At 33.5% G+C, this 102944-nt stretch overlaps 7 protein-coding genes and 1 long non-coding RNA gene across 12 annotated transcripts; 5 read left to right on the forward strand and 3 right to left on the reverse strand.

Annotated features, from left to right (window-relative positions):
* The first annotated feature begins 4465 nt into the window (after positions 1-4465).
* LOC117908801 (probable LRR receptor-like serine/threonine-protein kinase At1g53440) lies at positions 4466-14430 on the forward strand. The gene is made up of 24 exons (XM_034822569.1): positions 4466-4608; positions 6267-6432; positions 7659-7730; positions 8295-8363; positions 8471-8542; positions 8627-8698; positions 9350-9421; positions 9499-9570; positions 9681-9752; positions 9873-9944; positions 10056-10127; positions 10306-10389; positions 10527-10595; positions 10763-10819; positions 10903-10941; positions 11025-11074; positions 11164-11534; positions 11604-11799; positions 11883-12017; positions 12144-12262; positions 12405-12615; positions 12705-12942; positions 13544-13694; positions 13793-14430. The coding sequence occupies exons 1-24, from the start codon at positions 4515-4517 to the stop codon at positions 14210-14212; spliced, it is 3045 nt and encodes a 1014-aa protein (XP_034678460.1). The 5' UTR covers positions 4466-4514; the 3' UTR covers positions 14213-14430.
* Positions 14431-18000: 3570 nt separating this feature from the next.
* Positions 18001-20619, forward strand: LOC117908815. Of its 2 annotated transcripts, none has more exons than XR_004650260.1 (3): positions 18001-19072; positions 19661-20132; positions 20238-20619. It is a non-coding gene; the product is annotated as an uncharacterized LOC117908815 (long non-coding RNA). The 2 variants fall into 2 exon arrangements; XR_004650259.1 differs by having other exon boundaries at positions 19702-20132.
* Positions 20620-23661: 3042 nt separating this feature from the next.
* LOC117908804 (probable LRR receptor-like serine/threonine-protein kinase At1g53440) lies at positions 23662-33423 on the forward strand. Its single transcript, XM_034822572.1, has 24 exons — positions 23662-23864; positions 25061-25226; positions 25985-26056; positions 26150-26218; positions 26323-26394; positions 26478-26549; positions 27454-27525; positions 27595-27666; positions 27769-27840; positions 27962-28033; positions 28143-28214; positions 28374-28442; positions 28561-28626; positions 28763-28825; positions 28908-28946; positions 29033-29082; positions 29178-29545; positions 29668-29863; positions 29943-30077; positions 30593-30711; positions 30917-31127; positions 31217-31454; positions 32150-32300; positions 32763-33423. Exons 1-24 carry the CDS (start codon positions 23765-23767, stop codon positions 33183-33185), a joined length of 3039 nt encoding a protein of 1012 aa, XP_034678463.1. The 5' UTR covers positions 23662-23764; the 3' UTR covers positions 33186-33423.
* A 1114-nt stretch (positions 33424-34537) lies between these two features.
* LOC117908809 (seipin-2-like) lies at positions 34538-36754 on the forward strand. Its single transcript, XM_034822581.1, has 2 exons — positions 34538-35982; positions 36072-36754. The coding sequence occupies exons 1-2, from the start codon at positions 34960-34962 to the stop codon at positions 36591-36593; spliced, it is 1545 nt and encodes a 514-aa protein (XP_034678472.1). The 5' UTR covers positions 34538-34959; the 3' UTR covers positions 36594-36754.
* A 1926-nt stretch (positions 36755-38680) lies between these two features.
* LOC117908996 lies at positions 38681-52404 on the reverse strand. The gene is made up of 7 exons (XM_034822883.1): positions 51521-52404; positions 48162-48401; positions 46136-46225; positions 43649-43798; positions 43369-43493; positions 39561-39690; positions 38681-39023 (listed from the first exon to the last, which is right to left on the reverse strand). The coding sequence occupies exons 1-7, from the start codon at positions 52070-52072 to the stop codon at positions 38898-38900; spliced, it is 1413 nt and encodes a 470-aa protein (XP_034678774.1). The 5' UTR covers positions 52073-52404; the 3' UTR covers positions 38681-38897.
* Positions 52405-53789: 1385 nt separating this feature from the next.
* Positions 53790-63020, forward strand: LOC117909184. The gene is made up of 5 exons (XM_034823098.1): positions 53790-54008; positions 56413-57327; positions 57711-57911; positions 60448-60643; positions 62284-63020. The coding sequence occupies exons 1-5, from the start codon at positions 53937-53939 to the stop codon at positions 62466-62468; spliced, it is 1569 nt and encodes a 522-aa protein (XP_034678989.1). The 5' UTR covers positions 53790-53936; the 3' UTR covers positions 62469-63020.
* Positions 63021-66717: 3697 nt separating this feature from the next.
* LOC117909088 (BES1/BZR1 homolog protein 4-like) lies at positions 66718-71371 on the reverse strand. The gene is made up of 3 exons (XM_034822990.1): positions 70752-71371; positions 67217-67977; positions 66718-67126 (listed from the first exon to the last, which is right to left on the reverse strand). The coding sequence occupies exons 1-3, from the start codon at positions 70965-70967 to the stop codon at positions 67123-67125; spliced, it is 981 nt and encodes a 326-aa protein (XP_034678881.1). The 5' UTR covers positions 70968-71371; the 3' UTR covers positions 66718-67122.
* A 2964-nt stretch (positions 71372-74335) lies between these two features.
* On the reverse strand, positions 74336-87140 carry LOC117908415 (disease resistance protein UNI-like). 4 transcript variants are annotated; one of them, XR_004650188.1, is made up of 5 exons: positions 86891-87140; positions 86685-86755; positions 82414-82484; positions 74922-74968; positions 74571-74599 (listed from the first exon to the last, which is right to left on the reverse strand). XR_004650188.1 is itself a non-coding variant. In XM_034821995.1 (3 exons), exons 1-3 carry the CDS (start codon positions 77439-77441, stop codon positions 74560-74562), a joined length of 2226 nt encoding a protein of 741 aa, XP_034677886.1. In that variant the 5' UTR covers positions 77442-78071; the 3' UTR covers positions 74336-74559. The 4 variants fall into 4 exon arrangements, 1 of the variants encoding a protein (XP_034677886.1); XR_004650186.1 differs by lacking the exons at positions 86685-86755; positions 86891-87140 and adding an exon at positions 82620-82855; XM_034821995.1 differs by lacking the exons at positions 82414-82484; positions 86685-86755; positions 86891-87140 and adding an exon at positions 75303-78071 and having other exon boundaries at positions 74336-74599.
* Positions 87141-102944: the final 15804 nt, after the last annotated feature.

Below are 102944 nucleotides of genomic sequence, written 5' to 3' on the forward strand. Positions count from 1 at the left end.
GAGAGTCCTATTACCACATTCACATGGCTCCTTCCATTGGGATATAAAACTGGAATTTTCTTTGATATCTAAGAACAATCTCTCCCAAAGACCTCAATGATAGATAAAATGAGAGGTCCTTACTCCAGATCCCAGACAATACCAGGCACATTGCTTTCATAGAATTCTAATCCTTAATTTCTCCCACGGCTGCATCCATGAGACTAACCTAAACTTTCCTAGAAATACCTCGACCCGGGTGGACAATCCAAATGCAATACCCAACATTCCAAAAAAAACTAAACAAAAGAGATGGTGAAGAAAACAAAGCATGTATAGAAAGAAACATGAACAAAAAGAGAAAGAAAGAAAAGAAAATTGTTAAGTCTCATTCCATTCCATAAATGCCAATGGGATGGGTATGGGTGGAATCGAAAGGAAGCAAGAACATAGTCTCGCAAAAAAAAAAAAAACAAAAAGCAAAGATGGATTTATGTTTAAAACATTCCTGAATGGATAAATGCACTGATAATCTTCAAGCATCAAGAGGAACCCACAAATAGTAAGAAACAAGGGTGAAAAGTTCAAAACGGGAAGTATATAAAAAAAGAATAGGTAGCATATAAAAAAAGAATAGGTTGAAATCATACCTGAACTAAGAGAGTGAGGGTAAATGGATTTTCTAATTCTCTTCAGCTTGCTCTCCTCTTTCTCTCGTTCTCTCCAATTTGCTTAACTTCCTCGTTCTCTCAAACAAAACAGTCTGTTATTGTTCCTAGCAAAACTTCTTCCCCAAGCTCACCTCTTCTCCTTCTGGCAGTGATTCATGCCCAATTGGTGTCTCAGCTGATTCATGTCTAGCTGGTGCTCCTTGATTGAGGGAGTAATCAACAAAATTTATAACCTATATCACCATGCATTAGGATAGCTTTAGCTAATATAGCATAGTGGCTCTAGGATCGTTCACTGGGAAGGGTTTTTAACTCACAACTGATACCAATTCAAAGTTAAATTGGTGCTTTTTCATTTCAAGGTTAGCTTAAGAAATAAAACACAAACTTTGGTTGAACGAGGTTTTGTTTCAAGTTAACTAAAAAGAAAATAATGGAAATTACTTATGAAGAAAAACATTCCTTGGAGGTTTAGGTTCACATGGGAGGTTCCTCATGCAAAAACAGAGCTCCGGTCATTTGGTTCATTTCCTCGCATTAGAGAATTAACATATAGTCAATTCTCTAACCGGTGCTGTACAGATGCATCCTTTAAATGGATTTCAGCTCTAATTCCCTCTCACTGATGCAACTTGCAATGGCTCGTGCCTCTCACCTAGCGTTTGCCATTCAAGGTGATCATTAACTTTGGACTTCCCTTCTCAAGCTCGTAAGAGATAACTAACGGATGTCTCCTTGGAGTCCAAAAGCTTACCAAGTGTTGGCAATTCTAGAAAATCCTACCTTCAAGTCACTTCCCAAAAGCTCGCAAGAGGTAAACTAGTGCATCTCCATGGACGGAGATCACTTGTCTTACCAAGTGTTGGCTCAAGTGAATTGAAGGTGTTTTAAGTTAACTAAAAACATAGAAATCATTAAAGGATCACACTTTCTCTTCATTAATGACTGAAACCACAAAGCTACTAATTCTTGCACTTGGAACCTTTCCCGGCAACCTTAGCTCCAAGGAACTAAAAGTCTAGCCACTCATTCTCTGAGGAAACTTCCTCAGAGCTTGTTTGGCTAGTAAGAAAAATTAGATGAATATATACAATCAAAACAAGGAGATAAGGCAGAGAAAAAACTCTCAATTTTACTTCTTCCCAAAAACTATACAAAGTGTTTGTGTACAAGCCTTGTTTTTCCGTCCATCCCCTCTCTGAGGAAACTTACAACCATTAAATATGGGTTTATTTACCCTTTGTTCTTGCTTAAAGACTAAGGAATCCTAGGATAGGTGGGTTACAAGGAGAGTTTGGGGATTTAGACATCAAATATCTAAAGCAAAAAATCTCAAAATGTCGGTTGCAAATATCGAGAAGCTTCAGGAGAACACCCGTGCACTGTGCAAAATGCCTGCGAAAATTTCGCAGCAAAAAGACAAGATTTTCACAGCAAAAGACTAATTTCACAACCGTGCAAAAATCTTCATTCAGCTTGGAGTGATCTTCTTGCAATGGCTGTAACTCCTTCATTTCAACTTTGAATCATGCACCATTTGAAGCATTGGATTGTTGACTTCCTGAGCTTTGAAACGACATATAGCATGCATAAATTGAACTCCAGGAAGTGCTCCAAAAGTGGCTGAAATGACTGTCATCAAGAATGCTTCATTGCTGGTTCTTATTTGCTTCCCCTCCTTGCATTCCGGATTTGTTATGGCAAAGGACTTCAAAGCTTCGGTTCTTCATGTTTCTGAGCTTTCCATTGCTTTGCCATGGATTCCAAAGAACTCTCCTCAATCTTGGATTGCTTTGGTGATCAAATTACTAACAAAAACACCAAAACTTACACACTTTGATTAGAAATGATTGCAAAGGTCTTTAATATGTTAATTGGGTTAAAAGGTAATAACTACTACTCAAAAGTGTTTAAAAGAGTTAATTACAAGTTATGAAATAGCACTTTTTGAGTAGTAATCAGGCAGCTTCATACGCCAGCTAAAACCCTACCCTTTCTCAAATTATCTCTCACCAAACGGCAGCAAAAGCACCACCCTCTGCAGCTTACCCCTCTAGATCAACGAATACCCTCACAAAAATCTCACCTCCCCCCTAGAAATCCTCCTCAGTAGGTAGCCGGATACGCTCCTTTGCTTGCCCCTCAAGCCTCCACCCGCTCCACTATGCATCATCCAGAAGACTTGTCACTCTTCCCAACCACTACCATGGCGAGCTACTGGTGCTCACCACACGTCCGTGCATGGAGCTTCATGGGAGGTGTCCCCCCATGTAGCTGGCTTCCTCAACCATAAGTCGTCACGTGGCTCCTTGAGAGCCCTTCACCTGTAAAGAAAGCAACCTGTAGAGATGCAAAAGAAAAAGCCCCAAATGGGGGTCTACAAATATATTACTATTTATTTTCTATTAATATAATATTATAGGATAATATATTATTATATTTTATATATGTTTATTTATAAATATTATTTATTTATAAATATCAAATTTTTAACTAAATTATTTATATATCATGGAAATAACAAATTTTTATGGATAATTAATTAAAAAATGGAGATCAAAATATATTTTTTTATTTTACATATCTAGAATCATCAAAATAATTTCGATTTATATTCTTTAAATAAAATAGTGATAAACTTAAAAGTTTAAATGATTTAAGAAAAATATATGACTTATAATATAGATATAGAAATTAAGTTAATTATTTAATTATAAAATATAAATTATTTAAAGAAATATAAAAAATAATCTTAAATTGTTATAATATATTATCTATTAATATAATTGTGATGCATTTTTCACATGCGAATGAGATTCACGTTTTATTTGAAAATTTGATTTTTTTATTATTTTAAATTGTTTTCCCCTTTTCTTCTGTAGAAATTTAGGTGGTGTTTATTTTTTTACTTAATTGTAAATAGAACTTTAATGCTTAATATTGTTAAATATTAGGTTGTTTTTTTGTAATATTTTATTTGTGTTAAGTATTAAAAAATAAAGAAAAACCAATATGTAGTTTTTTCTATTTAAAAAAAAAGTTATATATTTTGGTTTTTTCTATTTAGTAAAAAGTTTATAATAAGTTATGAAAAAATAAAAAACAAATCACCTAAATTTTGAAAATAAATTGCTTTCAGCAAAAAATCAAAAAAACAAATATCACGTTACAATGATAAATAAAATACTAAAAGTAAAATAAGTATAAATAACAAATTCATGAATTTTACCAAATATAATGAAAAAAAATTATTTACTCTTAAAAATATCTTTTCAAACATTAAATGATATTTTTGGATTCGTTGGAGTTATCGTAATAATTTTAAGTTAGAATTTTATTTTTTTTGAATTAAATTCTAAATCACAATGAAAAATAAATAAATAAAAAAAATCCTAAGTTTCAATTTTTATCCGACATAATATACTAAATAAATTTATTTTAAAATATTAAATTATTGATATTTTATGAATTTAATGTTTGGACTTATGGTGAATAAGAAAAATATGAAAGTTATGATTATAAAAAAATAAATATTAACGGAGATTAAATCACGAAATCAACATCACCACCACTTTCATAAAGTAACTAAAGCTACTTTAAAATCTCATTTTTGTTACGTGTCTGATTTGCCATGCCATAAATATCATGGGAATTCATCCTTAAATTCATTTGAATTTATAAAATAATAATTTAATGAAAAAGGAAAAAGAAAGGAAAAGTAATGCGCAGCCATGAACGTACCTTCGTGTGGTTGAACATTCAAAGCTTCTCCTCTTTAAAAACCTCCCTTAAACCCCTCTCTCCCACGCATTCAATTCAGTGTAAAGCGAACCAGTCATTCAAGAGTTGCTACAGAGGGAATCCATGGATTCTTCGTCTCTTCTCCTCTTCTTGTTTCTGGGTTTCTTTTGTTCTTCTGAGTTCACATCCCATGCTGCACGTATTCCAGACTATGAAGGTATCACCACTGTAATCTCACTTTTTCTTTCCGTTTCTGGGGAAGATGAAACTTGGCTTTTGTGTAAAATTTGTTGTTGTTAAAGAAATCTGAAGAAAAAGAGAAGTAAATTTGGTCTTTTCGAGCTATCTGTGCTTTGTTTAATACTTCACTGCTATAATTTTTTGGAATCTTGTGGATTTCTCATGGTTTGGGATCTGAGAATTTTGATATCTCTGTTTATCTCACAGTTGTTTAAATTTTATCATGCTCTGGGAATTCTTATGGAAACAGAAAAGCAGGCATATCAGATTTTGTTTTATTTTATTTTTTTCAAATTTTCCTCTGCTTTCTCTGCTACCAAACGTTGGCGTATATCATTCTGCTGGAACCATAGCGAATTTTTTCATATAAAACAATAGGCTATCTTAAAATATATAAATTTTTAATTAATTTAATTATATTTGATTTTCTTTCGTATTTATACACTAGAAACAAATATGAGAAAATCATTTTTGTTAACATTTTTTTTCTTATTTAAAAAAAAAAATCAATTTATGTATTTATTTTTTCTAATTATCCCACTATACCTTCTTGTGCTACTAATATGAAGGTAGATATGGAAAGAAAAGATTGTGAATAGCTTTTGGATAGAGTCCAGAGTTATCAATCCATCATTATCAGACCATATTGAAGTCATCTCTGAGTCAGTCTCAGGTGACAGGTCCACTTGCTGGACTTTGGGCGCGCCTGGATTAATCTTTAGGCCCACCAATTTGTCTTCCATGGTTGTGTGTAGAAAATTGGATGAGTTACGGATTCTTGTTGATTGGTGGTGTGATATCAACTGGTCTTCAAAGTCAAAGCCAGAAAAAGAACATTGATTGGTCAATGAAATGCATATTTTGGACTAAAAATACATATACCTTTGTCTTTTGAAAATACTTACGAAAAATAGGCCGTATTTTGTCAGCTGTTTTTTAAAATATTTTTTTTGTTCTTCAGGAAAAAATGAATAAGAAAATGTCTTTTACAACCAGAAAATAAAAAATGGGAAATAAATTTATGTTTTTAAAAACTAAAAATAAGGTATTTGTAGAAAATATCTTTTAGTATTTTCACTTGTTTTTTAATAATAGTTTTAAAAACTAATTATATAAATATAGAAAATAATTAAAAATAAAGTGCCACAGATAAAAATTATTTTTAAAATATAAAAAATATGTTAAAAATGTTTAAGTTCCTAAAGAGATTTTTGTACTACAAAACATCATAAAAAAAATTTGAGAAACTATTTTTCAAAATTATTTTCAAAAACACTTCCCAACCAAAGCTTAGTTTTTGAAAACTATTCTACAATGATTTGTTAAAACAAAATTTTGCTTTGGAACTTAAAACATTTTTAACATGTTTTCTATGTTTTTAAAAATAATTATGAAAAATAGTTTTTCTCTCATGTTTTATAAAACAAAAATTTGTTTGGAAATTTAAAATATTTTAAACCTATTTTTTAATTTTTAAAATAACTTTTATATATAGTGCTTCGTTTTAATCACACTCCATAGAGTTGTTATTGATTGTAGAGGATTACACTTCATAGAGTTGTTATCATTAGTCATTCTTTTTCTGTACATTTATAAATCCTTATAACTGATCATTTTGTATCTACTCTATAACAGTGCAAACTCTTAGAACAATATCCACAAAGTTGAACTACAAATATTGGAACATAGGCCAAGGCTCATGCAGTGGAGGTTTCAATCGAGCCATCGATGATAATAGCTACAGCAATGTCACATGCAACTGCACCTTCAACGAAGGAACTGTTTGTCATGTCACAAACATGTATGATTTTCTTTTCTTGTTCTTCCCTGACATCATACATATATCAAAAATTCAAGCCATTAGATTAATGGAAAAGTAATTGCATGAGTATATGAAATGGAATATTAGTTGCTTAATGTTAATAGGAAAGAATTAATGACATCACATCTTTGGATTACAGAGGCATTATTTTTCCTTTCTATCTCTTTGCAATTGATTTGTGTGCTTTGTTAAATTCCCATTGCATTCATGTACTAAAACCCTTTTTTTTTCATGCAAAATGAATTGCCCAAAGTCTAGTGAATAAAAGTCTTGTCTTTGTTTTATATTGATTCAGTTTCGATCTCTTGAACCTGATTTGCAAATGCCTTGTTTCCATATCAATTATCATATGTTAGTGAGCAATTAATTCTGTCATTAAGTCCACTTTCTAGTGGCTGAATGAAATGGCCCAATGCAACTAGAGCTTTCTTGTGGATTTTCACTTGTTCATAATGCCAGAGTGCTAAAGGGTAAATGTTGGTTCCCACACTATTCGATCAAAGCTTCAAATGATTGTTTACATTGATTACTAGGTTTCCTGCCATAACTTTGACCTTTTCCACTTGTGAAGATAAAATTGAACTTCTATTTTTTATTATACAAATTATAATATATGGTTAAAAGAACACTTTGCATCGATCTATAAAAGAATTGATATGGTTTGATTTCTCAATTGAATCAATAGTATCTCTAGAGTCCGCTTCTTCCCAATACTATGCGTGCAAAGAGAAAAAGTAAAGACTACCATTAAAACAGTCTAAGCAAGACTTAGAGTGCATTTGAAAGTGTTTTTATTTAAAATATTTTTAATTTAAGTGTTTTTCAGAGAATCACATATCAAATACTTCTCCAAAAAGTACTACTAGTAATTTTTCAACTTTTTAAAAGTACTTGCCGAATTTTGCCAAACGCTTAACTTTTCTTTACAAACGCCTTTTATGCTAGAAGTGCTTTCTCAAATAGTGGAATCAATAGCATAAGTCAAAAAAGGATTATGACCAACTACATTGATGAACCAATCCTATAAATCCACTTATGATAAAACAAGTCCTTATTGGATTTCTAGTAGAGTCAAAAAACATTAAGCAGAAGCACAATATGCTTGGGTATGAGAACTTTAGCCTGACTACCGAGTCTAATTATTTTGTTATATGTCAGTTGTACTTTTCCTTTTCTTATTTTTTGCTTCCTTTTGTGAATTACAGCCAGCTGAAGGGTCTTGATTTGGATGGAACTTTACCTGATGAGTTTGGAAGTCTTTCTTATCTGCAAGAACTGTGAGTGACATGTTTCTCAACATTGGGAAGTCAATGGACCAAATTTGCCTTGATGTTTCATAGGGTTTTTCAACTTATCAAACAAATTTCTTAACTCACCAATACTTTAATCCCTACTACATGGGGTTGCAGTTTCACTAAACTACAAAGGTTAGTTCACTTCTGATGTGTTTGAATATCCCATGAAATTAAGTTAGACCATTGTGTTTCAAATAACATTCAAAACAAGTCCGTTGCGTTTACTGTAGTATTTAAGTGATTTTATTGCTTTTTTTTTAAATAATAATAAGTGCAGGAAAAGATTAAAACAAATGATCTCATTTCAGTTTTGTTGGGGTGATTACCAACTTTTGTGTTTTCTAGTAATAATAATAGACTGGATAAACTGTCATGGGACAGCCCAATATTGCCTTAAAATTATTTGATCATCATCATCGGATTCGGTTTTTGATATTGTACTGTCATCTCCAGTATCTGACTTGAACCCAAATGAGGGATTCTTCTTTTCTCCGGTGACCTTGTAAAATTAAGATATACTAAGGGATTCTTTTTTTACTAAAACAGTGATCTCTCCCGAAACTATATCAATGGATCGATCCCTACAAGTCTTGGTCAGCTTTCTCTTACCATTCTGTAAGTTCTGATTAATTGCATTAGCACTTGTGAGGTGAGGATCTTGTTTTCCAGTAATTTACTAGGTGGTTCATAGCGGTGAAAGTCTAACTTTTGGTACACTACAGCACTCTTCCTGGAAACAGAATCTCTGGGTCGATTCCTGAAGAAATCAGTAATATCAGTACACTTGAGGAGCTGTAAGTCATGAAATGGAGTTGAATGTCTATTAGAGAAATTAATGATGCCCAACCTTGATTATTAATCCAATTTTACTTTTCCAGGGTCTTGGAAGCTAATCAGCTTGGAGAACATCTCCCTCCAAGTCTTGGAAAGTTGAGTCATTTAAGGAGACTGTAAGAATGCTGTTCTCATCCCATTCCTTTTATGCATATTAATTATTAATTTCTTTTATTTCAAATAATCACTAAGTCCTTGTATTCTGGTTGTACTCTGCTTAGCTGCCAAAATGCCCAAAATCAATTTGAGGAAGCTAATTTTTTGAGTCAAAGACTTTATAATGCATTTTGTGTGATGAAATGACTCATGGATATGGTGATTGTATACTGGTTGAGTTCATTTTCAGTTGCACGATTGCTTATTTTTGAGTTCATTTACTTCGAGTTAATGAAAATAATGGGAAGATGGATTTTCATATATCTGAAAGTGAATCATGAGAAATATTTATAACCAAGAAGACAGATATAGGCGAACATGGCTATGAACTAGGCAGTTTTTATGGACTGACAGATGGAAATTCATATAGGCTATTTCTATTTTTCTAACATTAAGAAACCAAGTTTAGTATTCATTAATTCATCCTATGATGAAATGGAGATGTAGAGTATGATTTGTAATGCTTCATAGAGAATAGAAGTAAAGATGATGAGGACTAATCTGCTGGGTATTGACACCTTGTGCTTTTAATGCCAAAGTTCATCATTTGTGTTGTCTAATTACTATTTCCAGGGAATTCATCTGTTTTATTTCTTTTGGTTCTCCTACAGTGTTCTTTCTGCAAACAATTTCATTGGAACAATACCAGAAAATTTTCACAATCTGAAGAACCTAACTGATTTGTAAGTGGTCTAATTATATGGACATTCATCCTTTTATGCAAATTTAGAAATTTCTGAACTCCATGTACCATTTGCAGTAGGATAGATGGGAATAATTTATCTGGGAAGATACCAGATTGGATTGGGAATTGGACCAAACTTGAGAAACTGTGAGTATTATACTTCATTTCATTTATCTGCCAATTTGTCCACTGAGAAAAATTCCATACAAGCTCAGTTAAATTCTCTAGTTTTCTATAAAGATATTAAACTGTTGCAGGTATCTGCAAGGCACATCAATGGACGGGCCCATTCCTTCTACCATATCCCAGTTGAAAAACTTAATCGAGTTGTGAGCATGTGTTCCACTATCTGATAGTTGCTTTATTCAGTTCATGATGTTATTCACGGTTAAAATTGAATTCATAGAAATATAAGTATTTAATTTGTTTTGTTGTATCTTAATCATCAGGTTAATATCTGATTTGAGTGGACCGACTACATCTTTCCCCAATTTGAAGGATATGAATAAATTAAAAAAATTGTGAGTTGAAGATAGATATATTTCATGAATCATGACAAGCTGCAGTCCTAAGTTATCCACATTATGTTCCATTAACTTATCAAGATGTTTTACCTCATTTATGTTATGCAGGGTGATGAGAAATTGCTCCATCACAGGTGAAATCCCAGAAGACATTGGAAATATTGAAAGTTTAGATCTTTTGTAAGTTTTTTTGAATGGACATTCTTAGAGATGTTCTTAATTTTCTTCATTGGTATATATGTATGTAAGAAGAAGAAAAATATAATCAGGATATAATTCTCCTATGGCATACAATCAGTAAATTACATGGTTGTATGGAAACTTCTTTTCTGATTCATGTTGAACTTTTTTCTTGCAGAGACCTGAGCTTCAACAGACTGAGTGGTACAATTCCAAAGAGCTTTAAGCAAGAAAAGAAGGAGAAAACAAAACTCGATTGCATGTAGGTTAAATACTTGTAATAAAGTACAAGTCTAAATATCCAGAAATCTACATTTTATTGGCTCCTTAACCAGTCATTTTTTTCCATTAATAGCTTGTTTAATTATAACTGAGATATGGTGCTATCTATGTACACAGGTTTCTCACCAACAACTCACTGACTGGAGAAGTGCCCAGCTGGATAATATCAGACGCTGAAAACAAAATGTTAGTATTTCTCAGTCTCCTGTTGTTCTGATTTGGCTACGATATCATTCATGTAATGTACACAAGTGGTCTCTTTTTATCAGTGGTTCTTTGAAACCAAATTAATATTTCAATCTTTCATTCAATCAAGAAATATAACACTAACTCCATTTCAATCTCGGTTGCAGTGATTTATCTTACAACAATTTTTCAGGGCCGCACCTTGATTCTTGCGAAAACCAAGTGTAAGCTTTCTTCCTTCCATTATTTGTACATTTTGTTCTGTTTTTCCCTCATCTTCTTGAAACATTTTTTCACAACTCCACAGGAACTTGGTTTCCAGCTATGCATCTTCAGCAAGAAACATGTAAGTTCTTCCAACCTTGTTTTACATGTGCATTCAGCATTAGAATTATAAACAAGAGACTGAATCAAAGTTCAACTTTGTAGGACCCCTTGGTGCTTACAGAAGGATCTCCCTTGCTCTGGAAAAGCCAAATGTAAGCTTTTGTAACCTATTATACTCTGTTAGTATGAAGTGGCAAATAAGTTGAATCTCTGGCATGATTCCAATTACATTTAATTGCAGACTATTCCTTGTATATCAATTGTGGAGGAGAGGAAACAACTTTTAAAGGGAAGACATATGAAAAAGACAACAATGATGAGGGTGCGTCACAGTTCTTTACTGATGGTATAGACAAATGGGCTTATAGCAGTACAGGGGTTTTCATAGGTAACCAGGGTGGTAGTCACCTAGCCAAAAACACATCTGCTTTGAACTCAGAGGATGCAGGGATCTACCAAACTGCTCGTCTTGCTCCCATCTCACTCAAGTATTATGGGCTTTGCTTGCGAAAGGGCCATTATAAAGTGCAACTCCACTTTGCTGAAATCATGTTTTTTAGTAACCAGACATTTGGTAGCCTTGGGAGGCGCTTGTTCGACGTTTCAATTCAAGTGAGTGAAAATATCAATTTCATTATCTCTATTCCAAATATGTAAAGAACTGACTGTACTTTTCTACAGGGGAATGTAGTTTTGAAGGATTTTAATATCATGGAAGAAGCTAAAGGTGCTGGTAAGGGCATTTATAGGGATTTTGATGCCTCTGTTGATGGTAGCACTCTGGAGATCCACTTATACTGGACAGGCAAAGGGACTAATTCCATTCCGGATGAAGGTGTATATGGGCCTCTTATATCTGCTATTGCAGTGACACCAAGTGAGCTTATCTCATATTCCAGGTTTTATTACTTTTCTCGCCACTAGCTTGTCATGGTGTTATATATCTTACTGTTCTTGTAGAATTCAATCCCAACCCGGGGCTGTCTGTCGGAGGTATCATCGGCATTGTGATAGCTTCATGTGTGGTCCTCGTATTGATTTTGGTACTCCTACGAATGAAAGGCTACTTAGGAGGAAAAGACCTTGAAGATAGAGGTGAGATTAATCATGCAGGAAATTTGTGACTGTAATGCCTTATCTCTTTGAAATTGTGACAATACTTTGGAAATATTCAATACTCTCTGTGCTTGTTTTTCACCAATTTTATTTCACTTGTTACAGAACTACGTGATCTAGGGATGCAAACTGGTTATTTTAGTTTACGACAGATCAAAGCTGCTACCAATAACTTTGACTCTACAAATAAGATTGGTGAAGGTGGATTTGGGCCAGTTTACAAGGTAGTTACAGATTTGGATTTTCCTTTAACAACTGTATGCTAAAGCAGTGATTAAGAGGGAAATGCAATACTTTTCTGCAGCTATCTCACATCCTTACATTATCTGAATTCATGATCCAAAATTTTGTCCTGCTTGATCTTAGGGTGTACAGTCAGATGGTTCAGTAATTGCTGTTAAGCAGCTCTCTTCTAAATCGAAGCAAGGGAACCGAGAATTTGTAAATGAAATAGGCATGATATCTGCCTTACAACACCCAAATCTTGTGAAGCTTTATGGCTGCTGTATTGAAGGGAACCAGTTGTTGCTCATATACGAATATTTGGAAAACAATTGTCTTGCACGTGCACTTTTTGGTAAATTCTTCACTAGAATTTTGTTTTCCATTTTATTATATTTCAACAATGAATATTATGACTTAAGCCTCTACCTTGACCACTTGTAGGTTCTGATGAACAGCGGCTAAATTTGGACTGGCCAACTAGGAAGAAGATATGCTTGGGGATCGCAAGGGGATTGGCATATCTTCATGAGGAGTCAAGATTGAAAATTGTTCATAGAGATATAAAGGCAACAAATGTGCTGCTTGATAAGAATCTAAATGCTAAGATATCCGACTTTGGCTTGGCTAAGCTGGATGAAGACGAGAACACCCATATCAGCACACGGATAGCTGGAACGATGTGAGTGTTTTTGCTCATTTCCTCCTTTTATTAGCTTCCCTATATCAAATTTGTATATGATATAAGATTATGACTTTGGCACTGAAAATGTGGAGATTAATTTCTTCTATGCATTTGTATCCATGTCAGATAAATAAAAAATTGATACAATGAGATGGAAGTGACCTTGATTGATAGAAAACTTAATCGACCACTAAAGTATGGAATTTCCAACTAGCAGTTTTTTTTTTTGCATTTTAGGTTTAAGAAGCTCATTCACTTCATTGTTTATTCTATAAAGTCGATTATTGAAACAGTTCTAGAAAGGTCATATTATTGAGAATTTGTTGCTACAAAATCTGAAGTATCAGTGGCTTCGAGGCATAAGTTGTCATATGAACCTCAAAAGGAAATGGGGTGATCCTCTTTTTGTGGTTTTAGAGAAGCAGAATTTAGTAAGACTGTCGAGTTTCTGAAGTGGGTTTCATGCATATCCAGAAAATTTTTCCTCTCAAACATGGTTGATTAGTTCTTCTTGTCCTCTTTCTAACAATAATTTTGTGCATATATTGATTATATGTATAGCACAAAACTCACCACTGAGTTGCTGATTTTTCTTCAGAGGATACATGGCTCCTGAATATGCAATGAGGGGTTACTTGACCGACAAAGCAGATGTTTACAGCTTTGGAGTTGTTGCTTTAGAGATTGTCAGCGGGAAAAGCAACACCAATTACAGGCCAAAGGAAGAGTTTGTTTATCTTCTTGATTGGGTAAACAATTGCTTCTTGCTCATCCTTTCTGCTTTATCTTTTCTGACCATATGTGCTTATAATGAAAAACGTGTTTCGGGTTTTACATTGGACTGCAGGCTTATGTCCTGCACGAGCAGGGAAACCTTCTGGAGCTGGTGGATCCAAGTCTTGGTTCAAACTACTCAGAGGAGGAGGTGATGGGGATGCTGAACTTGGCCCTCTTATGCACCAACCAGTCTCCCACTCTCAGGCCATCCATGTCCTCTGTAGTGAGTATGCTTGACGGCAAAATTGCAGTCCGAGCACCGACAATCAAACATTGTTCGATGAACCCAGATATGAGATTCAAAGCCTTTGAGAAGCTCTCACTGGACAGCCAGTCTCAAGTCTCAGCATTCTCTGTAGACAGTCAGGTCCAAGGCAGCATATCAGTTGATGGGCCATGGATTGATTCCTCAATTTCCCTCCATAGCAGAGAAGAAACAAGGGGATTTCCTTCATCAAGCGAGCTTCTGACAGGACACCAAGATCTTTAGAGTAGACATTTGGACTGATCAATGAAAATATGAGGTATACTAATAATACTTCCAAGTTGTTCTTGCTTGAAGTTTTCTGAAAACTATTTCGATTTGATTCTTGAAGAAGTAGAAACAGAAATAAGTATATTTTGTTGTATGGTATATTTTATGATTAGAATTGTATTTTAGAATTTCTTTTTTTATTAGAAGTAAGATACAATACCAAATGTGTTGCACGAAGCAAATTCTATTTAGTTAACAATTTAAAAATATTAAAATTATTCCTAGTTTTTTCTTTAAGGGATTTTTAAAACACAGTTTGAAAGTCAATATTTGAACTAATTGAGAGTAAATATTTTTACACAAAATATTTAAACTTGCATGGTTGACTTTTAATTTTTTGTAAATATTTTTACACTAATTGAGAGTAAATATTTTTACACAAAATCTTCTTGGAAATTATCTTAAAATTCAATTATATGCTTAACTTTTGTAAAGTATTAATTTAATGGAGAAAAATAAAAAATAAATAAATAAGCACAAGCATGTACTTACAATTAATTGCTGTGGCCCAACTTCTCTTTATCCTGAACCCCACTTCCTAACTCATTCCACTCCCACTTCCCACCTCATTGAACTCACTCTGAAGTGAACCAGCCAATCAAGAATTGTTGCAGAGTGAATTCATGGAATCTTCGTCTCCTCTTCTCTTGTTGTTTCTGGGCATCTTTTGCTTTTCTGAGTTCATGTCCTGTGCTCAATTGCCCACGGAAGATGAAGGTACCAGAAGCTCTGTAATTCACTTTTCTTTTCATTTCTGCTGAAATGTAACTTGGGTTTTGTGTAGAATCTGGTTTTGTTAGGGAAATTTGAGCAAAAGAAGAGTAAATTTGATGTTGGAATTTGGGTTTTCCAAACTCTTTGCTTTGATTTGTTTTCTTTCACTGCTTTAAGTTTATGGATTGTTATTCTTTTAATCTTGTCCACGTTCTGGAAATTCTTGAAGCAACAGAAAAGGAGGGGTGTCAGATTTTGTTTTCATTTTCTCTTCATTTCTTCTGTTTTCTCTACAACCAAACAGTGGGTTGCATTAGTCACTTCTGTGCTTAGTTATACTGACTTTAATCCATGAATATCATTTACTTTCTCATTTGGGTCTCTGAATATTCATGCATCAAAATTGATCTTCAGACACCCTTAGTTTGGTTTGAGTCCCATTTTCTTGGAGTTTTCTGACAGCTATTATTTCCTGTTATATAATTACAATATTTGTATAAAATTATGTGAATAAGTGCTCCGATTGAGTCTTGATGAATTAAAATATTTATATTTCTTTTATTTTTCCAACTTACTCCTATGGCGGTAACTCATCATTCCACAGAGAAAAATCTGAATATTTATTTTATTTTGTTCAACTTTATTACCATTTTATCATCATTTGTCATGTATCCAAAAATGTTGATATGCAGAAGGGAATAATAGGTTTTACTCTATTGGGCTTTAGTCCACTTGAATTATCAGACCATACCAATTCCAAAGCCCATTTTCTAGGCTTCAGGCCCAGCTGAATTAACTGGGACCCCACCAATTAGCCTTGGTATTATGTGGAATGACCGAATGAGCATCTTAACTCTATTGGGCTTTGGGCCCACTTGAATTGTCACATTGTTGAAGTTAACTTTGACTCAGTCCAATGCCGACTTGTTGAGCTTTTAGCCTACCTGAATTGAGTAGGAGCCCACCAATTTTTATTGATTTGAGATTTGAAGAAATGATGGTGACAACTAACAAGTGAGAGGATGGTGTTTTTGTGGTAGAAATATCAGAAAACTCCTTAGGGTTCTTGGACAATCAAAGACATCCTAAGGCACTTGGGAAGTTTTTGGGCAGTAAGAGAAATATAGTGTCATATATCAAAATTCCTTAATTAAATATGAGAATTCAGTTTTGCCCTCTTGCATCTTCCTTTAATGGTTTTGTTAAGTAACAACAACTTGATTTATATCATTGCTGTCAATTCATAAATTAACACAGTATCAGAAGTTTGACTCTTGAAAGTGGGTCAAGGTGTTAGTATTAGCTTACTTAATATACTTCATACATTGAAATATGATATTATTGATTGGCTCAAATTTTTAAGTGTTTCATTTCTTCTTAGCAATTTTGAATGAGGGCAAGGGGTGAAATGTTTGTAGAATTGCAGTAATTAAGGGTCCTTTTCTCATATAGGCAAGGGATAAGGTCCCACAAACACAACCTCAGTGAATGTTATTTTCTAGACCATTTTTTTTATTATTTTTTGTATGGGATTAGGTATATATATATATATATATGATTCATTGCATAAAGGTCCTTTCCTGTGGGTCAGTTAGGATGGGTGGTTAGGGTTAATAGTTAGGCCAGATCGGTGGGTCATGGTATGTGGTTGACTGGTTCCTTGGATGACATTGCATTGTGAAACCAAGTGATGTTGAAATGTCAAAGGTAAGAAAAAGAATGTAAATGGTTAGTTCTTGACCTTATGATTATAAAATAATCTATAATGTAGATTATTAAATTTTCAATATACAAATTTTAGATTAAATAGCCCCTCTAAGACAAGGCAATGCAATGCATGTGAAATGATTCATGTTTTGGAATAAAAATATATACATTTTGTAGGCTAACCAGGGTTCAAAGCAAGTCTTTACTCACTAGCTTTCATTCCCTAACTTCTACTGCTGAGTCTTGCAGCAAAGTTCATGCCTTAAAAATAGGTTAACTTACATAGTATGATCACTTCAAAGGAGAGGTCATATACATGCCAATCTAATATAGACTAAATTATTGGTTTCTTTTTGTAGAGGTCTAGTTTTTCACTTCATTATATGTTACATATTTTTGTTGAAAACAATCTAGTTAAATTAAATGGATAAAATTCATGCAGCTCTTCGTAGTAACCTACCATTTATGATGATCTTCAAGTTCAATACAAAATGTCTAACATGGCGTTTTTTAAGATTCTTTCCAGATGCATGAGTATTCATTTTTATTTCAGGGTGTGGCTATTTGCATTTGTGTGCTCTATGGAATTCCCATTGCATTCATGAACTATAACCCTGTTTTCATGCAAACTGATATTACACAGATTCAAATGGATGAAAACCTTGTATTCGATCCACTGCAGCCCACTGTGCAAAACATCTTGTTTCTGCATCTATTATCATATCTTGATGAGCAATTAGTTTTGTCTTTCTGAGTTTACTTTCTGGTGGCCCACTGAATGGCATAGATTTTCACTTGCTAGCTAGTGTTGATGCCAGAGTGCTGAAAGTTAAATGTTGATCCCCATCTGTTAGATCAAAGCTTCAGATGACATTTCACATTAGTTACTCGATTTCCTACCATAATTTTGACCTTTTCCACTTTTGAAGATGAAATCGAGTCTGTTTCTGAATGTTTCATGCTTGGGGACGAGCACATTAAGATGACTACCAAACCGAGTGTCTAGTTTCTTTTTTCCATTTCTTACTTCTTTTGCTTCCTCTTGTGAATTACAGCCAGCTGACGAGTCTTGATTTGAATGATGTTTTACCACTGAAGTTGGAAATCTTCCTTATCTGCATGCTGTAAGTGACTTATATTTCTTTACACTGAGAAGTTAAATTGACCATATGATGTGTTTGACTCCCTTTTTTTTCTGGGTTTGTTCAATTTGTCTAACAAATTTCTTAACTCCCAAAGCCTTAGTCCCTGCTACATGTGATCAGCAGTTTCACTAAGCTACAGAGGTCAGTCCACTTATGATGTGTTTGAAATAGTATTCCTTTTCTTGCAGACTTTGATTCTAATCCAGGGCTGTCTGTCAGAGGTATTATTGGTATTGTAATGGCTTCATGTTTGGTCCTCATTAATTCTTCTACTCCTATGAATGAAAGGTTACCTAGGAGGAAAAGGCCATGAAGGCAAAAGTGAGAGTCATTGCCCAAGAAATTTGTAACTATATCCAGTCTCCTTCGGTTAAAAATTACAGAAGAAAGTGAGCTAGCCTTGCTTACTTGTGTCAATACTGCATAAACATTCTCTAATCTCTCTCTTGTTAGAGAACTTCGCGGTCTAGGGATGCAAACTCGCTATTTCAGTTTACGATAGATCAAAGCCACTACCAATAACTTTGATTCCACAAATAAGATAGGTGAAGGTGGATATAGGCCGGTTTACAAGGCAGTTACTGATTTGAACTTTCCTTCAACAACATTTTAGCAACATTGGACCATGTAGCTAATTTAGTCTGCATGCAAGAGAGTAATAAAAAGGGAAATGCAATACTTCCCTGAAGTTATCTCACAGATATCTATGTGATTCATAATTTTTTTTTCTTCTTGATTTTGGGGTGTAATGTCAGATGGTTCAGTAATTGCATTTAGGCAGCTCTCCTCTAAGTCGAAGCAAGGAAGCCAAGAATTTGTAAACGAAATAGGCATGATATCTGCCTCACAACACCCAAATCTTGTGAACCTTTATGGCTGTTGTATCAAAGGAAACCAGTCGTTGCTCATAAACGAATATTTGGAAAACGATAGTCTTGCCCATGTGCTTTTTGGTAAATGCTTCACCAACATTTTGTATTCCATTTTATACTATTTCAAGAATGAATTGTGGGTCATGATGAACAACGGCTGAATTTGGACTGGCCGACAAGGGAAAAGATATGCTTGGGGATAGCAAGGGGATTGGCATATCTTCATGGGGAATCAAGATTGAAAATTGTTTGTAGAGACATAAAGGCAAGAAATGTGCTGCTCGATAAGTATCTAAATGCTAAGATATCTGACTTTGGTTTGGCTAAGCTGGATGAAGAAGAGAACGCCCACATCAGCACAAAATAGCTGGAACAAGGTCAGTTTTTCACTCATTTCCTCCTCTTATTTGCTTCTCTATATCAAATTTCTATATAATATAAGATTATAACCTCACACCAGTGATGAAAATAGGTCAATACAATCTGATTCAAGTGACCCTGATTGATATAAGAGTTAATCAATTACTAAAGTCCTGGATTTGGAACTAGCAGTTATTTTTTTTCTTTTAGGTTTGAAAAACCTCATTCTCTTCTTTAATTATTTGGTAAAATCGATTACTGAAACAGCCCTAGAAAGGTCCAGCTATTACTGTGATCCTGGCACAAGAAAATTGAGATTTTGTTGTTACAAAATCTGAAATTATCAGTGGCTTTCCAGGAACATTGTCATTTGAACATCATACAGACTATCAAGTCTTCTATCCTGATAGTGCACCCCTCATCCAATAGAATCAGCTCATCCCTTTTCCTTGATTTTATCGTCCATCAAATGCTGAAGTTAACAGATTGTTAAGATTCTGAAGCAGGTTTTAGGATATACAAAAAATTTGAACTTCCCGTCATTGTTGATTAGTTCTTCTTGTTTCCCTTCCTAACGATAATCTTGTGTATGCATTGCTTGTTAGTATATACAAGACTCAACATTCAGGTGCTGATTTTTCTTCAGAGGATGCATGGCTCCTGAATATGCGATGAAGGGTTGCTCAACTGAGGAAAAGCAACACCAGTTGCTGGAGTTTGATTATCTTTGCAATTGGGAAATCTTTTGGCTTCCTGCACATCCTTTCTGGACAGTCTTTTCCTTTCATTTTCAAGTTTCATTATCATTTTCAAGGTATGAGATTCAAAGCCTTTGAGAAGCTTTCACTGGACAGCCAGCTTCAATATTCTCTCAGGCCAGTCAGGTCCAAGGCAGCATATCAGTTGATGGGCCATGGATGGATTCCTCATTTTCCTTAAATATCAGAGAAGACTCAAGGAAGCAAGTTGCTTACCAGGACTGGAACATGGGAGGATGAGTCTACCCCAATCTAACCCAACCCAAATCCAACTCAAAAAAATGCAAAAGCTTTGGTTGACTGACAATGAAAACATGAGGTATACTAATATGCTTTGAAGTTGTTCTTCTTGTAAGCTTCCTGCAAGAATGTCAATAATATGAAAAATGATGCTTGAATACTATTTTGATTTGAATGTGTGCAGATTCCTGTGTGAATGCAGTGGCTCGAGTCAACACTGAGACGAGGATTCAAGTTATATACTAGAAGAAGTAGAAGCAGAAGTAACCATTTTGTTATTCCCTTACTGTAGAAATATAATCAAAGTTTGGAATAATTTTTTTTTTCTCTGATTCCCTTATTTTTCAAACCTTGGAAAGGAGATGTCGTTAAACATGCAACTGTCACTCATCATGAAAATGACAGTTTAGAAGTGACCTTGGGACAGGCATGTAAATCTCGAGATAGTTAGGGTTACGTTAAAGATTTATAATATCTTTAACGTTAAACATGTAAATTCAAACATGTTTGCCCAAGTGGGTATTATTATAATATCTATATTATTGAATGAAACCATTTATGACAAAGTCTTGGAGAAGGATGGAGGTTTGATTAAGCTGTTTGCATTTGTCTTCATCTGTTTAGGGCTTTTCATGGGTTTTTATTTTGATAAGGTTTAGGTTTAGCCGCCTATTATTCTATTGGAAACCCTATCACTATCCTTGGGTCCTAACTTTATTTTTATCTTAAAAAATAAAATTAAAAAAATTAAAAGTAAGGGAAATGAATATCATTATCCTTACGGTCCTAACTTTAATTTTTGTCCATGGATAATCATGTGGAAAAATAAAAATAAAAGAAAGAAATATATGATGAAAGTCCCAATCTAAGATAATTAAGATTATGTTGGTTTTCATCATACTTTTTAGTATGACATGGTTGCCAAATTTCATTTGAACACTTAAAATTAAGGTTCAATTTTTACATTTAATAATACTTTTTGGGTACATTGTCCTCATTGAATTTTTGCACTTTTGAAATTATGATCCATTTTTTATAATAATAGTTTTTTTTTGTTCTACATTGAATATCTCGGGAATAAAGCTAGGATGCGAGGAATATGTAAGGTTATTAATAACAAAAAAAATGAATATGAAAGATATACAGTCCTAACTTTAATTTTTGTCAAGGGTCAATATGTGGAAAAAAAAAAAGAAAGAAATATAGGATGAAAGTCCCAATCCAAGAAAGTTAAGATTAGGGTCGGTTTTTATCAGATCTTTTAGTATGACATGATTGCCAAATTTCATTTGAACACTTACAATTAGGGTTCAATTTTTACATTTAATAGCACTTTTTAGGTACATTGTCCTTATTGAATTTTTGTACATTTGAAATTATGACCCATTTTTTGTAATAATTTTTTTTTGTTCTACATTGAATATTTCGGAAATAAAGGTAGGATGCGAGGAATATGATTAACGATAACAAGAATAGGATTATTAATAACAAAAAAGTTGAGTACCAAACTTTGATTAGGATCTAATTTTTTCGTAAGACTATGATTATAATTTTAAAATAATGTTATTTTTAATATTTTTTTATTTGTTTGTGCTATTTGATTCAGTAGCACAAAACAATATAAAATATGATTCATACTTAATATGTAGGTTGATGTGAAAATGTCATACTAATAAGAACAAGAAGAGGGGTTTGGTTTCATGCTGTCAATATCACTTTTTTTAATTGGTAATATAGTAAGGGGTTATAGGATTAAATAAAAATTGTGTTTGATATTTTTGAATTTTTTATAGATAAAGAGTTAGCCTTTTGACACCAAAAATTAGATTTTATGGGTAGAGGTGGTCATCGGATACCTTAAAATATTAAGGTTACGTTTGGTTTTTGAAAAGTTTAAAACAAATAAATAAGGATGAAATAAAAGAAAAATTTATAAAATAAAATAAAAATGTTTCATTTGCCAGAAAGTAATAAAAAATAACAAGATGATGAAAAAGTAAGAAATTTTTCTCGTCATTTTTCATTACGACATGTTATATTAAAATTAATACAAAATATATAGCAATGTAACAATTTTTCAATGAACTCAACTAAACATGGAGAGGCAAATTGAAAAACAATCCAACCAAACCCATTTAAAAATAAAATTGAAAGAAAATCTTAATATAAGAATAATAGAAGTCCACCAATCATTTAATGCATTCAAAAAGTAAACACCCACATGGTCAATGTGCAGGCCAAGGAGGCAACTTGTCTCTTTATTGTGCCCTTGAATCAATGAATTCAAAGTGGAATTATTTGACCAAGTGTTGAAGTCACTATAAAAATTGAATCACTTTATTTTCTAGCTGGCTTTCACGTTGATTTCTCAATAATTTACATTCTTTCTTTTACTTAGTAAAATAGTAAAGTATTTAAAGATTTGATTTAGCCAACTTTTAAGCTAAGAAAAAACAAAGGAAATAATGTGAACGGTATTTGAAAGCAACCCTTCAAACTTTAGAGGTTGAGTGAAAAAGTTTCCTTTCTTGGAAAATTGCACATTTTCAATGTTGAATGTCATGTTAATTTTAATTTGAATTTTTAAAGTGAGCCCTACTTAAAAATTGCACCTTTTTGGGGTTTTTTTCCCCTTAAAATATCTTAAAATTGCTATTGTTATTTATATTTTTAGGAAATTTAAAATGCAATATCAATAGCATTTATAAGCTATTTTTTTTCCTTTTAACCTTGAAAACAATAATATCATTAATATTTTCAAGATTTTTTTAAAGAATATGTTTGGTTTCAAATTTATATTAAGATTATGTTCGGTTCCAAAAAATTTGAAGGAAAATATGAAAAAATAAAAATTAATAAATTATTTTTATATATTATTTTACACTCATTTCATTTATTTTAACGAATAAATAATTTGAAAATATAGACATTTCTAATTAATCTTAATTATATTTATTTTTTTAATATTTTTCATAATATAATCATGAGAAAATCGTTTTCTTTAATAAATTTTTTTCTCTTACAGCCAAACATAATTTAAGAAAACTCAAAACATTATTTTTAAAAACATTTTTACACCAAATATAAGATCAAATTATAAACAAATAATGAGCAGAAACAAATAAATGAAGTATTTTTCTAAAGTAGTAATGGGATGATTACAAAGATATAACAATTTTTTAATTAAATCATAATTAAATTGCCTTTTAAGTTATAAGTGGCAGTAGTTTTATTTTATTTTTAAATTTCATAAAAAAAAATTATTTTATTATTTTTGTTATTATTATTATTATTATTATTATGAGTAGTAGTAGTAGTAGTACTAGTATTAGTAATAGTAGTAGTAGTATTAGTGGTGGTGGTATTATTATTGTTTTATTTTTATTTTATTTTTGCCTTTTTGTAGGAATATAGATGGAAGGAAGCTTCCCAAACTTCGGGTTGATTTATGATATATATGATTACATAATAAAGGGACCGGCGCAGCCATGTACGTGGGTTTTGTTCGCCGCTGTGATTTGAAGGTGGCCACTGATTTTGACTTTGCCAACCCTTCTCTTTTCAAAACCCAACTCCTCTCCCTCCTCCATTTTCTTCCTATCTAAAAAGTTAAAAAGACCTCTCTCTTTCTCTCTCTCTCTACCGTGTTCAAGCTGAAGCTCATCATCAACCCATCAAGTGTTTTTGCAGCCAGCCGAGCTGAATTCATCCATGGAGCCTCCCTCTCTTCTTTTCCTTTTCTTTCTCCTTCTGGGTTTCTCATTCTCTGCACACTTCACTTGCCAGGCTCAACTTCTGCCAGAAGATGAAGGTACACCACTGTGACACTCACTTCTTTCCATTTCTGGCAAGCCCAAACTTGGGTTTCTGTACAACTTATTGTATGATTTTTTTTTTAATGAGAAATTTGAGGAAAAGACAATTGATTGGAAAGAAAATAAATGGGTTTTTATGTTTTGGGAAACTAAACCAACAGAGAAAGCAGGGGATTCAGATTCAGAGTTTTGTTTTGTTTTTCTTTCCTTGTGCTCTGTTTTCTCTGCCACCAAACAGAGGGTTGCTTTACTGGCTATTCTTTCAGTTTTTGCAGAATTTAGTTCATAAATTTGTAAATATTCATAATTTCTCATATGGGTATCTGCAATGATCATTAAATAAGATGGTTTTTGTTATTGGGTTTCCAAACAGACTCTTAGGGAGTCAAAACCCCATTTTTTCACACCAGAAAAAAAAGGATGATCATCTGAAATTTTTCCTTAGAAAATCTTGGACCTCCAATTTCATTGATATGCAAAAGAAGATGATGTTTGGCTTTGATCGGTCCCAGACTCCCAGTTTGTCCTCTTCATGTGGATGAGGGCCCAACTAAATTGCCTTCCTCTATTATTGCAAAAGTATAGAAGTAAAAAACATACAAAAATCATTATAGAAATAAATTTTAGAAACTCTACCGTGGATTTCTTATAATATATCTACCATGGACACCACCCTTCAATCATGGTGTCAATAGTGATTAAAATATTAGCAGTTTTGGCTTCTTAACATCCCGTTTGGGTAAGGGTAAAATGGTCATATGAGTTTTTAAGACTCGTGATGGCGAGTTTTTGATACACGTGGATGAATTTTAAAGCCGTGAGCTCCAGTTGGTGGGGTGAGTACACCAATATTTCTAGGTCTCATAGTACCTGCTATTAGCTAGTCAAAACTGAAAAAAAAAAAAAAAAAACCCGGTCGATTGGGGGAGTCCAATTGGAAATTTTGGCCGGTCTCATATTTTTATGCTTACGTGAGCTGGGAATGGGCTATGGTTGACTGGTTCTTTGGAATATTAAACATTGCTGAAGAACATTATTAGTATAAGCAGCCGTTGACTTTATGATCTTATTATAATTCATCGTGTAAATCTTTGATTCTTCCTGATAATTATGTTTTGGGTTATTCCTGATCATTCTTTTATATAAATTCATTGATGCTCATTGCCAACTACTTGTTTCTACCATGTAACAGTGAAAACTCTTGAGACAATAGCCACAAGATTGAATAACAGATACTGGAACATCAGCCAAACCTCTTGTGGAGGCGGTTTCAATGTGAATTTCACCTCCGACTATTTTAGCAACGTTACATGTGACTGTACTTTCGAGAACTCCACTGTTTGCCATGTCACAAACATGTATGATCTTGTTTTCTTATTTTTTATTTATGGTATAATGCATATATTCATACTGTATGGGGAGTGGAACAATGCATCAGAGAGTAGCATAAATACATGCTTATAGGACTATGTTGCACATGTAGCATGCCCAATCCCCGGGTCTAGATAGACATTTTTGAATTGATAATGATATTCTGGATCTTCAAGTTCAGCACAACATGTGCAACATGTCCAACATGGTATGCCTATAGATTTTTGAGTATTTTGATGCATGGTTTTTCGGTTTTGAATCAAGGCGGTTCGTCATAGTAAATTTCAATCCAACAACATATTGATTCAATTTTGTTTGCTGCAGCCTGATTTGATGAAGATATTGTATTTGTACTAACTAACTTATTGTTGATAAGCAACCAGAGTAGTCGTGTCATTCTGAGTTGAGTTTCTAGTGTATGAGAAAATGTCCCAATGGATTTTGAGTGCCAAATTCTTCCTGCAGTTACAATAGTTTATGCCAGAGTGCTGAATCACAAATGTTGGTCCCTTTAAAACCTTTGTAGACCAAAATTAGCCATGATTTAACCTCGATACACAGACATCCTACTATAACTTTTTGAGTATAACATTTCATTTCTAAAAATAAAATCAAGTTTTTGACCTGAACCCTATTTTATTTGAGCCTGAGAACATTAGGGTGATTAACAGACCTAGTAACTTTATTTTGTGTTCTAATTCTGTCTTCCCCTTTATTGTTCTTATTGTTTCCTTTTGATTTACAGCCAGCTGAAGGGTCTTAATTTAACTGGTGTTATACCTGATGAGTTTGGAAATCTTACTCACCTGCAAGAAATGTAAGTGACCCAAATTTCTCTACATTTGGATTATCTTCAATCATTGAGGTTGATTCTATATGCTAAAGGAGTTTTATTATTATTATTAAGCAGTGATCTCACCCGCAACTATCTCAATGGATCAATCCCTACAAGTCTTGCCCAGATTCCTCTTGTCACTCTGTGAGTTCTTGTTATTTGCATCTGCATCTGTGAGGGCCTTTGTGTTTCAGTAATTTACTAAGCAGTTATAAGTTGGCAAATCTGTTCCTTTTGGCATTCTGCAGGTCTGCTTTGGGAAACCGTCTTTCTGGGTCAATTCCTAAGGAAATTGGTGACATTGCTACACTTGAGGAGCTGTAAGTCTAGAAGTAGATTTCTGTCTTCATTAAGGCGATGAATGAGGCTGAAATTTGATTATATTTCAAATTTTCTTTTTCAGGGTCTTGGAAGATAATCAGCTAGAAGGATCCCTTCCTGAAAACCTTGGAAATTTGAGCAGTTTGAATAGACTGTAAGACTGCTGCTTTCATTCCCCTTTATATCTATATTAATTTTCTATTCAGGAAAATTTATTGTTCACAAGATTTGAAGTCCATCTTTCCATTGATGGACATCAGAATCCAATCAAAATTCAATATCCATGAAGGAAGAGAGACAAAAATCTCTCATATAAGAGATGGTTCTCTGAGAACCTTTATGCTTGAGACACTCATTTAATACACAACAATCTATCATGCCATACTCATTTCTGGTAACCTAGTGCCATAAAGAGTCACATTCCATTTAAATTCTCCGCAATCATTGTCCAATAAGGCAAGATTTCTCAAAGTTGTTTTGTCCATCTCTAAGCTCCCCTTACATTTTGGTGTTGAATTTTGACCTCGCCCACATCAACTTAGAACTTTCAATTCAGAAGCCTCTTTGGCTAAAACCCTTTGAGTAGGCTCTTCACCAGTGAAGCTATTATCTTTGCTTTATGGGAGTTGGTCAAGATGAGAAATAGAAGGCTTATGATTAAGCTTTTTGAGAGATTATCAAGGTCAAGAAAAAAGTCAAGTTTCATGAATACTTCTAAGAGTGTGCTACTTGGCATTAACTTAATCATGTGGTTAATCTTAATCACCTTGTGGGGGTTTGAGAAAGAGAAATGGGCTATAAGGTATTTAAAAGAATTAATTTGTGGACCCCTATATTCATGCTCTGTCTTTTACACAAGTATGTCCTATATGAAAGGGATGCTTCAAAGTTTTGCATTTTTCCTAGTTTGTTAACTGGGGACCTGTCTTTGATTTCATAGTTATATTTCATTTCGACCTTTACATAAGCTCCTATTTCTGTGTACTTGTTATATTGTAACTACTGTTTCCGTCATATGGTTTGGAAGGATTTTATAACACTGTTTGTTACATGCGCAGCCTTCTTGCTGCAAACAATTTTACGGGAACAATACCAGAAACGTTTGGCAATCTGAAAAATTTAACTGATGTGTAAGTGATATTTTAGACATCCATCTTTATCCTAGTTCTAAAATTCTAAAATCAGTATACTGCTTGCAGTCGGTTAGATGGGAATACATTTTCAGGGAAGATACCAGATTTTATTGGGAATTGGACCCAACTTGACAGGCTGTAAGTGTTGCATGCCATTTCATTTATTTTTCTTATTTTCCCCACATTGAGAAATTTCATACAACTTTCATTTTTATCTACAAACATATTAAATTGTTGCAGAGATATGCAAGGCACATCCATGGACGGTCCCATTCCTTCTACCATATCCCTGTTGACAAACTTGACTCAGTTGTGAGCAACCATTCAGCTATCTGATTACTGCTATATTCAGTTTCATGATCTTATGCATGAGCAAAATAAAAAATCTAGGAATATTGGTGATTAACTTGATCCAACATATCTTAATTTTCAGGAGAATAGCTGATTTGAATGGATCATCTATAGCTTTCCCCAACTTGCAGAATTTGGCAAAGATGGAAGAACTGTGAGTTGAATATGGATTTATGTCATTGCCACGATGCAATCCTATGCTATTCATTTTTTTGTTTTATTAACTTATCAATTTGTTTGTATTATTTTTTTTTATCATTCAGGGTACTGAGAAATTGCTCAATTACCGACTCAATCCCAGACTACATTGGGGGAATGGCATCTTTGAAAACATTGTAAGCTGCTCGTACATGGATATTTGAAATTGAATCAGTTCAATGGCTAGGGAAACAAATAGAACTCCATTGCAAACGAATTAGACACACATAATGCAACATCTGTAGAGTTGATTTTATCCTATTTACACTTCTTTTTTATTGTTGTTTTTTCTGTAGAGACCTGAGCTTCAACAGATTGAGTGGTCAAGTTTCAGATACATGGAGTTTGTCAAAACTGGAATATCTGTAAGTTCAGCAGAAGTATTGAAATCTATATCCCTATATCTGGGGACTAGATGTAATCTATTTCAAATAGGTTCACACTTATATTACAAGTGAGATATGATGTTGGTTATGCATGTAGGTTTCTGACTAACAACTCTTTGAGTGGAACACTACCCAGTTGGATATCAGACAGCAACCAGAAATTGTTAGTATTTCTCAAATTTCTAGTATACCTGAAATTGTTATAGAACTGATGCAGTTGATCTTGATTTCTAATTCAACTATCCTTCATTTTCAATTGAGAAAGCTCAGCTCTAATGCCGTGACAATATCTGTTGCAGTGATGTATCTTACAACAACTTTACAGGGCCGTCGTCTCTCACAGTTTGCCAGCAAAGGGCCGTGTAAGTTTCTATCAACCATTATTTCTTCATAATTTCCAGTTTTTGTCTCATCTTTTAAGAACGCTTCTTTATGATTCAACAGGAACTTAGTTTCCAGTTTTTCATCTTCAGACAGCAACTCGTAAGTAGCTAATACTAGTGTACCTATTTCCTGCATTTCACACTAGAACTATAAATGAGACACTGAACGGAACTCCCATTTTTCAGAGTATTTTGGTGTCTTAAGAAGGGTCTCCCCTGCCCTGGAAATGCCAAACGTAAGCATTGAAACACACTCTTATGCAGTGGCAATTACTGTTATTTCAAAGCTAGTTATCTTCATGAAGGGTCCTGATTTCAATTACATTTGCAGACTATTCCTTGTTTATTAATTGTGGAGGACCTGAGATTAATTACGAGGGAAATGACTATGAAAGGGACTTAGATGGATCGGGTGCATCACACTTCAGTGATTATTCAGAAGAATGGGGTTATAGTAGCACAGGGATTTTCACAAACAATGACAATGCTGCTTATGTAGCAACAAACACATTTTCTCTGAATATAACGGGTCCAGAGTACTTACAAACAGCTCGCACTTCTCCTATATCGCTCAAGTATTATGGTCTCTGCATGCGAAAGGGCAGCTACAGAGTGCAACTCCACTTTGCTGAAATTATGTTTTCTGATGATGAGACATTTAGCAGCTTGGGGAAGCGCATTTTTGATGTTTCAATCCAAGTGAGTGAAAAATCATTCCCATTCTCAGGATTCATTTTGTGGCCTCATTAATTATTCACTATCTTTTATTTGAAAATCACTAATCGCAGGGACTAATGGGCATTTTCATTTGTCTTTTTCAGGGGGTTACAGTCTTGAAGGATTTTAACATTGTGGAGGAAGCTAAAGGTGTTGGTAAAGGCATCACTAAGGATTTTGAGACTTATGTTAATGGTAGCACTCTGGAGATCCATTTATACTGGGCAGGCAAAGGGACTAATGCCATTCCTAGTAGAGGTGTATATGGACCTCTTATATCCGCTATTACAGTGACACCAAGTAAGTTATCTTGTATTCTTTGCCTTCCCACTTCCCTTTCTACTAGCTTCTCATGATAATGTACCTTCTCTTCTTGTAGACTTTGATGTCAGCACAGGGCTATCTGCTGGAGCTATTGCTGGTATTGTAATTGCTTCAATTGCGGCTGTTGTTTTGATTTTGATAGTCCTCAGACTGACAGGCTACCTAGGGGGGAAAGACCAAGAAGATAAAGGTGCGAATAATCACACGACTTCTTTGTGCATATTGTATTTCTCTGTTACTCGCTGTTCACTAAGTTGGGGAAAGAGCTTGTGCTTAGACAGTCGTGTTAGTTTGGCTTTTGTAACTTTGAACCCACATCTATGATTACCGATTACAATGACAAAAACAGTAATAGTGCTTTTCTGAAATGGGGGCCTGCCCTCTATACCATCTAGGCATCTACCTGCATGATTTGAGATATAATGGTAAACTGTAAAAGATAGTTGACCATCAAAATTGTTAATAATCTTTAGAAGAGATTGTAATTTGTAGAGTATGATCAGTGCATAGAGAGTATATATTTATGATGACTAAAACAAATAGTCATCCTGCTTAGGAATTTTTTTGCATGGAAACATATGCCTTTTCAATGGCCCGGGTCATATTCTGGCTTACTAAAGTATAGACTAGTTTTGCTTTACTGTTTGCATTACATACAAATATATGCCCTTTTTGGCTAATATTTCATTTCTGTCCCTGTTACAGAACTTCAAGCACTAAAACTACAAACTGGTTATTTCAGTTTAAGACAGATCAAAGCTGCTACCAATAACTTTGATCCTGCAAATAAGATAGGTGAAGGTGGATTTGGGCCCGTTTACAAGGTAATTACCATTTTTTTTACTCTTTTTTTTTCTTTCTTTTTCCCCATGGGTTGTCAACCTGACAACACCATTGCAACATTTAGGCCAGTGATCATTTTATGTATACATGCTCTAATCGATAACAGATAGAGAGGAATGTTTCCTGCATCTGTCTCATAACACAGTTATCCAGAATTTGAAATTGTTTTTACCTGCTTGATCTTAGGGTGTACTCCCAGATGGTTCAGTAATTGCGGTCAAGCAGCTCTCCTCCAAATCAAAACAAGGGAACCGCGAATTTGTCAATGAGATAGGCATGATATCTGCCTTGCAACACCCAAATTTAGTGAAGCTTTATGGCTGGTGTATTGAAGGAAACCAGTTGTTGCTCATATACGAATATTTGGAAAACAATTGTCTTGCTCGTGCACTTTTTGGTAAATGCTTCACTAAAATTTTGTATTCCATTTTATTATATTTCAACAATGAATATTATGACTTAAGCCTCTCCCTCAACTGCTTGTAGGTCGCATTGAACAGCTGCTAAATTTGGACTGGCCAACAAGAAATAAAATATGCTTGGGGATAGCAAGGGGACTGGCATATCTACACGAGGAGTCAAGGTTGAAAATTGTTCACAGAGATATCAAGGCAACCAATGTGCTGCTTGATAAGGATCTAAATGCTAAGATATCTGACTTTGGTTTAGCTAAACTTGATGAAGAAGAGAACACACACATCAGCACACGTATCGCTGGAACAATGTGAGTTTTTCCCCATTCGTCTTTTCCTCGTTTCCCCTACTACTATCATGTTTAAGGTATAGACATATTGATTAATATCTCCATATTGGAATACATGGCATATAAATAGTATCAGAATGAGTATTGCATCAAGGTTTGATCAACTTATTATTTTGGCCCAGTTATTCATATTTGCAGCACAATATATATATATATATATATATATATATAAAGAAAAAAAAAGATCTGAGATTTTGTTGTAAGATTCTCCAAAATGAAAAAAGCGGCTTCCTTCTGATTTAGTTTTTCCAGGATATGATCCTCAAATAAATTGGAGTTGTAACTTCACTAATCTCTTATAGACAACCAATTTTCCTGTCACAACGATACACTCCTCATTCCATATAGCTGATGCATTTGTCTTCCTTGATTTTACAGTCAATGCAAAGTGAATGGAGTTTTCTTTTTTTGCTGGTTTTATAGAAATGGATGAGTTTAATGAAATTGTTGAGTTTTGAAACAAACTTAGTGAATATTTAGAAAAGTTTTCCAGTCAAATTGTTGACAGTTCACCATGCAGTGGAACCAGTTTGTGTGATCAGTTTTTCTCATTCATTTCTTGAGTGGTAGTTTTCTTTCAGAAGGATGCATGGGCATACGTTGATTGTTATCAGTATGACTCAAGACCTAATGTTTGGGTGCTGATTTTTCTTCAGAGGATACATGGCTCCTGAATATGCGATGAGGGGTTACTTGACAGACAAAGCAGATGTTTACAGCTTTGGAATCGTTGCTCTAGAGATTGTCAGCGGGAAAAGCAACACCAATTACAGGCCCAAGGAGGAGTTTGTCTATCTTCTTGACTGGGTAAGCTTTGCTTTCAAGAACTTGTCATCTGTTTTCATTTTTGTGGCCTTCATAATAGCACATTTTGGAAACACATGGAAATGGCATTACATTGTGTTGCTTATGATGACATATGTGCATAAAAATTGAAGTTGTAACTTTAAAAAAAGGAGCAAAAAGGACTTGAAAAGAAGTGAAAAAACCATCATTTCTGAAAACAATGATCTTATATACATCTTTGTTCAATATTGTTAGAGCATGAGATACATTGTCCACCAAAATCCCAGTAACTCAAGTTTTTAGGAAATTTGGTTACTCAATATGGTATTACAGTTTTGGTTAACTAGAGTTCTCAGGTTCAATCCTCTCTTTAACTCTTTTCTATGTGTTGCCCAAAAGTCAAATGCCCCAAATTTGTATTTTTGCTCAGAATGTAATTGCGAGACGATGAAACTTGCCTTTTCCTTCTGACATGAACTGCAGGCTTATGTCCTACAAGAGCAAGAAAACCTTCTCGAACTCGTGGATCCAAGTCTTGGTTCGAAGTACTCCAAAGAAGAGGCACAAAGGATGCTGAACTTGGCTCTCCTGTGCGCCAACCCGTCTCCCACTCTCAGGCCATCCATGTCTTCTGTAGTGAGTATGCTCGAAGGCAAAACTGCAGTCCAAGTACCATTAATCAAGCGTAGCTCAATGAATTCAATGAATTTGGATATGAGGTTCAAAGCCTTCGAGAAGTTGTCACAGGACAGCCAAACATATGTCTCAGAGCGCTCTCAAGGCAGTCAAATGCAAAGGAGCATGTCAATGGATGGACCATGGATTGGTTCCTCAGTTTCCTTCCCTGATAAAGACAAGACCCGAGAACATTCTTCATCAAGCAAACAGAAACTTCTCCATGACTAAAATCTAAACTGATCAACCAAAATACACAACAGGCTCCCTTCATCAGTTTGAAGTTACTAGTATGAATTTTCTGCAGATTCTTTTGTAAAGAGTGATTGCCATGCGAGTAAAACGCTTGAAACTCATTTTTGTTTGATCAAATGCAGATCCTTGTGTAAAGAATGTATAGATTCTTTGTTGCATGCAAATTATTTACTGGGGTTTAATAATATGAATGCAATTTAGCGATTTGATTTCATCAACTAGAGATGAAAATTCTGGTTCGATTGCAAAAAGAAGGTTGCTTGGCAGGCCTCAACTTGCAGGTCAAGTCACATTTTCTGGTCTTTTTACTTGTGCCCATAACATTTTTGCTTTTCTAGTCTCTTGCAGGGGTACAAAGCAACTCATTACTGGTTTTGTTTCAGACTAAACCCGTGTTTTTTTACATTCAAAATGCGGATAAAGAACAAGGGACTGGCTGGTAATGGCTGATGCTTATCCTTCTCTGAAGTTGAACTACCTTCTTCACCTTGATGACTATTGTTTAAGAGTGCAGGTGAGTTTCCTACTTTTCTGCAAATTTGAGGTTTGATGCCTAATGAGATGGTCTCCCATGGATACTATGCGTTTGTGAGTAAATCTGTTACATGATTTTAAACATAAGATCATTTACCGATATCTAGGATAAATAAGATGAGTCGTCTTTTATGAGTATCAAAAACTTTTCCCGACTATCTTTCTATAACCCACAAAATTCATGGTGGTCAAATTAGAAAATGTTACCCTATTGAATAGGGTGTCATATTGAACTCAAAATCTCAACTCTTAAAGTGTATGGTTATATCTCAATTATTAATGAAGAAACGGAAAAATGAGACTCGAGCACATAAAAACAGAACATAAAGTACAAAAAAAATGAGACTCAAGTTAAAACAATTGAAAATTTCTAGGGTGTCAATTCAATGCCTACCGAACTTGTAATCTTGTTATTAAAGCATATAATAAAATCTAGTCGTTAGACAAGAGTATAAATATATGAGATCATATAATACAAACAAATGAGATTAGGTACAAATAAACGAGATCAAAATATTAAAGAATAAAATCAAGATTGAAAATAATGAAATTTATGTTGAATACAAAACAATGAGATCAAATTATATATATAACATGTGATTAATCATATTTTTCAACAAGTTTCGAGTAGATATTGTAGAACTTAGACACATTGTGATTAATCATGTTTTGCGATGGGTCCGATTAGATATCGTGGAACTCAAAACAATGGAGTAATTTCTCAAAGCAAATGTTGTGCATTTTCAATGATACAATTTTTGTGAAAGGTGTAGAGATTATCAGCTTTGTTTAATACTCTTACGGCTTCTAAACGGGAATACCACGTAACCTACATCTGGGTGTGTGTGCCAAACACAATCCTCCAATCTATTGCACGCCCTTGAGCCCGCGCGTGCTACAGTAAAAACAGGAGCACCATTGAACTGTGTGTCACCTTGCAGCTTAGCTTATCCTCATCCCTGACAACCCAACCTGTCAGATCAACCCATCACAGCCGTTCGATCAATACCCTATCCAAGCATTTCTATTGGTTAATTCCCCACTCAATCTCAACCGCGTGTCCATTCAGCACACAGCCCAAGAAAATAACGGTTTGCGCCATGTCATCATTTTCCCGCCTATAAAATCCCTTTTACAGTTATAGCATGCTCTCAAGAGTTCCTTTAAGCTACTCTTCTCCTCCATTTTCCTCACCAAACCCACCTCAACTTTCACCATGGACGACTCCAAAATTCTCGTAAACGATAGAATCAACAAGACGGATCGCGGGTTTGTCAACGATCTCGACGAATTTCGCAATTTCAGTGGTAAAAATGATGTGAATTTGGGTGGGTTCGCCAATGTGCTTAAACTCTTTCTGCTAAAAAATGTTGGCCATGGAGTTGACACGCTTTTCTTAGCTCGAAAATTCCGAGAAACAAACACTCGGAGAATTTGCAGTTGCGGCCGGCTTTGGGATGGGAATGGAAATGGGGTTGAAGAAAGAAGAAAGAAGTCTGAGTTTTCTTCGCAAAACAACCAAAAGGTATGTGAAGAACCCGAAATTAAGGCATCTCAACCAAGTTTATTTCGATATGGTAGTACCAGTCAAAGGAAGGAGGACTACATCAATGTGTCAAAGGGGCTCTATCATGAATTCCCTCTAAACTTCATCACCTTCTTAGCAATTTTGCTGATGAAATCACTAGGGTTTCAAATTAATCTTCTGGTTACCTTCCTTACATTTCCGCTCTATCTATCATACTTCTGGTTCATGTTGATGATGTTTCCATTCCAAACTTTAAAGCATATTAGAAGTTATCTGATGAAAAAAGTTACTAGAATGTTGGATACTTTATCTACAAGTGCTACTTCCTTTGTATTTGTGCGCATAAACGCGCCAAAATCAGTGGTGAAGATGGCAGTGAAGATGAGCAGGGCGTTTTTATACTCAATCTATGTCTGCTGTGTGCTAATCGGATTACTGGTTTTGGGTTTTCTGATGGGGATTTTGTTGATGCGAAGTATAGTCGAGGAGCCGGTTCAGGCAACGAGGACACTAAATTTTGATTACACGAAAGCCAGTCCGGTTGCTTTTGTCCCAATGATATCTCACAATTTGCCATCAGACTTGGTTGCGGGGGACGAAGATGTGAAGAATGTTCAAGCTCGTGCCATTCCATACAACCATAATTTGCAGCTCACTGTCTCATTGACACTGCCTGAATCCGAATACAATCAGAAGCTCGGGGTTTTTCAGGTATGCTAGCTCTATATAACTCCACTCATGAAAATGATAATGCTCAATATATACCACTTTATTGTTTGACACCATTTCCATTGCTGAAGGTAAAGGTGGAGTTCTTGTCCACAAATGGCAAGGTCACTGCAACACAAAGCCATCCATGCATTCTGAGGTACAAAAGCCAACCAATCCACCACATCCAAACCTTCATCAAGGCCGGTCCTCTTCTCGCTGGCTTCGAGTCTGAATCCCAAACTCTGAACATAAAAATGGCCGAATTCACCGAAGGCCTTGAGCCAACTGCCTGCCTGAAGGTGTCCCTGGTGCAGCGCCCAGAATTCCAACCTGGCGCCGGTATCCCTGAGATTCATGCAGCAACAGTAGCCCTTGAGTCTGAGCTCCCTCAACTGAAAAGGGTGATTTCGATTTGGAGGAGGACTATTCTTGTATGGGCAAGTTTTGTGTTATTCTTGATGGAGTTGGTTCTTATGCTGGTCATCTACAGGCCTATTATCATTCCAAGGGGAAGGCAGCAGCAGGCGAGATTGGTAGGCATTAAAGAAGATTCTCAGCCAAAAGCCATCGCCTGGTATAAGGGCATGGTGTTGATGATGATCATGGCTTGAGTTATATATCTATATATATTGATGAATATGATAATATAAGTTGAAGAATAAGGTGGAGGGTTGAAGTCAATATTCAGTGAATTAATGGGGTTTTACTTCCAACCATGTTTTATGTGAATGATAATCATAAAATGTTAGTAAAAATAAGGTTACTTCATTGATATTCAGGTTTGTATTGATATAGTAAATTGTACCCAATATGTTAACCTCTATGGCTATTTCTTGTGTGGAGACTGGAGACTTGTGTCACAAGCACTTCATGATTAAGTGATTGTTTTCTAATTTCAAAAATATATTTGGTAAAATTTGTTATGAAAACAATTTTTAAAAATTTATTCTGAAAACATGTTGTTCTTAGCAATAAATTTTCCATATTTTTCGGTGATTTTGGGTTAAGTGTTTAAGATAAACAAATGAAACTATTGAAAATACCACGGTTTAAGAACTTTTGCATGATATATAAGTGTTGAAGAATAAGTATGAAATAAAATTGTTTAGGAAAACGTTTTTAAAAAACATAATCTAATAAGTGTTTTAAAATGTTATTAAACAAAATTTTTTTATGAAAGAAGATAAGAGTAGTGTGCTAAGCAATTGGTAGAAACACAGAAAAAATTATTAATTGTATTCAAATATTAGGTGAGATTCTTCACCTCTAAATAGTATTGATTTGGAAAATTTTTTAGTAAATTGGGTGGTATTGGGTATTTATTACGGAGTAGGAAAACCATTTTATTAATTTCATTTTTGTGTTGTTTGGATGCCTTGAAAATGAAAGAAAGTGGGGCAAAATCTCAGAGTGGTAGAAATGAAGCTAACCCTCCATTGTCAACCTATTTGGGGAGCAGATTTATGCTTAAATGCTTAAACTTGAATCACATTGAGGTTTGGTAAGCATATTACATCATTGTTTGGCAAGGAAGAATCACGTCTTTAGGTTTATGAGGATAAATTTAGGCTTCTTCGAAACTGTTCTTTAAATCAGACGTGTTTTTTTAAAGGACATAATACAGGTTAAATGTTTTTAAAAATATGATACAATTTTATAACCTCAAAAAAATATGTTTAATAAACTTTCAATTCGAGAATTTATTTTTAAAATGAGTTATATTTTAGAATACATTTCACGTTCTTTCAAACATTTTTTTGAATACTTTAAAAAATAATTAAAAATGTGAAAAATATTTCAAATTTTTTTTGCATTATATAAAAATATAAATATCATCGTTAAAAAAAAAATCAAAAAAATTATTTTTTATATTAGAATTTTCAAACAAAATTTTTTTCTTAAATCATTAAGAACTGTTTTAGAAAGAATGTTTTGGTCATCAAATTATTAAGAATGATTTAATTATGAATGTCTCAATTGTGACATATTCAACTTTGAATTTGGACCGCCTGACAAATTTTGGAAGCTAATTGGCCAGTCAGAAATGGAGGAAAGTGAAGTGGGAAACTGAGGGAAAACATGGGAAAAGGCTCCTGCCTCCATTTTTGATTGATCAGAGGCAGCCCTCAATTGATCAAGACTTATTCACTGGTATTGACCAAGTTTGATTGATCAAGACTATTCACTGGAATTGACCAAGATGTTATCCTCAAAAAACACATCTCAAATTTATTATATAAAACAATTTATTTTGAAAAGAAAGTTCTCGAAATATTATCTTATACAAAAAGTTATCAAACATTTTTTTAAATTAATAAAATATTTTTCGTTTTTTAAAGAATAAAAAAATTAAAACTTCACTTATAATGCTTTAAAAAAACATTTTACAAATGATTCTTCTAAAAACACTTCCATTAAAATCACTTCAAATAGAAACACCATCAAACACACTATTAAATACTAGAAAGGCTCAAACTCGAAACCTCGGGTCCATTGCCCAAGGGAACGACCATTGAACTAGACCAGAGATCACAGACATCATTTAGACAATTCAAGCTGCTTACCCACAGTTAAGACCTAAAAGACTCCTGTGAACACTCCAAGATTTTCAACAGTTCTGATCGATTCATACCTACCAAGAAGATCCAAGCAAGAACATGCATGAAAAGGTAGATCTAAAAATTGCATTTTGGTTAAATCCACAAACCCATCATGCTTGTTTCATAAACTTTACTTAAAAACAGAAAATTTCTGACAATGGTTTCTGGGTAAAAGTCCCAAGTGACATGTGCAATTTACTGAAGTGTTCATTGGAACAAAGATTAGATATTCACATGTGACAACATGTCAGTTTGGGACTATATGTACATTTTGACTGCAGATTACATGAGATGAAGCAAGAAAAAAGGGGGAGATCAAAACTCGATACCGCTATTCAACTGAACAGAGAAGGAAGGCCTGCCAAAGTTGCTAAGAGGGGTCTCAACTCTTGCAACTATCCCAGAGTTCCCAACATTTCCATTCCACTTTGACCTGCCAAGCTGATTGGAGATAAAAAGGTGCTGATGTTAGTGAAAAGAAGTTGACAAACGTCTATTCATGTATCAAAGTGAACCAACTGGAACTGACCTACTTTAGTATTTGACCAATGGAAAGCCTCCCAATAGTTTAGAAACTTTTTTGGTGCTTCATTAAATTTTTATTCATAAATTAGGATAGGAATTTTCTATATATTGAGGGCTACGCCACAAACTTAAGAAACTGCCATCACACGGAGGGTGGAAGCCAATTTTTTGTAGTCTGGACTCTTCCTTTGAATTTCAACAGATAGCTATACCTCTTTGTCAACAAGGAAACTACTAAGCACAAAAATTACTAAATCCACAACAAATTTTTGGTGATTTAACAACAAAAGATCCTGACTCAGCTTCTAAAACCACCCATGAAGTAGGTATTCACATGTGAAAAGGAGGATGACATGCAGAACAGCATCCAGAATCCCCACAGGTACCCAACTAGCTGTAGGATAAGAGACAATGAGAAAACCAAAAATCCCTGCCAGTCCAGAAACAACTTACAGATATCGAAGCAAATGCAGAAGGATGTATTGTGTATGCACAGCCACAGATCAGACTTAGGTCTTCATTCACAGAGTGAATAAGCTCCGCCCTCAACCCAGGATTGGTTCCACCAAAAGTGGGGCAAACACTGACCAGGCATAAAAATGTGTGAGGGAAAGATAAACATGTGAACAATAGCATACAGGCTGCAAAGCCAATAGAGATGCAAAAGAAAGCAAGATATAGGGCGACTGGATAATCAGGCTCCAAATGCACAAATATTATCATTCAGTGAATACAAAGGTAAAACAACCAATACTGAATCAAAATGATGAAAAAAAGTAAAGTTCTTCACATTAGATTTTGAGAGGTGCAAAGAAACAGAACACCAAATTTTAGGGATAACATGCTGATTCTTAAAATTGGCTTAGTAAGATGTTGAATAGGCATGAATGAAGCAGGTTTCAGCACAAAATCAATCCAAGCCCAAAATTTTAAGGTATAGATACTTTATTAAGATCTATATAAAACTTTGGACTGGATATGGGCTCTCCCCCTTCAGATCAGAGTCATCTGGATCTCAAAGAATAGTTACTTTAGCTGTTACAATATTACTATTATTTTCAGGTTTGCCCACATATTCCTCGTAATATGTGACCAATATCACTTCTAATATTGTCTAAAGAAAGAAAAAAAATGTGTTTTGTAGGTCAATATTAAACCTTGGGGGCAACCTGACCTGATCTAGGAGTTCTCATATTGATCTTGACACAAGTATTAACTTTGCATGTCGAAATCAAATGAACATAAATTAAGGCATTAAGAAGAACAATTTGACCATAAATAGGCTTGAAGATGAAAATGACCAAACTCTCATATTTGTGGAAGATGATGACAGATTCACATGATAAAGAATGGACATGAGACTCAGGATCCTCTATCTCCAAGTCAATGAAGTTTTGTCAGAAGTTAAATAGATGATACAAGAGAATTTATAAGTAACACAACTATTGGCAAATCGGAGGATTGGCCGCATCCATCAACTCCCCTTGTGTTTGAATGTCATGGGCGCTTGGATGAATGCACTATAAGGCTAGGGTATGCGTCTTTCCTGACAGCAATTGCTTTTAGGAGAGTTGGTAGTGTCTGAGGTTTTACAAGTGGTATTAGAGTCGTGGTCACGGGTTAGAACCCCAGCTCACTGGGGGGGGTTTGAGATTGTTGGCAGATCGGAGGGTTGGCTGCGTCCATCAACTCCACTTGTGTTCGAATGTCGTGGGCGCTTGGATGAATGCACTATAAGGTTAGGATATGCACATTTCCTAACAACAATTGCTTTTAGAAGAGTTAGTAGCGCCCGAGGTCCTACAACTTTGTCAAAAATAGGAAAACCTAGAGGCTAATCCCCCCACCTCCAGTCTTCCCAAAAACGAATCTTTGCCTTGTTACCTACCAAGAAACGGGCATGATTGGAGAAAAAAAAAATCCTAGAAAACAAGAGCAATGGCCTTCCAAGGGTAACAATGCGACCACCTAATTAAAATGTTGATGTCCCAACCATTGAGGTGTGACCTATAGAAGCTCAAAATAACCTTATGCCAAAGAGTCATACTTTCTCTAGGCAACCTCCAAAGCCACTTCCCAAGGAGGGCCTTATTCCTCAAAGATATCCTCTTGAACCCCAACGCTCCTTCCTCCCAAGGCTTGCACACTTGGTTCCAACTTATGAGATGATCTCTCTTTCCCTCACCAAACCTTGACCAAAGAAAATCTCTTGCATTTTCACAATCCTACTCACTACCAAGATATAATCATGTACAAAGAGAGGAAATAACTAGGGATGTAAGACAAATAGGACTACATTAGAACTATTCTTCTGCCTAAGGAAAAAAATATTTTTTTCCAACCATTTAATCACCTTGAAATTTTGTCTATGACCAAGTCCCAAAAGACACTAGCCTTAGGATTACCCCCTAGTGGAGACCCAAATAGGTTAAAGGCCACTCAAAAATTTTACATTCTAACAGCAAAGACAATCTAGTGATCCCATCCAGACTCTTGATAATTCCTTACATGCACCCAAAAATCAACAAGATAAGCTTTAGGTTTTGTAACTCCTCTACATAGGCACTAAGAATAGCATCATCTGCAAATTGCAATGTGACATCCTAATTCTATTCCTTCCTACAAGGAACCCTTCTAGAATATTGCTTTTATCAACTTCCTACTTAAAATGTCAATTACTACGGTGAAAAGAAAAAGACAAAGTGGACCTCCTTGCCTTAAACCTCTTATTACTTTAAATCATCCATTGGCCTTTTTATTCACTAAGATCATAGTTGTGAAAGGCACGCCTAGGCTCGGGGCAGCGCAATGCCACCCTCCGATGCCTCGCTTGAAGGCAGGCGACGCCCCTTCATGAAGGCGCCGTTTAGGCGCACAAGGAGCAACGCGGTCGCTTGACACGCCTCCGGCCAAGCACACCCTCCTCCTCCTCCTCTTCTTCAGTCGCCGTCGGGTTGCAAAGGGCTGGGGCTGAGAAGCCCTAATTTTTTTATTTTTTTTGGGTCCAAAAAAACGTCGTTTTGGCCCTTTTTATTTTAAAAGGAACAGGCCAAAACGACGCCGTTTTGGACCTGTTTTCCTTTCCAACCCCTTTTTTTGGTATTTTTGAACTCGACACTACTCCTAATCGTGCCCTAGCCTCAGTCGTGCAGTGGAGAAGTGAAAAAGAAGAAAAAGATGAGGAAAAATAGTCACGTACCTTTTGGGACCTCATCATGTTGATTAAATTGAAGTTTTGGATGATATTTGATGATTTATGTGTTTAGGACAAATAAATGATTGTTAAATTTGATTATATTATATAAAAATATATATGTAAATTAGGGTGCGCCTCACTTCACTAAAGTCTGCGCCTTAGGTGTGCCTTGCACCTCAAGCTCCAAGACTACTTTGCGCCTTGGTTCGCCTTGAGCCTTTTAAAACTATGACTAAAATCACTTTTTTTTTATAGGTAAACTTTTGTCCCCATTGGGACTTGAACCTGGAACCTCCCACAAACCCTCCCCATCCTTTTAGTACTTGAGCCAGGCCTCAAAGGCATTTTTATTCACAAGATCACAATTTCTTAAAACATACATCCCATAGGAAATGTAGATGGTTTCATGAAGCATTCATCGGATACAACTTGATAGAACTTTAACTATGATCTAATACAAGCTTGTAACCAAGCTAATAGGTCTAAAGTATGATATTTTTACGGTGTAACTTTTTTTTTGCATAAGCACAATGAAGGTAACATTGGTGCTTTGGTGTATTACTTCGCTATTATGAAGCTCCATAAACACTTTTAATAAATCGTCCTTTACCACATCTCAACAAGAAATCGTCCTTTTCCTTGTCTAATTGAAGGACAGCTTTGCATACTTCCTCTTTAGAAAAGGATTGATCCAACCAATTTGCACTCTCTCTTGAAACAGGAGACCAGTCCAATCCTTCCTGTTTCTTGTTCCATTAGCCACCCAGTAGCTAACCCCAGATTTATGTTGCTTAGTTTTCTCTATGGCCAAAGTTTTCTAAGGGAGTTAGAGCAAATTCTCACTTAAAGTGGAACAAACACAACCTAGATATCACAATTCACTCGGAAGATCATCAAGTGAACATTTGCATAGACAGAAAAAAAACCATGACAAAGAAGACTTCAAACTACGCACTGCTCTTGGACCAAAAAAAAAAAAATTTAAATGTATATTAGAAGTAATAATGGAATCTGCACATATACAGTAACCCAGATGGAATATTTTTAAAAAAGCATACACTCTACCTGAATTGGATGGCTGGCCTCACCATGAGACCGGATCTCCTCCATGCTAAGGCTTGTGCAAGACCCAATGTAAATGATTTATCGGGCCATTGGACTATAGGTGTAATGCGTGTTCCCCACTTATTCTGCAAAAAGTTCTAAAGATAAATCCTTCTCCAAATAATTTATGGAACAAGCTCAAGGAACTGTGAAAATCTGAAAATGGCCAATCTGAAATCAATAAGGCCAAACAAGTGCAACAAGAAATTTGATATATTATCTAACAAACTAGCTGGCTAACCTTGCAAGAGAAGCTGAATTTCATTTCTCCAGGATATTGACCCTGAGCTTGAAGCAAGCCACCAAAAACAGGTAGGAAAGCACTGGTAGTTAAGCCCTCACCAGATACATAGGTGAACTGCCCATTTGGAAACTGCAAATCCATGAAAGACTGAGCAGAAAAGATGAAGTTAGACAAACAAGTCCAGAAGTCAGACATTATTTTAAAATTCAAACATAGTGGATGATGTTTTCATAAGTGCAATGACTTGATCACTCATTAACATTATAGGAACAAAGTTCAAAAATTCAGGAACTTTATGTCTGCAATATTATAATCAAGGAGTGTATGATATAAAGAAAAACAACCATCTATATATCATACATTTGAGATGTTTATGTAGCGCAATGGTTCATGTCCAAACAATTTAGTAATTGATTCAAACCTAATTGGTGCATGCTCATAGCTTAACAAGTTCAGGGGTTCAGACTGTTCAAAATGAGGAAGAAAGAAGAAATCTGATATGCAGGTTGCTTCAATGCATGGCAGCTTAAGATACCAGTCATCGAAAGAAAAAGTACTTCCAATTTACAAAAGAATGGACTTTCCTATTATTCCTTGACAGGAGCAATATGCAAAAGCCAGTGCAGAAGAGTATATCTGATGGGAAAAGCCCCATCCTTCGCATCAGCTTCTTCACCCACCCCCTAATCAGCTATATTGGAGAGTGGGAACTCCCGGAAGATTGCCCCTTTTTTTTTTTTTGATGGATAAACATAGTAGAGAGTAGATTAGTTAGAAAAAGGAAGCCCGGAAAGCGACCCAAGACATACAGGAAGTATACAGTAGGTGACAAAAGGCAAAAAAGAGCAAAATAGGAGGGAAAACAAAAACCTCACCCGCCCTCACCTAGAGCCCAACCAATCAAAAAAGTCGATTAAAGATAAAAGATCAGCATCTATATACAACTTTGTCCAAGACCATAAACCACACACAAAAGAATACTTCAACCTATGTATTAAAAACTCTTTATTGTCAAACGCTATCCTATTTCTTTCTTTCCACACCATCCAAAAAGGACATAAAGGAGTCAGCTTCCAAGTTTTTTTGCGCTTCTTACCCACAAAGGACCCAAACCAACCAAGGAGAGTCTCCCTTACCAAACAAGGGAGAACCCAAGTCACCCCAAAAAGAGCAAATAATAACTCCCACAAAACTCTAGTCTTCGTGCAGTGAATTAAAATGTGATTAGTAGACTCCTCTTCGGCTAGATAAAAGAAACATCTATTGGTAAGGGACCAACCCCTCCTTTTGAGTTGATCCAAAGTTAAAATTTTCCCCCATAAGGCTTCCCAAGCAAAAAAAACCCACTCTTGGAGGAACATAAGAGCTTCAAATTAATTTTCTTGGGAACCGGACTGTACTTCCCGGCTCCTCAGCACTATAAAGAGACTTAACTGTGGAAACCCCACTTTTAGATTGCCCCTATTATCTACTCTACATGCTTTTTATCTAAAAGTTCTTAAATTTGCAATTTATAAGCCCTCATTAATTACCTTATTTCTGCCATTGATTAAGCAATACATTTAAAATACAACTATCCACTTCTATTAGGTTTCCATTCAGGACTTCTACACTTCCTTCTCCAGGTCAAATCCAGGCTGGACAAAAGGATAGGTTTAAGTTCTACAATTTCTGAAACACAATTTGAATTTCTGCTAGAATAGGGTTTATGTTATGCAACTCTCCCAAAACAGGAAAATCTTGGAGAGAATTTGGAAAAGGCACTAGTTTTAATTGCCAATAACCTGAGATTTAGGGACAATGAACCAAGCAATTAAAAAATTGAATCCACCAGTTTCATATCAAAAGAAACAACTAGTTAATTCAAGAATTAAAATTAATTGAAGTAGATGGTGGCTAAACTTTAGGTTCCATGTATACACTCTGTTAAGCCCCCAATAATCTGCAATCTTCTAATTCGACCCACCGCCTGAGTGAACCATAGTTCTGTCTCCAAAAAAAAAAAATCAGCTTGGAGACCACCATTAGGGTCCAAAATATCCCTACTTCCCATGCATTGCTTCTCCTAGACACTGGAAACTACCTTCTTACACCTGCTCCTTGGTTTTGAGTTATTTCTTGTCTTTGACTCATTTGTTCTTGCATTGTACTCCCATACAATAGAGAAAAGTCTAGCAAAAATATTTTTCTTAACTGCTAGGGGCTTCATTTCTATGCTCATATTCCATTTTTTTTATTCCCACTTCTCAATTGTATTGTGAAGTCCTTGCGATTAAAATGAATCTATCTTGTTAAGATTTTGATCATGTCTCTCAATTATTGTATTTTGGCTTTTTCCTGAATATAGGTGAATGGCTGAATGCAATCAGAATATCATAATAAGCAAACTAACCAAAGAACTAATATTACCAGACAAGTCTTATCAGTAAAAGAACATTTTAAACTACAAAGAAATTCTGATCTCAGTAGAAGCTCAATACTCACACAAGCCAAAGGATTGAGACAGATCATTGACATCAACAACCACCTTCTATGCTTTGACCACACTGCTGGACAAAGAGAATGCATTCCATTCTGACAATCAAATCAACACAGTATAAATACATATACATAGAAAAATATCTAGATCCAAGAACCCAATACGGAAAACCAAGCACAATGACAGTAGCAATGTCATTAAGACATAAATGCAAGTTTAATAGAAATAGAATATTATGTAACAAAAATCTGTATGCATTTTGTGTGCCCCAGTAGCACAGTATTTTTGAGGACCAGCTTGGCATCATGGTACAAAATTAACTCTTTTACCAACTACTACTCAATTCTGTAAAAAATAGTGATAAAATCACAGGCATTTTTAATGGAAATGTTTAAAAGCTTTAAACACCTACACCATGTTTATCAGCAGAGTGAGTAGAAAATAGTTGAACTCAATAATAAAGGGTTTTGCCTCTTAGAATTAGAGGCACAGCAATAAATTACTTTCTTGAGCTGCATACAATGCAACCCATTCCCATTATTATTATTATTATATATATAGACAAAGGCAGATTGAATTAATAAACGCCTCAAAATAGGGGGTGCACTCTATGTATACAGGCAGTATACAAACAAACACCCTATGTATTCCCATTATTTCTTGACACCAGTTGCACACTGCCATCTAGAATTTTTTTCTTTTTGATGGGCCCCATCTAAATGTCACTATTCAAGTCACCAATTTGGTCCCATCACATCATAGAATTAGATGAGGTGGAGAGAAAGAGTTAATAAACTCCGACTTATGCCATGGATTGTAATCCAATGGAAATTGATAATTCCTACCACACTTTTAATTGTTGATAAATTAATGTGTTCCTTTAGTATGTGGTGAAAATGGACAGATAATACCTCAGCTAAGTGCATATTTACAAAGTAAAAGTACAAGAATTGTTGCTCCATGAAGATTCTGCTTCACTAGAAAATAAAGTTGAGATTATAGAGGGTGAACAAAATGATGAAAATTTACATGTAAAGCTGAAAATAAGAATGATGTTGCAAATTGGTGCCCTATCAAAGACAATAATTTGTAAGTGATTTTGCTTGTCTAATAGGCGCCATTTGTACACATCATGTGTACTTTGGTGTGCCCTTTTTCAGGCACTTTTGACATATAGTTTTGTTTTGCCTATCAAAAAAAATAATAAATTGCAAGTGACGAAAATGTTCTTTCAAATCATGACAGATGCACTCACATGAAAAAATTACAAGAGCAAGAGAAATTAAAGTGAACAAACCGAAGAAGCACAAACCCCTCTAGTTCTTAAAGGGATGCGATTTAAAAGGAACAAGAAAGAGGTAAGCTTCAGTGGGAGATTTGGTGTGGAAATATCCCTCTTGTGGGGGGACTTCTACACTTGTTTAGTATGGCAGTAATTAGGATGGTTGAATAATGCATCGAGTGTATAGGGTTCAACTGGAAGCAGAGAGTATGTGGAAGTATAGAAGAAGAGCCAATAAAATGTTAGCATTTGAATGATATTTTGGAGATTCAAAGCTAAAAGCAAAGAAGAGGTTGGCTCTTCCAGCTAAGAGAATTTGGAGCTCTTTGGCTCCTTTAAAAGTGACTTTTTTTTTCTATACAGCTATGAGAAATAAATTTTTGATCATGGATCATAAAAAGTAAGGAATTGAATAATTACAAATAGGTGTGCCATTTATAAGAAGGATGTAGAATAAATGATCCTTTTCCTTAATTGTAGCATATGATATAATTTACGTTTCTCATAATAAATTCATAAAAATTCAATTTCAAACGTGAATTCAAACTATAAAACAGAAAGGCAATTATTAATATTATATTTAACATAAAAGCAATTAGTTTCTGAAGACTGAAAATGGAAACAAAAAATTGTACGTGAAGTGAAAACTGAAAAACTAATCAATTCTAAATCAATTTAATCAGCATATAACATTAAAGCATCATTTGTTCAATTTCATACCAACTCAGTTGATTGAGAATTGGCTATACCTTCCTGTCATAACCATACCAAAGCAAATGTTGCTTTGAAAGATGAACAGGCAAAAGTAGTGTGGTATCACGAACAAAGAGCACTGGTCCAAGTTGGACAAGAAAAAGAGATGAATTCTCACTTCCTGATGTAGAACTGCCATGTGATGCCTCTACCCTCCATAAATCTCCCCTTGCAAGTAAAGAACTTTCCACATCACGTGTTCTACTGTCATATGTTGATGTAATATTAATGGTCCCCTGCATCAATATAAAAGAGGCCATTTGACCAAAAGTTGAATAGAATATTGAAGAAGATTCACATAGTTGACCCAAATTAATTTTTAATTTTCCTATATTTATATAAAACCTATGTAATTATATCAAGCAATGAAAAGATTTACAAAGAAGCTTTGGCCTAAAGTAGTTTGTACGTCTTTTCCAGTGATTAAGATACATCAATAAAACAGACAAAAAAGAAGGCCAAAAAGATCTTGTATATTCAAGTTATACCGTCTAAGACAAAGGAGAACAAAATTGTAAGTTAGGAGAAACTCAAAGTTCCCTATAAGTAGACCACAACAAAAAAAAAATCATGCCAAAATCCTCATCGAGTTCACGATAGAATGCTCAACATTATTAAAGAAAAAAAATTTTCTTGTTCCTCTTCAATTGCTTCATGAAATAGCAGCCGGCAACAGCCTCCAAAACTCCATAATGTTCCTGTCTCCTATTTAACCAACTGAACAAGAAGTCCAACACTAAGAAGGGTAACACCCAATGATCCCAAAGGGCAACATCCCAACGCCGTTTCATGGTGAGAAAAAGAAATAGAATGCAAAAAATAAATCAACCAACTCCATTATAGTCTGTCAACCACATGCTGCTCCATTATAGCCTAGCTAGTGCCCTGTGGCATTTCCTGCTTTCTTTGTTTGGGTTTTCGTAGGCTCTTTCTCAATTGGTCTCAATTGGTCAAAGAGGTTTTATCAAGGTGGCCTGGCAGCTTTGCTGGGAAAAAAAAAAATTGTAGAAAAACTTGGAGAATAGCTCCCCTTTCTTTGTTTTGAACTATATGGTAGAAAAATCGTGAAGGACTTCAATCCTAAGTATACTATTTCTTTTATTTTTTAACCCAACTGAAAGTTCGAATTACCTATTCTAAGCAGTAAAAACATAAATTCTAATTCATTAAATACTTGAGTATTTTTGACAAACAAACACCAAACTTTACCAAATTTTCCAACTTCTGTACAAATGTATAGTTCATACTAACATCAGAACACCTACTTCCACATATTCTATTTTTTACATGTCTCCATATTTTTCACTTAATTGTCATTCCTATTTAGGCACCCTTGTTGTAAGGTATCAAGGTGCTCTAAACTTGCTTCAGCTTGTTCTTTGGCACATGCATGGCATGTGCATGAATAGCACCGAATAATATCTTAAATCTTCTTTTTTTGTTTAATAAGCAAAATAATATCTCAAATCTTAATGCTAAAAGGTCTATGGCTGCTCTGCTTTAAAAGCTGATAATGGGACAGAGAGAAGAGGATCATAGGGAGATATTTTAGGATAGTGATTCTCACTTTTTTCAAGTAATATTATTTAACTAACCCCAATACTTGTCTAGTAGATTTAGGAGTCCTCTAGTTGACTATCAAATTCTGAGTGATAGGGGAGATGGAATATGGTGTATTAGGCTATTATCTTTCTCAATAGCATAAATTTTCAATATCCAAGCAACCACCTTATTTATATAATGTGCATCCTCCAGGTGCAATGATGCATGATGCATAAGTATTAGACAGACTTAGAATCATCTCCAATTGCATTGCCCTTTCAAAAGAACCACATTATCTTGTCAGTTTCTTGAATTTGGTGCACAATGAACCTTTTCGTTTATCAGCACAGTGAACCATTTTGAATCAAACAATGAATACTATCACAGGGCCTACCTCTTTCTTCTTCATTAAAATCAAGTTTTAAAACAAAAGCTACCACCCTTTCATTGTAAAAATAAATAAACAAATAATAGTTAAAAAAAAAAAACTAAAATTATGCTAAAAAAAAACACTAGATAAAGCAATGATATCATGAAGTAGTGGGAGAGAAAAACAGAAAATAAAGAAACAAAAGCATGAAGCTGTGAGGCACCAGAAACTGTGGGAGAATTGATCCAGGTATGTGACATCTTCTTCTTCTGCTGTCCATGAAATCTTCTGTGCGTGTTGCACTTTCACCCCAGGAAGATAAAGACCTCATTTGGACAAAGGGGGTTCATAGGGTTTGTTTGAAATGGTAAAAATGACATCATTTGCTCATGCTTTTTTAACAAACCATACATCCAAATGATGTCATTTTGCCTTGTAGTGAACCAAAACAACGCCGTTTTGGGCCAACACAAAACAGAAAAATAATGATAAATAAGCAAGGTGCACCAAAGCACATGGCTGAGAGGCGTGCACTGTCCTGCCGGAGCAGCTTGTGGTGCTTATCCTCAACCAGGCAAGGCTTACCAACAACGGCACTATATCACCTCGCACCTTTGACAACACGGAACTGGAGCTAAAAAAATAAAAATAAAAGCAAAAAATACTCTAAAACTTAATTGTGAGAGGTTCTGATAAAAAAGCAAGAGTAGAAAATGATGTTTACTTAATTGTCATAACCATGATATGGATAGGGTCAACCAAAGTGTGCCCCACTGACTCCAAGTCTCCAACCTAACTTCAGGTTGGTGGGGGTGTCTACAATATTTTCCTTTACCTTAATATGATCACAGTTAGCAACATGGACACTAAATTGAATTTTGAGAGTGAGAAAGACCTACATAGATAGATAGATAGACAGGGGAGCAAAACGAGCTTCGGATCAAACAATGGTCATTATGACCATTTCCCGTATCCAGGCTCAGATTTCCACCCAATATTGGATTTTATTAGTCAGACCTTAACCAGACAACGAAAATTTTTACCGTAAGGTCTGCTGAAAAATTTTGGTTTTGTTTCTCATAGCCACTAAATATAACCAAATAACCTGAGGATTTCCTTTACTTTTTTCCTACTGTGTTTTCCTTTACAAATAACACCGTAGTTCCCATTGTTGCAAGTGTACTTCACCAGTTCCCAGATTCTATAACACCCAACAGCTCAGTTAATCTAACACTAACTGTCTCAGCACCAAAGCTAACCATCTTTATAATGTTCAGCACCTTATATATATATATTTGATAGATATTCAGCACCTTATATTTTTGCATGCTTAAGAAACAATTGATCATAGCTTCGGTCACTAAAATTAACATTTCTATTTATCACAAACATGGCAATTCACAAATTGACATACAAGTACACATAACCGGTTTCAAAATTTACCTGTGGCCTACCAAAATGCCCTGCCGAGCTCAAATCAAAACCGGGAATTTCCTCCTCCACCAGTCCATCCAAAGTCCCCTCATTTTCTGCGAACCCGAATTCCCTCAATCGTTCTGTCGCCAACCTGAAATCCTCCTGCAGAGCCACACCCAAATCAGCCCGCTGCCCACTCCCACCCACCCGAACCGACGCCGCTACACCCTCGTCTTGCCGAAACGGCACCGGCAACCTCCGAAAAAATTGCTGAACCACCCCATTCAAGCAGGCCCCAAACTCCGCCCCGACTTGCCCCAACCTGTTCCCGATATCGAAAATTGCGGAAACCCCATTGATCCCCGAATTGTCGACCGCGATACCGAAATCCTGGTTCCCGAAACTCTGGCTCGGGAACTCGACATCGAAAAGCTTCGGTTTTTGAGGATTCGGCCACTGAAACGAGGGAGGTGTGATGTGCGATTGAATCAATCCCGTGAACTGCGCGAGCCGGTCCGCTAAATCGTGCCCGTGCCTCTGCACCTCCTCCCACGCCTCGAAGGACCTCTCCACCGACATCTACCCACCAACAACACCCCAATTCGAATCAAACAATCAAAAAACTTAAACCAGTACTTCACCCGGACAAACCAAACAGCCTTTCGTGATCTCCAAATCCGAGAAATCAAATTTTTCCAGGCACCAGAATTCCCCCAATTCGAAACAAACCAATCAAAAAATCATCCGCTTTCCCCCCTTCCCGCAATTCCGAAAACTCTCAGAAACTGAAAGCTGAAGCTTTCGACATCTCCAAATCAGGCAAAATGTTAAAGAAACGATCTAGGGCGCCAGGGTTTGACAAAGAGAGTCGTGGAGAGAAGAAGACTGGAAACGGTGTAGAAGGGTTAGGGCTACGGTTGGGGGTAAAATGGTAAATTAGAATACAGTGTTTTCAGTTGGTGCCACGTAGGTCTGATTACTTGTGGCTCTCTGAAGATAGGATTTTTATTTCACGGAAAGTGACTGCATTTCTCGCCGGTGATGTGGGAACGTCACCAACCAATCACATAATGACAGACACTAGATTCTCAAGTTTGAAACAAGGCACGGGAAGGATTTATACATGAATGTGATTCATGTTGTTGAATGTTGATCATACATTTTCAAATAATTTGATTCTATGCAAAAACTAAAATTTTTTTACTAGGGTTTGTAATTTTATTCCACATTCGTCCGTATTCTCTATTTTAATATATTTGGTATTTTTTTTTAATGAAAATAATACTTGAGAGCTTGTTTTTTATGATTATTTTAAAATTTTGTGGTGTAAATATAAAAAACTATTGAAAATAAAATATTATAAATAAAAATTACTTTTTAAAAAAAATCAAAATACCAGAAAAATATAGAAAATATTTTAAATATTCAAACAAACATTTGTTTTAAAAAGAATCATGGAATTATTTTTTTTTAAATACTTTTAAAATGATTGTTTAGGATGAGTTTGGTAATTGCTTTCAAAAACAGTTTTTTGATAATAATTTAAGAAAACTGTTATTTAATGTTTGTAGAACAAAAATATGTATCGAAAATTTGAAATATTTTTAACTTATTTTTAAAAACTTTTTAATGAGTTTTAAAAAAATTATATCTAATATTTCATTTTTTATCATTATATATATTTATATAATTATTTTTTAAAATAATTTTTATAAAACAATTGAAAATAACTAAAAAATATTCTATTTTTTATTATTTAATAATATAAAAGATAAAATAATTTTTTATTATCAAAAGTGTTTTCTTGATTTTTTTTGTTATAGATAATATAAAATTGTTTTTAAAAACAGTTCTCAAACATATCCTTAAGAATTGTTTTTGTAAATGTTTAAAAAAAAGAAAGGTTATAGGTTAAGTGAAAATGATATTTTTAATATTTATTATCAGTAAACCTTTTAAGTATAATATTGTAATTTTTTTTTCGTATTTTTTCTTTTACTTTAATTATATTTATTTTTATTTTCTCATTTATAATCATTTATAAAATTTATTTTGAATTTTAGATCTAGTTTCAATCTTTAGCAAGTAATTGAAATTGACGTCAAAGTTATGATTTTTAAAGGATATTATTAGTATTATATTAAGTTTATTTTGGATTATTAGGTGTCCATATTATTTCTTTTCCTCTAACTTATTAAAATAATTTCAGTAATTTATTTTTAATTTTTTTTAATTTTATGCATATAGATATTCGTGATGATAAGTTTAAATATTAAATAAAATTAGTTCAAACAAATTGGTCCAAATCATTTGAGTCTCTTATCCAATGATTGAACCCTAGAAAACACCGAAGAGGCTTTAACCTAATTTCAAATTTCTTCCGTTCTCTTTCCCTGATTGCGCTTTTGATTTGAAGGTCTCCAAAGCAAGGGTCTTTTTTCCAATGGAGCCAAACACGTTATACCCTAATCTTCGATTCGATGATTACCCACCAGATGACCCGATCTCTGACAAGGTGATTTTCTCTTTTTGTTTTCCTTGTCTGTTTGGTTGCCGAGAATCTCAAGTTTTTCTTATCTGGGTGGCTTTCATTTCGGGCCCTTTCGGTCTGGGATGATGAAAAATCCCAACTTTTGAATGTTTGAATTATTTTAACGCGTTTTCTTTTCAGCCGAACGGAGCTTGCAGACTTGTAATCATTTTGGAATTATGGTTTTTTTTTTTTTTTGTTTGGGGGGGGTGGTTTGGTGGTTAAGAACAATTAATCAGAGTTGTACAATCTATACTATTAGTTAATTGCAATTGGGATAGAGAGAATTAGATATGGAAATATATGGTAGTTATAAAAAATTATGCTTCAACTTTATGACAATACATCATAATAGGGTTTTTGGGCAATTGCATGCTGACAGAACCTAATTCAGGATGTTGATGAGGTTGTAAGATTTGTGATTAGGGTAAAGATGTACCCGGAACTATATGTGGTTGTTTCTGAAATTGTTCGGTCAATTATCAAAACTAGAAGAAAGAAAAAGTTATTAAAAGTGGGTTGCAAGATTGAAACAATTGAGTTAAAGCCATAGGCGAGTTGTTTTATTGGAAACCAACAGTTTAATGGTTGGAAAAAGATGTACTGGAAGAAAAGTGAAAAGAAAAACAATGAGAACCCCATAGGGATATACAAAAGAATCACTCTCTGGAAACAAGATTTGAAGCAGGGAAAAATGGCCTTGAAGTGCTTTAGATTTGTAGGCCCTCTCTCAGGGGAAAAGGGTCTGCTTCCTCATTTGCTTCCCTTGCCACCTGCCTCAGCTACTCATCTAATTTAGAACCTAGTTTGAGTGAAAAGGAGCTGAGGATGTGAATCACACCATATTATTTGTTCTGGGTGTGATTTATGAACACATCATGCATGATTAGACCTGCATCTCCATGGACAATCCAAAGATTTTTCTATGATCACTGTAATTTATGGCTGCTATATCTGGACTTGTTTCTGCCATTCTGATTTCTTAAACCTTCTGGTGACATGATTAAATGCCAATACTTGTTAACATGTTTTAGTAACAGGGCAAACAATATGGTTTTCTCCCCTTATAGATGTGGGGATTGGAGACTGGGTTTGATGGTCTCTGATGGAAGGTGCAAAAATTTAGATGAGAGAACATCATATCTTAGGCACATATTATTAGAACTTGAAAATTAAAGAAAAAGTTGTAAAATGAATGTTGTTTGTTAAATTAACCAACCAAAAACAGCATTTAAATAAACCTTAAAATCAGTTATTGGAAGTATCTATAGTAGTTGTTAAGACTGATTGCATTGAGTGGGAATGGGCAATGGAAGCTAGTGCTCTTAAAATGGCTGGAAGCAGGGAACCGAGAAGGAAATGATTAGGATCAGAGGCTTTTTGTGGTTTAGAGTGATTCCTTCTTTCTTCTAACTTTGAAAGGATCAACAGATTACTATGGAGGAGCAGATGTCTGAATCAATCAATAATGTTTAGAAGGTTCGTTTTTACCTATCAGAAAAAATCAATAAAGTTCGTTTGTCAAAATCATCATCAGAAGAAAAATGAAATGGAGTTTAGAAGGTGTTTTGAATGTCGTAAAGTACAAAGCCATTTAAAAGAAGAGAGGTAAGGGGATCACAAGGAATAGATGTGTTATAGGAATGCAATTGAAAGTGATTGAGGATTGTTTGAAAGGTGCATGGAAAGCGTAAAAAGAAAAAAGAATGTAAAGGAAGCTTTCTTAAGTAATATTTAGAAATTATGAATTTGGAAAAGTAAAATATGGTTATTCCGTAGGATGTAGGGATGAAAAATTTAGGAAATGGTAGTTATTGGGTTGTTTCTGATCAATATATAGGTAATGTGATTCCCAACTATATAACATGTGACATGAAAGTAAAGCATTATGGAAGTATAAAAAAACTGTTTTTCCATTCCTCCTAAATAATAATAGCTATAGCCAGGTCTCCCTAGTGTAATTCCAGAGACACTTTTGAAGCGTCAATAGACATGCGCTGGAAGCTCAGTTTCTTAGGAGCTTGCTTTTGGCCCTGTGTGGTTGCTTCGCCAATGCATTATAATTAGAATGAGCAATCTTAAGGTAGTAGATCAAACTGAAACCTGTTAATATCTCCTCAGTCTTTTGGAAGAAGTATTAATTTTCTGACGATTATGTTGGAAGTATCCTTATGTGCCCAATCTATTCCTTAAACTGGCAGTGATTTTTATATTATTTTATTTTGGTGTTATGGCTAACTGGATGATAATTTTTGTGCATGATGAAATTGGTGGTGAGATGTCATGATATAATTTCTTTTTTCTTTTTTCTTTTTTTTTTGTATTTGAACTTGGCTGTTGAACTGTAATGCATCAAAGTGACTTGAATTTCCTGGACTTTGGTTATTAGGCTTCAGGAGAGGTTCAGGAACTCAGGGAAGGCAGTGAGCCTATGCTAACTGATGATTGTGTCAAACATGAAAAACTGCAACTTAGAGATTGTGAAAGCAAATCACCTAAAAGCACTGGGGTAGATAATGATGTGCTAAATGATTCGTTTGTTGGCCATAAGAAACCAGGTAAATATTTTTATTATGGCTTGCCACTTTCTGAAGAAACTGGGCCTTGGATACCTGTCTCTGTGCCTCCCATGTTGGAGGGTGAAAATGAAGAATGGAGTAAAGCCCTCGGTGTAAATGGGGGTTACCTTCCGGATGGAGACATGGGATGGAATCAGTTAATTGGCGAAGATAAGGAGCTGACCATGTGGGATGTGGTTACTGATATGTTACTTGCGGCCCAAGGGAAAGTGAATGCTCTCGCTTCAGGAGATATCCATAGATGTAGAGTCTCATGGATATCGAACCATCTTCTTGAGCAAGCTTGGAAAGAGATGGCTGAAACTCTTACGGAGGTTAATTTGAGTAACATAAAGGAAATTATTGAAGCAGATCCACCAAAATGGTTGCCTGACAGTGCCGCTTCTGCTTGCATGCTGTGTAATGTGCGTTTCCATCCTATAATGTGCTCCAGGCACCACTGTCGATTTTGTGGGGGGATATTTTGTAATGAATGCTCTAAGGGGAGGAGTTTGTTGCCTATAAAGTTCCGCTCTGGGAACCCACAACGGGTCTGTGATGTCTGCTGTGTGAGGCTTGAATCTGTTCAGTCATACCTAATGGACCAAGTAAGTCGAGCTGCCCAGTCGCCAACCTATGACCTGACAGACCTCAGCACTTTGAGATCATGGCTTAATTTTCCATGGGGCCAGTCTATGGAATATGAGATTTATAAGGCAGCAAACACCATTCGGGGTTATAATAAGGTAAAAATTAAGCTTTTTGGCCATTTTTTGAATTAACTGGGACTGATGCTTGCCTCCTTTCTCATTATTGTATGGTCCTTAAAAATGAGTAAAAATGAATTGAATAATTAAAATTTTCCAGCACTTGAATTTTGACTAGAACTATGAAGGCTAGTCTTGTAAGAACTTTTTGCAGCTTTAGATCAGCCTGCTCTTTGTATGTGTATCACAAATAAATGAAAAGGATAAGAATCAAATGTAAACGTTTTGGTAGCATTTTTCATTATCATTATTCTTGATATCAAGTAATCATGCATTTATATTCTAAAATAAATTCGTAGACTGTTGATTTAATAATTCAAATTCTTGTTTGGTTCGTAACATACTAGAATTCATTTTCTCAGGTTGGCTCTCTTACACCTGAAAAGTCAATACCAGAGGCCATTCTAAAACAGGCAAAAGGCCTTGCAATCCTTACTGTTGCAAAGGTCGGCGTGATGGTGACTTATAACATTGGAACAGGGCTGGTCATTGCTCGTAGAGAAGATGGATCTTGGTCTCCCCCGTCTGCCATTTCTTCCTTTGGTATTGGTTGGGGAGCTCAGGTAAATAGTTCTCCTCGTGGAACTTTGATTCCTCAGCTTCTAGGATATTTTGGCCACATATTTCTTGCTTCACACATGAGCTTTTCTTGGTGCATATTATGTCAAGTAAATTTGGGCAGAAAAGAAAATTCTTCCCTACAGAAATTGCTACAAAAAGATAATTCTCATTTCTATTTCTAGCAATGGCCAGACAATTTCAATGGAACAATTCTACCAATAGGTCCAATTTTCTCACATTCTCATAATTATATGCTTATTCAGTGTGTTTTTCAGCAAGTAATTGGAAAATGCAAGCTTCTCTTCAGATATGGTCTCACTTCACAGAAAGCTACATGCTGACAATTCAACTATTGCTGGAACTTTTGTAGTTTTAGGAAAATTTATTGATTTGAAAAACAGTAGAAAATAATCAACACAAATTAAAATGGCACTGATAGCAAACAGAATAAGACAAGTTTAGAAGGCAGAATTGCTCAATGGTGGGCATATATGATATATGACAAGGAAAATTTATAGATTTGAAAAGCAGTAGAAAATAATCAACACAAATTAAAATGTCACTGATAGCAAACAGAATAAGACAAATTGAGGAGGCAGAATTGCTCAATGGTTGGCATATATGATATATGACGGCCTTGTGGCCTAAATTAGTAAGACAACTTTTATGATTTGAAGAGTTGGTTTTGGTGAAGAACATGATAAAGGACACAGTAAAGAACATGTTTATTCTAAGAAGGATGAGAGTGATGATGATGAGGATGGTGTTTTAGAAGAGGAAGGTGGCAATGATGCTGTTGGTGGTGAAGGAGAAGGTGACACTGCAATGCACAGTTCTTATATATTCCTTGAGGAATAAATAATAGTATGATGGATCAGCCTGTATGCAATGCAAATGAGGCACTTTTAATCTAAGTAGCCCAAACCCTTCTAAAGACAGCCCTCTTTCTCTGACACTGTTGGACTTAACACTCCTATGACATGGTAGACATGCAGTTCACGGTGTTTTCTATGTATATGTATATAGATACATACATACATATGATAGTAAGATTCAGAAATAACTTGGGCAATTTTTGAAATAGAAGTGTCATAGAGGAGGTTTTCTATAACAGGAGAGACTAATCTGAATAACTTGGGCAATTTTCTGCTTTTTGCTTGGTTTACTTGTATACGACCTGTATACTTGCACACTTTTTGCGCTTCTATTAATTCAATCTTGTACTTATCAAAAAAAAAATTATTTTAATTTTCTTTCAACCTCAATAGGTGGTCTGTTGTTGGTTTTCTTTATATATATAATAACAAAATTTATAATAAAAAGATTCTTGGATAACATGTGCAATTTTTGAAATAGAATTGTCATAGAGGAGGTTTTCTATAAGAGGAGAGACTAATATGAATGATTATCTTTCTACCTTAATAGGTGGTTTGTAGTTGCTGTTTCCTTCTGGATTAAGAATATTTTACAGTTGTTATGAGACAAATGATGTGGCTAGAAGGTGGAGGCTGTCTTAAACACTATGTGCATGTTGCAATCTTATTCGTAGTTGTTGACTAGCATTGGTGGAGCTTCTTTCCAATCATCTGTTTGGTTGGGACTCCTAGTCCTTCTGAAACAAAACTTTGGTTTGTCCTGATGATTGTTTTAAACAAACTTATGAAAGTCACAACCTTATTGCTTCGTAGTGAGTGATCTACCGATCATTTTGTATTTTATTTTGTGTCATAGTGATCTTGCTGTGGCTGACCATCACCTATCACATTGCCATTTCTTAATGTGTCTGTGGTTGCATCATCTCCACATTTTGTGTAATGTGGTTTAGGATGCCTTCAGTATATGTTATCATGTTTTTTTTTTTTATCAGAGTATATGTTATCATTTGAAATCCTGGAAATTTGGCAGTTATAACTCATAAGTTGTGGAAAAGTAGTACTCTGTCTAATAAAAAAAAAAAGGTAGTACACTTTGCCTTTTGTTGGGACATATTGAGTGACCTAGAGGATGTAATACCAGGATGCGGTGGAGAATTGTGATCTTGGATTAATTCTTGTCTGTGCTTGTGTGGTGGTGCATGCCTCAGATTTTCATTGAATTTGGGGCTCCTTGCTCTATATTGTAATTATCAGATGTTGTCCTTCTTGTGTTCACATGATCAGATGTTGCACTGCCTCTGGTGTTCATAGTGAACACTCTTATTTTCAATTCTGAACAATACACCTGTATTCATTTCCACATCAGTATGTACATTTCGATTATTCTTTTCAATCTGAACACATTTAGATTGTTTGGTATTGGATACAGTATCTGTGTGGTCCAAAATTCATCCTTAGATGTTTCGTATTTGCGTCCATTTGCCTTATATTGAATGTACTTGTAAAAACTTACATGGGTAGGCTGCTCTTTTTTCATAAGATTCCTGTCCTTGAAAGTCCACACTTTTCCAAACCCTGAAAACAGATGGAATCCCTTTTAGGTAACAATTTTTCCTGGGAATCAAGCCTTGAAACTGGCTTTTATGTTTTTCCATTTAAACAGGCTGGAGGAGAATTAACAGACTTCATAATCGTGTTAAGAACAAACAATGCTGTCAAGACATTTAGTGGAAATATGCACTTCTCAGTTGGAGCAGGTTTGAGTGCTGCTGTTGGTGTTGTTGGACGTTCTGCTGAAGCTGATGTTCGTGCTGGTGATGGTGGTTATGCTGCTTGCTATACCTACAGCTGCTGTAAAGGTACACCATGATTGTAAAATTGTGACATTTTTAATAACCAGAAGTTCGAATTTCGGATTAATTTTGCTCAAGTGAACTCCAATTCAGCTACATGCCACCTGCCAGTTGTGTGTTAACATGCTTCTGCTCGATAATTTTCACTCTATTGCCCTTGAATTAGACATATCATCTGCCATTTTGTATGTATGTGGGTGTGCACACCAAATTATTGATTTCCTGTAGAGAAATAAAAAATAAAACAGAAAATCTCAAAGTACTTGGAGTAAGCTGTATAAGTTCTGGTATTATGTAATGTCATGAGAAGATAAAAGAAAAGGAAAAAGGAAAAAAAAAAAAAAAAAAAAAAAAAGATAAACAATTGAGAAAAGCATCAAATCTGAGAATGTTGTATTGCTACTTTTCTTGGTGATTCCTTTTTTTTTTTTTGGTAAATTTTTCTTGGGGATTCCTGTTGTTGCAAAGAATCACTTTTTGATGGAGATTAAGGGTTTGTTTGGTAATGTTTTAGAAAACTGTTCTTAAAAAATAGTTCTCAAGAACAAAATTGTATTTGAGAACTCAGATCTGAAAATTGGTTTTCTCATCTTATTCTCTGTAACTGTACACTTACAATGCAAAAGTTTCCAAAGTTGTTGCTTAGAATATTCTATAAAAAATAATTGAGAACACCTCAAATTTAATCTCACAAAACAATATGTTTTCAGAATAAATTCTGAAAAAAACTGTTTTATGTTAGAAGTCTGCCAAACACGTTTTCTAAGTTAGAAAACTGTTTTTAAGACCAGTTACCAAACAGCTCCAAAGTTTGCCCTTGTAATTTTTTTTTTTCATGTGTGTGCTTGTTTTATACCTTTATTTTCATGCTTGCACTTGTTGCATTCCTTCCTCAATGGGAACCTGGTGGTCTAGTTCATTTATTTCTTCACTTTTTAAATTAGGGCAGTCCTAGATTGTTCATATGACAATAAGATTGGGAATTAGTATCCTCCGTGAACTTCAAAGCATCTTTAGATGGCATGGCTCAGGATGATAGTGTTGCTGTGTGACCCATGCTCAAATTTCCCTCACATGGCAGTATGGTCATCCAGATTTACAAGAATTGAATGAATAGGAATATGCAAGTTTGTATGTCATAAAATTTATTGATTTTTTTTTTTTTTGGCCTTAAAAATGGTACCATGCAATAGTATAATAGAAGAGTCCATTTTCTGAGTCTTAACTTATCATGTTCTGTCAGCTTCAACTTTATATAACTGAGTTGCTTTTACAAGTAACTATATTTTGGTTTGGTTTTCATATTTTTGAGTGAATATCCAGACATAAGAAGATTCCGAAATGGCAACAAATCATCTAATTTCCTTCCATTGTTGCATCTTTTTTGCTACAAATATCATTCATTAAATCAGGTCTTGCTCTACCTCTTAGTTGGTATGCCTAGATTGTTGTCAATGCTATCTTTGCTGGGTCTCAAGAACTGGTCACCCTGAAAGTTCTAGTACATCTAGCTTATCTGCATTTACTTGGGATTTTTATCCATTTTATGCCTCACCTAGTCACTTTGATGTCTCAGCTCATGAACCCAAGCTTGCAGGTTCTTTCCTCTTCACTGTGATCTAATGACATTACAATTGATTTTCCAGGTGCATTTGTTGGGTGCTCCCTCAAAGGGAACATTGTCACAACCCGCTCACAAGAAAATTGCAGATTTTACGGCAACCCATCAATCAGTGCATCAGATATTCTTCTTGGGTCACTGCCTAGGCCTCCTGCAGCTGCCACTCTCTATCATGCACTGTCTGATCTATTCCTCAAGTTTGAGAGGTGATTAGCAGGGTTCGGTGCCAAGAATCGCAGGAAAGGTAGCCTGTGCCCATATGTAAATTCTGCCCATCTCCTTTCATTATGAATCTCCTTTCCAATTCTTTATTCCACATAAAGCAATTGAAACTCAAACCCAAGTGGCTGTATAGAAAATCCTCCCCCCACCAAAAAAAAAAACACGAAATTATATATTATTTATGATAAGTTAACAAGTACTGAAAATTTGCTGGTTGTATATAATTTATATGTACATAGCTGAAGAACAAAGTATATTCGAAGCCTTTGTTGAGTTGGTTTTCTTTTTCTTTTTCTTTTTTAATTGTGATTTACCCTTATATTTGAAGTGCATTCTCCTAGAGGAGGGATGTTGAAAATGGTTTTCCTGTGAACTGGAACCATCCACAGAGGAGAAATGTTCTTGGTAACCATGGGTTTGAATAGTTTCTGTAGAATGTGGGTTGAGTTTTGGTACTTTTCTTAGGGTTTTATGCTTTTCCTGCTTTTGGGTCTCATATTTCTCAGGTGTGGCCTACATAAATCACATGATTGTTGAGTTTGAAATATAGCTGCAGCTTAAGATTAGGGTCTCTCTCTCTCTCTCTCTCTCTCTCTCTCTCTCTCTCTCTCTCATGGTGGACTACTCATTTAAAGGTTTGTTGTGTTTGATAAAAGGGAGACATTTCTTTTTGTAAAGTAGTCTGACTAGTGCCAAATTTCCATCAATTGCATGCTTCAACTCCATTTCACCAAATCTCTTCGGATGAACTGCAGCCTCATTCTTCAAAAGGCACTTGGTCAAAGCTCTCGTCTTCTAACACTTTGGGCCCTACAATTTCATTTGTTGATATGCTATTTTAGAGAAAAAAAAAAATCATTTGACCACATTTTTCCATACATTACTAGTGGTGATGGATGTCGAAATTGGATATCAAAAGCTTTTGCTTTCCATATATATATTAATTATTATTATTATTATTATTGTTAACATGTTGAATTACAATTTGTCAGTGTGGTAATTACATGTGAGAAAGGCCATAAGAAAAAGGGATAATCTATTAAAAAAGGACAAAAGAAATATGAAATTATAAATATAATCTCTCACTTTAAAAAAACAAAACCATTTTAAATAAGAATATTCTCATTTTTTTTTTCTTGTAAAAATATCATTTTCTTTTAAAACATATGTAAATAATGAAAAATAAAAGAGGTTAATTTTACAAATTTGAGATTTTTTCATCATCTTTAATTAATTAATAGTAAGAAAAATTATATTAATATTTGAACGGGTTGACAATAATACTTACAATCCTTATCATGGGTTACAACTTGGATGGGTTGATTTTAGTCTAATCCGATATATGGGTAAATTTGGATAATGATTTATAACTTAATGTTTTATTTTTATTTTTATTTGTTTATTTCCTTTATGATTTAAATTTTAATATAAGTATATAGAAAGAAGTCTCAAAAAATGTAGGCAAGTGACTCAACCCGATTTTGATCCCATACAATTTGGTTAACCCACATTTAACCTAAGTTTTAAGAAATAAGACTAGATTAAATTTAGATGGAATAGCTTGACTTAGAGGTTGAATTGAATTTGGGTTAATTATTTTTTAATTCAAATTTGATTTGAATCGTTTACCAACCCATCCGGGTTCCAATAGTTTTTCACAAGTCTCTCTCCATATATATTAATATTTCCAAGAATATTGAATTTATCTTTTTGGCCTTTTTAATGATGAGAAATCCTTTCCTTCTACATATGTGTAGAAACTAATAAATTTTAATTATGACATTAATGGGTAATTCTATTGCACTTAAACATTTGTGGAAAACAAATAAATGTTAATCTGAAAAAAAAAAAACTCTAGTAAAATGATTCCCTACAATTCTTATCCATGTTGATCATGTAAAACATTTCTCAAATAAGATCAAATTACTTAATAAGAAAACCCGAGTAATCTCCCAAATGTGAGGAGGGTTAGCTTTGCTAATATGACCCAGATTACCTCTCATGAGAGTGAGCATAGTCTTTAATATGCACCATTAGAGCGCAACTTGGACGAGTTGATCAGGTTGATCACTAACCCAAGTTCAATCCAACTTAACTTCTAACTCGAGGTACTTGACTCAAGTTTAGTTTAATATTATTTTTCTAAATTTGGGTTGAATTAGGATTGAACGAGTTAATTAGATTAAACTCGGATTAATTGGGTTAAATTCGAATTGTTTGGATTCATTGCAAGATTCAAAATTCATTTATAAACCTTATTTTTCTAAATTTGGGTTGAACTCAGATTAATCGATGTTAAATTCGAGTTGATTGAGTTCGATTCACGTAGTTTGGATTCATTGGATCGTAAGATTCATAATACATTTATATTGGTTTTTAAAAAACCTTTTTTCTATATATTCGTACCAAAATTTAAATAATGAATGACACAAAATTTCAATATAACATAAAAAAGGTAAAAATAAACTTATATATTTAAAAAAAAATGAAAAAACATATGATATAATTATAATTTGATATTTTTTCTTTAAAATCTAAAAAAAATGAATATTATTTTATAGGATAATAAATAATATAAAAATATTAAATCAGGTGTAGGTTGGATTTGGATTACCTAGACTTTGGCGCAAGTTCAATCCAAATTAAGTTCAAATCTGCTCATACATTAGGTTGGGTCATGGCAACCGTCCAAGTTGGAGCCATTTGCACCATGGCTTAAGCATAACCGCTTATTTCTACCTTCAAATTTTTTTTTTTTTTTTTTTGCCTCTTATTTCTTATACCATATTAATGAATTTCACCCACTAATGGTCTGCCATTACCACGAGTGTGGCCGTTTTTCTTTTATCTTTCTGCATGACTTTAAAAAAGAACAAAAGAAAATACAACCATGAATAGATGTGGAAAGCTAGGATTACAGAAAAAAGAAAAAGAAGAAGAAAACGGGGAAAGAGTTTGGGACCTCGTTTTGTTTGGGAACCGTCGTGAAAAACAGTTTTTTCTTCCAAAGAAGACAGTTTTCTAGCTTCAAAAGCCTTCTGACAAATTTTGGATAAAACAGTTTTTTCATTTCTAAAAATAGAGTGATTCTTTTATAACAAATTTAATATGAATATGCTTTCATATTTTTTATGGAGGATTGCCAAGAACAAGTAGAAACTTTTGCTTTGAATATAAACGCTTCCCACAAAATAAAATAGAGAAAATTATTTTTCACTTTTGCGTTCTAAACATTATTTTATCCCTGAAGACTAAAAATAACAAACAATTTGTTGTTGAGAACTATTTTCCAAAATATTATCAAACTCACCCTTCAAACTCCATGGGGAAATGGAAAAGGGTATGTGAGGCACTGAAAAAAAGAAAAAAAAAAAGACATGCCATGGTAACCATATCCTATCAAAACCCTAAGGAATTGAAAAACCCAACAATAACATTGTCAAGGTCTACCTGATTCGATCAAATCTGTTTGGATAAACTCCTGAAAGACTAGGGGAAGTAAATTTATGCTTTGGATTCGAGTAGGAGTTGTACAGAAATCATATATACAATGATGATTAGGGAGAGATTTTCAAGCTGAAGCATAGGAGAATAGCTCACTTCATTGTCATGTAAAGGCACTGCTATTCAGTTGGATCCAACCAAAGGACACGGTTAAGACACCTACAAGTGGGTACATGACCAAAGTTTCACTTCCCCAATGATTGGGGGAGCCACTAAAATCACTATCAAATCATATCACCAGTTGATTCCAGTTATGGAGGAGGCCAGCACTAGTGGCTGGGAAAGAAACAAATTGATGAGGGGTCCAGTCCAGTTGGCCAGGCAGGGTAGAGCTTAGAAAGTATCTGCTTAAATTCCTAAATGGGATGAACCAAAGTGCCATCCTGGGGCCAATTTGCAGGCATCTCATGTCATCATTGTTCCCCTTGACCGGACTTTAATTGGACACCATAGAGTAAGGCACTCTTTCAAGAGAGATTTCGGTCAAAAGGAGAGTGGAAAGGGTGTTCAAAGACGACATAACCCTGTAGCAGTATTCCTATTACTAGAATCACAGGGGCATTATAGTAGTGGTGTGGCCCACACTTATCGTCTTTGTCTGCAAAGCGCTTCAAATTTTGTATATTACACTTCATTAGTAGTAACAGACACACCGAAAAAGCAGAAAAGGGGAAGTGGAGTGGAGATGACATGCAGCCCATATAACAATGTCAAAAAACATACAAAAGGTAAATGGTAAAGGAAGTCTACTCTATCCAAATTTGACAAAAGGTTTAGCCATTGGGGTACATTCCAATTCACTAGAGTTGTTGACAATTACTTTCAAAGGCAAACCGGGCAACAAAGGCAGCCAATCCATACATGTATATCAGTTCTTTCAATAAAATTTGGATTAAAAATAGGAAAGAGAACACATGAAAGGGTTGTGAAACCACCCCACACTTTGAAGGACTATATATGATTCAAAAATAAATTAAAAAAAAGGAAAGGAAAAAAAAAAGGAAGGGAGAACAACTCCCGAACTCACCTTGAATCCCCTCTGTTACTCTTTTCTGGAACATCATAAATATGGACTCTCTTTTTCAGAGAGAGAGAGAGAGAGATGGATAGCATTGAGCTTTTTCACTTATTCAATCCCTTATCTGCAAAACAAATTGTTTAATTTAGTTAAAAAGGAATGGTCCCTTTTATTTGATAACCAAGATTCTAATCAAATATCTCTGTCAATGTACCTGGTCCTCGAGCTCCCAAGAGTGAGCTCTAGATCATCTGAGCCACACTCCTCATGGATCCTCTCTCCTTCCCATGGCTTCACTAGTCCCACTGTGTTACATCCAAATGCAAACTCATCTGAAATTACTTCAGACATTGGAACATCTGCAGTATGATCAGAGCCTGCTGCAATTGCAGGTGAGCATGTTCCACTTTGCCCTGGAGTCCACATGCGAGAACCACTGGCACTGGCAAGCGTTTCTTCCTTGAAGCCAAATGGGTTTGAAGAGACAAGGCTGAATGTGGGAGAAGTTGGCCCACCTTGAGGGATTCGAATCCCAGCAAACCATTCTGAATCAGGAAGGATCTGACGGCCAGGGCTTGGTGGTGTCGAAGAGGGCAGGAAGGAGTAGTGGGCTCCAGCCCATCCAGGGCGAGCAGATTGGTCGTCCCAGTCGGTTTTGATTCGGGGAGTCCGAGCAGTTGGAGAGCTCAATGGAGGAGTAACTGGAGCACTGATGGAGCCACTATGGATGTATAGATGGGGAAGCTTGGAGGAAGAGGCTGATGAGGATGCAGATGAGAGATTTTTGAGCCATGGTATGAGGGAATTGCCATCAGCATTGGGATTAGCAGCATACGATGATGAAGCTGGGCTAGGGAAGGAAGAGGAGGCTGGGCTGGGGTTGTAGGAAGCACAAGGGCTTGGGTGATAAGATGAGCACGGGCTTGCTGATGCGGATCCACCCACAATGTCCATGCGTTCAACAGGCTTGCATCCCTGCAAAAACCTTGAAAAGATGATTATTGCATGGAAACCAATAGGCTTTCTAGGATGGCCCAGCAACTTGACTGGCATTTGCATAAGGTCACAACAAAAGTTCCGTGACTAGCAATCATATTTAAAAATTAAGTACATACAAGATAACAATGATGTTTCTTCAGCCCTACGTACCCAAAGTTTATGATGAGTTTCCCCTCTTCTAACTAGAAACTCTCCTCCAGCTTTTCTCATGATCATATTAAATGGGTCTCTGCAACCAAGAATTGTGTCACCTCTTGCTTTTTTTTCTTCAAATTGATCATAATCTCCTTGCTCATCAATTTCACATGCAGAGAAATCCATATATTTACAATCTGCACTCAACTCCCCATCAATTTCACATGTAGAAAAACCCATCAATTTCAAATTGACTATTTAAAGAGCACTTCCTTGGCTTATACTTAGTAGGTTGATTGTTTCTAATAATACCATAATGTTTTGTGCACAAAGCTCCTCATCTCAGCTAAACTTATGAACACATGTTTCTAAATTTACCAACACCTTTCTCCACTATCCTTACCTAGTTGATTGTCATGTTCTAGAACCTTTTCTTTACTACAATAATTGTTCCTTGAAATATAAAAATCACCCAACTCTAATTTCCCAGACAACATTATTACCAGCCGCTTCCTACCCAGTGATTAACAAGCTGAGACCATAAAATGTCACTCTGAACCACATACCACCTTAATTTTGGTTATGGCTTAGTCGCCCTCAGTATACAATTTAACAGTTGTGAATAAAATTTTCAAAAGGACAGTCTAGGGCACAGAAGGGGAAAAGCAGCTGATGTGGTCCATACTAAATAAACATCTGCAGATTGAATCATCCATGGGGAATTAGCTAGTTCATGTGTGGAATCCAAATTAGTGACACAGAAAAAACACTTATTTCCCTGTTTCACACAATGCGACAAATTAGAACTTCACCTGTAAGGATGTAGAAACCTCTTTGTTAAAGGGTCAAGATGTAGCTACCTCCCCAACAAGTGACAAGCTCATTTTTCCGGGCAGTATCATGAGATGTAATCCGTGGTTAGCCATTGTCCTAGCATTGTAGCTAGTAATGGCAAACCATATTATTCTCGGATCAAGTGCAAGCCATGTAATGTTGACTATAATAATATCATTCTCCAGTGGTTTTGGGACGGATAGGAAGTCCAGAGGCACAAAATTTCTATATAACTACATACTCCCTAAGCCCCCTAATAAAGAAAATGCCTCAACCCCTACTGCAAATAACATACCTCTCATCCTCAAGGGTCACACGTTTCACCTTGCTGTGTGAAACATGGTATAGTTACCCAACTAGTTTGACGAAAAACCAAACCAACTTAAGCGGTATTACACTTTAGATTAATGACATGATAATGGTTATTTTGTTTCCAGGAAAGGAAAAAAGGAAAGGGCCACAAATGGATTTTCTATTTAGAGGGCAGTTTGGCAGATATTATGAAGTTGTGTCCTAAAATACATGGATAAGAATCAGGGAATTGCAATAACTAGCAAAAGAGGAATTGTGTAGGATTCAGACCCATGAAAGCTCAAGAAAAAGCACACCGGAACTCTTCTACCGAAATCAGAAAATCACCAAAAGGGCTTTCACATCAACCGATATTCTAACTGGAAACTTTAAATAAAGGGGTGATTAATCAATTAATTAATAAATGCTCTTGATAAATGCAACTGCTTTCCACAAAAGAAGAAACTATCACGAGAGGAATGCAGTGAAGAAAGAGGGATCCAAAATAGAAAACGAGACTGAGCCATAACTGAAAAGGGTTGGTTGCAACAAACAAAGTAAGACTTCATAAAAGGATGATACCGGGACTCAAATATCGGAGAGAGAAAAAGTATTGAACTGCCAAAACCACCCTCTGATATTCCAGGATTTCCGTATCATGAATTGGTGATTCAGAGGGACATTTGGTTGAAAACAGAGGGGCATTTTCGTCTTCTCCGGATCCCTTTCTCACTCTCTCTCTGCCATTCCAGACTCTCTGGGACTCGCAGTCATCGAGAGAGAAAACAGAGAATCTTTGGCTTCACGCCAGACCAAAATATGAGAAAACAAAAACAGAACCCCCAAGAGTCCCCACCAGATCTAAACGTACGCCGGTGAGATAGAACTAAACTCTAAAAGAAAAAAAATAAAAATGTATCAGATCAGCAATCAGCAAGAACAGAAAAACATAAACACAAGAAAACACTGCCGAAGAGAAAAAGTGGGACACTAAAGTGAGCCACCGTACCCGTGCAACCTAGCGCCAGCGAGGAGCACGATGCACCGGATCTAGCCCATCCCTAACCCCGCCCAATCGCCACCGGCCACGGGAGCCGTAAGCCCTAGATAACGTGCGCCGGGAACAGGCGGGGAGCGAGTTTCTCCTCCGTGATCAGAATTATCCGCGCGATGCTAAAGTGCACTTTCAACAGTGCAAGTTAGTGCGGACGAGGCTAGACTCCTCCCGAGATCAGAATTCTCGGCGCTGATACTAACGTGTGCCGAGGACGGCTCCAATTAAAGGGAACAACGACGCCGCCAGCGGCCGGTCCCCGTCCCCTCAATCGAAATTCCCTGTGCGGATGCTAGCGTGCGCACCTAAGCGCCGGGGATCCGCCTCGGTCGAACTAGAATCTAAAATGCGCACGTAGGGGACACGATAGCAGTACCACACACCGCAAGCAGAGACGAGAAAGAAAAAGAGGTTATACGGAGTATTGAGGGCGTACCTTCCGGTAGGTGGTGCCGTCGGGCTCGACGGTCCATCCGGCCTCGTTGCAAAGGGCTTTGAGGACTTCGTTGTTGTCGCAGTGCTTGGGGAGCTTGTAGTTTCCGTACATTCTCAGTCCGGCGAAAATCTTCGCCGCGATGGCCCTCCTCCGCCGCTCTCTCCTCTTGTTGTTCTCCCTCTCCTTCCATGTCGGCAGCCTCGCCCCCGACGTCATTCCGACCACCCACCACCCCCCAAAGCGACACCGTTTCCACCTCCAAACCCTACAAATCCCACCAAAACGACGCCGTCCAGCACCACAACAACCACTCTCAATCCGCTTATTAGCTCCTCCTACCTGGCAATTATCACCAATACGAGCGACGCTTCAAGGAAAAAAATTCAGAAGTTGGCGCTGGAGGAGGAGCGATCAGATCTCTGTCCCCGGAGGAGGAGCAGCTGTAGCCGGAGAAGCGCCGGTGAGGGGGTAAAATGGGAAATTAGAGTAATTATGAGATGGGCGGATGAGTGTACAAATGGAGGAATTTGTGTGGAATGGTCAGCTAAATATATCAGAGCTTTACAATTGCCCTCATGTAGTCGATAATTTACTAGTTTGCCACTTTCTCAGGAGGGAGAAAGAGAGATGCACTTACGCCAGAAGAGTTCCTGGTCAAAGTTCGCTGTCTTGATTATATATATGTTTATCCGATGACAAAATATATATATATAAAATTAGTTTATTTTTTTGTTAAATTAAAATTAATATCTAATTCATTTATATTTTAAAATTAATCATTTTTATTTATTATTTAAAATTATTTTCTATTTTTATCCCTACTATTAAATTATTGTACCAAATATATTTAATTTACTTAATAATTTAAAATAAGTTAAATTGAGTTTATCAAATTTTCACTTAATTCTAAAAAAAATTCATTTCTTTATGAAATTTTAGAAATTAACCTATTATAATATATATATATATATATATATATATATATATATATATATATATATATATATATATATTATAATATAAAGTCCAAGGAGAGTGCTACCCTGAATTAATCAAAAGTATGGAAAATAGTACATTTTGACTCCTCTAGATATGGTTTCCAGCAAAGTTTATTTAACATTATTGCCAAGAAAAATCCACCTTTTGACCATCACGATAGCATGGTATTATTTTCTTATCTTCCAAACACCCCAACAGAGAAGAAAAAATTCAAGAAGATTATGAAAATTTACCATTTAAGAATAGCCATGAAAAGGGGGTAAGGAAAATAAAATAGTAACCTTCAAAGCTTAAAAATCCACCAATTTGCTTAATGGTCTAAAGATGAATTTTTAAATTATTTCTCCAATTTGCCCTTTAGGTGTGCCAACATGAAATCATATTTTTAAAGCTTTTAAAATGATCAAATCTTCATAAATTATTTTTAAATTATAAAAATTATCCTTATATTTTTAGGGACTCATGTGAAAATGTAGGGATAATTTTATAATTTATTATATTATGTTATTATTTATTTAATATGAAAATAAAATAATAATTTACTTTACCAGCCTATAATAAATAAATAAAAATATTTATACGTAAAATAAAAGTAATAATACAAAAAAAAAAAAGATAATGTTTATTCTTTTATAATCATTTTTTAAAATATGTATAATTAAAAAAGATGGGAGGGTAGTTTAAACATTTAAGCGAAAACCAACACATGAAAAAACAACACGTTAAAAAGGTATCTGAGAGCGCATGAGTCGATGAGTGAGGGTGACGTATTCATGACACGTGGCAGATAGAGAGAGCGACACTTTGTAATCGTTTGGTGGGGGTCTACGGTGAAGACCCTGGGGCCAATGACAGGGGAGCAACAACGCGGGTGTCAAGGACCGGCACACGTGTGAATGTAGAGGGCCTCACACCACATGATGTGAAGTTCTCTGCTGCCTCCCCCTCACGTGCCCGTGACCGTGACACAAATGCGACGGGCCAAGCCCATTGATGAAAAAGAAAGGTTCTTGTGGGGCAGCAGGTCACGAATGGCCTTCATGGCACAAGCCCACTCTTGAAATCTTGAACCTTGGGCTTTGTTTTTGGGTCATAGTGGGCTTAGCCCAATAGGCCTGGAATAATTGGGAAATTGGGTTAGGTATCATCTGTTTAGATCTGATCTCAGAAATTTTTAGCCCAAGCCCAATCCTGGCATCTCGAATCTTGGGCTTTAATTTTAGGTCTATGTAAGCTCAGCCCAACAGACCTTGATAATTGGGCCAGTTAGCATCTCTTTAGTTCAGATCTTAGACATTTTGAGAGCCCAAGCCCAATCTTGGCCGTTTTTCAGCTCTATGCAGGCTTAGCCCAAAATCATAAATTTTATGTTCACATGCTTTTAAGGCTGCAACCGAGATGTGGATGGGTTAGAAGTCAATCAAAGCTCAATCCTACCTTACTTTAAGACCTAGGTTGGACATTTTTATCAATAAAAGTGTTTATTTATTTATGCGATAAATATATATAAAATAAAGATAATGTAATGTCATATGGTAAACAAAAATGTTTTAGAATAAGTATCCAAGTGGATATGCTTCCTATTTTCCGTTTTTAAAATTAAAAAATAGTAGTAACTTTAATATAAAATACAAGAAATCTCAAAGGCTCATACCGAAAAAGTAATGGTTTTAAAAATTTATTAAAAAAAAATTATATCAAAAGATTTTGCTATATGAAATTTATTTTTTTTTAAAGAATATATAAGGTAAATTTATATTTTTTATATAAGATGTTTTACTTTTTATATAAAATTTATTATTATTATTTATTTTAAAATAAAAAAATAAATAAAGTATCTAAACGAAACATTGTTATATTCAACATTGTTTAGTTACATTCAATGAAAAAATGTATGCATAATTTGATTTTTTTTTTTATTCAGTTTTACTATTGGGCCAAAATTATATGCTATTTTATTGTTTTATGTATAGTTACACATTTATAATATTTTATATTTAAATTCAAAAATCATAGAATATGCAAAGAAATGACTTTAATCTAATAGCATTTGTAAAATTAGAAACATTAGAAATAACAAAGGATGCAACAATTATAATTATGAAAAAAAGATGTTATTGATTTATATTTTAATTTTTATTGTTCCATAAAAGTCAGATTTACTAACATGTTATTACAAATGAAGTTTGATGTCTATTGTAATTTCCTTTTTATTATCAATTTTCTATTAGCCTCATTAATATCATATTACTCATCATAAAAATTAGATCTTCCTATAACATTTTTGGTACATGCTTAATTTTTTTTTTTTTTTAAATACCATGCCACAATTGATTTTTCTTTTAGTTTAATTAAAAGTGATTTTCTTAAAAGTTGCAATCACAACTCATACGGACTAGGATAAAAGTTGATATATAGTGAAATATATAGCTACCAAATTATTAAAATGCTAAAAAAGAATGTTAAAATATGTCATTTATGCAAGGTTTCTCTAGAATCGCATAAATGTAGTTTGATCTTTCTAATTCTAATAAAATGATTCATTTAGGTCGTGGCTTGAATATTAAGACAATCATACACTCATATATCATATGATACCATAAAAATACTGACATTACAAGCATAACATAACAATGAGTCATCTTAAATAATATCTTCAAATAAATACAACATTATAATTAGACATGAGATTAAAAAAAAAAGGTTTGAAACTTTTAGTGTCTTGCAAATTGTTCATAAAAGGATCAATATGCATATACAAATGCATTTTGATGTCATGTTGCCCAATCAAGAATCTTCCGAATTGATTTCACATCGTCTCAGCATCAAAATTCCTATTCAAAAAACACCTATCCAAAAGATAAAAATTGTGTTAAAACAAATATATAGGAACTCTATATGCATTCTCAACAAAATAATAAAATAAAGATAATAAAATGTATCAATATACTAGTTCAAGCAATTTAATATATAGAAAATTATATTGATATAATCAAACATGTATTAAATGTTTGGATCAATGTCATTGTAAGAGATTTTTTCCATAGTGTGGTTTAATCCTTATGTCATATAAAATAAAAACTAATAAAATGAAAATAAATAATCACATCAATATAAGCATCTTAAAACAATGTCAATATTTATAATAATTTTCAAGGTAGAGCCACTTACACTTCTTCAAAAATATCTTTTACATCCATCAAGAAACAATCTATCATCTGCATTAAACCAAAAACAACAAAGAAGTTTTAGATAATGTTAACTTGATTGAACAAATATCTTCATGAAGCTACCATTGATTTCAAATTCCATTAATTAGTACCTCTATGAATGTATTTCATATATAAAATTTATTTTGTAGAGAATTATTAAACACATTTATATAAAATATTTTTACCTAAATCTCTTTAAAAATTTAATTTTGTAAATGGAATAAATTTAAAGAAGTACAAATTGACAATATTTAAAAACAATAGCGATTAAATGTATTTTCACCAAATTAATCTTAGGTGTTATCGGAGAAATTAATCCATTATATAAAATGATACTAACCGAAGAACGATACGTGTCCCTTTCAAACGTAGTAAAGGGTTCAAATATAGATTTGGCATGAGGTGCGTTCCATTCCAACCCATCCCACCACTCTTTTTGTCCTCCGATTTGTTTGAGGGGCGGTGTTGAAGCTCGTCTTTCTCCACTACCATCGTTTATTTGCACAGAAAGAGGAAGCCTTCTAAGCTTTGGGCAATTAAATACTGTAAGTTGTTGTAGAGAATCACAAGTCATTGTTCCCTTCCATATGCTCTTCAATTTTGGTAGATCTTGCAACATCAAACTCTGTAAGTTGGGGAAACAGAGGATGAGATTATGCCTTTGATTAATGACTTCTTCTTCTTCTTCTTCTTCTACCTCTGCTGCTACTATTAGATCCTCCATTTGTCTGCAACTGTCGACATGAATGCTTTGAAGGTTTTTGAGGTGGTACTTCACTAACTCAGGCGTGAACAAGTGCTTGAGATTGTCACACCTACTCACGTACAAGCTCTTGAGACTGGAACAACTTACAATATCGCTTGGTCTCAATTTGAAGAGAACCCTTAAGCTTTGCAAATCCTGAAGAAACAACCAGTTTAATGAGGCAATGCAGTCCTCTACCGACCACAAGTATTCTATCCCCTTGCACCTTGATATCAAACATGCTTTTAAATCTGTCGCCATCTTGAGGGATTGAGAAACGTCCAATAAGCCAGTGGGAAGATGCCATTCTGTTATGTGGAAAAACTGGACATTGGTAGGGAGCACAAGATGGTAGTCATCATTGTCTTTTCCTCCTTCCAGATTACATGCCTCCATTGTTACTTGTTTACAACTTCCTTTTAGTTTTGATGGAAAAAATCTGAATCCATTTAATCCAACATGATAGTGAGTAAGTCTTCGGTAGTGTTCTGTCATCATGTAGCTATTGAAATTGTGTAGACTGGAAAAATTGACTTCAAGGATCTCCAACTTTCTCAACCCACTCAGCTCCTCCACTCCTACATCCGGAAGTCTTCGATCATCAAGTCTTAGACATTGCAGTTGAACAAGATTGGAAAAAAGATTGGAAAGAGGAATGGAAAGAGGATTGGAAAGAGGATTGTAATCGAAGAAAAATGAGGACCAATTGAAATGTTTAAGGTGGACCAATTTCTCTATACCATCAGGTATTGTTTCCATGTCATTTCTATCGATATCCAACACTCTCAATTCTTTAAGCTTTGCCAATGAACCTACCCAATTTAAGTTTGGACACCCACAAAGAATTAGAGCTCGAAGTTTCACTTTGTCATAAATAGAATCTGGTAGGAATGCAATCATTGTGTATGACAGGTTTAGAACTCTAAGGCCCAACATGTGCACAAAGAAGGAATTTGGAAGACCTTTATCCAGAGTACGATATGGATAAGAAAAGATGTGATTTTGAAGAAACAGGGTGGAAAGCTTAGGCCAGTTTGGTACGAACATCAAAGTTGAAAGTCCGCCACTTCGCATTAATGAAACTCTTTCTACATTATTATTTGACCACTCTATCTCGCTTGGGAGATCTTCCAGATTTCTTAGGATTTTCACCATGAATCGAGAATTCTTTGTTGTTATGTTGATAGCCATGTCCCTGATCACATCATGCATCTTTACATATTTTCCATTCTCACATCTTTCCAACAAACACACATTTTCAAGTTTGTCCAATATAGCATGCCCTCTATCACGCTCTGCTTGCCAGCTTCCCATTTCTTCTACCAGCCCCTCAGCAATCCAATATCTGATCAAAGACACCCTATGGATCATAGAATCTTCAGGAAACAATGCACAATAGAGCAGACATTCTTGAAGTTTTTCATCATTCAAGCGATTGTAGCTGAATTCCAATATTTTAAATACATCATTTTCCCTGTCAATTGTGTGCCCTTTAACATGTTCCCTCAACTCATTCAATGCATTCCTCCATCCAGCAATGCTATACACAACACTCATACTTCTAGCTGTAGTGACAATGGCAAGAGGCAAACCGCTACATTCCTTGATAATATCCTGGGCTATTTCTTCTTCTTTTTGACTCAGTGCATTGTACCGCCCAAGTGTTTTGTTGAAAAGCTCCCATGCTTCTTCCTCATAAAGAGGCTCCACTTTGATGATTTCTTTGCACCCCATTTTTAGGCATACTTCCCTTGATCTTGTGGTTATGATCAGTTTTCCTCCATCAACTCCAATTGGAATTCCAACCTCCCGTGGTGGATAAACCTCCCATACATCATCAAATATAAGAACAAATTTCTTTTCTTTCTGCAGTGCTTCAAATAATAAAGCAGATCTTAACCTTTCATCTTCTTCTTTTGATAAATCTAAATTTATTTTCTTGGCAATGACATCTTGTAACTTGTGAATGCTTGAATCTTTTGATACAGTCACCCAATAGACAAGACCGAAAGTATTTTTTTTTTTCCAAAAGGAGATCGTGAATACGAGTGACAATGGTTGTTTTGCCGATCCCCCCCATTCCCCAAACTCCAATGCTTTGGATTTCACCTTTCTCTAAGCATGTCCAAATCTTCTCCAAATTTCTTTTGGTTGTAGTTTCACCTATTAGTTGTGTTGTTGACAATGCCCTTCCTTCGTCTCGACGTACATCAATCAAAATCCCTTCAGGAAATCTACCGCGTTCAAGTAGCTCATCTACTTTTTCTATATGCTCTTCAGACTGCCTTAGAAACCCCAATCTTGAGAAACATCTTCCCTTCCCAACTTCTTGCTCCATCATTTCCACATGATCTTTCATATTTTGCACTTCTTTCAACCAATTTTCAACTTCTTTTTTTCTTTCTTTCGTTGATATTGTGCATTTTGTAATTCAATATTGACATCTTGTTCACGACTCTTCAATCTTTCCATTTTCTCTTGGAGAGTTCTGCAATTCTTATCAAGAATTTTGTGATAGTTGAAGCACTTAGAAATGGAGGGCCACATATCCTTCAATAGCCCAATGCTTGTTAGTACTGCTTCCACGTACTCCATAGTAAAAGACAACCTTATTATAAAAAACTATGTCATCAATACTTTGATTAACACGAGCAAATCTAGTAAGTCACACACCACAAATCTCTAATAAATTTACCTTTTAAGAGTAAGAAGGAACAAATCATTAAAAAAGTTAAACCTCAACAACAAAATTAATATCTTCTTAGGTTTATGGAAAAACTCAACATCTTCTTAGATTTATGAATAGTCATTTTGACTGAATGAACTTATAGTCTATGTGTGCTCACCAATGTAAGTGTCTTCTTAGGTCTCACTATCTATCTATTCATCTATACCCCTCTCTCTTTATATATATATATATATATATATATATATATATATGTTTAGAAAAGAATATTATATAGTAAATGATAGGTTGTATTTGTGGGCTATAGTAGAGGGTAAATATAGTTAAGAGGGAGTTTGGAAAAAAGGAAGGAGTAAGTTTATTATATGGAAGTTACCTAACAAGGGTCTGTTTGAATGTTCAGCTACAATTTTCAACTCACCCTACTGGTAGCTCTTAAGGTATCTAGTTCAATTATGCAACTCATAATTCTACAATCAATCAAATGAAATGAATAGACAAAAGACATATCATAGTAAAATTACTACAAATATTAGCATTTTTAGTAAAATTAATGCATTCTAAATAATAGAAATATATATATATATATATATATATATATATATATCATATGCATTCAAAATGATAACTTTAAATCCATCATAATCATATAACATATTCTTTACTTTCTAAAGGTTAATTAAGCCAAGTAGAAAGCATAGAAAACAGGTTAAACAACTTTGGATGGCTAAGCAACCAAAATACTAAAACACAATGGAAAGTAACAACTTTTGAGCCTATCAGATTTTGATCACCTTATAAAACTACCACTAAGATATAATAGTTTTTAAGCTTTTTCTTTCTTTCAATTGATTAAATTGCCTTAAATTCTTATTTGATATATAATTCTTTTGAAAAAGAATGCTATATGGTATAGAATAAGCAACTTTTGTAGGCTATACTAGAGGGTGAGAGCAGTTGTGTAAAAGTTTGGAAATGAGGTGTGAAGTTCAATTATACAATTACAAGACTGTTAGCCTAATTCATATTTCAAAAATTCAATCAAATGATTATGAGCATATAAAAATATGCCATAACTATAAACATTGCATTCTAAAGACACTTAAATGGATATAAAATTCTTGCAGAATATCTTGTATTAACAAAAATTAGCCTAACAAAGAGCCTATATATTATATGATGTCATGTGAGAATAAGACAAGTTCTTTTAGATTAAACAAAATGATTTGTTTTTTAAGATAATAAAATATCATTTAATTATCCGGATTATATTTTTTTAACTATTTTTAAAAATATAAAAATATCGAGAAATTGAAGGCAATCCAAATATTATCATGACAACTCCAAGGGAAGAGTCATGCCCTCCAAAGACACAATTCACAGTTAAGAAGGTGAGGAGAAGTGAAAAAGTATATGGTTTGTTTTTAAAATATAGAACTTCTTTAAGTTTTTAAAGATGTTGGAATTGTTTAAAGAATTTTTAAGATTTTCAAAGTTTGTTCAAAATGCTAAGATTTTCGAAACTTCAAGTTTCAAGTTTTAATCTTCAAGGTTCAAATTTGTTAAAAACTTCTATTATAGATTAAGTCATTAAAGCTTTTAATCAACAATCTCGAAAAAAACTTAGAAATTCAAATACCACAAAACTTTTTTCATTTAAAATTAAGCTCTCTAAGCCTCAGTCATATCTTTCAAACGAATCTAAGTCTTAATAAGATAGATTTAAACATTCAAATGATAACTAAAGACCAGGCTAATACCAAATAAGTATTCAAATCATTAATACTCTTATTAAATCAAGAATCAAACCCGAATCTAAACCTAATGCTAAAGTTAAGACTTTGAGGTTGTTTGGTAAAACAACTTAATTACTTAATAATTTAATTTAAATCACTAAATAGATTAAGTCATATTTAATAAAATAATTTAATACCATAACTTAAAGTGAAAAATAATTTCAAATATTAAGTCAAAATAGTTTACTTATTCCTAATGGGTATTTGGTAAATCCAACTTAATGATTCAATATCACTTAATAACTTAATTTAAGTTATTAAATAAATTAAGTTTGTTTTGCAAAATAACTTTATATATTAACTATTCTTAATCTCAAAACATTTTTACCCCATTTACCTATGTTTAGTGAAAATATATTTTACAATTATGACTATATCCACAATTCATCTTTCATTGTATAAATTTTTTTAGTTATATATCATGTTTCTAAAATACTTTAAATATAAATGTTTAACAAATAAACTAATTATTTAAGATTGGTGAAAATATAAATATTTGTTAAAATTAATAAAGGTAAATATATTAATTTGATAATTTAGAATAAAATTCAAGTTAACTTACCAAATAACTTTAATATTTAAAATAAAAAATGAGTAATAAGTTTTAAGCCAATAACTTAAGAAAAAATTAATTTAAACTCAACTTAAGCTATCAACTAATAAGTTTTACCAAACATCCTCTTAATTTCAAATCTCTTTTGCCTCATGTGCCGATGTTTTGTGAGATATTATACAATTATAGACCAAAAATTAAATAAAATTATTATCTATAATCGGAAAAAAAAAATATGGGGGTTAGATTAATTTATAAAATGAAAACAAATAATAATCACCTCCTCCCATGGTTGTGTTTGATTCTTGCAGAATCCAGCAACTATGCCACCAGGCCCACCACTAGGCCCACTGCCCGTCCTATCTGCCCTTGATCCAATTTTTTAATCCAAGTCTTCATTTTAATATTTTAGACTATGTTTCATTTTTCATTCTTACAAATTATTTATAAAAAAAAAGAAAAAATGTTTAAAAACGATTTTTTTTTTTCTTTTTAAGTTTAGTATCATGGAAAAATAAGAAACAAAATTTTTCAATATATAACAAAATAAGGAGAAAAATTTTAAAAACTTTTTTCGTTTCACTGTATTTTTTATTTTCATTTTCTTTCGTTTTTTTTATTTTATATTTTTCTACTCCATTTTTTTTCCCACACACCAAATATAATAATCTGGTTTTTGGTTGTGCAGTTCTATATATTTTTAATACACGGTTCATGGATTTCAAATGACTTCTATTTAATGAAATTTTTTATAATAAAAATGAAATAAATTGAACGTTATTTAATGGATGTTTTCTTTCATAATTTTTTGTATATTGAGACTTAATTTTTTTATAAAAAAAATCTTCAATGCAAAATGTCTCTCCCAATTTTGTCCCTCCTAACTTTATTAAAAAAAAAAAAAATTCAAAATCCAAATTACTTCTATTTTTGCTTTTATTCAACTACAAATAAGAGAAAGAGATTGGGATTGATGATATTTTGGTTTTTGTTATTAAAGCAAATTTTTCTACCAAAAATCCTAGGCATTTTCTTCAAAAATAAAAAATAAAAATATAAGACCTCACACAAAGGATGACTTTAACTATTTTTGTCATGTATGGTTTAAACTTTTGAATTATTTTTTGATAAGTTGATTGCATAAATAATTATATAAAATAAAAGTTATTAATTAAGGATATTTTTATAACCGTTCTAATTGGTGAAGGGAAAAAATTTAAAAATGAAAAATGATATTTATAGTCTATTCCAAATAGGTAGATATGTGCGAAAGAGTTGAGGGTACTTAATAGAGTTAAAATTTTTGTATTAAATGGGAAATACCAATAGAATGAAGATTGTCCTTGTATAGATATAGAGAATAAAAAATATAAGATATTTCTCGTCTCTAGAACAATTATTTCTCATCCGTAAAAATAAAAATAATTTGACCAAACCATATTAAAAGTCTGTGTATTTTTATAAGTGTAATTTATTTATTTTAATATATTTATGTTATTGTACTAAACTCATGATGCTAAAGTTTCCAATATCCCAACATAATTCTTAATAGCATTCACTGATTCTAAAGGTTAAACCCAATTATAATCATAAAATATAATTTAAACAACTTGGAATGAGAAAATTAAGCAAAAAAATAAAATTGAAATATAAATAAAAATAAAATCTGACCTTGTTCTAATGTTCTGATGGAAGGAAAGAAGATTAGGGCAAAGGGTTGAAGGAGATGAATTATCTGTGTGCTGCAATATTAAACAACAAGTGGTGAAAATCACATAATCCCCTTTGGAATGAAGTGTGTAGCTTCAAAATACATGGGCACATGCTTCAAACCGGAAAATGAAAGCTTTGTTAGATGAATTCAAAGTAAAACTGACCTTGTTCTTAGATGAAAATCAGAGGGATAGAAACTTGATGCCAAAGAGATGAACTAAGTCTCAATGACTACAATATTGAAGGATATGTTGTATGCAAGAGGAGACCTTCCAAGTAAAAAGTCATCATCCAGGGAATCATTCAATTGCATTATTGGTGAAGTGCTTATAATGTAAAGACTATACTTTTTCAAAAGGTGGGGGCTAAGATAAGAAATAACGGAGAAGTGGGGAAAAGGTGGGAGACAAGACAAGAAATAAAGGTGAAGTGAGAAATCAAATCATCCTACTGCTTTTGGAATAAAAAAAGAATATTCTAAGAGTAGAAATATTAGAATAAAAGAAGATTGTAGAAAAAAATTATTTATTTATATTATTTATTATTTAAATATTCTCCAAAAATGAAATCAAACGTTTTATATGATTAGAAAAGAATCCTTAAATAAAAAAATAAAAAAATATTTGAGTCCTAAAAATAAATGCACATAAGAAAGAAACCTAAGAGGCTTCGTAGAAGACCACCTTTGGTAGTGGGAAAATAAGAAATTTGACCCAAGAAGATAATGATATGATTGAGGAAAGAAAAAAAAGATGTGGGGTTAGGCTGTCCCTTCATTTCTTCCTCTATGACTTTCTTCTCTTTTTCCTCTTCTTTTCCCTTTTTATTTATTTATTTTATTTTATTTTTTAATATGGTGTGAACTGTGAACTTCACTGCTGGGCCCATTGATGAAAAAAGGTTCTTGGGGGGCAGCTGGTCATGCCTAATCTTGGCCTCTAAAACCTTGGGCTTTGTTTTTGGGTCTATGTAGTAGTAGCCCAACAGGCCTGGAACGATTTAGTAATTGGGCTGGGTAGCACATCTTTGGTTCGGATCTTAGAATTTTTGAGAGAGAGGGACCGGAAAATAAATGGATAAGAAAAATTAAAAGGAAAAAAAAAACGTTTAAAAATAAGTTTAAACTTTAAACCAAATAAATTATGCATCCACATGCTTTTAAGGCTGCAACTCGAATGAGTTGGCTGGGTTGGAAGTCAATCAAAGCTCAATCCCACCTCACTTTAGGTTGGACATTTTTATTAATAAAAAAATATATTTTTATTTCATATATTAAATATATGAAAATAAAAATAACTGTCATATGATTTAAGCGTAACAAAAGGTCTATATATTACATGATGTCACATGAGACTAAGACAAACGCTTTTTACATTAAACAAAATAATTTCTTTTTTAAATAATAAAATATCATTTAATTATCATAATTATATTTTTTGGTTATTCTTAAAAATATGATAACCCAAAAATATGTAAGTCCTAAAACATTAAAGACAATCCAAATTTTATCAAGTAAGGGAAGAGCCAAGCCCTCCAAGGACCAATCTTCAAGTTGGAATGAGAAAAATATTGAAGTTTCCAATGCCATAACATAATTTTTAATAGCATTTAATGATTCTAAAGGTTAAATTAACCAATTTTTTTTTTTTTTAAATATACCGTTTAAACAACTTGGAATGAGAAAAATAAGCAACCAAAAAAAAAAAAATTGGAATAAAAATAAAAATAAATTCAACCTTGTTTTTAATTAGATGATTGATGGAAGGAAATAAGATTGGGGTTTAAGGAGATAAATTATTTGTATGCTGCAATATGAAAATCATACCATTGCCTTTGGAATGAAGTTCCTAGCTTCAAAAAATTATCATTGTGGGAATCATTCAATTACTTTATTGATATTCAAAAGATGGGAATCACTTTAAATTAAAGAAAAAATAAAGAATGAAGAGAGTTAACTTTTTCAAAAGATGGAAATTGCTTTATTAATAAAATAGCATTACAAAATAAAGAAGTATTAACTTTTTGAAAAGGTGGGAGACAAGATAGGGAACAAAAGTAAAGTGAGAAATCATGCATGCTTTTGCTTTTGGTATTAGTAAATAACAACTCCACTGTATCTACAAATCCTAATATTTATATTCATTTGATTTTTATTTTATTTTTTTATTCTTCCATAAAGGCAAATTTACTAACATTTTATTTACCTTTTATGCAAAATGAAGTTTGAATTCTAATGTTATTTCCTTGCTATCATCAACTTTATGTTAGCCTAATTTATATTATATTACATGGCTCATTACCTCATCATAAAATTTAGCAAGATTGTCCTAGAACATTTTTTCATATTTGCTTAAAAAAAAAAAATTAGAATGACGAGGTATGACATTAAATATTAAAATAAGGGTAAAAATATTTAGAAATAATGAAGTTTTTTAAAAGAGTAATTGAAGAGAAGAATTTTGATTTTAGAGTTTCATATAAGGGTTTTATAAATGTCATTGTTAATTTAGTTGTTGCTTCACATGACAGCGTATTTGTTTAAATGGCATTTTATTTATGCAAAATACAATATTTTCATGTCATTTAGCAAAAAGTCATAAATATTATTTTAAGTGATTAGTCTTCTCATATGAAATAAAATATTTTTTCATTTGTTTTAATTTGGGTTGAAATAGTGAAAATTTAGTTATAATTTTTCATATACTTTCATCTTACTATATCTTATCTCAATTTTTTCTTGTTCTTTTGGTAAAATCAAAAGTACCCATTGAGAGTATGGTAAAAGGATTATCTTTGTTAGATGCACTAATGATAGACCCTAAATAAAGGAAAGGTTGATTTAGATTGATGAGCTTGTTAAAAGAATAAAAATGAAAATGATCAAATATACCATTTAAGCAAGGTTTCTCTAAACCGCTATGAAAAAAAAATGATCAAATATCTCTATGACATATTTTAAAGATGTCATAATGTATTAACCTACTAGTTCCATAAATTTAATAAACAAAGAATATATTGAGGTAATCATGCACTTAGTGAATGTTTGGATCAATATCATCATAGAGATAGAGGAGATTTTCTCACCATGTTATTTAATGGAGAATTTTAATAAATAAGCTAACTTGTCATACCTTGTTTAATCTTTGTGTCATAGAAAACAAAATTTTTTTATAAGATATGTATTTTGAGTGGGTTAGAGATTCCCAAGGGATCTCTACAAGTGTTTGAGTGGGTTAGAGTTCAAATGACTTCTATTTAATGAAATTTTTTATAATAGAAATCAAATAAATTGAACATTATTTAATGGAAGTTTTCTTTCATAATGTTTTGGATATTGAGACTTAATTTTTGAAAAATTTTCTTCAATGCAAAATATCTCTCCTTTTTTTTCCTCCCAACTTTATTCAAAAAAAAAAAAAATCCAAAGTCCAAATTACTTCTATTTTTGTTTTTATTTAAGTACAAAATAAGAGAAAGAGATTGCAATAGATGATATTTTAGTTTTTGTTATTAAAGCAAAATTTTCTACCAAAAATCCTAAGCATTTTCTTGTACCATCTAATTACCTTATTTCCTCTATGAGGGAGAAAAAAAATTAACAAAAATAAAAAAAATAAAACCTCATACAAATAATTGATTTTAACTATTTTTCTTATGTATGGTTAAAACTTTTGAATTATTTTTTGATAAGTTGATTGCATAAATAATTATATAAAATAAAAGTTATTAATTAAGGATATTTTTATAAGCGTTCTAATTGGTGAAGGGAAAAAATTTAAAAATGAAAAATGATATTTATAGTCTATTCCAAATAGGTAGATATGTGAGAAAGAGTTGAGGATACTTAATAGAGTTAAAAACTTTGTATTAAATGGAAAATACCAATAGAATGAAGATTGTCATTGTATAGATATAAAGAATAAAAAATATAAGATATTTCTCGTCTCTAGAACAATTATTTCTCGTCTGTAAAAATAAAAATAATTTGACCAAACCATATTAAAAGTCTGTGTATTTTTATAGGTGTAATTTATTTATTTTAATATATTTATGTTATTGTACTAAACTCATGATGCTGAAGTTTCCAATATCCCAACATAATTCTTAATAGCATTCACTGATTCTAAAGGTTAAACCCAATTATAATCATAAAATATAATTTGAACAACTTGGAATGAGAAAATTAAGCAAAAAAATAAAATTGAAATATAAATAAAAATAAATCTGACCTTATTCTGATGTTCTGATGGAAGGAAAGAAGATTAGGGCAAAGGGTTGAAGGAGATGAATTATCTGTGTGCTGCAATATTAAACAACAAGTGGTGAAAATCACATAATCCCCTTTGGAATGAAGTGTGTGGCTTCAAAATACATGGGTACATGCTTCAAACCGAAAAATGAAAGCTTTCTTAGATGAATTCAAAGTAAAACTGACCTTGTTCTTAGATGAATACCAGAGGGATAGAAACTTGATGCCGAAGAGATGAACTAAGTCTCAATGACTACAATATTGAAGGGTATGTTGTATGCAAGAGGAGACCTTCCAAGTAAAAAGTCATCATCCAGGGAATCATTCAATTGCATTATTGATGAGGTGCTTTAATGTACAGACTAAACTTTTTCAGAAAATGATATCATTATAAAACAAACTAGTACTAACTTGTCTGAAAAGGTGGGAAAAAAGAGAAAGAAATAATGGAGAAGTGGGGAAAAGGTAGGAGACAAGACAAGAAATAAAGGTGAAGTGAGAAATCATCCTACTGCTTTTGGAATAAAAAAAGAATATACATATTTTGTATGTATATTCATTTGATTTTATGACCTGTGGAAAATAAAATGCTTATATTTCTAGAATATTTCTTATTTAAATGCGAAATAAAATGTTTTATGCATTGCATTTTTCATAGACATCATGATTTTCAAGATTAAATAAATTTTTATTAATAATTTCTAAGAGTAGAAATATTAGAATAAAAGAAGATTGTAGAAAAAAAATATTTATTTATATTATTTATTATTTAAATATTCTCCAAAAATGAAATCAAAATTTTTATATGATTAGAAAAGAATCCTTAAATAAAAAAATAAAAAAAATATTTGAGTCCTAAAAATAAATGCACATAAGAAAGAAACCTAAGAGGCTTCGTAGAAGACCCCACCTTTGGTAGTGGGAAAATAAGAAATTTGACCCAAGAAGATAATGATATGATTGAAGAAAGAAAAAAAAAGATGTGGGGTTAGGCTGTCCCTTCATTTCTTCCTCTATGACTTTCTTCTCTTTTTCCTCTTCTTTTCCCTTTTTATTTATTTATTTTATTTTATTTTTTAATATGGTGTGAACTGTGAACTTCACTGCTGGGCCCATTGATGAAAAAAGGTTCTTGGGGGGCAGTTGGTCATGCCTAATCTTGGCCTCTAAAACCTTGGGCTTTGTTTTTGGGTCTATGTAGAAGTAGCCCAACAGGCCTAGAACGATTTAGTAATTGGGCTGGGTAGCACATCTTTGGTTCGGATCTTAGAATTTTTGAGAGAGAGGGACCGGAAAATAAATGGATAAGAAAAATTAAAAGGAAAAAAAAAACGTTTAAAAATAAGTTTAAACTTTAAACCAAATAAATTATGCGTCCACATGCTTTTAAGGCTGCAACTCGAATGAGTTGGCCGGGTAAGTCAATCAAAGCTCAATCCCACCTCACTTTAGGTTGGACATTTTTATTAATAAAATATATATTTTTATTTCATATATTAAATATATGAAAATAAAAATAACTGTCATATGATTTAAGCGTAACAAAAGGTCTATATATTACATGATGTCACATGAGACTAAGACAAATGCTTTTTACATTAAACAAAATAATTTCTTTTTTAAATAATAAAATATCATTTAATTATCATAATTATATTTTTTGGTTATTCTTAAAAATATGATAACCCAAAAATATGTAAATCCTAAAACATTAAAGACAATCCAAATTTTATCATGACAGGAAGAGCCAAGCCCTCCAAGGACCAATCTTCAAGTTGGAACGAGAAAAATATTGAAGTTTCCAATGCCATAACATAATTTTTAATAGCATTCAATGATTCTAAAGGTTAAATTAACCATTTTTTTTTTTAAAATATACAATTTAAACAACTTGGAATGAGAAAAATAAGCAACCAAAAAAAAAAAAAAATTGGAATAGAAATAAAAATAAATCCAACCTTGTTTTTAATTAGATGATTGATGGAAGGAAATAAGATTGGGGTTTAAGGAGATGAATTATTTGTATGCTGCAATATGAAAAGATAAATTATGTGCATGTAAACAAATATGAAAATCATACCATTGCCTTTGGAATGAAGTTCCTAGCTTCAAAAAATTATCATTGTGGGAATCATTCAATTACTTTATTGATATTCAAAAGATGGGAATCACTTTAAATTAAAGAAAAATTAAAGAATGAAGAGAGTTAACTTTTTCAAAAGATGAAAATTGCTTTATTAATAAAATAGCATTACAAAATAAAGAAGTATTAACTTTTTGAAAAGGTGGGAGACAAGATAGGGAACAAAAGTAAAGTGAGAAATCATGCATGCTTTTGCTTTTGGTATTAGTAAATAACAACTCCACTGTATCTACAAATCCTAATATTTATATTCATTTGATTTTTATTTTATTTTTTTTATTCTTCCATAAAGGCAGATTTACTAACATTTTATTTACCTTTTATGCAAAATGAAGTTTGAATTCTAATGTTATTTCCTTGCTATCATCAACTTTATGTTAGCCTAATTTATATTATATTACATGGCTCATTACCTCATCATAAAATTTAGCAAGATTGTCCTAGAACATTTTTTTATATTTGCTTAAAAAAAAAAAATTAGAATGACGAGGTATGACATTAAATATTAAAATAAGGGTAAAAATATTTAGAAATAATGAAGTTTTTTAAAAGAGTGATTGAAAAGAAGAATTTTGATTTTAGAGTTTCATATAAGGGTTTTATAAATGTCATTGTTAATTTAGTTGTTGCTTCACATGACAGCGTATTTGTTTAAATGGCATTTTATTTATGCAAAATACAATATTTTCATGTCATTTAGCAAAAAGTCATAAATATTATTTTAAGTGATTAGTCTTCTCATATGAAATAAAATATTTTTTCATTTGTTTTAATTTGGGTTGAAATAGTGAAAATTTAGTTATAATTTTTCATATACTTTCATCTTACTATATCTTATCTCAATTTTTTCTTGTTCTTTTGGTAAAATCAAAAGTACCCTTTGAGAGTATGGTAAAGGATTATCTTTGTTAGATGCACTAATGATAGACCCTAAATAAAGGAAAGGTTGATTTAGATTGATGAGCTTGTTAAAGAATAAAAATGAAAATGATCAAATATACCATTTAAGCAAGGTTTCTCTAAACCGCTATGAAAAAAAAATGATCAAATATCTCTATGACATATTTTAAAGATGTCATAATGTATTAACCTACTAGTTCCATAAATTTAATAAACAAAGAATATATTGAGGTAATCATGCACTTAGTGAATGTTTGGATCAATATCATCATAGAGATAGAGGAGATTTTCTCACCATGTTATTTAATGGAGAATTTTAATAAATAAGCTAACTTGTCATACCTTGTTTAATCTTTGTGTCATACAAAACAAAAATTAATAAAATAAAAATAGATAGTCACGTCAATATAAGCATGGTAAGTGTTTGTAATAATTTTAAAAGTTAAGTTGCTTACACTTCTCCAAAAAAATATCTTCTAATTTGTTCATCCAAGGATGTGGCAGCTACTTTAAACCAAAAAAAATAAAAAGAAGTGTTAGATAATCTTGACTTGGTGCTTTATCAAACAACATATATATACACTAAATGATACTTGCCAAAAGAGGAGATTCTACGAGTTGCAATCTTTGATTTATAAATAGGGGTTGAAAAATAGATTTGGCATGAGGATTTGTGTCTTATTCCACCACTTGAGCCTTTTAAACTTTGGGTAATTAATTACCTGAATTTGTTGTAGAGAATCACAAGTCGTTGTTCCCTTCCATATGCTCTTCAATTTTGGTAGATTTATCAACTCCAAACTCTCTAAGTTGGGGAAACGGAGGATGAGATTATTTATTTCATTAACGTCTTCTTCTTCTTCTTCTTCTTCTTCTTCTACCTCTGCTGCTGCTGCTGTTACTATTAGATCCTCCATTTGACTGCACTAGCAGACATAGATGGTTTGTTTGGAGGTGGTATTTTACTAACTCGGGCATGAACATGTGCTTGAGATTGTCAGTCACTCACGTACAAGTGCTTGAGACTGGAACAACTCATAATGTCTGTTGGTCTCAACGTGAATAGGACCCTTAAACTTCGCAATTCATGAGACACGTACAGTGCATTTACTGAAGCAATGCAATCTTCTTCCCACCACAAATATTCTATATATCCCCTTGCATTGTGATATAAAACATGTTTTTAGCTCCATGGCAATCTTGAGAGATGGAGCTACATTCAATAGACTAGTAAGAAGGTGGAAATTTTCTATATACAAGAGTTGGATATTGCTAGGGAGCACAAGTTGGTTGTCATCATTGTCTTTTTCTCCTTCCTTCAGCTCACATCCGCATTGTCCTACTTTACAAAAATCATGTGGTTGGAACTGATGAAAAAAATATCCCATTCCATATAGGGGGAAACGATAGTAAGTCTCTGGTAGTGTTGTGTCCTCATGTAACTATTGAAATTGTGCAGACTGGAGAATTTGACAGAAAGGATCTCCAACTTTCTCAATCCAATCAGCTTCTCTACTCCTACATCTAGAAATCTCATATCTTCAAGCCTTAGACACTGCAGATGGAGAAGATTAGGAAGAAAATTGGGAAGAAGACTGAGAAGATGATTCAGATGTGCCCACCTTAAATCGTGTGAGATCCAACTGAAATGTTCAAGGAGGACCAATTTCTCTATCCCATTAGGTATTGCTTCCATTCCACTCCAACTGAGGTCCACTCTCTCAATTCTTTGAGCTTTGCCAATGAACCTACCTACTTTAATTCTTCACAATGACAAAGAATTAGAGCTCGAAGATTCACCATGTCACAGATAGATTTGGTAGGACTGCAATGTCTGTATATGACGAGTCCAGAACTCCAAGGCCTAACATGTGAACAAAGAAGGACTCTGGAAGACCTTCATATGTACCAGGTCTACTTTGAAGAAATGACTTATAAAGCTTGGGCAATTGAAGATTAGGCTACTGGGGGGTTTGAAAACACAAGGTATCAAGCTTGGGGCAATTTGGTACAAACTTCAAAGTTGAAAGTTCCCTACCCATTAACTGAACTCTTCTAGATTATTTGACCACTCTAGCTCGCTTGGGAGATTTTTGAAATTTCTTCTGATTTTCACCATGAATCTAGAACTCTTTATATTTTATTTTCATTCCAATTTCTTATTCATTAGAATCAATTTAATGATTTCTATTTTTGTATTTAAATATATCTATTAAAATGATTATTTATTTCCATTTCATTATATAAATTAATATGAAAACAAAAATAATTTAAAAATAATATCTTCAAATAAAATTTAAAATAAGTTTTTATCAATTCTCTCTACCTTTTTTCCTTTTCCTTTTTCTTTTTTTCTTTTTTTTTTTTTCCTTTTTTTGTGTGTACTTTAGTTACGTGAAGGGTTAAGAATTAAATAAAGTTCATTCTTAGTTAATAAATGAAATAAATTATAAAATTAAATTTTTAATTAATAAAAAGAAATTCAGTCGACCCCACATCACATGATGTGAACTTCACTACTGCCTCCCTCACGTTCCCCTGATCATGACCCGAATGTGATGGGCCGGGCCCATTGATGAATAAAAGGTTCTAGGGGCAGCAGGCAACACATGGCCCTCATGGCCCAAGCCCATTCCTGGCCGCTATAAATTTGGTGATTGGGCTGGGTACCATCTCTTCAGTTATGATCTTAGAAAATTTGAGAGCCCAAGTCCAATCCTGGCCTCTAGAATCTTGGGCTTTATTTTTGGGTCTATGTGGGCTTAGCCGAAATCCTAAATTTTAAGGCTGCAACCGAGATGTGTTGGATGGGTTAGAAGTCGATCAAAGCTATGCCCTACGTTAGGACCTAGGTTAGACATTTTATCGATAAAACTAAATTTTTTATTTTATGTCATAAATATATAAAATAAAGATAACGGACAGTCATATGGTGAACAAAAATGTCAAACGCTTATGCCTAAAAAATAATGATTTAAAAAAATTATTAAAAAAATTGAAATATTAAGAAAATTTTGCTATATGAAATTTTAAAATTTGTAAGGAAATAAGGAAAATGTACTCTTCGTGTAGAATTTATTACTATTATTTATTTATTTATAAATAAATAAATAAATAAAAAATGTATCCAACAAATACTAATATATAAAACATTTTTTTATTACATTTCATGAAAAAAATGGGTGCATAATTTGAATTTTTTTAAATTTGTTTTTATGATTGGAGAAAAATTATATGCTATTTTATTGTTTTATTTATCTTTACAAATTTATAATGTTTTTATATTTAAATAAGAAAATCATAAAATATGCAAAAGAAAAAAAAAAGACTTTAATCCAACAGAATTTGTAAAATTAGAAACATTAGAATTAAGGAAGGATGAAACACTTATAATTATGGAAAAATATTTTATTGATCTATATTTTAATTTTTTATTGTTCCATAAAAGTCACATTTACTAAAATTTTATTACCTTTTAAGCAAAAATGAAGTTTGATTTCTATCATTATTTCCTTGAAATTATAAACTTTCAATTAGCTTGATTTATATCATATTACTCATCCTACAAATTTGATATTCCTATAACATTTTGGTATATGCTTAAATTTTTTTTTAAGTGAAATCAATCCTACTTTCAACAAAAAGTCAAAAATGTAATTTTATATGATTCATCTTCATATTTGGAATTATCATTATTATTATTATTATTATTATTATTATTATTATTATTATTCTTATCTTTTTGGATAGAACAATCTTGGTTCAATGCTCACTTCCTCTTCTTTCTTTTAGAATAAATAATAACACTCCTTGAATAGAAGAAGAGTCAATGATTAAATACAATTAGCTTTGTTAAAAGATTTTTTTTTTTTTTTTAAAAAAAAAGTCAAAATATATCATTTAGGCTGGACTACTATAAATGTAGTTCGATTTTTCCAATTCATACTATTTTTTTCGAATTACCATGCCACAACAGATTTTTCTTTTAGCTTAGTTAAAAGTGATTTTCTTACTATGATATAAAAGAAAATTGAAATATGTCATTTGTACAAGGTTTCTCTGGAGTGGTATAAATGTAGTTTGATTTTTCTAATTCTAATAAAAGTCTCCATTTTAGGTCATGACTTGAATATTAAGACAATCGTGAGTTCATATATAATATAATACCATAAAAATACCGAGATTACAAGTGTTAAGGTCCTATGCATGTGTGATTTTATGGGCCCCACACCACATGATGTGAACTTCTCTGCTTCTTTCCCCTCACGTGCCCCTGACCGTGAGGTCCGTGACATGAATATGATGGGCCAGGCCCATTGATGAAAAAGAATTGTTCATGGGGGCAACAGGTCACACATGGCTTTCATGGCCCAGGCCCATTCTTGACCTCTAGAACCTGGGGATTTATTTTTGGGTCTATGTAGGCTAAGCCCAACAGGCCTGCAATAATTTGGAAATTGGGCTGGATATCATCTGTTTAGATCTGATCGTAGAAATTTTGAGAGCCCGAGCCCAAGCTCGATCTTGGCCTCACAAATCTGGGCTTTGTTTCTAGGTCTATGTAAGCTTAGCCCAACAAACCTTGGTAATTGGGCTGATTAGCATCTCTTTAGTTCGGATCTTAGAAATTTTGAGAGCCCAAGCCCAATCTTGGACATTTTCAGGTCTATGCAGGCTTAGCCCGAAATCATAAATTTTATGTTCACACGCTTTTAAGGCTGCAACCAAGATGTGTTGGACGGGTTAGAAGTCAATCAAAGCTCATTCCCACCTTAATTTAAGACCTAGGTTGGACATTTTTATCAATAAAAGTTTATTTATTTATTTATGCGATAAATATATAAAATAAAGATAATGTAATGTGAACAAAAATGTTTTAGAATAAGTATCCTAATGGATATGCTTCCTATTTTCCGTTTTTAAGATTAAAAAATAGTAGTAACTTTAATATAAAATATAAGAGATCTCAAAGGCTTACACGAAAAAATAATGATTTTAAAAATTTATTAAAAAAATTTGATTGAGCCTATCAAATTTTGATCACCTTATAAAACTACCACTAAGTTATAATAGTCTCTAAGTCTTTTCTTTCTTTCACTTTATTAAATTGCCTTAAATTCTTATTTGATAAATAATTCTTTTGAAAATAATGCTATATAGCATATAATAAGTAACTTTTGTAGGTTTTACTAGAGGGTGAGAGCAATTGTGTAAAAGTTTGGAAATGAGGTGTGAAGTTCAATTATGCAATTACGAGACTATTAGCCTAATTCATATTTCAAATGATTATGAGCATATATTTAAGTAGAAATAAGAGAAAGAGATTGAGATTGATGATACTTTGGTTTTTGTTATTAAAGCAAAATTTTCTAACAAAAATCCTAAGCCTTTTCTTCAAAAATAAAACCTCACACAAAGGATTGATTTTAACTATTTTTGTTATGTATGGTTTAAACTTTTGAATTATTTTTTGATAAGTTGATTGCATAAATAATATATATATATATATAAAATAAAAGTTATTAATTAGGAATATTTTTATAACCGTTCTAATTGGTGAGGGTAAAAATTAAAGTCCAAGGAGAGAGCCACCCTGAATTAATCAAAAGTATGGAAAATAGTACATTTTGACTCCTCTATATATGGTTTCCAGCAAAGTTTATTTAACATTATTGCCAAGAAAAATCCACCCTTTGACCATCACAATAGCATGGTATTATTTTCTTATATTCCAAACACCCCAGCGGAGAAGAAAAAAGTTCAAGAAGATTATGAAAATTTACCATTTAAGAATAGCCATGAAAAGGAGGTAAGGAAAATAAAATAGTAACCTTCAGAGCTTAAAAATCCACCAATTTGCTTAATGGTCTAAAGATGAATTTTTAAATTATTTCTCCAATTTGCCCTTTAGGTGTGTCAACATGAAATCATATTTTTAAAGCTTTTAAAATGATAAAATCTTCATAAATTATTTTTAAAATTATATTTTAACAAATCAGATAAATTATAAAAATTATCCTTATATTTTTAGGGACTAATGTGAAAATGTAGGGATAATTTTATAATTTATTATAATATATTATCATTATTTATTTAATATTAAAATAAAATAATAATTTACTTTACCAGCCTATAATAAATAAATAAAAATATTTACACGAAAAATAAAAGTAATAATACAAAAATAAACAAATTTTTAGATAATGTTTGTCCTTTTATAATCATTTTTTAAAATATGTATAATTAAAAAAGATGCGAGGGTATTTTAGACATTTAAGCGAAAACCAACACATTAAAAAGTATTTGAGAGCGCGCATGAGTCGATAAGTGAGGGTGACGTATTCATGACACGTGGCAGATAGAGAAAGAGAGAGAGCGACACTTTCTAATCGTTTGGTGGGGTTCTACGGTGAAGACCCTGGGGCCAATGACAGGGGAGCAACGTAGGTGTCAAGGTCCGGCACACGTCTGAATATAGAGGGCCTCACACCACATGATGTGAAGTTCTCCACTGCCTCCCCCTCACGTGCCCCTGACCGTGACACAAATACGATGGCCAAAGCCCATTGATGAAAAAGAAAGGTTCTTATGAGGCAGCAGGTCACGAATGGCCTTCATGGCACAAGCTCATTCTTGAAATCTTGAACCTTGGGCTTTGTTTTTGGGTCATAGTGGGCTTAGCCCAATAGGCCTGGAATAATTGGGAAATTGGGTTCGGTATCATCTGTTTAGATCTGATCTTAGAAATTTTTAGCCCAAGCCCAATCCTGGCCTCTCGAATCTTGGGCTTTAATTTTAGGTCTATGTAAGCTTAGCCCAACAGACCTTGATAATTGGGCCAGTTAGCATCTCTTTAGTTCAGATCTTAGACATTTTGAGAGCCCAAGCCCAATCTTGGCCGTTTTTCAGCTCTATGCAGGCTTAGCCCAAAATCATAAATTTTATGTTCACATGCTTTTAAGGCTGCAACCGAGATGTGGATGGGTTAGAAGTAAATGAAAGCTCAATCCTACCTTACTTTAAGACCTAGGTTGGACATTTTTATCAATAAAAGTATTTATTTATTTATGCGATAAATATATATAAAATAAAGATAATGTAATGTCATATGGTGAACAAAAATGTTTTAGAATAAGTATCCAAGTGGATATGCTTCCTATTTTTCGTTTGTAAAATTAAAAAATAGTAGTAACTTTAATATAAAATACAAGAAATCTCAAAGGCTCATACCGAAAAAGTAATGGTTTTAAAAATTTATTTAAAAAAAATTATATCAAAAGATTTTGTTATATGAAATTTAATTTTTTTTTAAGAATATATAAGGTAAATTTATATTTTTTATATAAGATGTTTTACTTTTTATATAAAATTTATTATTATTATTATTTATTTTAAAATAAAAAAATAAATAAAGTATCTAAACGAAACATTGTTATATTCAACATTGTTTAGTTACATTCAATGAAAAAATGTATGCATAATTTGATTTTTTTTTATTTATTCATTTTTACGATTGGACCAAAATTATATGCTATTTTATTGTTTTATGTATAGTTACACATTTATAATATTTTATATTTAAATTCAAAAATCATAGAATATGCAAAGAAATGACTTTAATCTAATAGCATTTGTAAAATTAGAAACATTAGAAATAACAAAGGATGCAACAATTATAATTATGAAAAGAAGATGTTATTGATTTATATTTTAATTTTTATTGTTCCATAAAAGTCAGATTTACTAACATTTTATTACAAATGAAGTTTGATGTCTACTGTAATTTCCTTTTTATTATCAATTTTCCATTAGCCTCATTTATATCATATTACTCATCATAAAAATTAGATCTTCCTATAACATTTTTGGTACATGCTTAATTTTTTTTTTTTTTAAATACCATGCCACAATTGATTTTTCTTTTAGTTTAATTAAAAGTGATTTTCTTAAAAGTTGCAATCACAGCTCATACGGACTAGGATAAAAGTTGATATATAGTGAAATATATAGCTACCAAATTATTAAAATGCTAAAAAAGAATGTTAAAATATGTCATTTATGCAAGGTTTCTCTAGAATCGCATAAATGTAGTTTAATCTTTCTAATTCTAATAAAATGATTCATTTAGGTCGTGACTTGAATATTAAGACAATCATAAACTCATATATCATATGATACCATAAAAATACTGACATTACAAGCATAACATAACAATGAGTCATCTTAAATAATATTTTAAAAGAAATACAATATTATAATTAGACATGAGATTAAAAAAAAAAAAAAAAGTTTGAAACTTTTAGTGTCTTGCAAATTGTTCATAAAATGAACAATATGCATATACAAATGCATTTTGATGTTATGTTGCCCAATCAAGAATCTTCTTAATTGATTTCACATCGTCTTAGTCATCATTTACATAGTATGAAAACACCTATCCAAAAGATAAAAATTGTGTTAAAACAAATATATAGGAACTCTATATGCATTCACAACAAAATAATAAAATAAAGATAATAAAATGTATCAATATACTAGTTCAAGCAATTTAATATATAGAAAATTATATTGATATAATCATACATGTATTAAATGTTTGGATCAATGTCATATAAGAGATTTTTTCCATAGTGTGGTTTAATCCTTATGTCATATAAAATAAAAACTAATAAAATGAAAATAAATAATCACATCAATATAAGCATCTTAAAACAATGTCAATATTTATAATAATTTTCAAGGTAGAGCCACTTACACATCTTCAGAAATATCTTGTACATCATTTATGAAAGCAGATAGTATCGGCCACTGCATTAAACCAGAAACAACAAAGAAGTTTTAGATAATGTTAACTTGATTGAACAAATATCTTCATGAAGCTACCATTGATTTCAAATTCCATTAATTAGTACCTCTATGAATGTATTTCATATATAAAATTTATTTTATAGAGAATTATTAAACACATCTATATAAAATATTTTTACCTAAATCTCTTTAAAAATTTAATTTTGTAAATGGAATAAATTTAAAGAAGTATAAATTGACAATATTTAAAAACAATAGCGATTAAATGTATTTTCACCAAATTAATCTTAGGTGTTATCGGAGAAATTAATCCATTATATAAAATGATACTAACCGAATAAGGATGCGTGTCCCTTTCAAACGTAGTAAAGGGTTCAAATATAGATTTGGCATGAGGTGTGTTCCATTCCAACCCATCCCACCACTCTTTTTGTCCTCTGATTTGTTTGAGGGGCGGTGTTGAAGCTCGTCTTTCTCCACTACCATCGTTTATTTGCACAGAAAGAGGAAGCCTTCTAAGCTCTGGGCAATTCCATACTGTAAGTTGTTGTAGAGAATCACAAGTCATTGTTCCCTTCCATATGCTCTTCAATTTTGGTAGATCTTCCAACATCAAACTCTGTAAGTTGGGGAAACAGAGGATGAGATTATGCCTTTGATTAATGACTTCTTCTTCTTCTTCTTCTTCTACCTCTGCTGCTACTATTGGATCCTCCATTTGTCTGCAATTTTCGACATGAATGCTTTGAAGGTTTTTGAGGTGGTACTTCACTAACTCAGGCGTGAACAAGTGCTTGAGATTGTCACAGTTACTCACGTACAAGTTCTTGAGACTGGAACAACGTACAATATCTATTGATCTCAATTTGAAGAGAACCCTTAAGCTTTGCAATTCCTCAAGAAACAACCAGTTTAATGAGGCAATGCAGTCCTCTACCGACCACAAGTATTCTATCCCCTTGCAGCTTGATATCCAACATGCTTTTAAATCTGTCGCCATCTTGAGGGATTGAGAAACGTCCAATAAGCCAGTGGGAAGATGGCATTCTTTTATGTGGAAAAACTAGACATTGGTAGGGAGCACAAGCCGGTAGTCATCATTGTCTTTTCCTCCTTCCAGATTACATGACTTCACTATTACTTCTTTACAAAATTCATTTTTTTCTTTTAGAAATTCTTTCAATCCATTTAATCCAACACGATAGTGAGTAAGTCTTCGATAGTGTTCTGTTCTCATGTAGCTATTGAAATTGTGTAGACTGGAAAACTTGACTTCAAGGATCTCCAACTTTCTCAACCCACTCAGCTCCTCCACTCCTACATCCATAAGTCTCTGATCATCAAGTCTTAGACACTGCAGTTGAACAAGATTGGAAAAAAGATTGGAAAGACGATTGGAAAGACAATTGGAATAGAAGGAATTTGAGGACCAATTGAAATGTTTAAGGTGGACCAATTTCTCTATACCATCAGGTATTGTTTGCATGTCATTGCTACCGAGATTCAACTCTCTCAATTCTTCAAGCTTTGCCAATGAACCTACCCGATTTAAAAATGGACAATGACAAAGAATTAGAGCTCGAAGTTTCACTTTGTCATAAATAGAATCTGGTAGGAATGCAATGTCTGTGTATGACAGGTCTAGAACTCTAAGGGCCAGCATGTGCACAAAGAAGGAATTTGGAAGACCTTTAACTAGAGTAGGCCGAGGTAAATAAGGACGCATGTCATTTTGAAGAAACAGGGTGGAAAGCTTAGGCCAGTTTGGTACAAACATCAAAGTTGAAAGTCCGCCACTTCGCATTAATGAAACTCTTTCTACATTATTATTTGACCACTCTATCTCGCTTGGGAGATCTTCCAGATTTCTTAGGATTTTCACCATGAATCGAGAATTCTTTGTTGTTATGTTGATAGCCATGTCCCTGATCACATCATGCATCTTTACATATTTTCCATTCTCACATCTTTCCAACAAACACACATTTTCAAGTTTGTCCAATATAGCATGCCCTCTATCACGCTCTGCTTGCCAGCTTCCCATTTCTTCTACCAGCCCCTCAGCAATCCAATATCTGATCAAAGACACCCTATGGATCATAGAATCTTCAGGAAACAATGCACAATAGAGCAGACATTCTTGAAGTTTTTCATCATTCAAGCGATTGTAGCTGAATTCCAATATTTTAAATACATCATTTTCCCTGTCAATTGTGTGCCCTTTAACATGTTCCCTCAACTCATTCAATGCATTCCTCCATCCAGCAATGCTATACACAACACTCATACTTCTAGCTGTAGTGACAATGGCAAGAGGCAAACCGCTACATTCCTTGATAATATCCTGGGCTATTTCTTCTTCTTTTTTACTCAGTGCATTGTACCGCCCAAGTGTTTTGTTGAAAAGCTCCCATGCTTCTTCCTCATAAAGAGGCTCCACTTTGATGATTTCTTTGCACCCCATTTTTAGGCATACTTCCCTTGATCTTGTGGTTATGATCAGTTTTCCTCCATCAACTCCAATTGGAATTCCAACCTCCCGTGGTGGATAAACCTCCCATACATCATCAAATATAAGAACAAATTTCTTTTCTTTCTACAGTGCTTCAAATAATAAAGCAGATCTTAACCTTTCATCTTCTTCTTTTGATAAATCTAAATCTATTTTCTTGGCAATGACATCTTGTAACTTGCGAATGCTTGAATCTTTTGATACAGTCACCCAATAGACAAGACCGAAAGTATTTTTTTTTTCCAAAAGGAGATCGTGAATTTGAGTGACAATGGTTGTTTTGCCGATCCCCCCCATTCCCCAAACTCCAATGCTTTGGATTTCACCTTTCTCTAAGCATGTCCAAATCTTCTCCAAATTTCTTTTGGTTGTAGTTTCACCTATTAGTTGTGTTGTTGACAATGCCCTTCCTTCGTCTCGACGTACATCAATCAAAATCCCTTCAGGAAATCTACCGCGTTCAAGTAGCTCATCTACTTTTTCTATATGCTCTTCAGACTGCCTTAGAAACCCCAATCTTGAGAAACATCTTCCCTTCCCAACTTCTTGCTCCATCATTTCCACATCATCTTTCATATTTTGCACTTCTTTCAACCAATTTTCAACTTCTTTTTTTTCTTTCTTTCGTTGATATTGTGCATTTTGTAATTCAATATTGACATCTTGTTCACGACTCTTCAATCTTTCCATTTTCTCTTGGAGAGTTCTGCAATTCTTATCAAGAATTTTGTGATAGTTGAAGCACTTAGAAATGGAGGACCACATATCCTTCAATAGCCCAATGCTTGTTAGTACTGCTTCCACGTACTCCATAGTAAAAGACAACCTTATTATAAAAAACTATGTCATCAATACTTTGATTAACACGAGCAAATCTAGTAAGTCACACACCACAAATCTCTAATAAATTTACCTTTTAAGAGTAAGAAGGAACAAATCATTAAAAAAGTTAAACCTCAACAACAAAATTATTATCTTCTTAGGTTTATGGAAAAACTCAACATCTTCTTAGATTTATGAATAGTCATTTTGACTGAATGAACTTATAGTCCATGTGTGCTCACCAATGTAAGTGTCTTCTTAGGTCTCACTATCTATCTATTCATCTATACCCCTCTATCTTTATATATATATATATATATATATGTTTAGAAAAGAATATTATATAGTAAATGATAGGTTGTATTTGTGGGCTATAGTAGAGGGTAAATATAGTTAAGAGGGAGTTTGGAAAAAAGGAAGGAGTAAGTTTATTATATGGAACTTACCTAACAAGGGTCTGTTTGAATGTTCAGCTACAATTTTCAACTCACCCTACTGGTGGCTCTTAAGGTATCTAGTTCAATTATGCAACTCATAATTCTACAATCAATCAAATGAAATGAATAGACAAAAGACATATCATAGTAAAATTAATGCATTCTAAATAATAGAAATATATATATATATATATATATATATATATATATATATATATATATATATATCATATGCATTCAAAATGATAACTTTAAATCCATCATAATCATATAACATATTCTTTACTTTCTAAAGGTTAATTAAGCCAAGTAGAAAGCATAGAAAACAGGTTAAACAACTTTGGATTGGCTAAGCAACCAAAATACTAAAACACAATGGAAAGTAACAACTTTTGAGCCTATCAGATTTTGATCACCTTATAAAACTACCACTAAGATATAATAGTTTTTAAGCTTTTTCTTTCTTTCAATTGATTAAATTGCCTTAAATTCTTATTTGATATATAATTCTTTTGAAAAAGAATGCTATATGGTATAGAATAAGCAACTTTTGTAGGCTATACTAGAGGGTGAGAGCAGTTGTGTAAAAGTTTGGAAATGAGGTGTGAAGTTCAATTA

Source organism: Vitis riparia, chromosome 19 (assembly GCF_004353265.1).
Source record: "Vitis riparia cultivar Riparia Gloire de Montpellier isolate 1030 chromosome 19, EGFV_Vit.rip_1.0, whole genome shotgun sequence".
Lineage (NCBI taxonomy): Eukaryota > Viridiplantae > Streptophyta > Magnoliopsida > Vitales > Vitaceae > Vitis > Vitis riparia.

Bases quoted from the DNA above. Each gene is read 5' to 3' on its own strand.
- LOC117908809 (XM_034822581.1), top strand. From the start codon at position 34,960: ATGGACGACTCCAAAATTCTCGTAAACGATAGAATCAACAAGACGGAT. The intron at 35,983-36,071 runs GTATGCTAGCTC...CCATTGCTGAAG, and splicing joins AGAAGCTCGGGGTTTTTCAG to GTAAAGGTGGAGTTCTTGTC.
- LOC117908804 (XM_034822572.1), top strand. From the start codon at position 23,765: ATGGAGCCTCCCTCTCTTCTTTTCCTTTTCTTTCTCCTTCTGGGTTTC. The intron at 29,864-29,942 runs GTAAGTTATCTT...CTCTTCTTGTAG, and splicing joins CGCTATTACAGTGACACCAA to ACTTTGATGTCAGCACAGGG. The intron at 30,712-30,916 runs GTAATTACCATT...GCTTGATCTTAG, and splicing joins GATTTGGGCCCGTTTACAAG to GGTGTACTCCCAGATGGTTC.
- LOC117908801 (XM_034822569.1), top strand. From the start codon at position 4,515: ATGGATTCTTCGTCTCTTCTCCTCTTCTTGTTTCTGGGTTTCTTTTGT. The intron at 8,364-8,470 runs GTAAGTTCTGAT...GGTACACTACAG, and splicing joins CAGCTTTCTCTTACCATTCT to CACTCTTCCTGGAAACAGAA. The intron at 9,571-9,680 runs GTGAGTATTATA...AAACTGTTGCAG, and splicing joins TGGACCAAACTTGAGAAACT to GTATCTGCAAGGCACATCAA.
- LOC117909088 (XM_034822990.1), bottom strand. From the start codon at position 70,967: ATGACGTCGGGGGCGAGGCTGCCGACATGGAAGGAGAGGGAGAACAAC. The intron at 67,978-70,751 runs GTACGCCCTCAA...AGGTTTTTGCAG, and splicing joins ACGGCACCACCTACCGGAAG to GGATGCAAGCCTGTTGAACG.
- LOC117908415 (XM_034821995.1), bottom strand. From the start codon at position 77,441: ATGGGGTGCAAAGAAATCATCAAAGTGGAGCCTCTTTATGAGGAAGAA. The intron at 74,969-75,302 runs GTTAGTATCATT...GGTTTAATGCAG, and splicing joins GGGACACGTATCGTTCTTCG to ATGATAGATTGTTTCTTGAT. The intron at 74,600-74,921 runs GTAAGTGGCTCT...TCTTTTGGATAG, and splicing joins AAAGATATTTTTGAAGAAGT to GTGTTTTTTGAATAGGAATT.
- LOC117909184 (XM_034823098.1), top strand. From the start codon at position 53,937: ATGGAGCCAAACACGTTATACCCTAATCTTCGATTCGATGATTACCCA. The intron at 54,009-56,412 runs GTGATTTTCTCT...TTTGGTTATTAG, and splicing joins ATGACCCGATCTCTGACAAG to GCTTCAGGAGAGGTTCAGGA. The intron at 60,644-62,283 runs GTACACCATGAT...TTGATTTTCCAG, and splicing joins TACCTACAGCTGCTGTAAAG to GTGCATTTGTTGGGTGCTCC.
- LOC117908996 (XM_034822883.1), bottom strand. From the start codon at position 52,072: ATGTCGGTGGAGAGGTCCTTCGAGGCGTGGGAGGAGGTGCAGAGGCAC. The intron at 46,226-48,161 runs GTATAGCCAATT...TTTGATTGTCAG, and splicing joins GGTATGGTTATGACAGGAAG to AATGGAATGCATTCTCTTTG. The intron at 39,691-43,368 runs GTAGAGTGTATG...ATGCCTGGTCAG, and splicing joins AGGCCAGCCATCCAATTCAG to TGTTTGCCCCACTTTTGGTG.